Genomic DNA, 132,816 nt, shown 5'->3' on the forward strand with positions numbered 1-132,816 from the left:
TCTTACGGTATACTTTAGAATTAAAAACAAGGGTAGAGTTTGTGTGTGTGGTACTTCCAGCTTTGATAATAAGGAATCACGGTTTAAAACTTAAGTTACTATTGATTTCGTCGAAGTTTTGAAGTGCTTACACTAAGAGGAGGTTTAATTCGAAGGAAACTTGCTCGATGCATTCACTCGAATAATTAGCATTACAAACTAAGTAGGGGATTGTTGGAAGTCTCCTTCCTTTAATAGTTTGTAATGTTGACAGGGGTTTTGTCCCACATTGTTCGTGTAGAGTTTTTTGGATAGCTTTATAAGCATTCATATCCTGCACATGTTAAAGTAACTTTTTGGTGGGAAGTTGTGGAGGAAAAGCCAATATCATATTATCAAAGATTGGCACTTGGACACGTGGCACGTGCACGTGTAAAATAAAATTCATATTGGCAGTTTTTATTTGTTTTGCACAAAATAACTGCACTAGCAGTTATGTTTTGAACAGGCACTAGCACTTGGACACGTGGCACGTGCACGTGTAAAATAAAATTCATATTGGCAGTTTTTATTTGTTTTGCACAAAATAACTGCACTAGCAGTTATGTTTTGAACAGGCACTATTCCAAAGGTTATGTTGGTTCATAGTTTAATTCAGGGTTATAAATTGCCAATATCCTTCACAGATTAATACAACTTCTTCTAAAAAAATATTTCATTTCGTTGTTCTGGGGAATCCTAGTTTTGCTGGCTAGGATTCTATTTTGATTTTGTTGTATCCTGGAGCGAATTTGCTGGATCACCAACAGCAATATAGTGGGGCAAAATTCGCTTAAGGACAGAGTTAATTCACGCTTCAAGACCGATTTCAAATACTAGAGTTCCTCCTACTTCAATATGAAGTACTAAAGCAAGGAAACATCGAGTTGTGAGATTATTTGTTTCATTTTCAGTTATTTGGGTGTAGTGGCTATTTTATATGCAAACGACGATTACAATTATGAAAACTGATGGTGTGTCATATGACCATGTTTAGTTCTCCTTCTCATCATTTTTATTGTCAAATTATTATCCTTGAAATTTTACAATATGGAAAATCATATGTGACATTATCTCACAGTTTTTGGGTAAATATTGTTATGACATTGTTTTGGAGAATTTGTTTGGTGAGATTTCTATGGAAATATTAGGGTTTCTATGCAGTTTTTTCATGATTTCGCTTCATTCATATGGAATTTATAGTATTCAAATCAAGAAAAACATTATAGCCAAACTTTTTTTATGGTTTCATCTTTAATGGTTTATTTTCTAAGTCTCTAGTGTGTTACAAACAGAGTCAGAAAATGTTAAATATTTGATGGTTCCATCATACAGGATTATTTTTTTTAATTCACTATCAAATTGCAGAAAATTAGAATTATGGTTTGAAAGAAAATACAGCATTTTTGTTACTTTACCAACCATCAAAAGAAGCAAATACTATGAGAACACTAATCAGTAAGATCGATAAAGTCGCAATTAATGCAAAAACTTCTAGAAGCTGGTTAGCAACCTCTCATTTTGTTCTAGGATTCTTCCCATTTGTGGGGCATTTGTGGTATGTGGGATGGGTCCATGCAGTTGTTCCAGATTTTGAAAAAATAATTAATCATGATTTGAAACTTGTTCTTTCCATGACCCCTCCTAGTTGAGATTTTCTTATTTATATCTATTCTATTGTTTTTTTTCTATTTTGGCTTGACTATCTCAGCCAAGCCATCATCTTTTATGAAATAAAAGGGGTCAAGCCCAAGAAATAAAAAAACAAATTTATTCAACAAACAAAAGAAGAGAGTGGCTCATAAAATTGGTCATGCCTAACAAATAAAGAAACAAATTTATTCAACAAACAAAAAGAATAAGGTCAAGTTTTTGGTGGTTGGGTTGCAATAAGGTCAAGTTCCTGTTGCCTTTCATGATGGTGGTAATATTGAGGATCACGATTAGGGTTTTATGGATTATCTCATTCTCATGATTTTATCATCTTTATTTTTTTTGGTCAATTTTTTTTATGCTGTCTCTATTGATAATTGTATATTTGAGAACAAGAAAAGAGTTACAACCAAACTTTATTATGTTTTTTTATTACCAAAACAAATTATTATGATATCAACAATTGAAGGTTTACTGCATAAAAGTTATCATCAAAAGCCGATTTGTTTTCTTCAATCTAATAAAGGTTATGGAAGATAAGGTGTATTGGTTTCGGGTTGATTCGGGTCGGTTCGGGTTTAGACTAGACTTCCTATTATTCATCGGATTCGGGATTTAAAGGGCATCATATCCATATCCATTAACCCGGAAGCCGACCCAGACGCGCGTACCTTTGCGTAAGTTTCTTCCCTCATCCCAGAACGATCAAAGCTTCGAGTCGAAGACCTAAACGCTAGCCCCTAGAGTCCGGGCGGCGGTCGTCGATCGAAGGGGAATCCGCGCTCGCAGTGGGCTGTCGCCGATCAGCGATCGCCGGTCGACGGTATCCACTCGTCAAGATGAGGTGAGTTCTTTTTCCTCCTCCTCTTCTCTTCTCTTCTAGACATTTTTTATATGTAATAAGTAATCTTGGGGAGGAGGGCGGCTTTCGGCCTGGCATTTCGTGGCTGCCGCCGACAGCTGCGGTGGTTCGTGTGGCTACAGATGAATATCTCTTTCACTGTCACTGGCGAAAGTCAGCGTCAGAGTTGGTTACTGGTTTCGTTTGAGAGTTATACCTAATTTTTGAACCCTAATGCATTAAAACTCATACTTTTAAATCTTGGACATAATTGCACCAGTAGCGTCCGCCAGGAGCCAGATTCACCTATATTTCTACGACATCCGCTGTCCACTATGATCATACCCGGATCATGTCATGCATGAACAGGCTCTGTAAGATCCCGTAGAATAGAGTAAGTGACGTGGCATGATCCAATGTTCTATCTATTCCACTTACTTCATTTTATTTTTAGCATAGAAATGCATTCATTTCCTCTGTATCGATCCCAATCTATGATGCTATCCGAGTGAAATAACGGATCTAAGGAAGAAGAGTGGCTGAGCTATTCCTGTAATAGGATCGCCTTTGGTAGAGTTATTTTGTGGAAGTGCTTGTGTGGGCCAATCCACTTTGACTCGTTTTTATAGTTTACACACTTTTGTATTGCCTCTTCTTACTGCCGTATTTATGTTACTGCGCTTTTCAATGATACATAAGCAAGGTATTTCGGGTCCTTTATAGAGAAGACAGATCATGGATATTTGTAATTGATCATATATCATACAATATGACTAGTTAAAAGGTGACATGAAACCGTAACACATGGCACGTGACTTTAAAGATTGAATGATGACTTTAACAAGTGGGTTATTGCTTATTCTAGAAAATGACCCTATATGAATCTGCGCATAGCAGGAACCGGAAAATTTTTATATTGCCTGGCTATTCGTGGATTTTTCATAGAGCGTCTTCTTTGTACATAGACCTGTCTAGTGTTTTAAAGGAAAGGGCATTGTATCCTATTCTTACAACTTTTCTTTCCTTCTATGTAGCCTCTCTTTTCTCTCTCTCTTCTTTTTTCTTTTTTGAGTGCGCATGTGTTCAGGGCGGGGTGGGGGGTTCAGATTTCTCTGTCATTTCATTGTTCTAGGTCTGAGATGCTTGACAATCAAGTTCTTCTAGAACCAATAAGGGAAGCTAGAATACCTTAGGCAATGCTCAAGGTTAGGCGAACTTGGGAAGTCTATAAAATAACTTTGGGCTTTGGTGCTTTAGAGGTAAGAAGATGTCATCGTGCTTGGATCCCCCCTCTCTCTCTCATGTGCACAGACATAAACAAAGATCAGTTACTATAATCTTGGAATCATTCCTGGTCTTGGAGCAATCCATGGACTCGTGCCTCTGCTCATGTTTTTGTTCCATGAGACACTTGGAGTGGCGAACATCATAATTTGTCGGTCTTTAATACTCATTTGTTTCTGCTCCATCTTCTGCTTCTATTTTTGCTCATGGCTTTTAAGCTATCTATGCAAATCTTACTTTTCTGTGCTCCTTGTGACACATCTTTTACATCTATTTTTGCTCTTCTACTTTTCTCTCTCCTATTTCTTCATCTTTCTCTCATATTATCTTCTATATGTTTCCTTTTATCTAAATTAAAGATCTTTCCTCCCGAACATCATCCATAAACTTCTAAATTTTGTACAAACCCTCACCAGATTTTTATGTATTCTGACATCAATATAGTTACAATGTTACAACTTGTTTATAAAATTATAACATGGTCAACCTAAGGTCAATATAATTAGATATTCTATATAGGAAAGTTTTGTTATATGTAACGCCATATCAAATTTCTGCACAGGGTTGGTTAATGATGAGTCTCTCGTTTGCCCGATGTTTTTTCTTACAAAACAAATTTTTTGATTTCCAGTGTCCATTTTGATAAAATGTTCTAAGTAAACAATCTTCTATAAGAACTAATTAGTTATATTTCTATTATTAGATTGGTTTAAAATCATGTTTCAGTAAATTCCAGTAAGAAAGAATAAATGTCAGCTTGAAATCATGACTCATTTCGCTCAAAGTCTCTTCTTCAGGCTCAATTTTTTCTTTTGATGGAGAAATCTAGTTTTCCAGCACAAAAAGGGAAATAAGTACCTTCTTGCTGCCATTATTGTGAATACCTGTACCGAATGCACTCTATTTCTGAATGAAAGAGCTGCATACAGACATTTGATTAAGTGTTCATTTTTTGTGACTTCATTTCCCTACTATGAGGACCAACTTGAGTAGGGTTGGAAGTGGGTCAGGTCGGGCTATACCCTATTCGAACCTAGCCTGATTTTTTTTGGGGCTTCGCGCCAAGCTTAGGCCTAAAATTTTTTGGATAATCCCAGCCTAAACCCAGCCCAAATCCGATTGGGATGGCCCAAATTATCCGTTTGGACCAAAAATAGGTCCGGCTCGAAAACGATTGAAGTTTAATATTTGATAATATTGCTTCATAAGTAAATGAACTAGTTAAAAATTAGGCTCTCTCCTATAATACAAGTAAATGATACATGATATATTATTCTTAGCTAAATCCATTTTAATTTATCCTTTACTTCCTTATTATTCTCTCTAAATAACAGCATATAAAAACAAATTGATTAGGGCTTGAATTCAGGCTATGTTTCAGGCCTTGTTCGGGCTCGGGCTTGAGCCGGGCCGATAACATACCTGAGCCGGACCCAAAAAATAAATGGGCTTTACATTTAAGCCCAAATCCGATTTAAACTCTTTCGTGCCTAGCCTGAAGCCCGGCCCAACCCAATGGGCCTTGGGCCCCGCCGAGCCCATTTTCAACTCTAAACTTGAGCCTATCCATTGTAACTTGCCTTTGGATTTCATGAAAGACTTAATTACAAGCCTTGTATCTGGAACTTTTTTGAATGAATTGGATGGATCTCATACAAGAGAACCTGTTAAATTTGCCAGATGACATTAAATTTCATAAATTAAAAAAAAGGATGAATGTAGAATCAGATAAAGTATACAAAACATCTCATTACATGAAAGAACTCAGGAAAGTTGTGGAGTAGATGGTCAAATTTTGCAAATAACCATGAATGTTGGAAAATGTTAGGTTGCAATAAAAGTGTGTTTATATATTGTGTTGGTAGTAACTCAAAAGCCATATTTGGTGAAAAGTACCAAAACTTATCAGAGAAATTCAGAATAGGTTGGTAAATTGTCTCGTTAGACATGCTTTTTACTAGGGAGTTAGGTGCATGGATTGGTTAACTGATATGGGTAACTAGAACCTTAAAAAGTTTCGCTTAACACTTGCAGATTGATTGGTGCAAAAATCCTATAGGAGATGCATTTATAGGGAGTTTCCCACCTGTTGCCATGTTTTTTTTATTCAAACTAAAATGTCATTGCACCACATGAGACCAGTTTATTGCTGCCTAAGAAAAGTGGAATTCAGGTGAATGGTTGTAATTGCGTACATATAGGGGTGGCAGTTATTGACTCACAAGCCTGACAAAAACTGGCATGAAGTTAGCAGGTGTGGGTTTGGCATGATTGGGTTCACATCATAAACCAGTTAACATGACTAACCTGTTTATTGGATAGGTTGGCTTCGGGTTTTATCGATTTGGCACACTTGACCTGGATTCAGTTGACACAATTACAATCTCAACCTGAAACAGGTTCATTATAAACCTATGTAACTCTGTATGGGTATAATTATTTGTTAGAATTATGTTTTAAACAATTGTATAAAGCTTTTAATTGGATGTGAAGTTATTAGCTTAGCATTGGTTAATAGATTGACCAAGTAATTATTGGGCTAATTGTGTCAGTATGGGTTTAAGCATGTCAAAAGTAATAGGCCAACCATGTCATCTCCGGCCTGACCTGTTTATTAAACAGTTACACAGGTCAGGTTGGAACTATTGGCCTGTTTAACTGTATTGAGTTTGGATTGATAGTTTCCTTAGATTACCTATGTCTTGACCGACCCAACTCAATCAATTGCACTCTATGAAAAATATATTAGACTCAATAAACAGAGCATTTTGTTTCCATCTTTTTGTCTTTGTGTGAAAAGTTGTACACTCCTTTTTCCTTAGTCGTCATCCTGAAGTGAAGTGGGCACAAAGGGTCGACAAGGTTTACATCACTATACAGTTGCCTGATGCAAAAGATGCGAAGGTTAATCTGGAACCTGACGGCATTTTCACTTTTTCTGCAACTGCTGGAGCTGAAAAAAACTTGTATGAGTTGAAAATGGACCTTTATGATAAAGTAAATGTAGAGGTAAGTTTTGTTCTTAAGCATTGTGGAGCAAAAACATCTTGTTTGAATGTTTGGAACTTATCCTCCATCATTCCTTTTTTTTTTTCCTTACACCTATATTGTTAATTATCAGGGAAGCAAAATTAACACAGGTGTGCGTTCTATCTTCTGCGTGGTAGAAAAAGTGGAGAAAGGATGGTGGAAGAAGCTATTACGTGGTGATGAGAAAACTCCTCACTATGTGAAAGTAGATTGGGATAAGTGGGTGGATGAAGATGATGATGGTATGTGTGCTTCTCCTTTATGTTTCAACTTATTAAAATTCTAGTTAAATATATGATGCTCAAGAAACAGCAGTCAGATGAGGAATACCAACAGGTATGTTAAAGTGTAGTAATGGCACTTTAACAAATCAAAGGAAGATAATTTGATGTGGATATCTACTAAATCTTTTTTTTGGTGAATTATATCCCAAGCATATTTAGAAGCAGCTTCAGCCAAATCTGAATTATTAACTTTTGGCTGAAAAGGTTAATATTAACCAGTAATAAACTTTTGGCTGAAAAGAAAAACAATCATGTATTATATCTATTGTTTAAACAGGCTTATACAAGACTGTCTCATGTGACACCTCAAGTACAAGGTCTCTGGATGTCTTAGAGTGTCATTTCTGAGGCTATACTAGATGCATATGCATCAAATGAGAGATATGTGAGGCACACTGCCTCATGATATTCCTGATGTGGGATACCATTAGGGTATTGATCATTTTCAACTGAAAGTAGAAGAGAAGGATGGCTGCCATAGCTTATATATTTTTTGAAGTGTGCAAATTCAAGTGCCAAGTTATGATTTGTAGAAAATAATCCCTGCAGTTTTGACTTTACATAAATTTAATTATGGTATTGTATTGAAGTAAGCCATATTTTGCTGTTTTGTTCAAAACTTGTGTATATTTGGAGTATACAGTCTTTACCAATTTTAAGTTAGGTAACTAATGCCAAGTGCAACCGTTATATCCTTTGTTATTTCGCATCTATTTTTCACTCCAAATAATTATCTTGCATAATGGAAACATATGGAGCATATGCTGTATATACTGAGGCTAACAAGTCGCCTTACTAAGACTCTAAAGTTCTAAACACCTCACATTTCACCCCTTTTTATCACTGTTTATGTTTAGAAGATTCTAAGCGCCTTTCTAATTTTCCATATTAAGATAAGGTTGTATGCAAATTTGTAAAATAGAAATCAATAACTGTGCTATATTAATCTCACTGTAACTCGTGTAAATGCAACTGAAAATTTTTAATGATTAAAATAAGTGGATCATTTTGATGTCAAATACATATATTTACACATAGAGAGTGTAGCCATTATGGCTCAATCCCCATAAAATGTGATCTTATGATTATGGAATTCCTGGTTACAAACTTTTACTTCTTTTTTAGGTCCTGGTGAATTGGACCTGGGAGGGATGGATTTCTCGGTAATGAATATTTTGAAATAAAATTCCATCGTTTATTGGCATATAGGCATAAATTTCTTATCTTGCATATATATCTCTCTTGCACAGAATTTTGGTGGTATGGGGGGTGATGGTATGGATGATGACCTTGATGACAGCGATGATGAAGGTAAGAACCTTGAAATTTCACCTGTTTTTTTTAATATTATACTTCAATATGTATTTACATTGAATTGCAAATTAAATCATTTGCATATATATGAAGTTTGTTTTTTATTGAAAGAAACAAGGGAAATAAAACTGAAAACAAATGAAGAAGAGAATGGCTGTTATTAGGTGGGTGGGCCTTCCAAGTTTGATTTTCTTATCTTAACTGTTCTCATAAAGGAGTACATATTTCACATAATTGATTTCTTAACATCCAAGCCTGCATTGTTTATTATTTTACCTTGATGTTTTGATCTCCATCCTACTAAATATTTAACTTCCTAAGCCAGATGGTGATCCAATGTCATAATGAACTAGATATGATTTTATATCATATTTTTTGTAGTAAGAGAAGGGAATGAGGAGGGCTAAAGGGAAGATAGAGGCAGACTCAGAGTAAAAGGAAATTGATCAAAATATGAGAGTTTGTTAATTTTGAATTCAGTTTCACCACACTCAATCTTGCACATGGCTTCTCCCCTACATGTATGGCCCAGATTACTTGATTCATGGAAATCTGAAGCAAACCTAGAGTAGATTGATTTAAAATATTCCTAGGTTTTCTTGCCAAATACATTTCGAACTTTCTTAATCTTTACCTAACAAAATCTTGTTTCTAGTCTTTGAGCAAATATTCAGCAGCAGCAACAACTTGGGAAAATTCATAAACAAAAATGTCCAAGGCTTGAAGCTAGATTTCCAAATTGTGGTTTCAGACTCAACTTAATTTTGATAAGTATAGCTTAATTTATGGCTCTAGAAGCAGCATAGTTAGGACACCCCAAGGTTGCATAAAAGTAATCAAAACAAACGATGAAACTGGAAATAAACCCTTAGAATTGTTAGCAACCAGATCCTAATCCACATTTAAACACTGAATTCCTAGTTCCCAGTCTATCTAATCTCTCCAACCTAATATAATTAATTGCTAGCTGCCTAATATCATTAATTGCAAGCTGCCTTGTTGACAGGATATTTGCGACAAAGAAATAAATAAAGATATTTAAGATAAGTCCAATACCATACTATAATGGGAACCTACAAGTAGATCTCTAAGGAAGTTTATCACAACAAAATGGAACCTTCCGTCGCAAGAGAGTTTGTGTGCTAAGGTTTACAACTTACAATATGAGCCTGATTAGTTTGTGGGCTCATGGTAAAGTTCAAGCGATGAAACTGGAAATAAACCCTTAGAATTGCTAGCAACCAGATCCTAATTCACATTTAAACACTGAATTCTTATTTCCCAGTCTATTTAATCTCTCCAACCTAATATAATTAATTGCTAGCTGCCTTGTTGACAGGATATTTGCGACAAAGAAATAAATAAAGATATTTAAGATAAGTCCAATACCGTACTATAATGGGAACCTACAAGTAGATCTCTAAGGAAGTTTATCACAACAAAATGGAACCTTCTGTCGCAAGAGAGTTTGTGTGCTAAGGTTTACAACTTACAATATGAGCCTGATTATTTTGTGGGCTCATGGTAAAGTTCAAGCTATGCTCAAACTACTTTGACTTTTGTAAGTTGGATATAATTTATATATATTTAAAGTTGGCTGCTTTAGTTTGTGTATCCGTTGTCCATCAAGAAAAAACAATGGTTTATTCAATGATCATCTGGGGTCAATACATTCATCATGGTTTTGTCAATGTCTCAAAGTTATTTAATGGAACATTGTTTTCCTTCATTAGAGTGAGATAATTTTATTATTTGTCAGGTCATAGATTTCCATTTCTAGCAGTCTATATCATCCCACAACCAAAGGATTAGTTATTTTTTCAAGAATGTTGGCTAGCAAAACTATATACCTTAGGATCTTTGCCTTGTAACTCAAGGCTCTTATCATTCTATTTGATTTTTCCAATCAAAAGAAAGAAATTTTTCTTTGGTTTTAGCCTTGTCTCAGCTAACAATTTATGTAATCAGAAATTGATAGAAAGCCATGGATTCGGGCACCACCATGCTGGTTCGTGCTGGCCAGCACCAACCTTGTTGAGCCATTACCAGCACACGGTCTGGGTTGTTGGCATGACATATATATATGCGTGTGTGTGTGTGTGTGTGTGTGTGTGTGTGTAACTGAAAAATGGTTTTTAAGGTTTTCCCCTTTCAACACATCTTAGAATGGCACGGGTACAGACACTAATACCTGAATCCTTGTGTGAAGCAGAGACTTTGTGACCTTTTGTATCCATGAAGTATAATGGTATGTTGCAATCTAATTGAGTAACGTTTGAGGTTCCATGTGTAGTTAACCAAACTAGAGCATGAGGAAAAGATTTTCTTCTAGAGCTCTCTAGGAGTTTGTACTGGAACTGCTTCACAGCATATTTTCTAAAGGCGATGGTGCCATCATCACTTCTTAGCTCGAAATAGAGTAGTGTCATCAAAAGAAAAGCTAGACTTCTTTCCAAGTGTTCTGAATCCCTCGAGCGAGCCTCTTAAATTTGCAGCCATGAAATATGAAGCTTTGAGAAGAAACATTACTTCTCTTTGGTTCAGCCTAAATTCTTGGATGGAATGCTCCATGATCAACCACCATTCTTCATATATTTCCAGCCACCCAAGTATTAGGATAGGATATAACTGACATAAATGATTTTAGAAGGAAACTGAATCAAGAGAGAAGTACGGAGTCAACTGGGATCCATTAAGAGATGTGCAAGTGTACTGGCTGTCTTTCAAAGCAAATGAAAGAAGAGAATTAAGAGAAATCAATCAAAACCCTTTGTCATTGTGATATTCACTCCCATTCCTAAGCCCTAAGCTAAAGAACAGGCAAAGAAAGAGAGAGTAATCCCTTCATATCGGCTGTGCACCTCAAATCTTCAGCCATATATGGAAAAGTCCGATTCCTTAGGACTTGGTGGATCATATCAAATCTAGATCTGAAACCCATGGACTCTTTTCACTTGTAAATAAGAGAGGAAGCTAGCCTTTAATTGAGTTCAGACACTACTATGATACTGCTATGCCATCTTTGACCTTGACCATGAGATGTCAAGACCTTGACACTTGCCAACCACAAGGACATGCTCCGTCATTGTACAGATGATACATGACTTAGTTGCTGATATTGTTCCAAGGCCTACATGAAGGAAGGACCCATCATTGTAGGCCCTCTCTTGGGTGATATCTTGGCAGCAAATAGAAGCAAGGAGCATCTCTTGCTGGTCCCAGAGGAAGAGGGTGGTGATGGGTGAGTACTTTCATCCTCTCTCTTTTTTTTCCAATCTATACTCTCTCATTATTGACACCATCCACTATCTCATTCTCCTTGAATACTATTAAATTTACAGTATTATATTATGAAGAAGAGTGTGGAGAAGGTTCCATGGTATCTCTTTCTCTTTTTCCCTTGCTATCCTGTAAAAAAGTTTATAATAGAAAAATGGAAGAAGAGGAAACACTGACATTAATTTAAAGACCCATTCACGCTGATACGGTCCATGCTGCTGCACCACTTGATAGCCTCTAGTATTTTTAGGATTTCTTATTCTTTGTGATTTATGCAGCAACAGTGTCTGATCTCTCAAGGCCATCATTAACAATGTTTTATCACCTTAGTATTCAGGATTATAGCAACTGGCTGTTATAATCTCCAAACAAACTTTAATTATTCGGATCTTTGCAATAGCAGCCAGCCAATCATTACCATCTTTACAATGATTTGATTCATGATCATAGTGCATGCTCAAATGAACATCCTAACTCATGTTAGCATAGCAATCTCAATATCCAAGGCAATTTTTCAATGACAGCACAAGGTGCCTCAATTTTTTTTGCATCTTCAATTTTTGTGCTGATCATCTATGTCCAGCATCAAGCATGCTGATCAACACCTCAATCATCATGATTGTACAAAACACTATGTTGTTCAAAGCTCGTGTTCTCTGAAATCTCCATGCATGGAGATTTGAGTACTTGGGCCTTTTTCTCCATCTTTACTCCAAACTTGATTATTGAGCAGTTTCCTTCAGGCCCACATCTCTATTCCAAGCTTAGTGTACTAGGTACATGCAAGACTCTCCCACCTCATCTTTATACTTATATCTGGCATTTGCCTATGGATCTGCTCTTATCGCACAGTCACCTATGGGTATGCCTGTCTTTATTTCATGGAGGGTGGGATACTCTTCTGAGATTTAACCATGTCACTCAAGTATTATACACAGTTCAAAGACACCTTCAATTCTGTAAGGTGGTTCAGAGGTAACTTAAAAGGTCTACATATCACAGCTTGGAGACATCTCAAGCTCTCATAAGATTGTTCAGAGACACCTCATAGTTCTCCTCAAATCTTTGTTATACAGTTCGGAGATACCTGAAGTCTTCATCTGACAGTCTGAAGGACATGGGGATCCAGCAATCCGGATATGGAATCAGTTTGAAGTATCAGCCCTACAAGTACCTTTATTTTATTAAGGGGAAGGGACTTGGCATATTTTATCTCTTCTGCTTCATGTACAGGGTTTGTAAAACACATTTCATAGTGCATATAGTTTTGCATTTCATTGCTCAACTTACACATGCATGCACATTTCACAAGTAATTTAGTTTATCAAGGTGGATTAGAGGACACTTAACAACTTAGAAGTATTCCTCATTAGAGGATGCAATCAACTGTTGTTTCATCGAGACTGCATGAAATGGATTGCCTGCATCTTAGGGGGAAAAGAACCTATTGAGGATTCAAAATTTTTATCCACACATCTTGTCCTTCTACATTTGACACGATTCTATGTTTATCTGCATAATGCTTGTTTGCTGATCTTTCCTTTCTATTATGTAGATTATTCTGCATGCTTTTTTCATTGATTAAGCTATTACCTTTTTGCACAGAATAATATGCTTCAAGTGGAAATACAAATTACGCTTGCATTATACAAAGCTGATATATATCATTCCTAGTGAGAAATTGGAACCGGGGAGCTGATTGCAGATAGTGATTTCTTTATCTTTGATTTAAAAAAGGAAAAGTTTTTTGTTCACAGATCTAAGACATTTACGCTAGAAACGTACCTTATTGTCTCATGGTTACCCATGATTAATATTAATTTAAATTATCAATTTAGGCAACTCTAATGTTTGTTAAGAAACTCTGATGGTCAGCCTGCAGATAACTAACAAAACAAGCTTTTGCTGTTGTAAAGACAATTTATTTTTTAAGCATAAGCTCCTGTGCTCCAGTAGTGGGGGTGATGATCCCCAGTGCAATTGTTGCAGTGCAGTTATACATTTTCAGTATTTTGTGAACTCTAACCTCATATTAAATTAATTACCCATCTTTTTCCAGAAGAGGAAGCAGAAAAGACTGATAATGCCAAAAAGGTTAGAGATGTGCAGCAGACTGAAGAAGCCTCTTCAGAGGCCAAAATGGAAGCAGCTCCAAGCACATGAAAGAGTCCTTCAGCCAAAAAATCACTTCCATGGTTCTAATGTGTTGCTGAACGAGGCTAGCTGATCATGGTTTGTGTTCATTACTGTATTGATTGCTTGCTTGTATCTGCTGATATTGAACTGTAGTTCGTGTGGAGTTTATCATCTATATTTATAGGCAGTGGAACCAGTTTCATTCGGCTGGCAGAATGTGTTTGAGATCAAGGTTCCATGGATGGTCTTAAAGCATACATTAGAATGTCAGTAATTATTAAACTACAGTTGGATTTTGGGTTTCTTCTTTTTGCACCTGCTGTGACACTTTTAAGTTCTTGCCATTTTCTTTTTGTCTTCTACTATTAAGAGGTTGGTATTATGGTGAAATTTATCTTTAAAGTGCAAAGCAGGATATGTTAGTGCACGTTTTTCAGGTGATATTAGAGAGAAAAGATTATTGCAGAATCCTTGTTGCTTGATGGTTTTAATGAATCCGCCAAAACACCGTTGTCACTGTGCCCTATTTGAAATCATTGTTGGTGGTAGAGCTTTTGTTGGTAGAGTTTTTTGAAAATTTAGCTTTTCATAGCAGATATATTTATTGTTTTGTAATTATGTAAAACTTTAACATCCGTTTGGGAACCAAATTAAAAAAATGCTTTCAATATTAAAAAATGACAGAAAAAAATATTTTCTAGTGCTTTCAAACTCTTTATACTAGAATTGTTGTTATAAAATATTCTTATTCTACAGATTTTTTATTTTTAATAATATAATATTGTAATGCTATAATAATATATAATATTATAATGATATAATGTTTTGTTTTTTATTATAATAATAGTAATAGTGGTAATGTATCTATTATTAGCTAATAATTATAATGTGATATTTTAATATAAAGTATTACAACTATTATTATTATATGTTAATATTTCATAGTATAATATTATTATAGTATATGAGCATCGTATTATTATTTTAAGATAATATTATAATAGTATTATATTATAATATTATTTGTATATTAATATAATATAAAGTTAAAGAGGTATTTTAGTCATACAAATAGTTTTTTGACGAATTTTAGAAAACATTTTTGGGAAGATATTCTAAATTAGAGTTTTTGCTAAATTGAGATTTTCAGCTTTTAAGATCTGTTTTAAATTTTTTACCCAATATCCATATATTATTTTGAAGAATTTTATGAGCTTCAGAAATTAACCTCTCCAAAAACAACCCCATATAGGGTCTTAATCCTATACGTTCAGGTAGAGCATATAAAAGCCAGAAAGCAAGGGTTATTTGTCTTACATTTTACAGAGCTCCTAGTTGAAAGAACCTGACCTTTCTGTATAACATTAATCTGGCTTGTTTGTTGCAATTGTGATATCTGTTGGCATTAGTGGAATACGCTTGAATTTGCTAAACTCTTACCATTCATGTCTCCTTTTTCTTTTCATTTCCTGATCCCCGAGTTCTTCGAAAGCTAGCCTGGACATCATATTTCCTAGCGGTAATAAGAAGCCTATGGTTTGAAAGACAGCTTTACTCTTCCACTTAAATCCGCTAATAACCTGTTTTTTAAATCATATAATTTCACATCAAATATATAAAACAATAGATAACCTGTAACAAAATGTCTTTATATTCCGTTCAAAGTTATTTTAAGCGGAATTGCCAGCTCACGGTAAACCGAGCAGGTGGAGAACCGGCACTCAAAGCACTTTTGAAGCAACTGATGCAGAAAGCAACCCAAGACGAGCATCACTGTGACAGGGCATCGAACAGGCCTGTTATCCCAAGTTTGTTAGCTAGAGGATTGAAGAATCTATCAATGGGTTTTAATTTATCAAGAGGAAACCCGATTTTTCTTATAGATAATGGCCTCCGTTTGCCCGACCACAGAAGGATGCAGATAAGACAAATGGCCCTATTGGAAAGATGCTGACGCCAGATTCCATGCCACCTATATTTGCGCAGAGGCATACAGTCAAGCACGAAAGCCATCAGTAACGAACACATTAATCATAGTGATTGATCAGCTAATAATACACATTTCAACAATACCATATCATTAATCATTCCATGTCGTTTGTTGATGTATCTGGTTAAGAAGCACCCTCACTTCATTTGCCATTGGATTGTCATTTCTGAAAGCGAATATTACGCACAAACAACTCCTCCTGCCACATAACCAAAAGGAAAGGGGCATGGCAGATTTGATTGCATGAGAAGGTACAAAGAGGAGCCATCAAACTACATCCATCGAACGGACCACTCTCACTTAAAAAGAAACTCCTGAAGGAATTCATAGTTTCTACAGTCGCACGAAAAACCCTTAACGACAGTTCTGACCAAACATGAAGAGAGGGTCATTTTCGGAACCACCCAGAAGCTTTGCTCTCCGCATAAATTTGAACCCAAATAAAATCACTTATTTCATGTCCCAGCCATTGGACTGGGCATCTCCCATTTCATTGAACATGTCCGAAGAAGAGCCTTGGCTTCCCGACATTCCGAAAGCATTGCACTAAAAATAACAAATTTACAATTTGTAGCATATATACTTTCAACCCATTTCTTGGTTGAGAAACATGCAACACAAATGGAACAAAAGAACCAACCACCATGAGGATATCATCCAATCCATCATGAGAACACTGTACAGTTGCTGCTTACCCAATATTAGAGTACTACAGCGTTTTTTTTTTTTTTTTGATCTGACCCCACCTGCAAATAGAACGATTTCTCTATGCAATTGAACACAGGACATGAAAGGCCCATCTCTTGTTCACCAAATTAAGAAATCCAAGTACCTGCAGTGTGGATCCCAGGGCCATAGAGATATTCTAGTGTAGCAGAAGAATAAACTCCCCATCCTGCCTAAAGGAACAAAATTGACACACTGTGGTGGTAGGATATTCCTAAGCCATATAAATATGCAGCCATCAAATGCACAGCTTGTTATGTCCAATGTGGCAGGAGATCATCTCTAGCACCCAACAGCAGCATCACACAGTAAGAAGGTAACCTCTTAAACCTGTAACCCCTTTATTTAGGGTGGTATTTGCATTTTTGAGTCAGAAGTACGGACCCGCTACAAGCACTATTCTCAGGCCTATTGGCGCACGCCAAATATATATATATATATACACACACACACACACACAAAAATACAAAAAATAGTAAAAACAAAACACAGGCGGGTTATGAAACATGAAGCAAGGGTTCTGCAACTCATGATTGGAATTATGTACTGGCATATCTCTATACACCATTAGAGAACTGTAAAAAGGCTCCAGGCAGAGTTGTAGAAAATTGGAAAATCAAATGAAAATCAGGAACTTGAATATCATTAGTAATAGCAGTTTCGACAAAATGATGCTTTCTTCTGTACATTATATTGAATGGACATATTCTTAGATAGGATTTAAAATTCATTAACTATAAAAACTAATCTTAAAGAAATTGATGTTCAACAAGAAAAGTTCTTGCCATCTATATACTAGTATGTCCTTCCATCTATATGCACTATATTATGGAAACAAGCACAGGTTCCAGATATGACACAACTCGGTGTATACAAGTGCAGGATACAGATATGACAGCATGGGATACACCGATATGACAAATCTTGAAAAATATGATATGCTACAATCAAGGTCGGTGGAACCATCCCGAACCAGACAGTTCTGCCCCTTTTGAGCCGTACCGATGGCTCACCCGTAGGGCTGTCAACGGGCCGAGCTGCTCGGGCTCGGCTCGGGCCCGGCTCGAGCTCGGCTCGTTAGTCAAACGAGCCTGAGCCCAAAATGAGGCCCGTTTAAATCTGAGCCCGAGCCCGAGCTCAAGCCCAAGCAGCTCGTGAGCCCAAACGAGCCCAAAAGAGGGCTCAGTCCAATTAACAATTTAATTGGGTCCCAATTAAATTTGGACTCAACCCAATTAAATTTTATTTGGTTTAATCAATTTAAATCCCAATCTGATTGAACCCAGTTGGATTTAAATCAGACCCAACCCGAGCTAACCCAAATCCATTTAATTTCTATAAATCGAATTGGATTGGTTCGGGTTCGGACTTAGCCCGTTAACCCAAACCCAATCCGTTAATCCTTCCCTCCCACCTCTTCTTTCTTTTTTTTCTTCCTTCTCCTTTCTTCTGGGTTTCTCCAGAAGCTTCCGGGTGTCCCTCCCCTCCCCTCTTCCGGGTGTCCCTCCCCTCCCTTCTTCCGGGTGTCCCCTCCCCTCTCGCCTTCCTCCTCCGCCGCCGATGCCTCGCTGCCTCCTTCCGCTGCCAGTGAAGGAGGTTTCGATCGGAGACTGGATAGGGTTGTCCCTCCTCTTTCCTCTCCGTTTCTCCCTCTCTTTTCCCCTCTTTGCCGACTCCTCCACCGGCGACGGCGGCGAGACTGCGACAGAGGAGGGGAGTCCCTCGCACGGGAGGGTCGAGCCACGGCCGGCAACGCCCGCGGCCGAGCCCGCGACGTCCTCGGCCGTACCTGCGGCCGACGCCTGTGCAGGCGGTGCTCGCGGCCACCGTACGCGACGAGGTGAGTCCATTCTTCTCTCTTTTTTTTATTTCTTTGTATCCTTCTTTCTTCTCTTCTTCTTTTCTTTCTTTCCTTCATTCTTCTCCGACGACGAACCGCCGGAACTGAGCTCGGCTGGCGGCTGCTCGTTCTTCTCTCCGACGGAGACAGGTACGGAGATGGGGATGGGGCGGGCTCGGGCGAGCCCGAGCCGGGGAATTGGTGAAACGAGCCGAGCCGAGCCTGCGAAGGCTCGGGCTCGGGTCGGCTCGTTAACAGCCCTACTCACCCGTACGGTTCCAGCTATAAAAACAAGACGCTTGCCGGAGCCAGAAAAAGGAAAGCGAGCGATTTTTTAAGTGAAGCCGGCGTCCGCCACCCTCCTTCGGCCCTCCCTCCCCCGCTCGCTCTCTCTTTTCCTCTCTCCCAAGGTGTCATACCCTCTCTCGGCACAGCCCATACTGAGTCGTCCTGCCGGAGAACCAGTACGATGCCCAGTACCAGTTCCTCTGACCTTGGGTACAATACATCAATATGGTATGTATGAATGGACATATATGTATAGATATATACATCAACATGTATAGATATATACATCAATATGTATGAATATATGTTAAAAAAAAGCATTTATCATTTTAAAAGCATATCAGGTTATCAAAATAATGTAGTCTGCACTTTAAAACGATATCATTAAAACCAACTTTTACAAACTCATTATTTGATCTCAATCCATACTCAATTTTAATATTAATGACATTAATATTATAGGCTACAAAATTGATCATTCATCATTAGAGATTATCAATAAATAAAAAAAAACGCAACCCTCGTACTAGGAGGAGGTTATCAGGGAAGTATCTCGAGTATATTCGGGAAGGATCTGCAATGAATAAAAAGATATTTTCCATTAGATCACCTTTTTTTGTTGCTGTTTTTCCTAGGGCTTTTGCACACATCTCTGTGTGTATGCTTCTTTTGGTGTGTTTTTTTTTTTTTTTTGGGAGGAGGGGGGGGGGGGAGGTTGTCTTGTAGAAGATGTATTCCTATTATAAATTTAAGCTCAATGGAAACAGAAAGCATCAGAGGCAAAGGGGGGGGGGGGGGGGGGGGGGGGGGGGGGGGGAAAGAAACATTGAGTAACAACTCATACACTCATTAGGCAACCATAAATAAAATTAAAAAAATCATAAACTTAAAAGGCATTTGCAAGATTCAAATAACTAAGAAGGCATTAGAAAATAATTATGATTGAACAAAACTATTGCTCTTCAGTCACATAGCAAGATTATTGTACTTTAGAATTTAATCAGGATGATGAAATGAAGTACTCCCATGGTATGAACCTTGTTAGATTTTCCTTTTTAGGGTAAATATATAAAATTTCTTTTCAAAAAATGCACTAAGTATGCTAGATCATAGTAGTTTCAAGTAATTAAAGGATCGCATTAAACATCTAGTTTTGGCTTCTGCCTATGTACCTCTAAATACATGACTGAGAGAACTGGTTTGAGGACTCATCACAGGTACTTTCTTTCATGGCCATTACAGTTTCACATAAAGAATCAAACAATTAGCAAAATTAGAATCATTTATCAACATAAGCAATTTCAACATCAGTGGGAACAAAATAAAGAGAGAGATTTGCAGAAAGCATGAATGGAACCCGGATAAAATGTTGAATTCCATGTTAAGGTCATTATGAACTGATCATAGGACCACCTTTTACAAAAACAACGTTGCAGTCAGCTTAAAACCATAGAACACTAGATTCATTTGATTTCTAGCATGTTTATATAAAAGTGTCAGAAGTTCGGGATGGAAAAGAGTTTAGAGGAGCAAAATAGCAATTCAAAAGCAGAAAATTAAATATCTATCCTGATGTCCATCATATTCTGCAAGTACTCAATATTATGAATGATCAATTCATGAAAAACAATCACTAATATACTAATTAAATTTCAATCTATTCTTGATTTTCTCAACCTATAACTAATTCTTACAAATTATAGATCAATCAAGACAATATTATTAATGAAAAATGTCAACAAAAAATACCTATTTCTAAGCAAATCATCTTACACTGAGTTGAAGTAGGAGTGCAAATGGCTGGATTAAGTGTCAACGCAAAACTGAACCAATCCTAACCAGTTGTCAACTTTTGAACACAAATAAAATAATTGATGCTGGAACCAGACAGGAAGCCAATCAAGATTGGGTTGATTCAAATCAGTTCTTGGATTACCTAGAAATTAATATTTTTTATAACAGAAGTAAAAGGTTCTGTTGTTTCTGTTCAAACTTAAGTACCAGAGACAACAATAAATTAACAAATAATCTATGCAGGAAAATCAGACAATAAGAGAACCCAAAAGAATAAACTATAAATCTTGAACAAAGCATGTCTAATCAACAATACAAAAATAGATGTGAACCATTAATACATAAAATAATAAATACTATGCAGATATATATCATATTATATACTTTACATATATGATACTACATAATATACATGCATATGGATCTGACACCTTGACCTGGAACAAGAATCAACCAAATCAGGTTTTTAAAAATGAAAACAGGGAATGAACCAATATATGCTTAAATTTGAACCAAATCAAGCCCAAAGGGCAGTTCAGTTCAAGTTTCAGGTTCCTGAAAAATGTGCGACTCTAGTTGCGAGTCTTGAGTATGATGACTCTAGTTAGGAATGTAGGAGCACAGAACTAAAAGAAAAATCGGTAATTATGTCAGTTCACATTTGTATAACATCGGAACCCTCTTAAAGGTAGCTGATATTTCATGTACTATGAGCACACACCAAAGAGACGCACGTAAGGCTTCTCCGGGCTAGCAAAGTCACATGTTTGGGGTCCAAAGTTTAGACTATCCTATGACCAAGTTAGCTGGGAAGATTTCTTAGAAGTGAATATGGACCATTGAGCGGAATTCTTGCCAGCCTTCTAAGTAAAAACCCAAAGTTCCCAGAACCTGCAAAACTGATATCATTTGCATTTTTCAATTCTATTCCGCACTGAAACCTTATGAAGCATTAGAAAAGGACAAAGCAAACTTACCAATCTCACATGTCAGTAAATCCAGTAAAATGACATAGCTCACAAACCAGCTTCAAGCAATGGTTTCCCCATGAATTAAGCTCATTCGAATCGCCTACCTTCGATACAGTTGTTTAGCATGGACTAATGGCATAAATGCTTCTCCACTGCAAAGCCTTCAAAACAACATGAACACACACAAAATAAGCTAACACACTTACTTCACTGATTTGCTGCACTAAAATTCTAAAGTGCTAATCAGTGAGGTCCAGCCATTGTTAATAAAAGGAAATTTCAGAAGCCACGACTGCTTTCCGGAGCAGAAACAATTTCCCAGGTGTACAGAAGATGCTACTAATTCTGATCATGTGCTTGCATATATGCATGCATACAGACCATTCATCCAAGAATAACGAACAAGATCAAAGATAAACTTGTAAGGTTCAAACAAAATAAGGAGAGAATTCTGGCTGGATAATATGAAGAAAAAAAAACTTGCAATGTAACAACCCAGAAGCATGGTGTGGAATTGTATCATAATACCAGCAATCCAATAAAAATTTCAAACTGAAAGTCTTTAGCACAAGGGTGGCTAACTTCCCCTAAAGTTTTGAGGATGAGTTCCACTTCTAAATAGGGCAAACCACTAAGTATTACCACTCAAGAAGAAAGAGCCGAGGTTTAAAGTACATTCAGTCTTAGAATTTTAAAAATAATACAATTGCTTCCAAACATAAGGTTGGGCATGAAACATGTTCCCGTGGCAGCGCTGATATAAGCTGGTGTAATGCTAAAGGCATGGGCATGAGAAACGGAAAGTATTATCACTTGTTAATCCTCCTAAATATAGCTTCCAAGGTGGGAGATTAGTATCTCAGAAACTGTTCATCTGGTCTTCTGGTTTAGGCTTGAGGCTTCATATAGGCTGGCTCCAGGCTTCATAGACCTCAGCTGTTTTAAATTGGAGGCCAAGGCAACAAAGGTTAAGAAAAAAGGTGCATTAGAAATCTAATATAGGTAGGCTGGTTGGGTAAAAGACAGCAAATTGGTCGGAAAAGAATAAGTGACTTACAAGCATATCTAAAGTTATTCCATGTATTTTCATTGAAAGATAAAGAAGGTAAAGGGAGTAGTCTACCTGATAGGCTAATCACAGGGAACACTAATAACCATGATGTTTCCCATGGGAAACAGGGTTTGGACCAGATAACCTGGTAAAAGAAGCTATTGATTAGGATCATCATAATAGGAAATTTTTTTATTAAAGAAAAAATGAAAAAAAATGATTGACTACTCAAAAACAGTAAATAATATTCATCAAAATTTTATGTAGAAATTGTAATAGCCAAATGGACAAGATAGATGAAACCATATTAGTTTAGAGATAAAAGGCAGTAGTTCTCTCAACCATTGATTTTCCTTGGAACTAGAGGCTAGAGACAAATTCCAAAAGTGAAAAAACTTAGAAAGTCTAAACATCAATTGGTCCAATGCTGAATACTCCTTAAGTATTCATTACCACCTTTTCCCATTTGTTTCAAGGTACATGCCCACATATCAGCAGCTTATGATCATTAATGAAAGGGTTGATATGAACATTGGCAAACAAAACTAGTGTACATAAGTGTCTCCCGATTTTTCTTTCACACCTATGTAAACAAAGATACTTGACAGGCAACATGCCAAATGCCGTCAGCAAGATAAAATAGCCTTACCCAGTGCTTCCAGAACGAGCAGAGTACCCACCATATGCGCTGTAACTGCTACCACCACCCTAAAGAGTGCACCAAAAAAATTTGTGAAATTAAACTGCAACTGGTCAATAACCAGACCATGAGAGAGGGGGAGAGAGCAGTAAAAAAGTTAAATTATTGTTTTAGAAATTAATGCAAAGAAAGTACCTGGGAACCACCATAACCTCCATAGTTGTCAGAGGGCATCAAATCACCTGAAGCACCATATCCACCAGAGTATGAATATCCACGGCCATACGCCTTGCTATCCTTGCTCCCATATTTTGACCCATCAGAAGCATCACCTGGCAAGGGATGGTAGGGAACAGAGGATGGAAATGCAGACAGCGCACTCTCCCTTTCAAAGAAATTGGCCTTCAGCCGTGTTGTTACTTGTACAAGAGCATTTCTGGCAACATCAAGGTCGCCACTTATCTGGTAATTATATTTATAATAAAAAAAGATGTTGTGGTTAGACAAACTCCATGCAACATATCAGCATATTTCACCTTGCATTCAGATGATATGTATGTAGTTCACTGAATTGACTTACTATTACCTGAACCATCTCATCATCTTCAGCAGCAACTTTGGGAAGGTTTTCCTTTGAAAGTATGCGTATATTTGCCCTGGTGTTTCTCCTCATTTCAGATATGATGGTCCCACCTTTACCAATTAGGCAACCAATGCGTGATGTCGATACAAGTAAGCGGGTAGTGTATGAAGGTTCACCAGTTTCTCTCTCAGTTTTCTCACTGCATCTAGGCTGTAAGCGTACTGCAGCATCTATGGTGGGAGAAATTGGGTCTTCAAAGAACTGAAAGAATGAAAAGGTAAACCCAATGTAGCTTCCAAAAACATTTTTTTAAAAAAAAATCACATGAATATCACCTCTTTTGCTGAAATAGATATTATGCAGTCATCTTCCGCAGAGGAACTATCTACTTTGATATATGCTCCAGATTCCTGCCTGATCTGTTTAATAATGGCCCCACCCTTTCCAATCACACCTCCTATGTTGACAGAAGGACACAATAGACGTAAGCTAAACTCCTTTGCAGAACTTTCATCCCTTGGAGGCGGGTAGAAAGATGGCCAATCTCCTGCAGCATCACCCTTGTAACCTCCATAAGGACCCACTAGTGGACCCATACCCATAACTGGAGCACTGGCACTTGGAACCCCAAACTGACCACCTAGTGGGTACATCTGGGACATGCTGGAAGCAAGCAGGTGTTGCGAACGAGATGGATTATCATGGAGGCGGGATGAAACTTGAAGAAGAGCTTTTTTAACAACTACAACTTCCCCAGTAATCTGATACCAAAAAAAATATCTCTGATCAGAGAGACATAGTTAACAAAAATTCTGTCTGATCAGAGACATAGTTACCAATAAACATAAGGGAACAGAAGTAGACTTGCAAGCATAATCTATACCAATGCAACAGAGAGAAGATTTTTTTTTTTGGAGAGAGGGGGGGGGGGGGGGTGGGGCGCGCTAATGATGTGAAGGCAATGCCTGAGTTACCATCAGTTGCTTATGCTATTTACAATATTAAATATACTATATCCTCTATTGGTTTCCAAAAAGAGCTTCCCCAGTAATCTGATACCAAAAAAAAAAAATCTCTGATCAGAGAGATATAGTTAACAAAGATTCTGTCTGATTAGAGACATAGTTAACAATAAACATAAGGGAACAGAAGAAAATAAAACAGAAGTAGACTTGCACATATAATCTATACCAATGCACAGAGAGAAGCTTCTTTTTTTTTTTTGGACGAGGAGGAGGGGGGGCAGGGGGGATAATGATGTGAAGGGACAATGCCAGAGTTATCATCAGTTGCTTATGCTAGTTACAATATTAAATATACTATATTCTCTATTGGTTTCCAAAAAGCAAGCACACAATTAAGCATTACTTTATCATCTATTGGTTTCCAAAAGGAAAGCACACAATTAAGCATTACTTTGATCTTCAAATGATACACAATAGGAAAAGGGCAGAAAGAAAACATCAGAAGTAGAATCTTTTGTTTAGTAAGGGTAAATCCAGTAACCATTAACAGATCTGACAAGTCAAGAGTCTCTCGCTTAGGACAAATAAGCTCTCACCGAAACTGATGCACGCTCCATGCTATGACAGCAAGTGGAGCAAAGTTGTTAATTATAAGGAATGCATGATCAACATATGAGTGAAGCTGAAAGCATATATACAGTAATGCACCAAAACATCACCCCTCTGATGATGCAAATGCAAGATACATAATGTGAACTGCTAGCATGTGGTGCAAGCCTCACATGTAAACAGGGGGTATGCATTAGGCATACATCACAACTAAAATTTCTTTACTAATATGCAAGTGAACCATCATACCTGCAGAAGCTCATCACTACTGATGGCACAAGCAGGAAGATGTTCATTTTTCAAAATGCGAATTTGAGCACCAGTGTCACTACGTATGCCCTGTATAATTTGTCCCCCTTTCCCAATAATACAGCCAATCTGGTCAGATGGCACAAGCAGACGGACAGTAACTTGAGGGGCACCTGCATCTGCATCTTCATCACCAGGTGCCTCATCTGTGACGAGCCTCTCGTTCACTCTAAAGAGGGCATCTTGCGCAGGGCAAACATTATCCCCAGTATCTTCAAAGGAATTCGTTTCTCTGCTTGTGCTAAATATGGTTATAACTCGCTCATCACATCCAGGTACAGTCTCACCAATCCTGATCTTAGCTTGTGTATCAGACCTCAGTTGCTTCACAATCTCACCACCCCTCCCGATGATGCTTCCGATTTTTCTTCCAGGACACAAGTAACGATAAACAGTATCTTCTGGCCCAGGAACATAGGGATCTCTTTCTTCACCAGGATTTCTTCTCTTGCTTGCTCCATTTGCTCCATTGTCAGCATAGTCTGACTGAGAGTGGGATCGTTTACCATAGTTGTTTCTCTGTCCAGCCATTAAGGAACTTGATTTTTTTTCACTTCTGCAACAAATATTCATCATGTTAGATCAAATATATTTACCTTCTACTTCCCCATTAAAAGAATAAGCTCATTTAACATCACTCCAGGCAGCCAAAGTGGAGGAACAATGCAAAATAGTTGAAGTAATGTAACGTTTCTAAACAGGCTATGATCCATTAGCTGATCATGTAAGATTTTGGTGCAACCCTGGAGGTTATCCCCTACAACCAAGCCCCCCAAATATACACATGCACGCACGCTCAAAACAAACACATACATAGGGAGAGAGTATCTAATTAAATAATAAAGGGAAAAACTTGTAAAAGTTCAGAAATGATGAAAGTTGGCTGGAAAAGAAAACATTACAATCTTGACAACAAGCAGAAAATCTGCAAAATCAAGAACTTAAAGAGCTCAAAAAGAAAGCAGATATGACAACCAAGAAGAATATAGAGAAGTTGACTGCATAAATAAACTCATGTATTAATTTTAAAGATGCTAATATGTAAAAATAAAATTTCCTGATTTATCAAAATAATGATATATTTATACAGTAACTTCATAATGAAAATTATATGAATAAATGAAACATCTAAATAGTTTGTGACAGCCACCAATTGAGAAAACTTGCCATTATATTCAGGGGTTTGCCTTCCAACACATGTCAGCACCAGAATGACACATAGCATGACTGCAGTGCAATCATCCTTGCAAGCAGAGGGAAAGTCGGGAACCAATAGTGGCCATGCATGCTAGTTCATGCCAGAACTGAAAAAGAGTTGGCATATCATGCTAGTGCAAGGCTGCGAAATCACTGGCATGCAGCACTGACAATCTTGAGTATGTTTATGTCCAAGATCCTTCATGATTTTACTTCAAATTAGCTATTTAACGAGAAGAGCCAACTGTCAACTAGGCAATTGAAACCAACAGAACAACCAAGACGAACAGAAAATACAACATCAGGATACAGATGTATCTAAAAGAAGATAATAAATCTTTATTCACTTAGAAGAACCGACACCCCCCCACCCCCCCCGCGTTGGGTTTTCATCACTGCACCTAGTGAACCACCAATAACCCTGTCTAAAGCTCCTGATCGAAACTCAAGAACGACGAGATCTTTTGTTTCCATTATTCACCAATCAAAACCCTTGAAGATGAAATCTTTCACCCACCAAACCACCTAATTCTCGGTTCTATAAGTGAAAATTAAGTTTTACCGCATATAAACCTTAGATCTAAAACAATCTTTCGCATTCCAAACCACCTATTCTCGGTTCTATAGCACACTGCTATGAAAAATAGGTTTTACCGCACATAAACCCTAGAATCTAAAACAAATCATCCAAAGGCAGCAAAGAAACGGCCACAGTCTCAGAATCGTCTATAACCATAAGATAGAGCAGAAGAGAACCAGAGAAATTGAAGAACGAGAATATCTTCTCAAACAACCGGCTAAGAACCAAAAACCTAACGAAATCATGGGAAACGCGCATCGTTTCGAAGAACGGAAAGCAGCGATTTCGTGAGGAGAGGGAATTTCGCACCTCGAGATCTTGCTTCTTTGTCCGGCTCGTCTCCCCTGATTTCTTCCGCGAACCCTAGAAAGGAGTTGGAGTCGGAAAGGAATCAAAGGACCCGCTTTTATTAAGTCGGGAGCTAACCCAGATACGGACTCTAGGGTTACTTTTGTGCTGGGGAAAAGAAAAAAATAAAAAAAAAAATACAAGGCCCAACCAAAAGTACCCAAAGAGATTCCTGTAGCACGAGGGCTTGGACGCGTTATGTGACCCGGTCACCGTTAGCGCAACCCATTGGGCCGGCAACAAAATAATAAATAAATTAAGTTGTTAATAGGATTGATTAAAATGGAAAATAAGTAACTGATAATTGAAAATTGAACTCTCTCCTATAACGCAAGTAAATGATTTAACTAAACCTATTTTATTTTATTCTTTATTTCCTCATTATTCTCTTTAGATAATAATACACAAAATTAAATTGATTCAAGCCTAAATTTGGGCTCCATTTTAGAAATTATTTGGGCTCGAGCCGAACTAATGACATATTCCGAGCTTGACACAACAAACAAATAAGCTCTATATTTAAGCCTAAATCTGGTCTAAATTTTTTCAAGCCTAGCCCAAATTCCGGCCCAGAGTTGGCTTGAGTCCGTATCTAGCAAATATTAATAGTTGAGTTGCTAAAAAGGCAGCGGGGAGTTGGATGAATGGATATTTTTTAGTCACATTGATTTTTTTCAGAAAACATGAAATTGAAACGGCTAAAAACAAAGCAGGATGCCAGGATCAAAAACCTAAGAATCTACAACAGATCTTCAAGTCCACCAACACATGGTCTTTATTTTAAAAAATAATAAATTAAAACTAATTATTATGTGAAGGTCTATAATATTGAGGAGCGACAAAGGCTGATCATGCACCATAGAGGTGATGATAATGCTAATGATATCCTATCCTTCATAAAAAGAGATTAGAATGCACCAACCTTGCACCACTAAAGAGTGCATACAAAAGCTTCTTTTACTCTCAAGGATTGGACTACTATCCTTGGTGGCTAACCGATTAATGATCGGTTGGATTCTCTGGATAGCTAACACCTAAGTATTAAGCTGTCGTGCCTCCTCTCATCTAGGCCTAGGTTGTGCTAGGACTTTTGAATGAAGGTCTTAGTCAATTATAGAATGTCTCTATCTTCAAGAGAGTACAGACAAAAACCATATTGTAAAAAGATCATGCCACCCTTGACCCTTACACCATTGCATCCTCGAGCTAATCCAGGTTCTATAAGGTTGCCTCGAGTCCTCACCGTCGTATGCGTAATTTGGATGGTGTTTAGACTTTTCATTCTACAGCTGGATATGAAAATGAAGGATGGAAAGAGAGGTAGCACATCCGGCTTCCCTTTCTCCTTTTCACTCCTCTCTCAAGGAGGGGATTGAAACCCCAAATATTCTATTTTTGGAGCTCAATCTTGGAAATAAAGTCTTTTGAGAATCTTTATTGGCTAAACAATTAGCAAATCAGTTACCATGTCTAGAAATATAGCTTTCTTTAAAACCAAATGCTATGTAATAGGGTATCAGCCAATATTCTCTGCATCTTTTTTGGGAAACCTTTACTGGCTAACCAATCAGCAAATTGAATACCTTCTTTAAAATATGAGTTGCTTTAAATGCCAGAGGAGTCCGCCGGGTATCATTGAGAGTGCCCTTTGATCCAATTTTGAGTAACCTGGTACATAATTAGGCCTGCTAAAAAACCAGGCGGGCTGCTCGGCCTGTTCAAGCCTGGCATAGTTTTGACGTACCTGGACCTCATTTTTCATCCTGGCAGACTGGATCGGGCCAGAAATTTGAGCCTATACTTTGATTGGGCCAGAATCAGATTTGCACTGACCCGAACCAAGCCTGTTATTTAAATTAATAAATATTATATATATATGATATTTTTTAAAAAAATTTATAGCTTTACAAATTTACATCTTAACCTAACTCTTAAATGCTTAATCTCGTCGCACCTCGCCTCTATCACATCATCCACTCCTCCTCTCGCCGCCGTCACATTGTTCTCTCTCCCTCTCGCTGCGGCCGCATCATCCGCTCCCCCTCACTATGGCCGCAACGTCCGCTCCACCTCTCGCCGCAGCTACATCGTATTCTTTCTTGCTCGCCACCATTGTGTCGTTGCTCTCTTCAATACCTTGTGCTATGTTACTCTTTTCAGTGAACAATATGGTAATCATAAATAATAACATGCTAAGATTTAGACTCACAATAATATCGTATTCAAGTTTGAAAGATATACTTGCGAAAGACATATTGAATACGTTCTTCAATCACCTAGAATAATAGTGGCTGGATCCTTCTTTCCTTACTCCTTACAAAAGATAGTTGGCAATCGGACAAGTTATCAACCATATGGAGAGGAGAGGGGACCTACACATTATATAGAAAATATAAGGGAGCCTTCCCATTAAAGGTTCCAAATCCTAATTGGGTTTTTTAGCCTACATACCAAAATTATCATAATAAATAGGACTCAATCCTATACATACAAGGTGCATCAAAGCCCATAAAACAAAATGATCACGCATCATATTGGGCTTAACCATAGTACCACTATCAGCCATAAGTCTAACCCATTTTATAAAATAAAAATATGCAATTAGTGGAAGCCCATATTTTGAAAATATTCTAATATTCTTCCACTTGGGCGAACACGGATTGTCATATTAATTTAAAAAACTTTATTTTGAAAACGACTCTCGGGTTAGACTACATAAATGGCCATGTATATAGCTCAAATGATAATCACCTTGGATACATGATTCGGTCCAACAAGAACATCAACATCGAACATGGAAGTTGTTACACCATTTAATTGATGTAAGACCACTCCACAGCTATAAATACTAACATCCTTATCGACATGGATCCTCATCCTCTAACTAATGTAGTAGTATGTAGTATGAACTTAGCACCAAAATGTGACTAAAATGTGTGCTAATTCACATCGGTCCACATAAATGCTTCAAAAAGAAGCCACATGTCTCAAAAGAGATTTACATTATGTCTTTATGCATTATATCTCGAGATCAAAATGATATCACAACAAAAGACATATATGAAATGCATGCTCAAATATAATTATAATTCATGTGCACAAAATATAGAATTATAAATGAAAAGATAAATGCTATTATTATTGGAAAAGGATGTACCCGAAGCATATGGGTTGCCTACGTACCCCATAAAAAAGGGATCAAGCCAAAACGTAGTTCTTTTACATAAATAACTCCCACTAACCAAAAACATCAAAGGTTTTCACAATGCCCATATTAGCAATATGTGTCTTAAAGACTTTCAGTGCGAGTCCCTTAGTCAATGGGTCTGCAATCATTGTCTCTGTATTTATATGCCCTATTTTTTTCTCTGTCCTTCTTTTACTTTATCTCTAACCACTAAGTACTTGATGTCTATATACTTAGAGCCACCAGAACTCTTGTTATTCTTCGAAAAGAACACCGATGCACTATTGTCAGCGTAGATAGTAATTGGTCTCGAGATGGAATCAATAACTTTCAGTCCCAAAATAAAATTTCTCAACCAAATGGCTTGAATCGTAGCTCCATAACATGCCACAAATTCAGCCTGCATAGTAGAAGAAGCTACTAGAGTTTGCTTGATGCTTTTTCCAAGAAATAGCTCCACCAGCCATCATAAAAACATAACCTGAAGTTGACTTCAGATAATCTTGACATCCTGCAAAATTAGAATCCGAGCAGCCTACCACCTCAAGATGATTTGTATGCTGAAAAGTAAGCACATAACCTTTAGTCTTCTTTAAATATCTCATAACTTTCTTAGTTGCTTTTCAATGCTCGTCTTGGATTCGACTGAAATATATTAAAGACATTGATTGCATAGGCTATGTCTGGTCTAGTGGAAACTTGAACTAAATGCATTGATCTACTGTATTTTCAACAAAACCAAGAGAAGTCACAATTTCATCAAATTTCAAATATCATAGTCGGGATGCTTGCTTGAGCCCATATATAGATTTATTCAACTTATACACCAAATTTTTTTTTCTCTACAATAAAATCTTCGGATTGTCTCATGTAAACTGTTTCACAGAGAACTCTATTTAAAAATGCTATCTTAACATTTATTTAATAAAGCTCCAAATCATAGTGTGCTACAAGTGTTATAATAATTCTAAAAGAATCCTTGGATAAAACCAGTGAAAAAGTCACATTATAGTCGATGCCCTCTAAAACTTTTAGCAACTAGCCTTGCCTTTTGTCGTTCAACGTCCCCTTTCGAGTCTAATTTAGATTTGTAAACCCATTTGCAATCTATCGCCTTAACATGTGGTGGAAGCTCAACAAGTTTCCAAACTCTATTTTTCTTTATAGAAAGCATTTCATCTTCCATGACATTTAGCCATTTATCTAAGTTAGGTCTTGTTAATGCTTCTTTAAAGGAGATGGGATCAATATTATGCCCAATATTAAAATCACTCTCCAATAAATAAACAATATAGTCATTAGACAAGGCAAATCTTCTTTTCCTTTATATTCTCCTAACCTGTGGTTCAAAAACTGACTTAACTGCTGTTGGAGGAGGAACGTGAGGCTCTTCTTGGTGCCCAAGTTCTTAATTAACTGTTGCAATCGGCTGAGAAATAACTCTTTTTTGTATAACGAAAATTGGAACCACAACTTGATTTGGTTCAGCAAAAGTTTCTTTAACACAGAACTCCTACTATTACCAACATTATTCTCCAGAAACTTCGCCATAATAGACTCAATAATTCTGGTGCCACGATTAGGACAATAGAACTTATAGCCCTTTAATCTATCTGGATACCCAATGAAAAAATCAAATGTAGATTTGGGGTCTAATTTCTTTTTAGAAGGATTATAAATCCTAACCTCAGCTGGGTGGCCCCAAACTCTAAAATGGGCTAAACTATGTTTACGTCCTATTCACAATTCAAAAGAAGTTTTCTCAATAGCTTTACTATGAACCCTGTTCAGAATGTACATGGCAGATTTCAATGCTTCACCCCACAAGAATTCTAGCAAATTTGTTCTACTCATCATACTCCTAACCATATCCTTCAGAGTCCGATTATGCCTTTCAGAAACACCATTTTGCTCAAGTGCTCCTGGCATTATGTATTGAGGAACTATCCCACATTCTTGTAAGAATCTTGAATTTCTCAAGAGCGAGGGATTTATCATTAATCAAGTAAACATAACTATAACGCGAGAAATCATCAATGAACATTATGAAATATTTGTTCCCACATATAGTAGAAGGTAATAGTTCATTAATATTGGTGTAAATTAGATCCAAAAGACCATTGCTTCTAATGGATCCCTTTCTTATAGTTTTAGTCAGCTTTCCCGTTATGCAATAATAACATTATTAAGAATGGGCCAATGGGCTTCGACAGAAGGTGCAGTGGGACTTTTTTTTTTTGCAATTGAGCTTATTCAATGGAGGTCTTCGTTCTATCTATTTCTTTGCTGGCTTATAAGCCGAGATATTGGGCTAGTGACAAAGGAGATTGGATGATCTTTTCATTCGCAAATCCTTCTAGCTTCTCCTTTTTATTTTTCCTCCATAATTATATTGTTTCATTTAGACAATCATATTGCATGCAAATCTAAAATAAAATCAAATCAGATATTTGATTGTCAATGGTGTATGAAGATTTATGGAGAAGATCCATTCACCATATATCACCAATGTATAAAACCAATCCGTAAATCCAGTGTATGAAGGATTCTAATCCTATGCAGAAGATCCATTCACCATATATCACCAATGCATAAAACCAATCTGTAAATCCAGATAAAATAATAATTGTGCATGAAGGATTCTAATCCTAGCATGAAGGCTCTGATACCAATTATTAATCATAAATAATAACATGCTAAGATTTAGAATCATAATAGCACCGTATTCAAGTTTGAGAGATATATATGCGAAAGACGTATTGAATTCGTTCTTCAATCACCTAGAATAATAGCGGCTGAATCTTTTCTTCCTTGCTCCTCACAAAAGATAGCCGTCAATGGGGCAAGCTATCAACCATATGGAGAGGAGAGGAAAACCCAGCCTTTATATAGGAAACATAAGGGAGCCTTCCCATTAAAGGCTCCAAACTCTAATTAAGTTTTCTGGCCTACATACCAAAATTACCACAATAAATAAGACTCAATCTTATACATCCAAGGTGCACCAAAGCCCATAAAACAAAATGATTACACATCATATTGGGATTAACCATAGTACCATTATGAGCCATACATCTAACCCGTTTTATAAAATCAAAATACGCAATTAGTGGAAGCCCATATTTTGAAAATATTCTAACACAACAATCAAAAAGAGGACTCCAAACTTAAGTTATGCCTTTTGGTGCCCAATGGGGGAGCTTAAAAACCATCGGAGGTTCATGTGATTTTTGAACATGTCGAGGAGGCACTGAAAAATGAGTTTTTATGTTTATAGTAAGATTAAGATTCTGGTGCCTTTGGGCTATTAAGAAACAAGTTTAGTTGAGAGATTATGAGGATTAGCCTTGTTCGCTAGAAAACAATGGTGTATATAACTCAATTTTTATCACATGCATTTATATTATGGCAAAATTGGATTTCAAAAAGCATTGGAACCACTACCAAAATAAACATAAGAGAATAAGAATACTTATTTTATTTTTTAGAAAAATATCTTGTACATCCAATTCTTCATATTGGTTTTGTTAATGAATAGTGAATTTTAAATTATGAATATGATGCTATGAGTTAGTAACTCCACAATCCTTGTGCTATATATTTAACACGTCCCTTGGAACCGAAATCTTATTGTTTTCTCTTCTTTTTTTTTTGCATGAATATCCTTCTAAATATTGAATTTTGCATGAATATTTTTCCACAATTGATATTTGCATGTATATCCTCGTAAAATACCTATTATGCTATTCTACCTTTTTTTTATCTTTATTTTTTACATATGCACTCAAGCCATTTAATGCCGTTAAAAAATTAACGATTTTAAATTAAAATGACTAAAATATCTTTAATGGATAAATGTGTAAAAGAAACATTTATAAGGCGATCGCGATAGAGAACAAAAAAATAATTTCAAAATTTTATTTTTTTAATTAAAATAAATATAGTTTTTATTAATGGTGTTAGAAGAATCCAGGCATTTGTTAAAAAATAGTATTTTATGATGGTATAGAAATAAATATAAATTTTAAGAGGGTATTTAAGCAAATTTAAATTTTTAAAAGAAAAGGAAATAGTTTGAAGGAAAATAAAATGGCCAAACAAGCTTCATTTTAGGGGCCAGTTTGAAATGGAGTCCCACATACACCATTGCGTGTACCGAAAATACAAATAGATTGAAGCAATATGATTTATTCCTCAGCCATTAGATCTTAATCCAGTGGCTGAAATATACACTCCGAGACTTGAAACCGGTAGGGGACTCGGGAGTTGCGACGAGGTCCGCCGGCCCTAACCCATTCACGAGTCTCACCCGATCGATCCCTCCCATCTCTCATCTATTTCCCCTCTTCGTCCTCTCCCAATCCATCCCTCGCGTCCGGTCTACACCTTTTTCCGGCTCTCTACCACTTCGACGGCAACAAGGTCTCACCTTTTCCCGGCGAGCTTGAGCTCGGCCTGGCCATCTCGTGCCGAGCTCGAGGGCGGAGTTGCTTCCCATGGATGCGGATACGGCCATGGATATGGAAATAGGGGATGGCTCTTCGTCCTACTCCTCCTCCAAGCGTCTGGGCATCAAGAACACCATCCAAACCAATTTCGGCGACGATTACGTCTTCCAAATTGCTTCCAGGTATCTTTACCCGTCACCGCCTTCGATGGAATCAGCTGGAATATTGGAAGATGTCTCTTGGACTCAATCTGTTCTTCTTGTATTTCCGTTCGTTCTTTTTAAAGATTTGTTCGTTAATGTCAATCATATGAATTGGTAACTTGCTCAATAAGTTGCTTGCTTGTGCCATGCAGCCTTACTATTTTTTAATAATCGAGTCGAAAAGTGATCAATAAAAATACTCGTTTAGCCATATCCTTCTTCATGATGATTTATTTTATTTTTTAGACCTTTTGATAAGTGGGCGACCACTGGGCTAGGAAGGAGGAGCTCCGATGAGAATCGGCGAGTTGCGGTCTTGCGGCGCGCAACGTCGTCCGAGAGATCTGCAAGAAGCCGGTGGTCGGGGTTTCCGGCGCCGGCCCTCTGATGCTTAAGTTAGAGGGGGCAAGTGTATAAACGGGAGGAGTTGTGAATATTCAGAGTTTCAATCTTCCAGTCCCCTTTTAAAATGGAGAAGTTCCCCTTTTATGGAGGGAAGTTGGGTTACTTGTGATGTGACGGGGCAAACGGTCTGTCGTACGATTGGGCATGCAGTAGAAATTAATGCTCGATCGTGTGAATCAATGCTGTTACTGTAGGAGATCAGGCCGAAGCTTACAAATCATCGTGGAGTCATGCCATCATTTGTAGCCGAGCAGATTTACCGTAAGGGGCTTGATGTCCGTAGACAGCAGAAGCTATACGCTTTAATTATTGAGTAAGCTGAGTATCTGTAGGGGCTATACGCTTTGATTGTTGAGTAAACTGAATGCCTGTAGGAGTCATACGTATTGATTGTTGAAGAAGGCAAGGCATAGTTTTTCGGTCGCGCTGCGGGGGGATGTGACCACAGCGCGCGAGTCGGAAGGCTTTGGGTCGGTAGGGCTGCTCGGACGCTTCCAGGTCGGAGAGGTCACTCGGGCGCCTCCGGATTTCCTGGTCGAAGGATCTGCTCGGTCGCCTCCAGGTCGGAGGGTCCGCTCGGACGCCTCCAAGTCGGAGGGTCTGGTCGGACGTTCATGCAAGCGTGACGATTTATATTTTTTCCCCCCAACACTATCCCCCGACTTCCGAGCTCGAGCTGCTCGCAGGCTCGAGCGCGGGAAGTAGCTTCGGTCGTGTTAATGTGGATTAGGAGAATTTTGAATTATTGCGCGCTTCAAGGTGCTTTTAATGGGCGGCGTCTCCTTTTTTCCGAAACGTTTCATTAGGGGGGTGCCTTTTTATTTTTCGAAGCGTCCTCGCGTCGTGGCCTCATGATGGGGCCACACGATCCAACGAGGCGCTTCCATATTCGAAGCGTCAGCTCGAATTGAATGCAGCGCTTTAATTTTCGGGGTCGACACGTGTTGTGATCTGGACGGGAAGCAGTGCTCCGCCTCGCAGATCTGGGTCGTCAGAGGGATTTATATAAATTCCTACTTGGCCGTCTCTGACTTCTTTCCCATAGCCTCTCCATCTTCTTCCCAGTCCGAAGCGGCCAATCCTCCATTACCTCCGACGAACTCCCAAAGGTGTCCTCTTCGTCTATTCGGAACCCTCTCTTCCTCCCCTCTCCTTCTCTTTCTTCTTTCTTTCTTTTTTTTCCTAATGGGTCTTGGTCCGGATGAAATTGGGTCCACAATGAGTGAGGAGGAGGTTGAAATGGCCGAGGAGTGGTTTTTTCCTCGGCAAGGGTTCCGTGGAACCCGCTGGGTTGGGCGATCGGGTAACGAACCCCCTACAGGTCGGATCAGAGTGTATATGGAGGCACTCTGGGCCGGCCTGCGATTTTCCTTCCATAGGTTCGTGAATGAGTTGCTTGGGGAGTACCAACTCGTCCCAGCGCAACTTGCTCCGAATGCATGGAGGACGATTATCGAGTTTTTGTCCTTGTGCGTAGCACACGGGATCCCGTCTTCTGTGAATGTCTTCCGGCGGCTTTTCATGTTGAAGTCCAACCCGGGAGACTGAGAGTGGCTCTATATCGCCCTTCGGGGGGGGGGGGGGCGGCCACTCTTCCGGGGCGCTACGACGTCCATTCATGAATGGAAGAAAATTTTTTTCTTTTTGGCTTCCGAGCGGTCATGGGGGTTCGACCCTAGGTGGAGGCAGAGCCGGCTCAAGACCGCCAACAAACTCCCTAGGCTTTCCACGCGCGAGCAGGGGATCCTTGACGCCGTTCGCGGCCTCGGGGATGTTATTCTTCTGAGCGACCTCGTGAGCGAGGATGCTCTAATCAATGTCGGTCTGAGCTCGGCGCGCCCTCAGGGTAAGGATAGTAACTTAAAAAATTATCTCTCTTCTTTTTCCCCTCACAATATTTTACAAACTTCTTTTGCTCGTCCTTGCAGACATTGCGAAAATGGTGACCAACAGCGGAGCTCTGTACGCTCGGTTCCGAAAGAGGGCGGCCAAGACTAGAGGAGTCTTGCCCGAGCCGAAGAAGAAGGCCAAGATCTCGGCTGGTGGGGCCGCTGAGGAGAACGCTCCCCAAGCTGGGCCCTCCGAAGCTGCTCGGAGGGGGGGCTCGAGCTCCGAGCCTAGGAGCTTGAGCTCAGCAGGAGCTACTATGGTGCTCGCATGCCCGGCGCTAATCTTGCAGATCCCTAGTCGGCCGCCCGTCTAACCCGAGCGCTCGGCGTCCGAGCCGGGCAGCAGCCGAGGGGCCGCGAGGCCGCTTTCGCCGAAGGCGACAAGGCCCAGCCTCCCTGGTCCACCGGAGGACGAGGGCCAACAAGAGAGGCGGCCCTATATTCCAAAATGGGTGGTGTTCGAGGGCGACTCAACTCTCGAGAATGTCGAGACGACGCGACAGATCTTTTTCGTCGCACTTCTCCCAGCTGACAAGGCGAAAATTCAGGCCATGAGCGTGAACAATTTCTTGGACTCAACTCGCCTCTCTGCTGTTCGAGTAAGTCTATTCATTATTTACTATTATTTATTTTTTGCGCTTTTAGCTTTCATGCCCTAATTTTATCCTCGGCCTAATTTCTCTTTGCCTTGCTTACAGCACCTCCACGAGATCGATACACTGATCTCGATCGGTGCGGACTACAAGGAACGAGCTTGTAGGTGTTTACGGGCACAAGAAGAGGCCGAGAAAAAGTTGACGGAGGCCGAGCTCCAACAGAAGGAGCTTTTGCTTAGAGTGGGGGCCAGCGAGGATGTGGTCCAAATTCTGACCGCGGAGCTCGAGGAAGAAAGGGCCGCTCACGCTCTGACTAGATCAGAGGTGCGGGCCGCCGAGGCTCGCTTGGCCGAGGCGCAGTCCCTGCTCGTCGTCCGCGAGCAGGAAATAAAGAATATGGAGCTGAAGGCCGAGCAACTCGAAGCTCGGGAAAAGGAGGCCCGGGAGCAGGCCCAGAGCGCCGTCAACTCTTTCGTGAATCAGAAGAGTTCCGCGACCTGCTCGAAGAGGAAGCCGTGAACGGGCTCATCCAGGGCTTCAACGATTTCCGCAATCAACTGAGGCGGCTCTGCCCCGATTTCGACCTCAATCTGCTTCAACCGGGAGCGGGAGTCGAGGAGTCCGAGGCAGATGACTCGGTCGAGGCAGGGGCTCGGGCGGTTGAGGAAGCCGCTCAAGAGGCCGCTGCCGAGGAAGGCCCGGCGGGAGCATCCGAGGCTGCTCCTGAGGTTGCTGAGGACGGCCGGGCCGAGACCTTCGCCACGGAGGAATCGGCCGCTGCCGAGGGCTTGGCGGGAGTTCCTGAAGCTGCCCCCGAAGCTACCGAGGACAGTCGGGCAGAAGGGATCCCGGCTGCTGGTGCCGCGCTCGTCCCCTAGGGTTTTCTTTTTCTTTTGTTATTTTTGTAAAGGAGGATGGCCTTTATGTCTGTTATACGGCCGAGCCTCAATTTTGTACTCAGCCTTCGGGCTTTTCTTCTAAATGAACTTTCTTTTCTAAATTTGTGTAATTGATTTAAGTCTCGCTTCTCAGTAGATCTAAGGTTCTTCGGGTTCACTCAAGTTCATGGACTTAGGCTCTGCGGTTTCAACCACGTTCGTTACGTAGTCAGACTTAGGTTTGGCATACTTGCCAAGTCCCTGGATTCGGGTCCTAAGTCCCCGCTGCTCGGACCCTCGACCAGCGATATTGCTGTATTTAGGTCCGGGAGATACTCGCTTATCCTCGGGCTCGTCAAGCCTTCGAGCTCGAAACCGAATCCTGCTGAGCCCTAGAACCTGAGGTCGCTAGCCTCAGGCTCTGTAGATTAGCAGAGCTCGGAACTGAATCCTGCCGAGCCCTAGAACCTGAGGTCGCTAACCGGACTCAAATTTCATCGACTCCGTGAGCTCGGACCTTTAGTTGCCGAAGCGGATTGTTGGACCCCGCCGACTTAAACACGTCTAGGTACAGGCCCGATATAAGTCTCCAAGCTCGGGATCAAATTTCGCTGAGCTGCCGGTATAAATCGAACTAGGGTTCACTGACGAGTAGTGCACGCGGGGTCAATGAGGTCAGCCCGTGATTGACCCGGCAAAGCACCCCGACGCTGGTCAAGACTTTATTTAAGCATTCAATCGGTGCAGGAACGAATGAAACAATGTAACTACTGATTAAAATATACCTTTTGTACTGTCGGAGTCGAGCGTCTCACGCCGAGGTCGGCAGCTTTGCTCCTCGGCTAACTTTTGAGGACGCTCTTTTGCTCGGGGTCTGCTTTCTGGGGACGCCGGCACATTAGGAGAAATAGTTGCCATTGGAGATATGTGTGGGCGTTGCTTTGTTGTCATCCATGATCATTTTAGGGGCGCTTTGTTGTCAATCACGAACGTTTCGAGGGGCCGCGAAGGTGCTACCCCGTTATCCCGAGGTCGAGGGAGCTCGGGCTCACTGTCGACTCGTCGGAGCATCTCGACCTTAGTCGAGGAGGCGCTATGGGGGGCCGCGAAGGTACTACCCCGTTGTTGGTGTTGAGCGCCACGGAGGGCCGCGAAGGTATTACCCCGTCTTTCCGAAGTGTCGAGGGGTCTGGGTACGCACTGTCGACACTCGGGGCATCCCGAGGTCGAGGGGTCTGGGCACGCACTATGGACCTGTGACGCTTTCCAAGGCCGAGGGGTCTGGGCACGCACTGTCGGCACTCGAGGCATTCCAACCTTAGCCGAGGTATCGTACGTGAGGTCGAGAGGTTTGGGCACGCACTATCGACCTGCGACGCTTTCCGAGGTCGAGGGGTCTGGGAACGCACTGTCGACCTCGGGGCATTCCGACCTTTGTCGAGGTATTTGAGGGAGATCGAGACCGAGCTCGACATTGGCACTTCGGACTTCTGGCTAAGGCGCCCGGTGTTGCCCGGTGTTAATTATAGTATCCGAGCGAGGTCGTATATACGAGCTAGGCCGGGTCGTCTGAGAATCACGAAACATTTAGACATTAGGAGAAACGCAGCACGATTAAACGATTGCAGATAAATTATTGTAAAAAGGTGAGACTCATGCTCCGATCAGAGAGAACCCCTTGGGGTCCTACTGGTAATACATCCGGAGATTTTCAGAACTCCAGCTTCGTGGAATAGGGGTCCCCTCGAGAGACTCCAGCTTGTACGCCCCGGGTCGTTGGACGCGCGTGATCCGGTAAGGTCCTTCCCAATTCGGAGCCAACTTTCCTTGCTCGGTCGGCTGAGAGACTTCAGCTCTTCTGAGGACGAGGTCCCCCACTTTGAGGATTTGGCTTTGACTCTGGCGTTGTAGTATTGTGCCGTCTTTTGTTGGTACCTCGCCATGCGGACTCGGGCGGCTTTCCTTGTCTCCTCGATTAGGTCCAGGTTGTTTCTGAGCTGCAAAGAGCTGGAGTTGGCGTCATAATGCTCTACCCTCGGGGAAGGGAGCTCGATCTCCAATGGGATGACGGCTTCCATTCCATACGTCAAATTGAAGGGAGTTTCGCCGGTGGGTACACGGAATGTGGTCCGATAAGCCCACAGGACGCTGTATAGGTTTTCGACCCACTGTCCTTTGGACTGGCCGAGCCTGGCTTTGAGTCCCTGCAAAATAGTACGATTCGTTACCTCGGTTTCTCCATTCGTCTGAGGATGCGCGACCGAGGTGAAGCGGTGGTCGATGCCAAGATCGGAACAGAACTCTCTCAAGCGAGCGTTGTCAAACTGGCGGCCGTTGTCTGATATGAGGATGCGGGAAAGTCCGAATATGCAGATTATTGACCTCCAAACGAAATCCCGCATCTTCTGCTCGGTGATCCGGGCCACTGGCTCGGCCTCAACCCATTTAGTAAAATAGTCAATAGAGACGACCAAAAATTTTCTTTGTCTGGTTGCCAGGGGGAATGGTCCCAGGATATCAATTCCCCATTGGGCGAATGGCCAGGGGGAATTGATCGAGGTCAACGGGGCCGAGGGTCGGCATTGAATATTGGCGTTCCTCTGGCATCGGTCGCATCTCCGGACGAAATCTAGCGTATCCTTCTGGAGTGTCGGCCAGTAATATCCCTAGCATAGAATCTTATGCGCCAGTGCTCAGCCTCCCAAATGATTTCCGCAAATTCCTTCATGGACTTCACGCATTGCATAATCCGCCTCTGTCGGGCAGAGGCATCTAAGGAGGGGAGAGGTAAAAAATCTTCGGTAAAGCTTGCCTTCATGCAATATGTACCGAGCGGCTAGACGCTTGACTCGGCGAGCCTCGCGCTCATCACTGGGGAGGATTTCATCCTGCAGGTAGCTGATGAGCTCGTCCATCCAGCTCGGCTCAACCTCGATGCAAAGGGCCGGCTCGGGTTTCTCCGTGCTGGGCATTTGGAGATACTCCATCGCTGCTGCTTTGGGGAGCTCACTCATACGGGAGGACGCTAACTTCGACAATTGATCTGCTCTGAGATTCTCCGACCTGGCAATGTGTTGGATGTGGAAAGAGCTCAGAGTCGAGATGAGGTATCGCACTTTCTGGAGATATTTCTGCATTGATGGTTTTCTGGCTTCGAAGTCTTCCAAAATTTGGCTTACAACCAGTTGGGAATCACTGAAAACCTTTAGGTTCTCAACCTTCAGCTCCTTAGCCAGCTTGAGTCCGGCAATAAGTGCCTCGTAATCCGCCGCATTGTTCGAGGCGGGGAATTCGAAGCGCAGAGCTTGTTCCGCAACCACCCCATCCGGGCTGGTGAGGATGAGGCCTGCTCCGCTACCCCCCGAGGTCGAGGAGCCGTCCACATGCAAGGTCCACGGCTGTTTCGAGGGCTCCTCCGCTGTAGGTATGGGCTCGGGCTCGTCGGGCACAGTACACTCCACGATAAAATCGGCGAGCGCCTGAGCTTTAATTGCTGGCCTCGGACGATATTCAAGATCAAACTCCCCGAGCTCGACTGCCCACTTTGTAATTCGACCAGCACGATCTGATCATTGCAGGATTTGCTTCATCGGCTGGTCGGTCAACACGGCCACCGTGTGAGCTTGAAAATAGGGCCGGAGTCTCCGAGCTGAGACGACCAGGGCAAAGATGGTCTTTTTCAGTTTGGAGTATCGGGTCTCAGCATCCCTCAAGACCCGGCTAGTGTAGTATACCGGTCTCTGAAGCTTGTTCTTCTCTCAGACCAGGAACGAGCTCACTGCAACTGGGGAAACAGCCAAGTACAGATAAAGGAGCTCACCCTGCTGAGGCTTCGTGAGCAAAGGAGGAGAAGCGAGAAGACGCTTAAGCTCTTCAAAGGCTTGCTGGCATTCTGCCGACCACAAGAAGTTCTTCGGCCGCTTGAGAGCCGCGAAGAACGGGAGACAGCGCTCGGCCGACCGGGAAACAAATCTTTCGAGAGCTGCAACCCGTCCCGTGAACTGCTGTACCTCTTTAACTGTCCTCGGGGGCACCATCTCTTGGAGCGCTCGGATCTTCTCGGGATTGGATTCAATTCCCCGTTGGATAATCACGAAGCCAAGGAACTTGCCCGAGGTGACTCCGAATGCACATTTTGCAGGATTGAGCTTCATCCGGTACCTTTGAAGCGTGGAGAATGCTTCGTCGAGGTCAGCCACATGATCCTTCGCCATTCGGCTCTTCACCAACATGCCATCGACATTGACCTCCATGTTTCGGCCTGTTTGGTCTTTAAAGATTTGGCTGACCAGCCTTTGATAAGTTGCTCCAGCATTTTTTAAGCCGAAAGGCATCACTTTGTAGCAATAGGTGCCCCCATAAGTAATGAAGGGCGTCTTTTCTTCATCCTCCGGCGCCATCCGGATCTGGTTGCACCCTGAGAATGCGTCCATGAATGTCAGCAACTCATGTCCCGAGGTGGAGTCCACGAGCTGGTCGATGCTAGGGAGTGGGAAGCTGTCCTTCGGGCAGGCCTTGTTCAGGTCGGTGTAGTCCACGCACATGCGCCATTTTTCACTAGCTTTTCTGACAAGGACCACATTGGCGAGCCACTCCGGATAGGATATCTCCCGGATGAAGCTGGCCTTGAGGAGTTTGTTGACTTCCTCGGCCGCCGCTCGTCGTCGTTCCGGGGCGGCACTTCGCTTCTTTTGCCGCACGACCTCCGGATCTATCCCCGGTATATCAGCGGGCGACCAGGCGAAAATGTCCATGTTGGCCCGCAGGAAGCTGACAAGGCGACCTCTCTTGCGGGCATCAAGGCCGGAGCCGACCTGCACGGTTAGCTCGGGATAATTTTCTCGTAAGGGAATTCGGGTGAGTAGCTCACCATGCTCCACCCGCTTCTTCTGAGGCCCGACCCGTGTCTCTAAAGTTTCAGCTGAGAGCTTGTCATCTGGTGTCGAAGTTGACACCTTGGCCGGTTGCTTCGCCTCGTGGGTCGCCATGTAGCATCGCCTTGCTACCGCCTGGTCCCCACGGACTTCGCCGACTCCTTGGCTGGTGGGAAACCGCATAAGTAGGTGGCAGGTTGAGACCACGGCTCGAAGAGCGTTGAGCCCTGGTCGTCCAAGGATGGCGTTAAAGGCCGAGGGCAAGCGCACCACGAGGAAATCCATCCTCACGGTATTCTCTCGGGGGGCGAGCCCGACTGTAACCAGGAGATCGACCTCGCCCTCCACTGGAACCGAGTCTCCAGTAAATCCGACCAGTGGGGCGTTCATCCTCCGTAACTGTTTTTCTGCCATCCCCATTATAGAATAGGCATCAAAGTACAAAACATTCACCGAACTTCCATTATCCACTAGGATGCGTTTTACATCAAATTTGTTTACGACCATAGAAATGACCACAGCATCATCGTGGGGAGTTTCAACTCCCTCCAGGTCCTCATTCGAGAAAGAGATGACTTCAGAGGTGCGGGGGCGCTTTGGAAGAAGCCTTTCCCCAGCTGGTTCTCCGGCTAGGCCCCCCTATCTATGGTGTTGATAGTGCCAGCGATGGGTTTGTTAGCATTCGGCTCTCCATGCTGCACGACGTCCTCCACTGGCCTTTTCTCTTCACGCCGGTTCCGCACGAACCGGTTGAGCACTCCTCGGCGGATGAGTGCCTCGATTTCGTCCCGGAGCTGGAAGCAGTCCTTCGTATCATGGCCGTGGTCCCGGTGGAAGCGGCAGTACTTCTTGGGATTGTGCCAGGCCCCGGGGTCCCGCATCGGGGGTGGAGGCAGAAAATACCCTCGATCTTCATGAGGATCTCAGTCCGAGGAGCGTTAAGGGGAGTATAATTTTCGTACCTCCCGCTGGGTATGCGGGGCCGCGGTGGAGATCTCGAACGAGGCGGGGACCTTGGTTGGAGCGGTCCCCGCAGTCAGGGACCTTGGTTGGAGCGGTTCCCGCAGCCGGGGTGGACTCTTCAGACGAGGCGGGTTCTTAGCTCGGCGTGGAGACGGGCTCTTAGCTCGGCGTGGAGACGGGCTTCTGGGACGGCCGCGCTCCTCACAACGCCTCTTTTGCTTTTTGGAGTCTACTCGGCCCCACCCCGTCTAGAAGCAACGGCTTCCTCGGCTTTTGTGTACTTCCGTGCCCGAACTAGCATCTCGGTGAAGTTAGCTGGAAAATTCTTCTCGATGGAGAAGAGAAACCTATAAGACCGAGCTCCAGTCTTGAGTGCCGACATGGCTATTGATTGGTCAAACTCGCGGACCTCTCAAGTTGCGGCAGTGAAATGGTCCAGATATTCCCTGAGCGACTCTCCCTTCCTTTGCTTTATGTCAAGGAGGGAGTCTGAAGTCCGCCGCTGGGGTCGGCTGGCAGCAAAGTTGGTGGCGAACTGCCTGCCGAGCTGCTCGAAAGAGAAGACTGTGCTGGGTTTCAGCCCGGTGAACCAAAACCGAGTTGCTCCTCGAAGTGTCGCTGGGAAGACCTTGCAGAGCATGGCCTCCGAGGATCCTTGCAGTGCCATCAAGGCCCGGTAACTCTCCAGGTGATCGAGGGGGTCGGTCATGCCATTGTAGGGCTTCACCTGAGGCATCTTGAACCTCGGCGGGACCGGCTCATCCTCGATTTGTTGGGAGAAAGGGGACTTCGTGGTAAACTTGAAGTCGCCCTCTTGCCGTGGAGCGCCTCGATTTGGCGCTCCAGCTTCTCGACTTTCTTGTCGAGTTCGTCGCTCTGGGGGATCACCACGGTGGTCTGCTCGGGCGCAGGTTGCCCTGGGACTGACTCGACCTCTGACGGTTGCGGCCAGTCGTCTGGACCCCTCACTAGGGGTTCTCTCTAGGAGGATGCTCGGGCTGAACCCTGGCAGCGGCACCGCTCCTCACCATTGGCCTTTGAAGAGGCGTGGAGATCTCGGCCTTGGGGTGCCGGTCCACTTGAAGGGGGCACCGGTTGGACCGGGGCCTGAGGAAACGGTGCTGTCGGGACGCCCTTAGGTTGCAGGCTTTGGACAGCAGCTGCCAAGGCCTGAACCTGCTGCACCAGGGTATCAAACTGTTCCGGCCGAACTTGAGGAGTAGAATCGGCCGGAGGTGGTAAGTTCTGGACAGAGTGTCCAGGGCTAGGTGGAAGACGTCGGGAGGCATTAGAAGCTCCCTTACTTCTCAGCTTCATGGCCGCGACTCGGGCCCTTCCTCTAGCGCCAACTGTTGCTGGAATTTGGACCCGGGGGCGACCACTGGGCTAGGAAGGAGGAGCTCCGGTGAGAATCGACGAGCTGCGGTCTGGCGGCGCGCAACGTCCTCCGGGAGACCTGCAAGAAGCCGGTGGCCGGGGTTTCCGGCGCTGGCCCTCCGATGCTTAAGTCAGAGGGGGCAAGTGTATGAACGGGAGGAGTAGTGAATATTCAGAGTTTCAATCTCCCAGTCCCCTTTTAAAATGGAGAAGTTCTCCTTTTATAGAGGGGAGCTGGGTTACCTGTGATGTGACGGGGCAAACGGTCTGTCGTACGATTGGGCATGCAGTAGAAATTAATGCTCGATCGTGTGAATCAATGCTGTTACTGTAGGAGATCAGGCCGAAGCTTACAAATCATCGTGGAGTCATGCCATCATTCGTAGCCAAGCAGGTTTGCCGTAAGGGGCTTGATGTCCGTAGACAGTAGAAGCCATACGCTTTAATTGTTGAGTAAGCTGAGTGCCTGTAGGGGCCATACGCTTTGATTGTTGAGTAAACTGAATGCCTGTAGGAGTCATACGTATTGATTGTTGACGAAGACAAGGTGTAGTTTTTCGGTCGCGCTGCGGGGGGATGTGACCACAGCACGCGAGTCGGGCGTCTTTGGGTCGGTAGGGCTGCTCAGACGCTTCCAAGTCGAAGAGGCCACTCGGGCGCCTCCGGGTCGGAGAGGCCACTCGGGTGCCTCCGGGTTTCCAGGTCGAAGGATCCGCTCGGTCGCCTCCAGGTCGGAGGGTCCGCTCGGACGCCTCCAGGTCGGAGGGTCCGGTCGGACGTTCATGCAAGCGTGACGATTTATATTTTTCCCCCCAACAAGTCGTGTTTGTGTCTTTAATTAATCTGTAGATACTTTTTCTCTTTTAAACTTTTGTTTACATTATCTCAATCTAAACTCTTTTTCAAGCTTTCCTTCAACATTAGATAGTTCGTCGAAGTGATGCCTTCTTGTAGGACAAAGCCATCACCTTTACATGTCGCATCAAGTTCCCTGTGTTATTCTCTACCATTACAGGGGTGGGGCGGGGGCGGGGGCGGGGGCGGGGGCGGGGGCGGGCGGGCGTTAACTTTGCTCTTTGATGGAGTTCATAGTTTTGTTATTGCATTTTCACTTGATATAGTTTTGCATGTTATATACCACTGTTGCAACTTGTAGTTTTTGTTTCTTGATGTTTATTTCGATTTGTTGCAAGCCATCTTCTGTTTTTTTAAAATTGATAGAACTTATAGTAAATAATAGAACTTATATTAAATAACATTTTTGATGCAATATTCTATTTCTAAGTCAGGAGATTTCAACATTGGCAGTGTCCCTATCAACAAACACAATCAAATTATACTCTCCAGCAACCGGACAATATTTTGGGGAGTGTAAGGGACACAGTGGAACCATCCATGAGATTTCCTTTTCAATTCCATCCTCTGCACATGTTATATGTTCGTGTTCGTCCGATGGCACTGTTAGAGCATGGGATACAAGGACCTTCAAGCAGGTTTAAAAACTGTTTTTTTTTTCCAGCAAGTGTTTTAAGTGCTCGCATGCTTTCTTGTTAATGAAAATGTTCAAAGTTTGTTGGTTAACTTTGGTTTGTACTGGTTTTTGCTTATACTCCAACCATGAATTTTGTCAGCGACATATTTTATTTTTTTTGTTTTTAAATGGCTGTATCATTTTTCTACATTTCTTAAGCTTCTCTCGTCTATCAAACTCCACTGCCTGTTCAAATCCTTAGGAAGAATAAATGAAGATAAATAGCCTGGAGGCCAGTTGAGTGAGTGGAATGGATGGCTAGAAGGGATGTCAGCTCCTTTTTTTCACTCTCATCCTTTTCCATCTTCTCTTCTTCCTCTGTATTTCTTATGTTTTCTCCTCCCTCTCCTTCCCCCACTTTTTTTTGTTCTCCTATTCTTTCCGTACTTTCTGCTCCTACTCTTTGTATTTTCTATCCTGGAAAGCTTTCTTCTGCACCTTATTCAACACAGGTGAAGGAAGGAAGCTAGGTACCTCTTTCTTCATACTCATGGACTTCATGATTCCAACAGGTCTCTCAAAGCTGGCCAAAATTAATTAAGTAACAAAGTGAGAAAAAAAAAGAAATGGAAACAACTATGGTGGAGTATGTTCAGATCAAATCTCAGCCATTGGACCAAAACAACTTGCAAAACAATCCCCTAAAACATAAAAGTAAAATCCCCAAGACTCAAATTTGCTTTATTAGGCTCACAAGACTCCAACTAGGACTGAGTTTGGGCTCATTGCATACCCTTATCACCCCAAGTGCATGATCTTTAACCTGGACTGTTTCGTTGTGCAAGCTGAAAACTGTTATTTAACAGAGTACGAAATCCAGGTCTTTCTGCATCACTATATTCTAAAAAATATAAATTATTTCAGCACAGTCAGTATCTCAGTGATAAATGCCAATTATCACAAAAGGGTATTCTTTGCTCTCTTACTTTTATAATTTCACCGATGTTTTTACTACTTATTATCCCATTTAGCATATTATTCATTTCCCTTTTAATAGTGTTGTGCACCACTGAGAATAGTCAACAAATCCTTAGTTTCCTCAAACATGAGCAACCCAGAAACCACGCTTTGACCTCTATAGCTGTGCTTTTCCCATGACTTCATGCTGTATGCATACTGTAGTTCAAATCCTTTGGTTTCTATGTAATGAATATATCTTCTTCGGTTTCTTAAGAAAAAATCTCTTTTCTCTTTGATCAGCTATTTCTTTAGTTCAAAATTTATGGTCTAGGCCTCTTTAATTGGCTACTATATTTGATGATGATATATATCTTGGGTGATGAATATATATCTTGGCCGATGCAACTCAAGTTGTTTTGGTTGAGAAAGTATCGTTTCTTCACTTGTGTATTTCTGTAATTGAGTATTTATGACCTAGGTTTCTACATTAAGGGCTGGTTCCTCCCAAGAAGTATTTAGCTTTTCTTTCGGTGGATCAAGTGGTAATCTACTTGCTGGTGGATGCAATGCTCAGGTAAGTCTTACGGTTTATTATTCTTTTTATTAGAAATCTAATGCATTATTTTTAAGGATAATGCTGCTATCTGTTAAGCCATATATTTCGATTTCTCATATCTGCATATAGCATCATATGCTTGAGCTTCTTAAGTCATTATATAAAAATTTCTACACTTCATACACTTGATGCAATTGCTTTACAGATATTTTCTTTGATATTTAATGATTAGGACTAAGGTTATAAATACTATGCACCATGATAAGATTGTTGTGATTGGCACTGGTCTCAACTATATTCGACTGCGTGCATGAAGATACTTTAGCAATGAAAAGAAAATTCAATAATTTTGATGCATGTTGCATTGAACTTATAGTACCAAGAATCAGTAGTAATCATCAATTCTGAAAATTTTTATCTGTCTTAGGAATCTGATGGGTTATTAATGGACATGGGCATAAAGTTTTCTAATCTCTCCTCTGAAATTGATTTTATTTTTCAAATATGTGACTCAGACCTAAACATTCTGAAAAACTTAAATATTTTGATATGTTGATTTGATGAAAATACATTATATAAATAATTTATCTCACTAATGAAGTCAATGTACACTTAAGTCTTTCAAACAAAAAAAAAATACTTTAAAGTGATTTATTAGTTGTTGATTGAAGGTACTGCATAATTGTCCTTTAGTTTGCTACATATTAATTTATTTAATTTTGTTAAATCTGAGCAAATTTTTATCTGATGCTGCATATATCTATGCAATGGAAGAATTTCTTTGAATACAAATTGATTGATATGCCTACTTGCTGTACTATGAAGGTTGACATGCCAGAACAAATAAAAATGCTGAATGATATGTGGATAATACATGACTTGTTAGTAAAACGCCAGCTGTGGAAACTGTAGGATCTGCACTGTGCAGCCCATGCTAGCATGTTCAAAAAAGCATACAGCGATTGAGCCCAAACTCCTCCTGAGTAGTGTTGGTGAGGTTCCGTGGTTGCTTCATTCACCACAGCAATTTATAATTACTTAAAATTTAAACAAAATATCCTTTTAGTCTGCCTTGAGAGGAGAGAAACAAGAGTAGAGCAACTCTCTAAATTAGGAGAGCATTTATCAAATTACAAATTGGATATTGCAGCCCTTAATACTACTCTCATGTGCATCACTTGCACCGGTATTTTGTTTTTTTGAACCATGATTGTTGCATTGCTGTTACAAAGGGCTGGCCTTGGAACAACAGTATGGTTGCTCTATTCTGACTTGGGTATCATGGATTTGAAACATGGAAATTGCCCCTCCTTACACGAGCTCAAGATTGCGTCCATCTAACCCTCCCCTGACCTTGCAGTTGGCGGGAGCCTTGTGCATTGAAATGCCCTTTTATTATTACATTGTTGTTATACATTGTTTTATAATGGTTGGTTATTAAGTCCTTCATAATGTAATAATACGTGTTCTTTCTCATACCCCTAGGAAACTTATTACCATAGAATGCATTGTGTGGTATTAATTTTGTGACATCATTATGACATGGGAGAATGATTTCTTGCTTTTAGAGAACATGGATCACAACTTGAGTTTAGATGGGAGGATAAATACAACATGACAAATAATTTTAGGAAAGCATCATCCTCATTTAAAAAACTTATGCATATTAACTGTTGTGAGATACATTTAAGATGCCTCAGGGAGTTACATTTCAACAGTAATTGTTTGCCAAAGCTTGATATTTACCTTTCTGTGGCATCATTTTGTTGCTCTCTTTAAATGAACTATTGTTGTAAATTGCATATTTCATATTTGTAGTAGAGGCTTTTATTAGTACCACAAAAAAGCTTTTTGACTTAAAATTCTTACGCATTTGTCATTCAGAATGGAATTGAATCATGATTACTATGTAAAGTTCCCGATTTTTTTTTTAGTCAAAGAGACCAGTACATATTCTTTTGAGGAGATGTGGGAGTGTGCCTTTTGAAAGTTTATTGTAACAAAGTTAAAGTGTGAAGAAAATATAGGGGCCATGTTTTATATTGGAACCCCAGTGAGGACTTCTTTCTCTATAAAGAAGAGAAATAAAGTTGGATGGTCAGATCTGGAACAAATAATTCCTGATGAAGGGTAAGGATCTCGTTAATCTAGTGGAAGGTTTTGACGAAGAATTTCATCAACCTTCTACAGGCAAATGCTACTGCACTTGATAGGAGACAATGGACAAGTAGGATTTGTAAACTCAGAGAAGATAAAAGTGCTTGACAAGGACAATTGGCAATGCTTATGGTGCTTTATTTTATTTGACAAAACTAATGGTTGCGGTAGAATTAATTGATTTTAACTCTGATATTACTTGTTTGACTTTCTAACATTTTGCAAACAATCTGCCTTTCTTATTATCATGCTAGTTGGATAGGGTGTAAGCTATATATGAGCATAGACATATTATGTCATCTATAAAGTTCTTCAAACTTGTTATGATGGCTTCTTGTGATCTTGGTGTATATGCCAATTTTAAATGCTTTAATTTCTTGCAGATATTATTTTGGGATTGGAGAAATGGAAAGCAAGTGGCTTGCTTGGAAGAATCTCACATGGATGATGTGACACAAGTATGTTTGGTTGAAACTTATAAAGAGTGAATCGTTTTTTTTGCAGGCTTGCAGCAATTGTTTTTGCTTAGAATGAAAGCAAAAATGTGTTTCTTGATAATTGGTTCACCATGGAAAAAAATTCAAAGCTTTTAAAAAAATGCCATCTTTTGAAAAAATATAGAAGTAAGTTTTCCTTATGCTTTGATCACTAAAGAGTATATTTTGTAGTAGAGTGAAGGCATGGGAACCAATTGTTATCGACTTTTTTAATTTAATTTTATTTTCAAACAAGTCTCACATTTTTCCCTGAAGTAATTGGTTTGAGGAAAAAAAAATGAAGCTGCATGACAACGGAGCCTTAAATCTGTTGCTTATCTGAGATTCTCTTGTAAGGGTTTTTATGCAAGTCCTGAAGTTTTTCGATGATGGTTTGAATGATAATACTATGTGGGATTAGGAATGCATCATAGCAGAATTTCTGCTTCAATGGTGCAGGGGATCTCATTTATATAATAATTTGAAGATATCATACCTGTAAGACATAAAAATAGATTAGACATAATAAAAATAAGGGATTATTGAAGACAATTAGAGGCATCCAACTCAATCCTTGAATAAGAATGAGATGTATGAGTTATTGGATTGACGTGCTACAATCAAAGTTCCAACATCTTCATCTGTTGTTCAAAAGATCTTATCTCAAGCCCAACTTGTAAAACACAAGGAGGGTGACACATCAGCAAGAGGTATGGCTATACCACTTTCCTAAATTGATAAAAGAAGAGATCAGTATGCCTTATCAGAAAAGCTAGGAGCAATCAGCCTTCTCTCAAGGTGAATGCCTCTTTGCAAAATAATAGAATGGATGAGAAGAATTACTTATAAGAAAGATCAAAGATGCTGAAATGACAAGGACAATAATGATGCATATTGGAAGTGCATAGATGTCTTCAGAATGATGACCGGTTGTGGTAAAAAGCAGATAAGCTAATCTTTGGTGGGGGAATTATAAATTTTGTCCAAGCAAAAGCAGTGAAAAAGATAAATCTGAAGGTGGAAGAAAGAACGCTTCCTATGGGTTTAAATCCAAGTACTGGGGCCTGTCCTAGTTTGGGCAGTATCAGGATGGACCTGAATAACCGTTAAAGACAAGAACCAAGAGAAATTATGGTGCAACTATTCTGGAGCCATCCCAGTCAGGAAGAGTATGACTGTACGATTGGAGCGCGGAGGATGACACTGGAGACCACTTGCACCATCTGATATCAGTGCATAAGGTACAAGTTTATGCTGAACAAGCAGGATGATTACAATTATGGACTTAAAACTTCTTGGTTGGACTCAATATCTGATGTGCATCCCATCTCCAGCTAAGGAACAATCCTATTCTACATGGTTAGAGGAAAAGCATGCAAAAGTAATAAACTTGTGGACTAATTTTCTGGAAAAAGGGGCAACTAAGGTGATTGTGTTTTTGAAGTATTTCCACATTTTTTTTAAATTTTTAGTTTTTCTGGTTCAAGTTCAAATTAGTCTTCTGTTTTTTGTTTTAGAGGTTTACTTGATTACTGATTAGATTAGAACATATAATATTTGGAGGGTTTAAATTAGAGTGTGATGTGGCAACTTAGTAAGTAGTGGAGACCTTGCTAAAGTATTGGCCAATAAGCAGGGATAGATGATCCCACTTGTCCTCCTTTGTCTTTAAACCCTAGGAGTGTGTGGTGACTCCTCCATTGTTTGGGAAATTTCCTATTCAACCAAACAAGAGAAAATTTTTAATTTTTCTTTTCTTTTCTCCTATTAGTTTATTTTTTTTTCTTTCACTTTCTTGCGAACCAAAGATGGCCAACATATCTAAATATCAGAATCTCGATAGTGTAGATGCAATGACTTTTAGGTTTTTTCAGGTATTGTAGGTTGTTTACATTTTCAAGATATGTAAAAGTATAACCTTTAAGATCCTTAGTTATTTTTCATGGAGACTTCAAATTGCCTTGCAATCTTTTGTCAATACATTTAAGGATGTCCATGGGTATTCACATGTCCATAGGAATAATATATGTTTTTGAGGTTTCTCCTAAAGTTTGGATTCAAAATTAAAAAATAGATATATCTTTTGTGAGAATATGCAATCCAAGGTAACCAACCTTTAAAATTGAAACCTATTGAGGATTTGTATTGGGAATTTACCATACGAAACATTTTTGGCTTCATTTTCTTAATGCAATCTTAAACCCTTTTTTGTCATTTCTTGTTATTCATGAGATATAGATTTTTTTTAAAAAAAATAGAATTGGCTTGACCCTCGTACACTGTGTAGACTCAACTTGCTGCAGTTTGAGACGGAAAAAGAAAATTAGTGCTAGGAGGCGATTGAGACGAAAAAATAGTTTGTACATCAACTCACCTACTCTATCCATTTGGCCTATTATTAATTGATGCATCAACTCTCCTACTCTATTTGCAACGACACAAGACCTCATCCAAAAAAAGCTAGTAGGAAGGTATTATTTGAATTTCTTGATCCTATATAAGCACTGATGTGGTGTGCTGATCTTATATAACTCAAGATCTATTCAGCAAATAGCCGATGTGGGACTAAACACATCCCTGTATGGGTCCTCAAATCTCCTGTTTAAGCCCTGATGTCCTCATCAAGCTAAGAGTTCAAATCCATTCAAATCTAACTATAAGCACTATGATCGGCCCGTGGTTAGCCTTAATGGATTAATGCTGTAGTTTTTCTAGTCCATATAGGTTATAGACTGGGTGTGCTCTGATACTATTTGTAACAACTTAGGGCCTTACTCAAAAAGACTAGCCGGAAGGCATTATTTGAGTTTCTTCAACCTGCATAAGTACCTAAGATCTATCCAACGAATAACCAATTGGGACTAACACTATCAATCACCTATTTGTTATAGATTCATCAACTTCTACGAATCACACCAATCTCTATCTAACTTGAGGCATTGTATCAAATATCAATGGTGTAAACATAGTTAACAATATATCAACTCTGAAAAAAATGCATAACCAAGTAGATAAGATGGTGGCTCTCGACAGTGTCTTAGGAAAAAGCTATATTTGGCTACACTTCGAATGTTGTGCATTGCCGACCGGAGAATTAGCTCATATCTTCATTTTGATCCCCATTTAGAAGTTCGGGCTGTGCAAGCACAAGAATAAATCTACCTGGGAGCCTAAATTTTGGCTTAGATAAGACACGTTGGGGTTAAGAATGGGTGGTGCTCGGCCTCCCGAGTCTAAAAATAAAAAATTTAAAAGGAACTATTATGGAGCTGGATAGTTGCATGGGTGAATATGCGGAAATATAATGGAATATTTTAGAGGTAAAAAAAAAAGAAGAGCGTCACGGGGTGGAGTCAGACTTTGCGAGTACTTGCATGGCAGATGTAGAGAAAATTTTCCTATTCAACCAAACAAGAGAAAATTTTTAATTTTTCTTTTCTTTTCTCCTATTAGTTTACTTTTGTTTTCTTTCATTTCTTGCGAACCAAACATGGCCAACATATCTAAATGTCAAAAGCTCAATAGTGTAGACGCAATGACTTTTAGGTTTTTTCAGGGATTGTGGGTTGTTTACATTTTTAAGATATGTGAAAGTATAACCTTTAAGATCCTTAGTTATTTTTCATGGAGACTTCAAATTGCCTTGCAATCTCTTGTCAATACATTTAAGGATGTCCATGGGTAGTCACATGTCCATAGGAATAATATTTGTTTTTGAGGTTTCTCCTAAAGTTTGGATTCAAAATTAAAAAATAGATATTTTTTTTGTGACATTATGCAATCCAAGGTAACCAACATTTAAAATTGAAACCCGTTGAGGATTGTATTGGGAATTTACCATACGAAACATTTTTGACTTCATTTTCTTAATGCAATCTTAAACCCTTTTTTTTGACATTTCCTGTTATACGGTGCCTAAATAATATTTGTATTGTTTTTTAGATGTAGTTGTATATTTAATTTTTCTTGCTACAAGAAGTAGATAATGCTGTATTGCTCCAAATCCTCGGATATTATTTAAAGGTTTCTTCAGTTCTATGATTGTGTGAACATGAGACACTTTAATCTGTATTAGTATACCATGTAGCATTAACTGTGGAATGGCGTTTTTCTGTGTTCCATTCAGATGTTACGACATAGCTTCAAGAACTGTACAGTTACTCATATCTTTATTCAGTAGGTTTATGCAGCAAAGTTGGCATCTCCATATTATCTTCTAAATTATCCCTGTGAACTCTGATGTCTGCTAGGTACGATTCATTCCAGAGAAGCAAAATAAGCTCATTTCTTCTTCTGTTGACGGATTGTTATGCCTTTTTGATACCGATGGACAAATTGATGATGATAACCATTTGGAATCAGTAAGTAATTAGTGTTGATTTTATTTCGTTCTTATAGTTTAATGCGATACTGCAACAGCTACGGTTACTCAAGCTGGCACATGTTCTAAGGTGCAAGTAAAATTCTTTATTTATGAGCAGCAGGAATTTAGTTAATTTGAGCTATTTAAGATGACATCTGCTAGACCTACCTGCAAATGTATGCTAGTGCCACCTGCACGCAGCATAACTTTGAAAATGGCCCTTAGCAATATGAAACTTGCGTCTAATAGACATGGGGTCTATGATTTAAGGGGGCAGGGTACGGTTCGTGTTAACGTAGTTTTAGTTTTTTTGTGTATGATATATTTGTTTTCTGTATATTTTAACAACAAGGGACCTATTAAACTATAAAGCAATAGAGACTTTGACATTGAAACTTTAAAGAAGCCATCTGATTCTTATTATGCATATTCCCAGATATAATGAAGTAAATTATGATTCTAGTTATGCACAACCTTTTTACTTCATATGTGCATTTTTCAATCTTTTTGGTCATGTTCTAGACTGTAAACATATTGTTTCTCGATAACAGTGGCTTCTTGTTCATTTTCAATTTTTTAATTTTTGAATTTTAGAGGTCACAAGTATTCCACAATTCCTGAATATTTAAGCATTGAAGGACAGAAGCATCTAATTTTACTGCATAGAAAACATATGCAATATGAAGGATTTATATCCGAATGTAACACATGCCAATCCTTATTAATGGACAGGTGATGAATGTTGAGACATCTATTGCGAAAGTAGGATTTTTTGGGCAGATGAATCAAAAGCTTTGGTGTTTGACGCATATTGAAACATTAAGGTAGCACTAGATCCTTTGTTGGATTAAAGACACCATTACTTCAAAAAATATCATAATGGAGCTCTTGCATTTTTAATTTTCCAATTTTCTTTTCTTTCTGTCCTTCTTTTGATCTAGAGAGGATAGAACCTCAGGGTTGCAATATACTTACTTTGTACGGTGAGTTTTGACAAATTATTACTGACTGAAGGATAATTCCACTATATGCTCCTTTGACAGACCAGAGATGTGCAGAGAATTTAAATTTGGGGAGCGACCTGGTATATTGATTGGACATATAGATCTTGGTGTAAACTAAGGGGACATTTTCTTTCGGATCTTGAGGCTTTTCCATGAGGCAGATTTCCAAATTCACATGTTGATCAATATCTGAATCATTTGTTTCAAGTGATGGTGTCACCATGCTGCACCGAAACAAGCATTCCTATGCTGCTTGCTTTTGTTTCTACAAAGTGAACCCTTCGTACGAGCATATATACATTGCAATTAGTAAATAACAGGAAGATTGCCTGTATTCATTTGTCCGGGTCTATTTCTATTGTATCATGATAACTTCATTGAAGCATTTTGATGGAGGGCTCAGGGTTGTTGCTGAATTTCTGCAAGGTGATTTCATGCAGTCTGAATGTAGGTAGACTTGATCTTTATGATCAGTAAAGCATGTTTAAACAGAATAGCCGTACCATTAAAACTTGTCAGTGAACTAAACTGTGGGGCTAAAACCATTAACCATATAGGGTACTATGCCCCAAATAAATGTTTAAAATGACTTTTCTTTTATGTTCTGTTTCGGTGGAAGGAAAGTAAAGGGTGATGAATATTCAAATTTTGGGGAATCTTGTCATAATATACATGTTTAAGTCATGGAATGGGAAGCCTATATTTGTAATTTCAGTTCATTTCCTTCAACTTTCCAGTATCCAAGCAGAGTGTGCATGTTTTTATAAACAATGATATTTGAACAATTATATTTATTTAAACAATTATATTTATTTAAAGAATAAGACTTTAAGCATGGATGGCAAGGACAACACAAAAATGGAGATAATTTCCACTTCCAGAGGTGTACCTTCTGATATTCTTTTTAATACTGTTCTCTAGGCTATTTTTAGCTGAGACATTGAAAATTTTTTGTTCTTCCAGTGTCTTCTCTTCTCCACTCAATGAGCTTTGCTAGTGAATGAAGCATTTGAAGGCTTTACAGATCTCTATGTAATCATCTTTTCTGTTCTTTACAGTATATGGGACTGGGAAGAGGGAAAAAGAGAAGTCAATTTCGAAGAAGCTCGTTCATCAGCTTCTGACAGATGGAATCTAGACCATGTATGGTTGTCTGCTCTTATAATTGGATTCTTATGATCCATTTCAGTTCATAGTTACAAAAACCAATTCACTATACAGTATTATATTATTGCTGATTCTTTAGCTTGGTTGCTTAGTTATTTCTTATCTTTCTAGGTTTTCTCTTATGGCCTTATAATTATTATTTCGAAAATTATTTAGTGATGATCTTTAAGCTCCCTTAGTGAATCTGTTTACCTGTTTCATTTTTTTTGCTAATTTTTGTTTCTAACCTTGATAAGTTAATTGCATGTGGCATTTGCTACATGATAGCTAAAGGCTTTGAAATGATCTAATTGCCGAAATTGAAATTTTACTTGGGGGACTGGACTGAAACCGAGTTTTAGTAATTAGCTGCTGTGAATTGATATTTAACAGTGATGATATAATAGTTTGTTGATCAGAAGTGACAAGGAGTGTCATAAGGTGTGTCCAGGTGTCTGGATGTTTGGACAAGTCAAAAAACTGAAATTTTGAAGTGTCTCGGAAACACTGCACCCAAAACTGGTTATTTGAGCTGGGCTTCAGAAACTCCTGAAAACACTAACTTGGAAATTTGGTTTCCTGTTTGAAATAAAGTATTCAAATGAGAATAAACCTAGCTATTAGAGCCCAATAAATGCAATAAGCCTGCATCGCTGGCCTTTTCTCTGACCAGCTATGGCTGTCCACAAGGCCCTGTTCGGGTTGTTCTATGCTGTCCTTTGCCGTACCAAGTTCTCTAGACCACTTTTGGTTATACACCTATTCGCGCATATATGCTATCTTGTTTTTTTTTTTTTTTTTTTTAATAATCATCTGCAATTGTACATATTTAGTGCTGGAGTTGATTGAAACTCCTTTGGTGTTGCATCATGATTTGCTTTCATGCTTCCATTTTGTGCCCAAGAACCATATAACTCATGAATTTTGTTTTGCGAAGCATACACCACAATATAATTTAGCTCTTTGGCATATGTAATCCATCTTAAAGGTGATCAGAGCTCCATATCAAACACTGTCACTCTCCTTTAATTAGACTTTCTGTAAGTCCAGGGATTCCAGAGGATTCACTAGATTTTGATCATACAGCTAACAGCATTCTCTTCCTTCTCATTTCATCTAGGGAAATGGGAAAGTTTCCCCAGCTTGTACTGCTACAAGGCTTTACTTACAATTTTGTCTAATGACATGAAGCCTACTGCCCCACATGATCTTTTTCATTTTAACTCCGCTTCTCTGGGCTCCTACCCTCTTGCCTCTCTATAGGTGGATTAAATAATTTCTTTTGCTTCATTAGCATTTTTTTCCCAATGTAACTTGACAGAACAATGTGATGTTAGATTTCTAGTTATCAGGCTCAAGCTTCATACCTCACGTTGCAGTTTTCCTACCTGCAAAGAATATGATTTCCTTTGTCATTTAATATCCTGCATAATAGATTATTGAGAGTAGTTGAGTAAAGTGGCATACCAAGGTAAATATCCTGACCAAATTTGCTTCCTTTCGCTTTGTTCTTCTGTTTTGTTGTTTGGCAGGTTGACTATTTTGTTGATTGCCACTACTCCAAAGTTGATGACCGCTTATGGGTGATTGGTGGTACGGGCTCGGGGACACTTGGTTACTTTCCCATTAGTCATGAACCACTTGGAGTGATTGGGTCCCCGGAAGCTATTCTTGAAGGTGGCCATGCAGGGGTAGTAAGAACTGTATTACCAGCTTCAAGCAGTCATGGTGGCCTTGCATCAGCCAAAGGTGTTTTTGGATGGACTGGGGGTGAAGATGGTCGCTTATGTTGCTGGTTGTCAGATGACTCAATAGGAGCAGACCGGTCATGGATCTCAAGTGCCCTAATTATGAAATCGCAGAAGGCACGTAGCAGAACCCGGCACCATCCATATTGAAGGAGATCCCTGGGACATGACTTCCCGGTTTAAAATCTGCTGTAAAACAAGGTTTTCCATTTGTTGAGAGGACAAAAAAAATCGAACTCCCTTGGTTTGAATGTGATAAAGTGATAGCAAGCCAGAGCATTGCATTGAGGCGGATGTGTGTTATTGGGATGGCTGTTGATGTATTGGTTCTGTACTTCTGTGGCATTACGAAGTTGTTTTATTTTTATGGGCATCCGTCCATTAGGCTCGGTGCATCTGATTTCTTTTTGCAACCTAAATCAGATTTTTGTAGCTGTTGGAATTTTGATTTTTTGATAATTAAACCTAGGAATTTTTGAATTCAATGTTCTTGCAGCTAATGGAATTTGAAAATATTTTAGAAATTGAAATCCAGGGCTTTTTGACTCACAGGATTAGCATCCTTGATCGTGTAGTGTGGTCCGACGAGGGCTGCTACTTAAAACCTCGAAAAAGTCATTAAATCCCTTTCATAGGTTTTATCGGACAGGCAGGACTCATCATGTATGTTTTCCTGCTCTGTGCTTCAGGTCTCAAACTCAGCATGAAAGAGTCGAAGGATTGCAATCGGGTGGGTTGAATCTGGTCGACTCAAGTTTCATTGGGTCTAAGATTTGGTTTTGACCTGTATTTTTACTGGGTTTGGGTTAGGGTGAGTCTCTTTTGAATTTGGTGTCGGTTAGGTCTAAACTTTGATGTCTCGACCTGGATTTTTAACTAATTTTTGGGTCCTGGTCCATTTCTAACTTCAAACTTCCTCCCTTCCTTCCTTTAGGGTTTTAATTTTAGCTCTGAGGCAGATTTTGCCCACCCACCTGCACTCACTCCTATTTGAGGCTTAACTGATGCGATATATTTTTGATCATATAAAAGAAAGCCTTAACTCGAAGATTAGACGCTACTAGAGTGAATAAAATGGCTAAAGATTACCGTTGATATGTGTTCTCAAAAGAGAACAAGCAGATTCGGCGAAAAAGTGAGAGTCCAGAAAAAAAGACCAAACACTGATAGCTGCTTGTAGACGAGGTTGAATGATCTAGGTTCCATTCATGAAGAAACGAAATTTACAAACTCACTCCCTGCTCACAATTCCATCTTATAAACCATGACAGAATTCTGTATGAAATGAAAATATGCGAGTAAAGCTGTCACGACCCGCCTTCTTAACAGTCGTCTAATGACATTTCCTTTTGATTTTTTTTAGTAGTAAATAAACAGGAGTGTACTATTTCTCGATATTAATTTCCTTTTCAAGAAAATGTTTAAACAGCCTATTAACTTTATCTACACCTTTTTCTTTCTTATATAATTTAATCATTTGATCCATCGATAATTGCATGCGCAGGAGGCGCGCATAAACTCGTGGAAATTAACTAACCTGATCGATGGACAACTTATGAACTTTTTCTTTTCAAAGAGAAATATCACATATTATGTTATACAATATGAAAAAAATATTTATTTGCCACATCTGACAAACCCTTGCATAAACTTCGCCAACTCGGCAGTTGACACCCTCAAACGCTTGCTCACTAGAACAGCAGAGAAGCAACACCTAGCAAATAATACCAAAGCATTGGACGTACTGAGCTGATGATAAAAGAGTTGAAGTCACAAGCAGAAGAGACAGCACTCTCCCTCCTCTCCTCATACATCGGACGCCATGCATACAAAACTTTCTCACTCGCACCAAGGAGTTCAAGGAGAAAGCAAAAGCAAAAGTGAATACCTGCTGCAACCCTTACCTTAAAAATTACAGTCTCCATTAATATGCGAAGGATTGCACCCTCTTTCCCCTATTTAACCATAAGACTATATAATTAATTAGATATGCTCAAATCTTCAAGGAGAAAGAGGATACTCTTAGTACACTAACAATTGGGCATCGGCACGCCGCACGCGCTGGCCACCCTCTTACTGTTCTTGGAGTTGACATAGTTCTGCAGCTTGGGGTTCTTCTTGTACTGGCAGAAGCAAGGCGTTTGTTCCTTCAGCTTGGCGCAGCAGGCGGCGGTGGGCGGAGCCGACGACAGGATGGCCCCCGCGCACGGGCTCAGCTCCATGGGGTCGCATGTCACCGACAGCGTAGTCGGAGCTCGGCGTAGGAGAAGAGCTGTGATAAAGAAGAAGAAGATGAGTGCTGACTTCATGTCAAACACTAGACCAAAGAAGTAGAAGAAGATGATGGCGCCAAAGGGGAGAAGAAGGTAAATGGAGGATGGGGGAGAGAGAGTAAGGGAGGAGGGTCCTATATAAAGACCATGGTGGCTCGTGAGAAGGAAAGAACGAAGATGGCAGCACTTTGAGATTCCAACCCACTTTTGAAGTTTTTTAGATAATGGCGGGGACCTTTCACGTGAGTTCTTGCACTGTTCTTCTGAGTTCGAATTTGAAGTTTTGAACCATAGATAGTGCTTTGAAGTTTGGTCCAATGGATTATATCTTTTGGTAGATGAAAAGTTCCACCACGTATCATAATCACATCCAATTGCTATCTAATTTGTCAGTGGGGTTGGAGCGTCCTAATGATGTGGTTGGGGGTGGGAGCTTGGTGTACCTCATCATGAACTTCTGTTTAGATCTCAGCACACCTTAGAAAATATCCGAACTTTGATGGTTCCCTTGATGGTCTTTTGGCTGCACTGTATTGACCCACCTCCACGACGACGTGAGAAATTTAAAATATATTATGTGACGTAATACGCAATCTATGACCAGTAACCGTAGGTCTTCGTTGGATATGTAGAACGTTTTCCTTTTGAGTAATGGAGGAGGAAATAAGCAACTTCCCCACTTTATTAATTCATCAAGGTAGATGCATAGATCGAAATTTCGAGAAGGTTTGAAGAATTTACAGAGCTGAAAAGATTGGCGACCTTATGATATTGTAATCTTAGCATCCACTTGCCAACCTTATTTTTATTTAGATGAAGTAGTAGAAATGTGAACCCTGTAGAGTCAAAAAATCGGCGCCCTTCAGATGAGGACCGCTCTCATTCCTCTTTCGATCTTAGCTTAGGTTGAGATAACATGTGACTGACGTGGTTGAATCATGTTTAAATGCTGACACGTCCCCTAAAATTTAGGCCGATAGCTACAAGTTTATCTCTCTAAATTCACCAGATATAGATTTTTTTTATAAAAAAAAGTCTTTTTACTAAACTTGTTATCGACGTAATAGGATTTGCTTGACCCTCATACACTGTGTAGACTCAACTTGCTGTAGTTTGAGACCGAAAAAAAAAATAGTGCTGGAGGCCATTGAGATGAAAAAACAGTTTGATACATCAATTCGCCCACTCTATCTATTTGGCCTATTATTAATTGATGCATCAACTCTCCTACTCTATCCATAACAACACAAAACCTTATCCAAAAAAAGTTAGTAGAAAGATAATATTTAGATTTCTTGATCTTATATAAGTACTCAAGATCTATCCAGCAAATAACTGATATGAGACTAAACACACGCCCGCACGGGTCCTCACATCTCCTGTTTAAGCTCTGACGTCCTCATCAAGCTAAAACTTCAAATCCATTCAAAGCTAATCATAAACACCATGATCAGTTCATGATTAGTCTCAATGGATTTATATTGTAGTTTAACCTAGTCCATATAGGTTATAGGCTGTGTTTAGTCTGATACGATTTGTAACAATCTAGGACCTCATCCAAAAAGACTAGTCGGAAAGTATTAGTTGAGTTTCTTAATCCTGTATAAGTATTTAAGATCTATCTAGCGAATAACCAATTGGGACTAATACTACCAATCACCTATTTCTTATAGATTCATTAACTTGAATCACACCAATCTCTATCTAACTTGAGGTGCTGTATCAAATATCAATGGTGTAAACATAGTTAACAATATATCAACTCTGGGGAAATGGATAAGATGGTGACTCCCAATAATGTCACGGGAAAAAGCTATATTTGGCCACACTTCGAATGCTGTGCGCTGACGACCGGAGAATTAGCTCAAATCTTCATTTTGATCCCCATTTAAAAGCTCGGGCTGTGCCAGCACTAGAATAAATCTCTCTAGGAGCCTAAATTTTGGCTTAGATAAGACCCATTTGGGATAAGAATGGGTGGTGGTCGGCCTCCCCGGTGTAAAAATAAAAAATTTAAAAAGAACCGTTATGGAGCTGGATGGTTGCATGGGTGAATTTGCGAAAATATAATGGAATATTTTAGGGGTAGTAAAAAAAAAAAAAAAGAGCGTCACGGGTTGGAGTCGGACTTTGCGAGTACTTGAATGGCAGATGCAGAGATAGCACGAGATCACTGTAGTTGTTTTGCTAGGTTCGAGGTGTCCGCTCTGTTCGGTCCGTGTGAATGGGCACTGAGGACTGCACAGCGAGAGAGAGAGAGAGATGGAGTTAGGGCGATCAACACCTCTAAGGAGTAAGCCCCTCAAAGGGAAACTAGCCTATTTCTCTGAATAAACTTGATTAACTTTGCCTACGTTATGTTTGTCTTGGGCTCACTATTGCTACGATTGGAGAACAAAGATTAACCGATCCGTTCTCATTAGCTAGATCTTGTCTAAATAATTAGAGGTTAAATTCCAAAACTTTATTCATGACCACTTTATGAGTCGCAAGTGATCTGCAAGTCTCAGAAGGAAGAAGATGAAGAGAGAGAAATAAACAAGGGGGAAGAATGAAAGATATTAACATCACCCTGATGATTATATCTGGAGAGCGAGTCAGTTTATTATCTCAAAACAAAGTGAGCCTGGGTTTCCTTTCAACAATGATCTTTTTTGTACGCCATCAAGTAAATAAAAGCATGTTACGATCCCTCTATCAGACAACATCAGGGTTAAGCTTCAGCACCTGACATGCACGTGAAAATGTGAGGCAGGAAGAGAAAAATAAAGTGAAGATGTCGAATGGATGACCTGCTTCCTCGCAAATGATGATGCTCAAGAGCCAGAGTTTAATAGTGGAAGAAGACCAGGTCTGGTGACGAACGGAAGCAGGCTTCAGGCCAAGAAAACATCATTAAGAGGACCACAACTTTTTATGCTGCATCAACTGTTAACTAATATCGTAATGAACCAAGAATACAAATATTAATGTTTCACCTAGATTAAATTATTGCATCTTATATGGACAGAAAATGAGTCCACAATATATCACATGCCCCTACTTTTTCTTATCTCAGTGGATGATAAATCAACACGGAAACTCTCTGCTGGTATGGAGATAAACATGTCCTTCAATTCTTCAGGAATATCAAAATCTTCAAGAACCTACAAAATGGCAACAGTCATGGTTAACTTTCCTAGAAATACTGTAAAAAAACACATCTAGTTCTCTCTCTCTCTCTCTCTCTCTCTCTCTCTCTCTCTCTCTCTCTATATATATATATATATATATATATATATATAACCAATACCTTGAAAACTCCATCGACCTTTCGACCACCCACAAGAAATTGGCAGCCTGTTCTTTTGCACTCAAGAAGTGTTTCCAGCATTTTACCATAATCGCCACCATAGTATTTCGGCTAAACAAAGAATAACAGAATCTTATTTAGTATGTATTATACGAATCGGTCATGTTCCATCCATGCTCTCCAGGTTACAAGGAAAAGCAAGTTTATTGCTAAGATTATAAAGACTTGACTAACAGAAACCACTTTCCAGTAAGAAAATCTATATCTTGTAAGAAGAATACATTTACAGGTCTAGTAGTTCAAAAAATTCCTCGAAGTAATAGAAATTTAAAAATTGATGCATCTTTTCTGCACCTACCTTCTTTCATTGCCGAAATGAAAGTGATTAGGCTTTCCTAATCTTTCCCTCCCAAAAAAAAGAAAAGAACTGATGCAACATATTAAGTATTCAAAGGATGAAGAATTAAATGGGTTCAAGATGTAAAATATGGAGATAATTCCTGATTCAAGTATGACATACGAGCACACAAATTTCTCCAAATTAATATTTTCATCAAATGACTATTATTATGTTCACAAAACATGAGCTTTCCTTCTGCTGATTTTATTTTACATCACAAAAATGAATACTAGTGTTGGAAAGAAGAATGACATCCATCATGATGCTAAATATCTTACAATATGTACATTCTAAAATTTGGTCTGTAGGATTTTAGGCACTGTAGATCAATTTCAACCATGTGGAACTTCATTAAAGATTCTCCTTTGTTAAATTTGAACTGGATTTGCTTCAAACCCACCTGAATGGAACTACTAGACATACTTGCATTTACATGCAAATGCACACGATATTTTGATTGGATTTCAGGATTAGACACAGTTCTGCGACTTCCCTTTCTGAACTCCTTTTCTATTAAAAATGAAAAGAAAACATCCATTGAGACTCTCCATCCACAATTCATGAGAGAAGCAACAAAAGTTACAACATAGTGCAATCTAAAAATGGGTGTATTACTTATCAATTTCCACTATCACAGAAATTGAGGAAAATACTGGAAAATGGAGCAAGTTCATAACTAACTGACAATTGGGGGTTAGAGTTCTATTGCTGGATCTTAATGTATGGAGCATTATAGATCACTAAAATGTCACTTTGCATAGATTCAAGAAATTTTGGTGAGTTCATCAGGGGCACCATACTAAACAGAATATCTTTAAAAAAAGAAAATATATAGAAATGAAAATAGGAACTACAGAAAAAACAAGTTGAAGTATATTTATGCAACATAAGAAAGAAGGTAGCAGGAATAATCAGCTCTTTGTTCTAACAAATTGGCTTCAACAAGGGTATAAGCCCTCTCTTTTTGGTAAAAAAGGAAAATTCTTTTTTAAGCTAGTGACCTCTTACATCAATAAGCCTTGCAGCAGTGTCCACGCCGATCACAAAGGCACTTCCAGGAAAAAGTTCTGCTTTTTTATAAAAATAGGGCTGATTTGAAATAATAACAGTCTTCCCTGCATTAAAGAATAATAAGAATTTAAATACTGAAATTACCAATAAGATGAGACATCCCTCAATATATTAGTTGATCATAATATAATAAGTCAAGAATGAAGTAGGATAAATGGAGAAAGATTTGGTTTTCTATAAAATATGTTAATCAGCTATTGCAATGTCCATAATGCAAAGAATTTCGCAAGAATCACAACCATCCACATCAAGACATGAGAGACTTTCATATGCTTATGCGCAGATGCAATCGTAAGGGCACATAAACATGTCCAGAGCAGATGCTGTAAGATCTTATAGGCCTGCCATAGGCCATAGCCATCCTTGAAAATCTATGGTATATTAAAGAAATTTCAACATCCAGAACACTTTTTTCTATGAAACTTGTATGCTCTTCAGCCTAGTCAAAATAAAATTTAAACTTATTTTATGGTACAGCCCCCTTTTTCAATGATTGGCCAGCTCCAAACCATCAATTCTGCACATCCTTTATCTTAGCTAGGTACTTGTATATTTTCCTGATGGGACATTTGACCTGGCATTTTGCTAACCATCCTAAAGTTGTGCCTAGACATATGATAAAGCATCTTCCACAAATTTGGCAAGCATCCATATAATTCTTGGTACAAAACTCCAAAACCTACAGACATCTATTTACCAACAAACCCAATTTATGTGTTTCAATCATTGTTACCAACAAATAAAACTTGTTTTTAAATGCAATAATTCTCAACAGTGCTCTTTCCATGTTGAAATATAATAAAACCTCAAAGCAATAGTAATAAATCTGTGCAAAAGAAATGTTCTTGATGATTGCTTCTACTTCTCCCTTGCGTCCAGAGATCCATTATTTATATGCCATCAAAATAATGACAGGTAGCACTATATTTCTGTCCCATTATTTTCATCGATGTATTAAACTTTATGCCTGTTGGTAAGTTGATGGTAACAAAAGAAGTTTCCCGATCTTAACACAATTTGATGACTAAGATTGAGTAAGAAGCATAACTAGTTTGTTGAATTTTAAAATCTAAGCTACTATATAGAATGGAACTGGGGTTTGCACAAATGAATCGAACAAATAGCACATGAACTTGAAGTACTTGGTATGAAACATAAACATCCAAAAGAATTTGAATAACTTCTACACGATGAGCATGGCAAGAAAAATTTAAGCCATTAAAATCATTCATTTCCAAAACAACACAGACCTGCCTTCTTAAATTGTTGAACTCGAGTTTTAATTTCAGCTACTGACAGTGAGGGTTTGTCTGCATTGACTGCTGCTATCTCAAAACACGGAAGCCCATCACCACAAATACTGCAAGGAAAAAAGCAGATATATAATTAAAATAATGTTTAGTAGTTATGCTTAGACAAACGAGGATACAAGTATACTTAACATACTTAACATGATGAAAACAAAGGGCATGAAGGTCATGGGGCCAGAAGGGCCAAGATTTAAATTTTTGTACATAATTCACAATGAGGTGGTAAAAAGATTCAAATTATTAGTCAAAGCCTCCCCGCCCGCACCCCCCCCACACCCCCCCCCCCCCCCCCCCCCCCCCCCAAAACCACCACACACACATTTTTTTTAACAATACATAAATCATTATGGCTAGTTCAACTTCTGAAAGAATCTTTAAGTTTTATCAAGGCATATAAAATTACGAAAGAAGTTAGGCCATGAATATTGCAGTAAAAAGCTTTCAGTCGAGGTGCATACCTTGATGCAATTTCCAAAAGTCTGAGATGCCCATCATGCAAAGGATTAAATGAACCAGATAATATTATCTTCCTTTCTGAATTAGATGTTTGTGTATCTACAAGCTCAGATGAACCATAAGCTTATAAAACAGTATTAACCAATTTAAATATGATTATAAGCAGTCCAATCAATAATAAACAGGTGATGCCACAATACCACAAGAAAAATGATAAATTTTCATGCATAATTTCCCATCAATAATTTGTTGTAACTCCTGGTCCTCATCGAATTGTTTTTCACATTCATTGGGCATCTCAGACTCATGTAACTCCGACTTAAAGGTAGCAGAAACTTTGCAGGCATCTGCAATTGCCTTGGAATAAGTAGATAACCGTTATTCAGGATAGTTCCAAATACCATAATCAACAATAACAAAATACAAATATGGCACATTCAATAGTTATACTTCTTTTAGATCATAGGAAGATGACAACAGTTCATGCTTCTTTTTGATCTTAGGAAGAATTAGAGCATTTTTTTTTTTTTGTTTTGAAGATTCATCTCAAAAGATTCAACTAACATTTACAGGGACAAAGTGTTAATGATTAACAGTTCATTAAAGGATGACTGAAAATAACAACATTGTATGTCTAATGCCATTTACAGTAGATACCAAAAAGTAAGCAGCTATAATGTACTTTTCCTCTCATAGACCTTGGGGGGTAACCTCTATTGCATTGTGTCACAACATTTTGGTTGAGATTAAAGATGTTATAACAGAATCATGCAATGGCATACTTAACAGGATATAAATTTATTTTTAATATTGAACGATTCCACCCCTGAAAGTATTAATTTGCCTGATTCTAATATCTTCAACCATAGTTATCAAAATGCAGCTTAAATGGCCATATGTTACCTACTTTTTAAGAACTAACCAACCAAACATTTCTTAATTATTACACAAAAGCACGATTGTAATCTAGAAGGAACATAGATATCATGACAGAATTTGAAAAAAAAAAACTAGTGGCGGATAATATAATAAAAGTTTGAACTTGACCATTACATCTTACCTTAAGTAAGAAATGGCTAGAGACCTTGTCTTCTTCTTCTCGAGTCCGCAAACCCTAACCAAAATACAAAATGTTTAATTAATCTAGTAGAATCCATTGGAGAGAGAAAACAGGAACTGGATACCTTCAATAAAGTAACATCTGAGGACCACAGGCGATCACAAGTTCGTGTTGACAAGTAAAATCTGCATGGTTGTAACAAAAAGGTTAGTGGGAGAATGGAGGAAAGAGCCAAGGCACTGTAAAATGTTTATCAAATATGCACTACATAAATAAGTATAACACACGGAAAAGCAAAGAAAATTAATTGATGATATATATTACAAAAACCATAGTTATAGGCATCTTGGCCCGACAAGTTGGGTCAGCTTTACGTGTCCTTATTTTCTGGTCATTTGTTATGAAAGGCAACCTGAAATTGTACTGCAAGCTATTATAAATCCTTTCTCAAAACCTTAGCTTAGATCTCCCGCTCCTTTTTTGAGGTTAGTTTGCCACATATGTTTAGACCACCTCAATTAGTTATCAACATATAATTCTGAAATGGTTCTAGTTCTACACCTCCTTTAGTATTAATTCCTTATCCCATCCTTCAACCCAATTTGGATAGATACGATACCTGTACAAATGAACATATATGGGCAAGGAATCTCTATTATTGAATTCCACCACATTTCCATCCCAATGTTCTCGTTTCTACCATGCAATATTGCAGACACATTTGAAACACTCTGTAAGTCTGAATCACACAGTGTTGTTAGTTTATTGCCTTTTGTATCACAAGGCACATGTTGGTCACTTTAACCTCCAATTGCACCTACCAATTTAACCACCCAATAAAAATTCTTGGGTGTCTTCATATTTCTCTCAAATCTTGTATGATAGATCTGACATGTTTAAGCCAATTAATTCTGACTGCAGCTAAAGAAAAGATACAAAAACCACATTATAGACATGCAAAAGATCTGAAATACCATAGTACAAGGGCATACTGGCCATGTGGTGGTGTTGTACATACTGCCGTATACCCCTATATTTAGTCATGGGTTAGCCAACATACACAATACCAATGGTATACTGGCATGGTCAGTATTTGAATCCTTGCATATAAATAATTTTATTGTATAAATGGTCAAAAAATAATCCTTTTCAATATTTAACAACAAAATTTACTCATTCATCATACTGTCCTACCAGCTATTCATGTTGTTTCTGGTAAGTATCACCAACCATATCCTCCCTGGGTTGCCAGACTGACAAAGATATAGGATTAGCGATATCTACATAAAAACAGATATACATACATAAAAACACCTATTGCAAGTTCAAGAAACACTTTCATTTCTGTAAGCAACTCAATCCAATCTGATGATGATAGAATTTCATGTCCTAGGGGGATGGGGAAAAAAAGAGAGAATACAAAAAATACCTATGATCCCCATGTTTTGGATGTATGGTGGCCAAAGACCCAGTAAATCCAACACCTAATACTGGTAAACCTATTCATAAAAATCTCAAATTAGTTGTATCACAAATATATCATGTTGAAGCATCAATAAGCATGCAAAAATAAACCATGCATTTTATAATAGGACTTTCAAGTTCAAGAATCTACCATAGAAATGGTCTCTCTCTTAGAATCTTATGATTTCAATAATTGACTATTAAATATTTCTTTCAAGGATTACTACCATGGATATAGACCTGCATTAAGGCTTTTTTTTTTTTTTTGAAAAAACAAACCTCAACTTTGACTTGCACAGATCAAATGCAGTATTTGTAGTTACTTCCAAGTTCAGGTAAGGCATTATTGCATGTTGTATTGCAATCCCATCAGAAATGAATAAAACATTGCAAAATATAAAGGCCATTTGATAACCATACAATAGAAGTAAGCTAAATGTTGCAGGTAATAAATACTAATTATGCTTTCCACATCCAACAATTCATACAATAAAACTAGAAAGCAAATGCAACAGAACTGAGCTTCATCTCATAACTCATAGATGAAGTCAACTATTGTCTGAAAAACATAGTATACGATCTTTAGAAACTCAAGTGATGGTTGTAGAACCTGGTCTAGAAAGCTTCAATGCACGATTGTATGCAAATAATGCCATTTCCTCAGCAGTTTGTTGGCTGGCGAATTGTGCAGGAATCTGAATAATGGACATGCACAAAATGAACTCAAACAAATAAATGCTTGACATCTCATACTTGAAACGAAAATTTTATCATGTGAGGAGCATATAAAAGTAAACCATTACGTGTTAATTTGACCAAAAAAAAATTATAAATAATGATGCTCGGAAGGAACACGTTAGCAGAAAAGGAGAGTGGAAGGGGAGCACCAGGCTCAAAAAATTAGAACAGACAGTCATATATTTCGTTAACATTTCCTTTCTATCAAGAAGCATCACAAGAAAGCAAGGGTGTTATATACCACAGCATGCAAAACAAGCTATGTAAGTTGATCAGACCTTTCTAGGATACTATTTTGTTGGTTGCTATATTTTTCTGCAAGTTTAGTTCATATAAGACAACAGAATAGATTTTCAGGAGGCATCTCCAGGAAATACACAAGGTGAAGTACTGCATTTCAATGGAAATGGTATGTTCTACAATGAGTCAAGCAAATCTCCCTATCTTTTGTTGGGGTTTTGCACTTTAGAGTGCAATGTAGATCTTACATGATGTTTTATGTCAGCAAATTGGCTCCTTATCACACACGGATGGGGCAAAAACCTAGTTTGCAGTGCATAAGGATCTACGGATCCCTGCATGCATGGAAAAATGAATCAAGAATTAGTTAGAGCATGAATTAGAATTTTGTATTTTGTGAATCATAGATCTTAAATAATGTTTTAGGTCAGCAAATTAGCTCCTTATCACACATGGATGGGGCAAAAACCTAGTTTGCAGTTCATAAGGATCTACGAATTCCCTACATGGATGGATAAGTCAATTGAGTATTAGCTAGAGGCATGAATTAGAATTAGTATTTTGTGAATCACATTAACAAGGCAAAAGAATACAACAATACCAGCATGCCTTTCACAGTCAAAACAAACTTTGTTTGAAAAGCTGATGCGCTCTCTTTTTTTTGTTTGCGTGTGTGTTGAGGGGGGCGAGACTTTCAAGTATTGAATTGATGGAAACATCATAGACCACTTAAGCATCAAAGATTTGGAGTAGATTGGTACTTCGTCGAAGTCAAAGGGAACATAAAAATCTTAATTATAGATGCCAAAGCGGACCATCATTCCTAGATTAAGAGATGGATTTTGCGCTTATCAAGAGTTTCCAGATGATAAATATGCAAAAGTAGATTGAAGAAATGGACTTAAAAGTTGACTTCATGCATGTCAATGCATCTCAATTTATGAGCAGATGAAAAGCATGGATGAGAAGATAGGGTATTGATCATGGGGAAACCTTCTTGCCAGCAGCCATGGTGAACTAGTAGTATTCTCTTAACCATTGCTATACACTATGATTGCAAACACTATCACATATATCTAAAGATAAAATCCTTCTTGATATAGGATTTTAAATAACACCATACACAGAAGAAATTCAAAGCAGTTTTTCTGATAGGGGTTGTAAGCATGAAGGACACAAACTTGCCAAATCGATAAGGCGCCAAACTAGCTCCTAACCTATTGAGAATTTTGGTTTTGTTCACAACCCTGAGGAACCTTGTGCGGAAAAAGGCAATGGTCATGCTATTTTATTTATTTTACTGATATACGGAAGTCATTACGTCTATTAAAAATAATAGAGGTTTTCAGCCCATGAAGAAGTCAGGTTTGACCCATTAGTTTCTCATGAGGGATTACACAAGCATCCTATGTCCCAATTATCAGGTATGCAAAGATAGTCCAAAGAGAAATATCAGCTTCAGTTAATATTTTAAAAGCAAGATTTTATCTATTTTTGCAATGGATCGATGTGAATGGGCATAGTTTACTTCTTTATGATTCAATTAGCCCCAAATTGTAGAGGAGATCAATGTCATGGATGTTGTCCCAATGCCTTCATTGCAGAAAGCTTGACGCATTCTAACTTATACATGCAGCAAGACATCTAACATGCCATCAGTCAATGTAACAATTCGTTAGAGAGCTTTGGCTGTTTGGCACGTCATCACTGTTCAGGCCTTAAAACTCTATTCCAATTTTACAACTGCATTCTGATATCGGACTGGAAAAGTTTGCGCATTAAATTGTTCTCTAGAAAGACTTTTAGACAAGGTATGATGATGTTTCCTTGTAATTTGATGCTTCAAGTGCTAGTTTTAATTGTGTTTGCCCTTGGCTTTCCCAGTCATGCAGACCTAGCACATTATGGATTTGTGTTCATGGAAAGATTCCTATCCAGGATCAGTTGTTTATAAGAACATGTAGATTATAAATCTCGAGGCTTCTTGAATGAACATGTAGGTAATATGTGAAAGAACGGATGCAATTCAATTCGTTGTGGCTCAGCCATACCAGATGACTCCGTTTAGATCCCAACTAAAAATTCGTCCATTAAATTTGCACTCTATATATGTAATCAGCCTTTCGAAATATAAGTGAAGTTTTTAAAAAAATAAAGTAAAGGAAGAATTTATCAATGATGGAAACAGCATGATCTAAAAGAAGGATTCACCTCCGTTGTAATATGAGACTCTAATTAGCCATCAATCACTCCAGCATATCAGTTTCCAAACAAATTCCCATGGAATAGAGGAGAAGGGAAAAGATCGAAAACCTTGCCGAGCAATTGAGCCGTGGAGGTTCTGGAGTAGGGAACGAGGACTTCGAGAATGGTGTTAGAAGCTCCGGGAACAGACATCAGCCATCCAAGCGCCTGTTACCCATCATCCTTATGATCCGTAAACCGATAAATATGAGGGCGAAAAATAACAAGGAAACGCGAGAGCAAGCGAGAGGAAGAAGGGAGAGAGCGTGGAGACTTGGGGACCTGAGAAGCTCCGCCAGAGAGGTAGATAACGGCCTGCGTGGGGCTGGAATGGATGGCTTCGACGAAGGAGCGAATCCACCCATCCATCATCTGACTGCCCTTTGGGCTCTTTGGCTTCTCCTTCCCTCGAAGACCGATCAGACGATAGTTCTCTGTGCGCTGTATTTCTCGTTCGGCAGAACTTCCTCTGTTTAGGTTAACAGTAGAAGTCGAGTTTGAAAAAGCCCGCTGTTGATTGGATTCTTTTTAATTTTATTTTAGGGCAAATATTTAAGGCCTCGCTGGGGCGGCAGGGTTTGTGGACGCACCTTAAACCCTCATGGAATCACTTTAGAAACGGGGTAAGCGGTGGGACAAGGTACTTACCTGCTTTATTCCGGACATAAATGTCAAACAAGTCTCAAAAATATGGTCTGGATTTGCGACTCCTAACAGTTAAATCAAACTCCCAGCATAATTAAATATCAATAATACTTCAAATATATGTTTGTTAGCTTGAAAATTTATTTTTGGTCGTATAAACTCTAATTTTGTGTTTCGTTATTTTATTAGAAAACTAACAATTTTTTTTTAAAAAAAATACAACTAGTTTTCTAGAATTTTTCCATGTAACAGTCTTTTCCTGTGGAAAAATCCTATTATTCCATTACCATGGATTTGTTACAAATAGTCATCCTCCTTATTTGATTAATTGAACAATTAACTAGAAGTCACCCATATTTATCATCCATTTTTCTCACCCGGAAGAAAACAAGAATGCATAGCCAGTGAGATGTCATTCACAGCGGTCTTGAGATTCATGCGAGACGGATGATGCAAGACTATTGAAGACCCACTAAAGCATAATACCTAAAACATAGAACCACTCCAAATGCATAACCAAGGCCAAAAAAAACAAGAGCATAAGATTTTTCTTGCACAGCAGCAGGCCACCTCTCCTTGAGCTGCCACACCGAGTCTAATGTAACATTCGACTTCATACACATTTCGTTAAACTCCCTCCAGCATAGCATTCATTCCTTTTCTTCCTGTGTCCCCTGTACAGCCATCAGTGCATCCCCAGCCCATACGATGGTCAAAAGCAACCATTTCGGCCCCCTATTCTGGTAAAAGTTCCAACCACACCTGCAGAGCTATCACATCTCAATTTTATCTGTGAACACACTAAAATTCCACGACTAAACTACCTCTTTAACAAATATCTGTTCCACTAATTTAAAGAATAGAATACCGCTTCTGATTTGGACCGAATAACCAGATAGAGATCTCTAAATCTCTGAAGATGTGCAAATAAACAATTGTAATTGCAAGAGTAGCAAGTCCAAAGAATGCTGGATTAATATCAAGCACTATGGGAAGAATGACAAACATTCTGTGATTACAGAGATCTTTCGTCTCCCTAGTATTCTAAAGAACATCAGCTTATGCACAGCCATACTGCCCTGTTTACCAACTCCCAGTAACCTCTGATGAAAAAAAGATGTTCCCCCCTAAAGAAAATTGGCAAAAACCATCTGGCGGTATAACCATAGCCACAAGGGAGGCTTTTCAATAGCAGAAAAACACCCGACTTTTTCACCTTCAGCCCAATTGTTTCGGAGAATCATCATAGCCTTTCCCTTTTCCCCTTAACATGTCCCCAAAGCTACCCCTCATGATTCGCTGGAACCGTGTGTCATCTTGTTGGGTCGATGGGCTGGGCTGCTGAGAGGCCACAAGCTCTGGTCCTCCACCCTCTTTCTTTCCACGAAGGCTACCCTCGCCAAAGAAGCTACTCACAGAGGATGCAATGCCAAGATGAGCTCCCATCACCTTGCTGATGCTTTCAAATGTTCCTCCTGACCTCTCCTTCATTATAATCTCCAACGCTTCCTTGTGTGCAGGATCGAGAGAATCTGGGTCTTTTAGCAGGTTTTGTATGGCAGGTAAGAGGAAATCTCGGATGCTGGTTGCAGGAAGATCTGTGGTAAGAAAGAAAAATAATCACATTGTAGAAAATATAGTGCATCAAGTAGCCTTGACAATAACAAAATGGTCCGATTGCTTATTACAACTACCTAGTCTCACATCATTGATTAAAACTTACATATCACAAGTTGTAAAATTGTATTGTTCAGTCAAAACCACAATTTCATTGGATTTCATTTCCCATAACAAGGATGTAAAAATAAATAAACGTAGAACAGCAAGAGAAGTGCATTATCAGAAAAAAGCTGCCAGCATTCTCCATCTAACTCCAACTAGCAAGACACCTCTGTTTCCCCAAGCATGCAAGTGGTCAGTTCTGGGTCAATGCAATGAGAATTAAGAGTGCATGTAGATCACTGACTGGTGTGTTTTGGCCTAGCGGCAAGATATGATGGCACATCTACATGCCCAAGGCATCTTCCAGTAAGCAACCAAAAAGACCATTTGGAATCAAAGCAAACTGACATTATTCAATAGGCTAACATCTGAAAGGGGATTAGTCCATCCAACTGGAGCATTGCAGCAGGATTATGTATCTTACAGGTCAGGAAAGTGGGGCATAAAGATTTTTTATTTTCCATAAGCAAACGAAGAAATTAAAAACCATGAACAATGTATAAGTGGAACACCAAAGCAAAATCTTCAAGCAATGTTACAGGTAATGTTAACTTAATCAAGAAAATGAGACAATGTCATTTAGTCCAGTGAAAATAATTAAAAAAGACATAGAAACAAAGTGATGTAATTATGGATCTCAGATCACATTAATAGGCAACCAAGTATAGATTCAATCTATGAATACAACAAATGAACGTGAAAGGCAATATCATTGGAGGAATCAACCTTAGCCAGATACAAAACTAAGAAAAAAATAATAATGGGATTGCATATTATGGATGATTCAAAAACGAGCCTTGCTAGGTGCTGCAGACACAAAGTTGTTAAGAAAAAGAAGAAAAGAAAGAAAAAGGCATGGTTTTGAAATCAAGGATTCAAGTATTGGTATGTTTCCCTGTTGTATCGAACCAGATTGGTGAAGGACTAGCACTTGGAAAGACACACCTAGGTACCTGTTTCTTGGCAAACTGGGCTAAACCGAGGGATGCTACTTGATACTGACTGAAACTGAGCAGTACTGAGAGGCACCTGCTGATAAGGTACTGGCACAGACTGATACCAAGTCAAACAGGGTGAAAGACTTATCTTTTTTCCTTCTGGTACTGATTCATACCAGTCTGCACTGGTATCACATGACTTTAACCTGATCCATACAGTTCCCCATGCCAAGATTTTGCTTGAGACATTTTATTTCAAATATTTTTGTTAAAATCAATCCCATTAATATATTAAAGAGAATATTGAGCAAGTACCAAATACTTTTGCTATGCTCAGCATCTCTTAATAGTCCGTTGAATTCAGTCAAAAAGTATTTGCATCAGGTAGAAAAATATGAAAAGAAAACATCATCAAATCAAAATATAATAGTTAATCATATTTGGAGGCATAATTAAGTATACAACCATTCCAGTCAAGGTATGGTCAATAAACAATAAACCTTAAATGACACAAAACAGACATCATCCTTCTTTTCTAGAGAAGAAAAAAAAAAGAAATCCACAAAGGAAATTACACCAAAGGAAGGAAATTTAATGGATCCACATATCTCGTCTGTCTGAAGTTCAAGTTTATTAATCCTTGGCCACAGGCCACCAATCTCCATTAGTGGCTAAATTATCAAATGATGTTAGATCTTTTTCCCCTTGCAACTTCCATCCAATTGCAAGTGCTCCATTTAACAAGTCCTTATCCGACATACCACTATTGACCTCTGGTCTCATGACAAGAACATGATTTACAGTTCTTTGTTATAACAATATAATATCAATGCAAAACTAGTCCCTTCACAACATTCAATGTAGTAACTCTCAATGTTAACCTTTATATTCTTGTCTCTTACAGGATTCATATTCACAAAGCACTATTGGCCACTACAGTTGACTTGTCATATAGTCCTGGTAAGAATAATAACATTACCATAAATCTCCATGCAAGTACATGTTTACTTATTCTATATCCATTTGCCTTATCAATAGATTATTGATAACAAAAACATATCTGACATTTATAATACACATTCACATTAAATTTGCATTCTTACTTGAGGGCGAGTCAATGCACAATGGGAGAGGCTTGGCCTGGCCACAACAATCCAGGGACCTGGCCCTTACACATGAAGAAGTCCAACCAACAAGGATTATTTTAAATTTGAATACATTTGGTTTGAGGTGTCTCTGGTCAATATTCAGCAGGATACTATCCTATTTTGTGTCCCAGCATCTTCAGGAACCACAAGAAAGGTGTAATTGCTTGACTAGCAGCTAACCAACCGCTAGAAAACTCCTCATTTTGAAAGAAATGGCCAGCCATGATTGTCATAAAAGAGGGCAGAACTGGTTTAAGAAGGTGACCCGGTTAAAAGTTTCAATTAGAGTTATGGATTCTGAAAGTATCAAATCCCCTATGCTCCTCCCTCAATTTCTTCTCTCCTTCTTCAAGCTTCCTGCTATCTCTATTATTAAACAGCAAAAACAGAATCCAGACAAGAGATACTTTACTTTTATATTGCAAAATCTTCATTTAAAGATTCCTTTTCCTCTTGAAGATGCATTGCAAATATATCATGGATGCATTGCCTATCTGATATCTAGGCTAGGCTAAAGCAATTTGTTGGTCATAAGCTCTTGATCCAAGATGGGAAAGGAGAAGAAGAAGAAGATGAAGAAGCAGCAGCAGAACAAGAAAGAAACCCTTAAGTCAGGCCAATTTTTTCAAGCCCAAACTGTGCCAACCAAATGGTTATTTGGCATTGTACAGAAAAGAGGCTAGGTTGAGCAGGGTGTGCGCTAGCTCAACACAATCTGCATTCCTGGGTACAATTGGAATCTTAATCCTACCAACAGGAGATAAATGGTCAGTCTTTAAATTTGAGGACAGATACTGCTTATCATGATATTGTAAAACAAAAGATCATGTATTTTCAAGGTCTCTTACTTATGCATCAATTGGACAAAAAATGGGCAGTGAAAATAAAAGCTAGTCTGCTAATGTATATTGTAGGCCACCAAAATTGAGAAGCCAAATCATTGACAATGATCTAGGCATCTTAACCCATGTAGAAACTAAAATCCTACAGATTTTGGAATCATTCATTATTTAGACTACATGTCAAATTAAAAAAATTGCAATTGTGCTTGTAAAATTGTCTATCATCAGCTTACTTGATGCATAAAAATTTTCCAAAACATTCTGGTATGCAGTTCTAAGATTTTATATGCTGTAGCCCAAAAAGTTTAGCTCAGCTGGAGGTCCTGGATATGAACGTGGGTGGTGGCATCCTCTCCATATATCTCAAAAAATGTCAGTCATGTTTAAAGTGTGACATTTCAATATAAATGTTTGACATTGATTTTATACTGACAATATAAAGCATCGATTCTACAAGAAAGATACTAGCACGACAGTGAATGGTAACTAGAGATAAACATGAGAGTGTCATATCAGTAATACTACTGTACAGACAAAAGAAATGAAAGAAAAGTATTAATCTGCCAGGCAAACCTGTAGCATCCAAAGCACGGATTGCTTCACAAAATGCATTTGTTCTCTCACGGCGGCGCATAACATCATTTCCAGGAGATGGCATGCCTGTAAGCTGAAAAATCTTTGACAAAAGATGTATAAAATGTCAAAGAAACAAAAGATAAGAATATTTGAACATACAAAAACATATTTGATTTTTTTTCGAGTATCAAGGATATATTCTTGTAGCCTATCAGTTGTATGCGGTACTGCCACCACTAATGCACGAATAACAGAAATAGCAGCTTCATGTGATCCATCTTCAAGAAAAGCATCCATTTGTATGCGTATCTTGTCAACAATCTAACAAATAAGAAGTTTAGTTAGCACATATTAGGACATATTTAAATATTAAGGTAGTATTTCAAAGCAACTTGCTTAGTACCATGTCATTTTTGAAATGCTGGGCAACAGCTCCAAATGCATCAATACTCGCATATTTTACATTTAAATTTTGATCAGAACCGAGAGTGACAAGCGCAGGCAATACATGAGTTGAAGCAACTTTAATATCAATGTAAGGTACCTATTGATGGAATAACATAGTTGTGAGAACATAAGATAATTCATATAGAACAAACAGTTTGGTTTGATTGGTGTGACAGCAAACATACAAGGACTTTCAACAGAGCTGCAGCATTGGTCTTCATGTTCACATTGGAGCTCACGACCATTTCCCATAAAATATTAAAAATAATTCCATGATGCTCCTCAAATGTACTGCATTAAAATCATTGTCAGTTTGATCCAACAATAATATTGATCACTTAAGAGAATGGCAACAATCTTCTATAATGCTGGGTATTTCAAAAGATACCAACCAAAGGAAGCGAACTGCATCAATGAGCTCACTAGTGCGATACATAGACCAAGAACCTTCACTCATTGTGTTATGCACTAGCAGTTTTCGCAAGTATTCTGATAGTTGTTCATGACTGGCAGGAGCACCCAAAATACCTGACAGTAACAGTGGAAGTACACACATGATAGCAAGTCTCTCTGCCGCGGCAGTTTTAGGTCGTAAGCCTGTGATCAAGCAAGATGAGTGAATTTTTTGATAATGAAATGATGATAAGATCTCTAAGAGATTGTTCCTGATACCTTTTATTCTAGATTGGATGGCAGAAGGGAAAAATGTCAAGTCAGCACTATCACTGTCCCCAACAGCTACCAAGAAAACTGGCAACATTATGTGCACAAGATAATGTTCCCCAAACCGTTCAGAAACATCCAAAAGGTACTGCACATATCATACCAAAATAAGAAATGGACCATGATAAGTGAATTCATTCATAGGCAGACTTGGATGAATATTGAGTGCACTAGTGTGAATGAGCATTTAATATACACATTTACCTTTGTGATTCGAGTTCTTAGATTGTCTTCCTTACTGGGTAAGAGGCAAGCAAGTTGAATCAAATCAGGAAGACATTCGATGTGCATCCAATCAAATGCAGGCCAGTCTACATGACCCCTACCCAAGCAAAGTTAAAACTTATGTTTGTTAAGAGTTCAGAAATCAGAGAAACCTGAAAGAAAGGGCTACACTATACTATTCAATAACGATATGTTCCAAAACTTGGAACAAGCTAAGACACCTCAGGTGATGAAAAGAACTCACCCTGCATATAAGTGAAGCAAGGAAGCAGAGAAAAAGGATTTTCCATTCTCTGAACTTGTAAGAGACTCAATTGCAGAAGTAAAAGGACAAGTTGCAATAGATTTCTCATGAACAAATGGAAGCAATTCCATCAACATCCGCAGCAGCACATCAATATTCCAGCGCTCTCGTTCTCCCAGAACACGAAGATAAGAATCTACAGAACCTTCAACCCCCGAAAGAGGTGGACAACGCTGAAATTATTCAAAGACATATCAGCAAGCAATTCAGAAACAAGCCAGTGTTAAAGGGCGGGAAAATGCTACATAAACAGCACATGTACCTGAGCAGAACCTAAGATGTGGGAGAGAAGGACTCGTAGGATATGGTCCAATTTACCTCCCCATTTTATTACTGCAGGAACAAGTTCTTTAAGTGTAGTATCAACGACCACTCCTGAAGGATCGCAGACCAACTGGAACATCAGCTCCTCAACCTATTAAACAAACAGATCCATTTCAGATTGACCTTTCAAATGGAATTGTTATATTTTTCAACAGGAAGTAAGCCTCCACGCCATCATGAAGCCATGTGTTCCAGCCTGTTATATAGCTTACATTTCAGCCAAATCTGTGAAGTCAATTTTCTGCTCCATGATTGCCTCTGAGCATTAGTGAGGCTGACCTTAAAATATTTGTCAATGTTTGGGAAGAGTGGGAGCAGCAATGCCAGGTTACGAGCCGCAGCCTCTCGCACAACTGTGGCAGAATCTTCAATTAGTTGTTGCACAATGGATAGAATGAGAGAATCCCGAATCTCAGGCCGAACGAATTCTGCCAGCTCCCCACATGACTGGGCGACTAGTAGCCGTCGCTCTTCATATGTATGATTTATCTGCAGATATACTCATATTACGTAATGGTGCTTCAACGATAATATATTAGGTAAATAGACTAAACAGTTTAAACAAACAATATGAGCACCTGTTCCCAGCACTGGGGAAGAAGCTCTGTTTCAGTTCTCATCTCTCCGACATTCTTAGCTAGGCTTACACAGGCCTGGAAAAAAGAAGGAAAAAAATTAAGTGAGCAATAATGAGCTACTCCACTACTTCTGATACATGGCCCGGCAATATATAATGCAAAAGGCATTACGGCCTGCCCATAATTCTGACAGCTTTATAAGGAACTTACATCCATTATAATTCGTCTCTGCTGTTCATCTGGTCGTTTAATTAGATTAAACAATGTGTGAGTTAGAGAATCTCTCACACTGCTATCTGGATGACGTTCAATTGCACACATGATCAGTGGAAGAAGCTCCTGTAGGCATATGACATTTGTTAATAGAAAATTAATGCATTACAAGAAGAACAGAGACGAGAGAAGGGAAATCCAATAAAACCTCACGGTGGTTGATCAGAACATAAGGTACAATCTTCGGCAAAGCATCTGAAAGTATCTGGATGGTCTCCAAAGCCTGTCTCAAGTAATCACATTTTTATTTAAATTGATCCCATATATGTATATGTGGAAAAAGAAGACCCTGAAGAAGAAAACTACATGCTTCCAGGCTCTTACCATCTTATCAGAAGTTCTTTCCCTCTTAGGACTCTCTGTCTTTTGAACAAACCCTCTATCTTCAGCTGGTGAATCGGAAATGTGATTGTGGAGATTCTGTCGATTTTCAGTAAGTAAATTACCATTACAAGAAATTGTCAAGGAATCAGAAATTGCATCATTGGGCTTAATTCTGTCTTCAGGAGTACTTCTGTCTTCTTCAGAAGTACATTCAGCATTCTTGACATATGATCCAAATACCGACTCAATGGGATTAGACGATAAGGCTACTTCATTAGCCCCAACAACTTTTTCTTCTGGCTGTGTATCCTCGCTCTCTGAATTTCCTGTGGATGTCTTTAAGTTTTCTATTTCACTATGCGAGGATTTCATTTCTTCCTTAGATTTATCAATTGAAAGAGATTGTCTCCTTTCACTTTCTCCAGTCCACCCTCTACTAGCTCGGGCCCCTTCTATGTGCATCTTTAGTGCAGTGATCTCAGCTCTGCAGTCATTGAGTTCCTTTCTCTGAAGATCCAAAGACTGCTTCAGACCTTGAACCTTCAAAGTAAGTTAATGTATAAATTTTTCATGTATTCATGTAATTAGTTTGACAGATAAGAATATAACAACTAATTAGTGAGAAATACCAGAGTTTCTCTGTCCTTTAAATCCTTTTGGGCAGCTTCCAAGGACTTTGTTAGAACTACAATCTGGCCATCAGTGAATTCCTTGTTTCTAAGCAAGGAGGTTTTTTCATTATTAAGCCTCTCATTTTCTTTCAATAGTGATTCATTTTCTTGGAGAATGGACATCTTCTCCTGCAGAAAACAGCCATTTGCAAAAAATACAGATAAATTATGGCATTTCTTCATTTGTGCATCTCATCCATGTATGCAATAAAGTTTATACATAGTTACTCGAAACAAACGATAACAATCTTGCAACGGTTAAGAATTTTTGCCCTCAACCAATAGTAGATAGATAAGGATCAACAAAATTGACTCTAAGAGACACATGATAAATTCTTGTAAATTGCATTAAAATAATGACCTTATATAGACTGCCTCAAGGTTTTCAGCACCACCCATACCAATTCCTAACTAGTTCAGTGTCGGTATGGTCAAGTTCTTGGTACCGATACTCAATACAAATGGGCATACTGAGTATCAAATCTCTACTAGTATCAATTCTCTACCAGTATAAGTCAATATGCCTGGTACAGACCAGTACAGTCTGCTACTAAAAGCCATGGATTGCCTAAAAATTTGTTGTGTATCAGAAATGAGAGATTAATTAAATATGTGAAACTATGAGAGACTTCAAGTAGAACTTTGTTCACTAATTCATGCTTAAAATCGAAAAGATATCCATCATTTGAACATAAAAGCCATACTGAGCAGACTGTTATTAAAGATCCTGGTAAGTTACCTAAATTGGAAGCATCAATGGAAGTGGATTTGGACCATGGTATGCTGAGCTGGCCCATACCGGCCGGTTCAACACGTACCATACCAGTCCAGGCTCTGACCGGTACGGTTCGGCCGTGGAAAACGGTACACAGCCCATACCAACAGAAACCAGCCGGAGCTGGAGAAGAAGAAGAGAAGGAGAGAGCAAGCGGGGGAAGGAGGGAGAAGGAGAAGCCTCCGCCACTAGTAGAGGGCCTCAAGGGGCCGGCGAAGGCTGCGAGGGCGCGGCCAAACAAGGATGCGGCCGCGGCAAAAAATTTGAGATTTTTTAAGTGAAGTCGACAACTCGTTTGCCGACTTCACTTAAAAATCTCCAAATTAAAACTGTTTCGAAAGAAATAGGAGACTCGGCCGCGGCCTTGGCCTCCGCCGTGCCCCCGTGGCCTCTGCCGGCCCTCCATTGGCGGCGAAGGCCTCTCCTTCTCCCTCCCCCGTTCGCTCTCTCTTTCACCTCGTCTTCTCCGGCTCCGGCTCTCGGTACGGGCCCAGTACCGAAACGGTACCAAGAATCCACAGAATTTGATCTAGATCCATTCCATCTCAATATTGGGCCTTACTTTTATTCAAAACCTAAAGAGAGGTAGAGGCTTTTTAGTTTCTTAGGTTTTAGGAAAGTATAATTTACAAAAAGGGAATTTCGTAGTTTTCTGTTAACATGTTTAGTAAGATGCCAATCAGGATTTAGGTAAAACAAGAATCTCACAAAACTTAAAAATAGGACTTTATAAAATATCTGGGACCTGTGTCTTCCTTATGATCTTGAACCCCATCTTAGAAACCAAATATTTATCATCCAATCACATCATCCCATCATCTTCTTGTACCCTCTTCCTCCCCTCCTTAAAGCATCCTTTTTTCCTCCTCTTCTCTTCTCTCTCCATCCAACCCCTCCTCTCTCACCTCTCCTCTGCCCTTCTTCCCATCCACCTGGCAACCCTTACTCTTCTGCCCTTCATCCCTCTCACATTTTCTTCTATCTTCTCTTCAAGCCACCTTTGTCTCCTCCAATTTCTCAACATCCTCAAATACCTCACATCTTGTACCTCTCCTATGAAATTCAGATTTAGAACTGAAATCTGAAATCTAATATATAAAAAGAGCTAATAACAACCTTCTTGTTTAGATTAAAAAAGGCCAGAACCAGATCTAAAGCACATTCATATTGTGTAGTCCTAACTTTGAAATGTAGATATGATGTGACTAGAACTGCATTGAGATTAGGAATTCAATTAGCATAGCTGGCATACTGAGAAGGATTCTCCTTCTTGTATAAAGAATAGTACAATATTTTTTAGTTGGGCTGTGGGGCTAATTTAGTCTAGTGGTGAAGCTAATAGTAAGTCACTGAAGATTCTCAGATTTCTGCCCTAATAGTAAGTCACTGAAGCAAGGATTCTCAGGTTTCTGGCATGAGGTATGCAGAATCTAATGATGATGTTTTCCATCAAATATTTGTTGCAATATTACTAAATTTGTTCAGCATGTTAGTTGGATTTAAAATAAAGTCAGAAACCTCTTAATTGATGTTATATTTTATGAAGTTGATCCTCCACGAGGTTACGTGGAAATCCATGACATGTAAAAGTTGAATTACTTACAGGATAGGTTTAGCGATGTTGGGCTTTATTATTTTGATGTATCGATGCTAAATATATACTTGATTTATATAATATTGTTTTTATTAAATTTCAAAGAAAAAAATTTCCTTTTTATTATCGTTATGAGCTATGACATCATGTATCAATGTTTTGACTACTGGTTGAAGAGTGGACCAATGACCCAGCCACTGAAACAGGTGATCAGGGACAAGTTTCAGAACATCTTTGTATGCTCTACAAATAAGAGATCATAAGTAATGGTAGGCCCTCACGCATGACAACACAACAATTGGATATAATAAAAAGAATGCCAGCAATTTTCAGAAAATATAAATCACTCAAAGAAAATTTCAACTTGCAAGGCTCAGAATATTCTCAAGGCGTACCTCAGCAGCCTCTGAGGTAGAAGAAAGGTACTGATAATAGTAACGGCGCAAAGCATCAGATACACAAGCTGAACTGTTTGTCCAGACATCAAGGTTTTGATCCGTAACCTGCAGTATAACATGATCAGATGAATGCTGCATCAGGATTTTGTGCAATCAAAGAAAGAAAGAGAAGAATAAATAGATCCAAGTGAAATTCCTTGCTACAAACTTAAAAATCTTGGTCAAACACAAAAAAAAAAACTATAAACTTGATTGCCTCTGTACTTTCATGAACAATTACTGCAGTAACTTTGTACAAATTTATCAAAATTGATGACAAACTACCAGTTTTGTGATAAATATCCAAACTTTCGGTGAACCATATTGTCAAATTAACTTGAGGAACAAGTGTCATAGTGTCACTATAATGCACTGAATCAAGATTCGTTGTCTTGGTACCAGATCTTGTACTGATACCATTCTATTATTATATCGTATGCCTGGTATAGGGGCAATTCGGCATACTGACACTCAGTACACCCCCCCCCCCCCTCCTACCATATTGGTTTAGTACCGGTAGGGCATGAATGGTATGCACCAGTACGACAAACTATGCACTAAATCCTATATACATAACTATTGCTTTACAAAACCTACCCAACATAACCACATAACAGGGAATAAAGCATGCATCCCTGATGCCTCCAAAACATTCATGGTGGATCAAAGGCCAAGAGTTCACCTAGTTAAGCTGAAAGCATGTATCATACATGTTCATGAAAAATTGTTCAATGGCATAATAGAAAACAAATAGGTGGCTGCAAATCAACATATGCTTTTCTCTGTTGATGAAAAGATGAGCAATTCTGCCTATATAGCAGTATTCCATTTATAATGGAGAAGGACAGGAATCATAGAAATGACGCTCAAATTAGATAAATAGCACCAAATGCAAACTCCATTGTTGTATGACTATCACACAAATACTTGGCTTTGGTGTTGATGTAGAAGACAAAATAGTGCTTCTTGCTCAAATGAGTTAAAGGACAAGAAATTGGCACAAGTTATATACAAAATGTCAAACCTAGGAATTGTTAGGCTGCTGACCAGCTGATGATATTGAATACGTTCTTGCACAGCTTTGCGGTTATTAGGATAAAGCTTAAGATGAAGCTCCATCAATACATCATCAGTGTTCCTATGAAAATGACACACAAGACAGATCATGTTGAAGTGTATTGCATCAACAAGATGTGACTTAGGGAAAGGAGAAAACCTTGAGTCCCATAGTCAGTGAAACCAGTCATGAAAATATTACCAAACCCTACTTTCTGTACAAAGAAGAAAGAGTTCTTACTGCCAAACATTAATAACAAAAAAAAAAAATAACAATGACCACCTTCGAGGTGATTGATTCTACTCTCACTCGTAACGTGTGAGCATGAAGTTGTCAATTCTTTTTGCATCACAATAATCATCCACCTCATCCATGTAAGCTCTTTCTATCTCTAAAGAGGGATTAAAGCCATCCACCCATTCCCTAGCTTTCCATGCCAATCAAAGTCATCAATTAAGTTTTATCTCTTTTAGAATTATAGCTGTCAAATTGAACCCTCTAGTCTGCTTAATGTGAGTCAAACTCATTAACCCTGATATCCTTCCTTTTATATGGGATGACAAATATTCATTGATTCCCCATTATTATCAAGCAAGAATGGCGGAAAACATGACAATCTATCACTTAATTTTTGAGAGGTATATGCCCTGCCTAATTTTCAATAAAAATAGATACCTATGTTTTAGATGGATCAATAAAAGATCAGTTTGCCATCCAATGATAGGACACAAAATGAAACTACCATCTGAAATGAAGAGACACGCCTATGTTTGCTGCAAAACTGCAAGCCCATGCAAAGATCCAGTATAATCAGTCCTGCCTGGCACTTGTGTTTATTAATCTAGAGAAAAGATTGTAATAGATCAGTAGTGGTAGCGGTGGTAGAATAGATAGAGCGTAGTAACACACTCAGAGAAGCTAATTTTTCCACAAAATCTTGGATCAATCAATGAAGGGTAATTTTGTACTTGACTTACTCGACATTGTATTGCCTATTGAAAATTATATGGTTGAATCAGCAAATATTATCTCTACATTTTTTTTAGGGATTGGAGTAGTGAATTGGATGCATCGTTGTGAGGGAAACTCGTGTTCACATGTGCACTTGTAGGTTGATACTCAGATCAATACTTGATCGAAGATGCAGATGACATTATTCAAAAGAATCTTCTAGGCAAAACATCAGTATAAAGGGTATGAGGAATCCTACAATGACAAAAAAACAAAGGAATGAGAATTATTGAAAATGAATCTATGAAAAGGAAATGCTATGAGGATATCTGGGTTCACAAGTAGACCTACAAATTAATTTTGTCTTGCATGGTATGTCATCTGCTATGGTGTATTTCACTTTCTTCTTTTTTTTTGACGGTTGGTTTATTTCATACTCCTGCTTGTGGATCGAGCATTTTGATGCTATGCGGTAAATATTTTCTACTTTTTTCTGAATGTAAGCCCTCATAGCTTTGGCTGCAAAACTCTCATGCGTGCATTACATATATTCAGTAACATATTTGTTCATGCACTTATATGAAGATATGAAGTTAAAAAGACAACTAAAATGTACCTTGTATCGACTATTACTTCTCAATCCATTATTAAAAGTTTCAGTTAGTTGATATATCTACGTGTACATAGAGAGAGTGTAACAGAAATTGTATGAGATTAATTACCACATAAGAAGTTAAATCCTTTGTGATGTAGCATGTGAAACAGGATATTTAATATATTCCTTATTTGCTCAGTGCAACAATTTTTCCATAAAACTGAGTCATGATAGAACTCACCATAGCATGTGTTTTTAGTTGAGCTTATCTTATACATAAATGTCTAACAATAGTTAAAAAATCATGCATAAATACTACCAACCTCCTCAATAAACGTCATGGCAGTAAGACGGTACCCAGCAAAAAGCAGGTACTCCTTCACAGCACAATTTAGGTCTCTACGTTCAGTGTCTTTTAGTGGGCCTAAAGAAGAAAAAGTGATCTCTCTCTTATCCTGTTGGTTTTTAGGACCATCAGCTACAGAGACATCCGAATGTAGTTCTGCAACCAAAAAAGAAGTTTGGCATCAATCTAATATTGCAAAGGAAATAAATTTGTCCAAGTAAAAATCACAGGAATGCCTCAGAACGTAATTGATTGCTGATAATAGATCTTGACCATACATAACACTAAGTTAGGACACATTTTCCTCGCCACCACAATTTTATGCACTTCCGGCACCTCATCAACTAAAATTGGCCAAAACCAATCTATATTGTGAAAGCATAAGTGATACAACCACGCAAGCAAATGCTATGTTTTGAGAGAGAAAGTAAACTTCTCACTTTAAAGGCGCGCCATTTAAAGGTATAGTTTTTTCTTTTTTTTTCAATTGGAGTCAAATATATAAGAATGTCTGCCACATATAAATTTATGTGAGAGAGACATAACATTAGCATGAGAGGTGTCTTCTCTCATCCCACCATCTCCTTCATGATAACATCTCACAATCATAGTTTACTTGATTTTTGATAGTTTGCATGAAATAGTGATGTACCATTGCTTTCATCAGGATGGAACTCCCTCTGTTTTTGCAACTCTGCCTTCAGTCTTGACAAATCTTCTTGGGCTAAACGAAGCTCATATTCACTGATCGCCAATTTTTCTTCTACAGCTACTTTCTCTTCTAGCAAACTTTGTGGATCTGCAACTGGAACAGGATAGACAAAAATCAATGATCAAAGTTCTTTACATCTGTCACGAACCCATAATTGTTCATAAAACAACTTTGACTACAAACAATTGAAGAAACATGTAACTTATATTTAAAAAATGATGAAAAGAAAAATATTGATGTGGCAATGTGGTTCTTCTAGGTTTATAAAATTGTAATTTAACCATACCATATCAAAAAGAACATTGTAACACAATTTATCAAATAGCCAATGCGGCCCTCAGCTGTGGACTTAGCCTCTCAACCAAGTGGTTGCCTAGGTGTCAAGGTACTTGCCTTGGCAATGGACTTGGTACACTGTTGATCCTGATTCAACTTTGTACTGTTTGATAAATTAACATTCCAGTATGCCATAAGATTTACATAGTGAGTGCTTCTAAAATCTATAAAAAAGTTTCGCATAGATCTTTAAGCTTTGTCCCTCTTCTTCTTGAGCATTTTTCCTCGCATATGCACTCTTTCCCTTGTGCATGTAGTTTAGGGTCCCATGAATCTTTATGTTGAGTACTAACTAACTTTTAATAATTTTTTCATATATTTGTAGCTAGCACTTTAGGGGGGCATAATTTTAACTCTAGGAGTCTGTTTGAGACAAAACTTTTTGAAATATGTAGGAGAACATCCCCAAGATATTGGAGATGAACTAATGAAATTCTCTCATTCTTTTCTCCCTATTTTATTTCTTGCTAATGAAACCCGTGCTTAAGATCTACCCTATCCAGGTTTGAGGACTGCTTCTATGATTATGGAGTCAGTCAGGTATTGAGGTCTATCTTATTCTCTTGTTTCCTAAGATAAATGTAAATTGGATCAACATTCTTGTGTAGTTTCCAGTATCAAGGTTCAATCTACATTAATCATAATAAAATCATATGATGTCTATCAACAAGAGCATCAAATATATATCATCTTCAACAAGTTCTTGGAAATAGTCTAAGACGAGAAGCTCCAAAAGCACCCCCAAAAAAAAAACAAATAAAGACAGCGAGTCATGGAGCAAGATGCCGGCAACTTAATGTGAGATTTCTAGCCTAGAGAGTCAGGTGAAAGATCTCGATGCATTTTTAAGCAGTGTTTGATTTAGGCTATATGGTCGGACAATATGAAACTGATGGCTGATGGAACGTGCAACAAAACTACAAAGGTCTCAAGCCTCTTGATAAGATTATCCAGAGAAGCCTAGACTTTTTCAAGAAAAGAAAATATAATGAAGACAAGCAGATTAGAACAAATACCCACATAAGACAAAAGCAAGAGAAAATTGTGACAGGAAAGACCTCAAGATCTACCTTGAATGATATGAAAATAGATTTAGAGATCCAATGTGTAGAGAATTGTGCGATTTCTTTGTATAAAAAGCACAGATAAACATCGGGGAAAAAGTCTATCAGTAATGTCCAGTGCTCATGTTCATTTCCTCTAAATTGGCGATCCAATGTCGACTAGCTCAATCTTCAGGTATAAAAAAAAAATAAAGAAAAGAAAAGTGATTCGCGCCGCAAATCATAACAAGAAATTGCTGAAACAGATCAAGATCCAGAAATTGTATCAAGAAGCGGACAAGTAACTGACTCGATACAGCGACAAGAAAAGCGAACCAAGATTCAACCCTGGATACATCGACAAGAAAAGAGACAAGAGGAGCGATAGGCAAACGGGGAAGAGACGAAGAGAAGAGATCTAGGAGGAGGAAGAAGGAGAGGAGGGTAATGATACCTCGGAGGGCGTTGAAGCGGGCGATCTGGTCGGGGGGGAAGTGGGCGGGATCAGAGAAGAACTCCCGGAGGCGGATGGCCTGGTCCTGGCGACCGTCCTCGAGGAGCTCGTGGAGGAGCTCGAACGCGGTGAGCAAATACTTCTCCTGCAGCAGGAAATTCACCACGCAGTTGCACAGCGACGACCGTTCCACGTCCATCGCCCGCGACGACGGATCCATCATCGCAACAACCGATGACGACGCCCTTCTTCCTCCTCCTCCTTCTCCCCTCCTCTCTCCGCGGCGTGGCTGGTTGATGATTTGATCTTTCCAAGCTAATTAAGAGGCGAGGCCGCTGTTCTTGGTCCGATCCCCAGCATCTGGAAGTCGTTCTTGCCCCTGTTTCCTTCCTCCCACCCAAGTTAGATCTGATCTGGTTGGACGAGAGATTAGAGGGGTTTAGTCTACGTCACACGGAGGACGTTTCTTGTGGAGGGGTCGGTGCCTGGGTAAACGTGGAACAACCGTGATATATTTCGTGGCATTTCCAGTTCTGCCAGCTCGGATTTTTTTTTTTTACCACTACTCACCTACCCACTTGCACGTGAGAAGGAAAAGGAAAACCTGGTGAAACCAGGATCATGGGTTGCACCTTCCGCTTAAATTCTGAGCGAATAAAACACGGAGATCCTCCAGGCTCCAGGTAACTTCTAGGGACCGTAAAATCTGACCCTCCGTCTTCCCAAGAAATAAATGTGTAGGTTCACGTTTAGCTCCATGGACTCGAGGGATCACCATTTGTCATCCAGTTGGAACCAGCCGGCTCTTGATAGTCCTTTTAATTGTTTTTTTTTTCTGATGTATTAGGTCCGGTAATTAGAGAGAGAGAGAGAATGGTGTGATGGAAGCAATACTTGACACTCCAACCACTGCGTTCTCATACGTAAACCGAGGCAGTCGGCTTCGATTTTGACCAAAGGGTGGCCAGCCATGGAGAACAACCGCACGCATCGACAAAAACTGATAGCTCCAGCAATCGATAGCTCTTACCGTCCGCAGTCACGATATCATCATATCCTGCATCTCATTAGTACACTCTGTCACCACATGGATAGGCACCCACACCACGGTTGTACCACTGGCCATCATTGCATGCTATGCCAGTACACGTAACGATAAATTGGCTACGCTATTTTTCTCATGGAATCCACACTCTTCTAAAATCTTTTCCTTTCATAATGTTCTTTCGTTGTGCTGACTTAGGCATTAGAGGGTCTCCGCCGAAAATCCTCTAGCAAGTGGGCTTTTTGTAGACCACCCAGCAAAGGAGTCCACCGTTCAATGCCTCAACCATTTTGCTCGGCCGTCTACCACCAACTTTAGAGTCGTTCGAACTGTGCTCCTATCTCAGTTTGAATACGGCGGCAGCATGGATATGGTTATATTTTACCTAGTTTTACCTTTAAAGTTAATGGTTGTTATATAATATAAATTTATTATGATAATATCTTTAAAGTTCTCATCACAAAGTAAATTTTGATTTAGCTATTTGCAATCTTAACATACAATGTTTCTTTTGATTTTTAGTTTTATGTACGATTAATGAGCCATAGCTTAATTGGATTGGTGCAAGGGCATGGCTTTAAAAATAAAATAAATAGATAGAATATAAATTTTTATTTTCAAACCTGGTTTGATAGGATTTTCTCTCTTTACATGAACCCCCCAAAAAAATTCAATATGGATGCTCTCTCTCTCTCTCTCTCTCTCTCTCTCTCTCTCTCTCTCTCTCTCTATATATATATATATATATATATATATATAACAAACCCTAATAAGAGAATTTAATATTATGATTTTTTTTGGTTCGGATTGCAAGAGAAAATAACAAATCATCTTACTTAAAGCAACAATGCAATCATCTCGCATCTTTGATCCTGTAGTGAAAAAATCAAAAACGGACTTGAAATCTACACAGTTCCCCAAAATTGAAATCAAAATTGATCAATTTTTGAAATAAAAAAATATAAAATTATAATCAAAACCAAAAAATTGAAAACTATTTAACTCAGTTAATAAAATAATTTGGATATATAGATAACCAAATTAAACACATCATGCACAATTTTTATAATATAATTCATACCATCTCAATTAATAAATGTGTCCAAAAATAATAACACCACTATCAAACAAACTCAATAATTCAAAAATATTAATATGACAATCAAACAAACACAATAATTCAAATTAAAAATAAGTCCAACTATATAAAAAAAATATAATGATAAATTTTTGAATAAAAAAAATTGGTGAGCAATCTAATTCTCCATTTTGTCTTCACCAATCCACAAACATATTATGCTTAAGAGGAAAAAAAATATAATAAAACAAGCTCAGTTAATAATATAATTTATAATGTAATTTACAACTATTTATTCAAAGCTTGCAATTTTATTAATACCAAGAAATGTTCTACAGATTACTTCATCAAAGTAAGAGTCATCTTCGCTACCATCTCATAGAATTCATAATTTGGATTTATACTAAATATAAAAGGTATTAAGAGTATTAATTATTGGGTATGTTCTAGCGCTGAGTTCGGTTCCGAATCGGGTTTAGGTCGGAAAATACATCAAATATTTTTTGATTTTTAAAACTACCACCGAAATCATCTTTATTTAATTTTTCAATTAAAACTACTCGGTTTGGTTTGAGAACAGATAAAATATTTTAGTGCTGGTCATTGGCAGCTTAGCATGGTATTAAAGATATGAAAACTATGGACTTTGCAAGACGAGTTATTGCAAAGATATCTGAGTTTATCTAATTTCTATTGAACGGATACGTAATTGGAGTTTTGTGAAATGATTTCTAAGTTCGCGAGAACAAAAGGAGGGTGCGATCATGACAGAAGGATTCGTCTAGCCCGTGCTTTTAGTATATATTGGGTTACGGGTTAACAAATAAATGGGCATATACGAAATGAAATTGTCTATAAGGTGCTTCTGAAGCTATCTAATTGTGATATTTTTAGATATCACTGCATGAATTATAGATCATATTCTATTGTGTTTTTTCCACACAGGGTTTTATGGCTTTTCAGGATTTCTTATGGTAATGGAGATCAGGAGCTAGAGTTACTCGGCGTAGGCCATCAAGAAGTAGATCGACATGCGAGACCGCAAGTTTCTGCGCGCCTTTGACATGTGCATCAAGACCGGCGACCTTGCCCATCACGAGTTGGCCGCCAATGAGAACCCCCACTTCTCTACCTACCGTTTCAACTTCCTCCTCCATATCATCTCCACTTCTCGAAACCCTCAACAAGCCCTCCAAGAAATTTGCCATCAACACCAACTTCACCGTATTCAATCAAATGGCCGCCATACCGCCTCAATTAAGGCCATCGTCACCTCCAAGGCATGGATCGCCGCCCAGCAGCCCGATGTTGGTGCCTACCTCACCTTTGATCTAGTCAAAACCATGGGGAGCAATAGGCCTCTCGTAAAATAGGATCTATGGTCCGACACTCAGGGCCGGCTCAACTCTTAAGCGACTGAGGCGGTCGTCTAAGGCTTCCGCCCAAAGAAGGCCCACCACAGAAAAGACCTCAAAGAAAATGAAAAGAAAAAAGGTCCTCCTATGAGTTTATCTTAGGCCGGTCCACTGTAGGGAAGGCCTCATAGACAAAATGGCCTTAGGCCCCAAATATATTGGGCCGCTCTTGTGGCCCTGCCGACACTTCGCTTTTTACCGGAGATTGGAAGCCGATAAGGCTTACACTATGGAGGATCACACGGACTCAATAGGTGTAGTCGGAGGAATTGGAGATTATGGCTCTATTGGAAGTGGGTGGGTTGAGAGAAGAAGTTTATCGTGTCAAACTACCCACGTCAGCTTCCCGTATATTTTAAAAACAAAAAAAATTACTATGTTAGATTAATACCTCTCTTAACTTGTCATGTAGGGCACCGATGGTGAGCTCTAGCTTAAAAATTGGGAGGTCGGTAGGGGATATTGCAGCAAATTGAAAAATGTAGGATTGACATTATAGCAATTGAAGATGCAAGAGATATTTGCAAGTCGAGATAAAATGCAGAATGTTATTTAACCAAATATATCCTCGATATCGGAAAGGACAGCTATTCCTAATTTCCCTACTTTGATGGTATGATCTCCATAATATATCCCAGTCAAAGTAATCTGATCCAACCCAACCTGAAGATTGAAATGGATTGGGTTAGTCTGGGTTGGACGCACAATGGTCTAATTGAAGTAGCATGCAAGGCTTGCAACCCCAGATCTTTTAGGCCCTATTTGGGAGAGCTTCTGGAGGGCCAGAAAGCACTTTCTGGCCCTCCAAAAGTACTTTTAGATAAAAAACTGTGTTTGGTAAATTTTTTAAAAAGCTGTTTCAGCTTTTGCGGAAAGCTGAAAACAGCTTTTGGGAGGAAGCTCCAATTTGGAGCTTTTGGAAGGAAGCTGTTTCAGCTTTTCCGGAAAGCTATATTTTTGACCAAAATACCCCCATTTAAAAAAAAAAAATTCCTCCCCCAAAACCGTCTCACCGCCTGTTCCTCTCCCCTCCTGTTCCTCTCCCAACCCACCTCCCAACCCACCCGCACCCCCCCCTCACCGCCCGCCTGTTCCTCTCCCAACCCACCTCCCAACCCACCCGCACCCCCTCCCCCCCGCACTGCCGCCGCCGCCGTGCCTCCCTTTCCCCCGCCGCCGCACCCCCTCCCTCTCCCACGCCGCCGCATCCCCTCCCTCTCCCCCGCCGCTGCAGTGCCGCACCCCCTCCCTCTCCCCCGCCACCGCACCCCCTCCCTCTCCCCCGCCGCCGTAGTGCCGCACCCCCTCCGGCGCCGTCGGCCACCGAGACTGCCGCCGGCCACGGCCCGGCCTCCTCCCACGGCCGCTGCGGCCTGGCCCCCTTCTGGTGCTGCCGGCCGCGCGGGAGGAGAAGAACGGAGAAGGGGCAGAGGAAGGAAGGAGAAGAAGAGAAGAAAAAAAGAAAAAGGAAAAAAAAAGAAGAAAAGAAAATAAAATAAAAGAAAAGAAAAGAAAAGAAAAGAATAAATAAATAAAATAAATAAATATTTATATAAATGAATGAATGAATGAATAAATAAATAAGATAATAAATAAATACATTTCAATGGATAAAATAATAAATAAATAAATAAATGCATAAATAAAAATATATATACGAATGAACGTATAAATAAATAAATAAAAAGAAAAATAATGAGTGAGTGGCAAATAATCTGATCCTTATGATATTGATAAGTATAGTGAATTTGTCGCCATTGCAAATAGTTAAATAAAGAGATAATCTATTAAACAGATAAATGGTTATTTATTGTTGTATTATACTATATATATTATTATATTACATTATATCATAATACATTAATATGTAATGTTAAATAATTTAATATTATGTTATATTATGAGAAATTAATTTATACTAATAATATATTATTTTATATCTTTATTATTGTATTATACTATACATATTATATTATATTACCTTATATCATAATACATTAATATGTTATTTTAAATAATTTAATATTATGTTATATTATGAGAAATTAATTAATACTAATAATTATAATATTTTATATCTTTATTATTGTATTATACTATAAATATAATATATATTACATTATATCATAATACATTAATATGTTATGTTAAATAATTTAATATTATGTTATATAATAGAAAATTAACTTACTCTAATAATTATATTACCATTATGCTATGCTATGCAATATCATATTACTATATTATAATAATAATATTTTATATTACAGTAATATTATACTATATCGTATATTATGTATTAATATATGTTATGTTTTATCATGCTCTATTGTATAATACTATGCAATGTCCTTTATGATAATTTTATCATATAAAAGTATTTTCTCAATTTGTTTACTAAACATATGTTAAAGTGCTACAGCACTTTAAAAATATAGTTACCAAACAACAAACAGCTTTTTATAGTAGCTCTATTTCCAACAGCTCTACTTCCAATAGCTTTACTGCCAACAGCTCCCCAAACAGGCCGCCTAAAAGTCTAAAACCCACCACATTACAAGAGGGAACCCTGAAAACACGCAGAACTCGACCGGGAGGGTAGACAGAGGAGAGGAGGGGCGGGATATTCTTTTGTTTTCTATTTACATAGGAAGAAAAAAAAATCTCGTAACCTGTACAGAAAAGAAAACAAGGGAAAAATCTCGTACTCCCCCTCTTCTCTCTTCCCCGAAGCCCGTCTTCTTCGTTGCCGATATATAAATACAAACAAATAGACAGATCTCGCCCTTTCCTGGGCTTTTTTTATTTTTTTTGAAGTTCAGATCTCTCTCCGCCTCGAAATCAACGTCGCCATGGACTTGGATCTGTGGATCTCCAAGGTCAAGGAAGGCCAGCATCTCATGGAAAACGAGCTCCAGCTTCTCTGTGAATACGTACGTTCCCTTTCTTTCTCTCTCCAGGGCATTCCTCTTTGAGTTTGGGCGTCTCGTTTCTCTTCGAGCTTAGGGTTTGATGCGTAGTTACGGCGTCGTTCGCCTCCATGTTGTTTATTTGTGCTCTGTTCTTGAATCTGGAAGCCTATCTGGTGGAAATTTAGAAAAATGAATTCCCTTTGAGAATCCTAGATTACAAAAAGAAAAACGTTCCATGTGATTTTGTTGCAGCTTATATTATTTTTCTGCAGTTTAAATGAAACTTATCACTTAACAGATAGACACTTCAAGCACCGAAAACTCAATGATTTTCGAGCCCTTCGCGTCCTTAACACGCCATTCTTCTAGCAGTAGACTATGATTACTTTAATTAAAAGATTTCATAAGCTAATAGGTATGCACCATGCAGTACGCCGTCAGTTCTTGTGCGGGTCTAGAGAAGTGGTTGTGTGATTGTATGTGTGACCCTTTTTTCTGTAAAATATAATCTATGGTGTGGGAGGTGTCATCTATTGAAGCATAATTCGAGAAATGGCACCTGAACAGTTAACAATCCATGGGTACCTGCTAACTTGTGTAGAAAACGACAATATTATAATAAATGGAGCATGGTGTGCCTGCATATGTGTGTCTAGGAGAGAGGCTGCATAAATCACAAACTTCCTCTTCTTGATATAATGCTCGCATTGGAGACGTCTGGGGCCCATCTGTTATGAGGGGAATGGTGGGTTGATACAGTGTTTAGGCCTCTTTTCCATGCACATGCACGTAGTTTTAGTCTCCTTCTGAATTGAGAACAAATGTTATCACCCTCCTTGCGAGAAGCAAACCTGGACATGTATACATACATGCACAAGTACACTACTTGGATATGTACAAGATTCTAGAATTCCTTTATCCCCCCAGAAAAAGAAGAGGGATTAAATTGAAGAAAGATCACATTCAGTACATGTTTTTTATGTATGGGATATGTTTCAGAACGCATGGGAGCCTTCAGTATAAAATACAACGAACATATTCTTTTTTTTTTTAATCGCTATTCATGCCATGTGTTTGTTCGAATACTATTCTTTTTTTTTTATCAGTCATTTTGATATCTTTCTAGAGGGTCTAATGTGCTTTGGCTTCTAAATCTTTTATTCTCACCATGCTAGTTGACCTTTATCTTTGATCTTCAAAACAGAATATGCCATACATTATTCAAAATTGTGGATTTGGTTTTGCCTTTTGGGTAAGGTTTTCATCTCAGCCGAGATATTGGTCTGTATCGATAGCGGCCACTTCCTGGTACAATATATATAAAAATACCAGGCATATTACCTCTTCCAATATGAACAAATAAAATACGAGACATCAGCTGATACAATAATGCAATCATTCCTTAAATAATTTTTAACTAATAAATCATGAAATTAATGCTTAAGTATAGAATCACAGATTTGTCATCTCAGCTGAAATTTCAATACCTTGGTCCAAAAATATCAGCCGAGATCTCAGAAAATCTTGGTTCTCTCCAAATTTCCCCACTTCCCATGTTGTCCGAGATCTTGGTTATTCTTGGTCTTGGACACCCACTGAGATAACTGATAAATTGAGAATTAAAAACCTTGCTTTTAGGTGGATGAATCTTATAACATTGTGTAGGAATATGAAATGAGATCCATCCACGAATGTTATGAGATATTGCAATTTCATCTGATAAGTAGGTTGTTGTCATTCTAGTCTAGTCCTGGTGAAAATTGAACAAGGTTGATGTTAGTGGTTAGGAAATAATATTAAAATGCCAGATTAAGAAGTGTTTATGTCAATAAAAAAATTATGGCTTCGTAGGTCATATTTCAGAAAGCAAATTTTCTTGATTACGAAGCTTTGTGAATATAGTTGATAATGCTTATTGCAATCAGTTAACTAAAACAATTTCTTGATTCTGGTTTTCTCTGTCATTTCTTAAGGAGGCACCTCAATAGCTAATCCATTAATATGTGGCCTTTTAATTTACTTATTTTAGCTTGGTTTGATTCCTTGATGTTCGAAAGAAGATATATGTAGTGTTCATATTAGTTAATTGTTCCTGTATTTTTTTATTATTATAAATTGAGAAATTCTTATTTGGATATTGTATTATTGAACAAGATATTATCTTTAAGTGTTACTGGAATATAGCGATTTTTGCATGCTAAGTAACTTCCATCCAACTTTGGTTCCATTCCTGTTGAAGGAAGTGGAAATCCATACTATGAAATGTGCTCTAGTCATCACCTTTGTCAAGGTCTAAAAATGCTAATATCTGCATGGTATCATTTTTTCCTTTTAAAATCTGACACTTAAACTGCATATCAACTCTATCATCAGTTTTAAAACCTTTGATACCAACATATTTTTCTGAAGAAAGACCAATATTGTCTATTCATCCCTGACCTGTCTTTTTCCCAATTTGGCTTTTTTAGAGGTTTCATCATGCATAGAACTGGAACTACTATTTTTCTGTTAGACTCTTATAGAGTTATATCTTTAACCTTTCCAGGTGAAAGAGATTCTTATCGAGGAATCAAATGTGCAGCCTGTTAATAGCCCTGTTACTGTTTGTGGTGACATCCATGGACAGTTTCATGATCTAATGAAACTCTTCCAGACTGGAGGTCACGTTCCCGAGACAAATTACATTTTCATGGTAAACTTCTCATGCTCTTCAAACAATCGTAGCATTGATGATAAAATGTTCTCTGTATGAAGAAGCCGTCTGGTGATTCAGATTCTACCTATGTTACTGCCAGGGTGATTTTGTCGATCGTGGATATAACAGTTTGGAAGTTTTCACAATTCTTTTGCTTCTCAAAGCCAGGTATTCCCTTGCACAAGAGCAATGCTTGTCGGTGCTCTCTTCTTTGTCTATCTGCTTTTTTTTTTTTTGTCAAGTACTACTGTGCATTTGCTTGCATGGGTGTGAGAAAGAGGATATCAAAATGTGAAATAGGAATTCCCCCCCCCCCCCCCCCCCCTTTTATTTTATTATTTTAAAGTCAGTTTGTTCTTCTTCTTTTTTTTCCTTTCCTTTTCTTTTCTTGAAATATGCCTTCTGGTGAACCTTTCCTTCCCTCCTTTGCAACTAGAGGAGTCTTCCAAGTACAGGACCATCTAGTTATTGGTGAGTTTCTGATATCTCTTGGCTTACATCGTCTGCCAAATATTTTTAAGACTTCTATCTTATATCTTTGCATCTTGTGGATAAGTATGTGGCAGTGTTATCTCGACCTTAGATTCTACTCTCAGAGTTCACTCTTTCTCCTCTCTTCTTCCTATTCTTTCTGCTATTTTAAGTAAGGAACAACCTAAACTTTCAGTTGACGCTTTTGGGCACTTGGGACTTTCAGTCACTTCATTCACACTTGTCATCAAAACAAGAAGATATCAGTCTATTAGCAATTGGCATTTCTGGCAAAGAGTTGTGTGATCTGACAATACATCAAACTTGCTCTTTTTAAGCCATTGAGATGAGGGGCAGCTATTCTAGTTTTTTGCAGAATTCTATTCTTGACATGCGTATTTGAACTTGATATGCATGGACTTGTCGCCTTTTTCCAGTAATGTTGATTTGTCAGATTTTATGAGATTCTTTGATGTTTGACATTCCTATCACATGTTCAGATTTCTTTATGTAAAATGACAATTGCAATTTAACCTCAGATTGCTGTTGTTTTTTAGCTGATGATGTATGAAATTGGTGCTTCTTGTCTTCATAGTACTGCTTCTGTGAGTTGACACTATCACATGATTGTCTATTTTTATATGCTCTATTATAGTACAGTTGTTGGAAGAATTGTTCTCCAGCTTGTTCTAATAATAGCTTGTGGCTTATGCTAGATTCTAGATTCTTGTAAATTTTGTTGCCTTATACTACTCTTTTTTCTTTTGAAGAAAAATGCATAGTTCCATACTAACACAATTTCTGTACTGTTATCTTTTGTTTGCCGCTTTATTCTTGAATTTTATATCTTTTGGTTTATCTTTATTACATCTATTTGCAATGGCCTTTATGATTTGATATTTTTGCTTGGTGGGCCGTTTTTAATTTGTAAAATTTGTCTGCCTCCTATTTTCATGTTTTGGGACTACTTTCAGCCATTTTCCTTAGCACGTGAAGTCATTTTCTAATGTTTCTTTGGTTTTCGTGTGTATTAGATACCCTGCAAATATTACACTTTTGCGTGGGAATCATGAAAGCAGGCAGTTAACACAGGTATGCTGTTAATTTAAGTAATACTGGATGATGATTGTGAGGTTTGAGTCCATGACATAATTAGCATCCTTGTCCAAATTGTTATATGGAGCATTTACACCTTCTGTCAAATTTAATATATCCATTACTTTAATATCTTAAACATCTGGTGGGCTATTTATTTTGTCACATTGCAGTGGTATGCATCTTCAATACATTAGGTTTGTGTATGAGGCTTTCTACTTTTGTAATCAATTAAAAACCAACCTACCTAAGAGTTTGTACGGTTTTGTTTAAATTTATATGTGCTTTTTTCTTGAGAAAAAAATGCTACATTTAGTTTTTTAAAAGTTCATTTTGGCACTAGAGTTCTCAAACAATTTATGGGGAAGTATATCCATAAATCTTACGCTCTTCTGCCTTCAAAGGTTTTAGCATTTGATCTATGGTCATGTAATACTATGGTGGTATTCTTTATAATTTTACTTCTTGGAGATTTTGCCTCGTATTTATTGTGTCACCTTTATACTCAAAAAGGATGTTTCTTTGGAGGTTAGACAGGTCACTTGCTGCCTTTCCCAATTTGGTTTTTCCTTTATGTAAATTCTATGTTTGGATAATTACCTTATCCTCTTATAAGAATAACAAAAGAGCTCCTCAACATGACTTGACAATTGGCTGAATGGTGTCAAATTCAAATGTCTGGACCCCAGGTTGAATCATCAACCTAATCAGGACCCTTTCATATGGTTATGCTGCACGTAGTCCTCAAGCATTAATTCATATTCTGCTTTAATTTGGACCAGACCTTTTGAAATTTGCTGCTCTCTTTGTTAGAATTCCTTTTAGTTTTTCAAGTAGGGTCTGTTTGCTTGTTTGGAAATCTTTGGAAAAGGAAAACAAAATGAAAAGTTCAATTTTCTGCTTGCTTTGTTTATCCAGGCCAAAGTTGGAAATTACATTTCTATATTAATTTAGTTTTCCTACCATCAAAACAGCTGGGAAATTCAATTTCCCAACAACTTAAATTTTCTAGAACCTTTTCCTTGCAACCTAACAGACACTCACAAAGGTGGAATTCACTGAAGTTTCCCAATTCTCTGAAGAGAAATCTTCAGAGGGAACAAACTGATAATTTCAATTATTAGGTTTGCAAAAGCCTAAAATGGAAGCAAATCAATTTTAAAGCGGAGTTGAACAAGTCAGAATTTTTGCCGTGGTTTCTTCCTGTTTTAATATTTTCTTTATTTCTTTCTTGGTTTCTTATGATCTTATCCAATTTTTCTGTTTCTTCCTTGTGTAAGTTAGGTACATGACACTATCCCCATCAACCCCACTGTTTGTTTCTGTTTATCATATTGTTCATTTGTCATCAAGAATTTGAGGCTCATTAAGGCTGATTAAAGTAAGAAGATGTTTGTTTATTTGTACATGACAGCTGATCTTTTCAAGGTGATTGCATGGTGCGGAGGTATGGTGTGTGAGAACCAGTTTTTCTCCTCATCTTCTGCTTTGTGTTTTACACATGATTACAGTAATCAATCTAGGTGTTTATATTAATGGTTGATTTCAAATTCTCGTACTGATGTTATGACATTTTCTCCTTTCTGTGTTTCCATTTCAGAAATAAATATAATGAATTCGTTTGTTTTTTTGGCAGTCATAATTGTTAATGCGAAATTATGCAATGCAAGCTTGTTTCTATATGATATATGCTAATGAAAAATGTTGTTTCTCTTAGGTCTACGGTTTTTATGATGAATGCCAGCGGAAATATGGGAATGCCAATGCATGGCGGTATTGCACTGATGTTTTTGACTACCTTACCCTGTCAGCAATTATAGATGGAACTGTAAGCCACTTTCTCACACACAGAATCAGATGCACATGTCCGCATGCATTTTTTCTACTTATTCTAATGCTAGTTACCCCAAATACACTACTGTTGTAGGTGCTCTGTGTCCATGGTGGTCTTTCGCCTGATATACGAACAATTGATCAGGTTTTGGTCTCTTATCTTTTTAGTCGAAATTTTATCTTTGGCATTGACATTTTCTAAATCCTTTAGTTGGGGACATAGTGATTTTGCATCATTCGGCACAATCTACACTTTGAAGATAAGAGAATCTTCTGTTATTTTCAAAACTTGTATATCTATCTATGGTGGGAAGACACAAGCATATGCAGACAACAGCATGCAGTGACTTAGACCATAAGCTGTATTTTTTTATGTGATCAGAATTTTGAATATTTGATTGTAAATTTATTTTTTATTTTCAGTTTTAGGAATTTTATTTTCTGTTTTCAGAGTCAGCGATGGTTTTGTAGCTAGCGGAGAAAATCATTGAGGGGTTGTGAATTGCATGTGATGAGGTGAAGTATTGACAAATATGTGCATAGGGAGGGGACTCAATGGGCACTAAGGGGCAGACAAGAGTTAATGGGGCTGTCGGCCAGCTCATGGCATTTAGAGAACTCAAGTGTGGGTTCTTGGTGGGTGGGAAGACGCGAACAAATGGTCGTGATTGGACTTTGGAGGGGTCTTTATGATAGGGATGGTTGGTTGGATTGTTGGGGTGAGTTAACTTGCACACATGCATGCATGTATACAGATACTTTTAATCTATTTATGTATCTACTAGAGTCACATGCATTCCATGTGCATCGGCTGTTTTTCTTTTTCTTCTTCTTAATTTTTTTATGGGTTAGGGTTTGCATGCTATACACAGACATACACTTATATAGAATGAGCTATTGTGATTGTGTGGGCGCCCACATAATAGGACCTGCAAGTTCGGTCCTCATTGGATGACGGAGAGCCCAACACCGATGATTCAAGCCATTGGATGTGATCTACTACTTCTAAACTTCTTACTATAAAAAAAGATCGTGCGACTTGAAGACCCTAGCCTATGCATCTATTGGTCAAAATATATGCATTTGTTCCATATTATTTAAATTGTCCATTTTTGATTGGCCGACGCATAGGCTAAGATCTCCAAATCACATGATTTTTTTACAGTAAGCAATTTAGAGATAGTGTATCAGATCTAATGGCTTGGATCATCGATTTCGGACCCATGTCGTCCAGTTAGCACTGAACATAGGCGCTTTTGACGATTCAATACATAGCCTAGGATCTCTAAATTATATGATTATTTGAATATTTGATAGTAAACAGCTTAGATATAGTATATCACATTCAATAGCTCAAATCATCGGCGTTGGGCCCTCATTATCCCGTCAAGACCGAATTCAAAATAGAGGGGAAATGGAGAGAGAAGAGATTATGAGTTTATTTAGTTATTTATTTTGTGAACTCTGAAACCTTGAGGCAGACCATGTGAAACCGGCCACAAGGCTTTCCCGCTATATATTACTAGATAGCAATGTTGCATGGACATGACCACAGACACAAGAATTGGATTAGGACACATGACTAAATCGGATTAGGATATGTGTCTGTGTTTGACTCGGCAAGAGGAGAAAAAAGAGATACGAGGCGAGGATACATAGAAAAAAAAATAATGTTAACTAAAAATATATGTTAAGTCTTGTATAAAGGAAAATGTTAAAAGATATTATTTGTTATGGTCTTTTATAATGTATGTTTCTCATCAAACTTTCCAGTTAGTTTAAGGATTTTAGAAATTGACAATTTGCAAAATCATTTTTTAAATATTTACATTCTCAACCGATCTCTTATAAGATCAAAACCTCATTTTAAAAATTATTATGATGGGTTGAACTCATTGTTTAGTTAACTCTCTACCAATTTCTAAAAACTGCAATGAATAAGTTTTCATAATTATTCATGTATCTGGTTTGTATTTGACTTGGATAAGTATTAGACATGGATTCTAGGAGCTGGGTGCGAGTGTCCTGAGGTAGAGAGCATACGCATGTCAACATGGTAATCAATCCATAATTTGAACTTCTTACAGCTGTTTATTTTATGTCAATAAGAACTTTCGGCAGCTCATAAAGTTAATGTAAAACAGTTGGGACAAGACTTGATGCTTATGTTTACATGTTTACATGTCTACATGTGCACAAAAAATAATTATATTAAATAAGAAATTTAATTCTATTATCAAGTGGGATCATTTTGTATGCACTAAACGTTTTCTATTAGTTTTCTTTCTGGGTTCATTTTCTTATCATTTATTTTTCTGCTTTCTTGTTTGATACTTAGATCAGAGTTATTGACCGCAATTGTGAAATTCCTCATGAGGGCCCCTTTTGTGATCTCATGTGGAGTGACCCAGAGGAGATCGATACTTGGGCTGTCAGTCCCCGTGGCGCAGGTTGGCTCTTTGGATCCAGGGTGACTGCAGAGGTATAAATAAAAATGTTCATTAGTTTCATAATCTGGATTTCATCTTGAATTGACCGGTCCTCGTCAAAAGTCACCCATGCTTCTTGCAGTTCAATCACATAAACAATCTGGATCTTGTTTGTCGGGCACATCAGCTTGTCCAGGAAGGTCTCAAGTACATGTTTCAAGACAAAGGCCTTGTGACTGTGAGTTAATCATGATAGTCTAATGTGCCACTCCACTTTGAATGTAGTTATAGTTATTAGCTTTCATTCTCTGAGATATTCAATCTAATTTTATCGAATCACCCAGCCTAGGGAAATTTTTTTTAGTTCTAAATTTGTCCGTTCAGCTCAGGTTTCCTGAATCCTAATCTCTGAAATGTAACTGCTGAATCTTCTGGTTTGTCCAGGTCTGGTCTGCACCTAATTATTGTTACAGGTGTGGAAATGTTGCTTCGATATTGAGCTTCAATGAGAATATGGTATGATAGTACAACTCTGGCAGTTGTTCCTCATGGTTATCATCTTTTTTTGCCTGTCACTGAATGGTTCTGAATTTTTTGCATTTAGTTTCAATATGAGAAATTAAGAGTATGAAAATTATAGAGCAACATCTTAGTTGTGCACTCAAACTGATCGGGATTGGAACTGAATCAGACTCATGGGTTGTGGAGGCCATTTCAAATGATGTTTGGTGTTTCATTAATTATACTTGTGAACGGAATCGTCTTTAGCAGTTGACTGTTTCTTCTCGATGTCAGGAAAGAGAGGTGAAGTTCTTCACAGAAACAGAGGAAAATAATCAAATGAGGGGGCCGAGGACAGGGGTCCCATACTTCCTATGATGGTGGTCACTGATTCTTTGTTCTTTCATCTGCATCAGTGCTCTACTGCCTGCCTTGTAAATTCTGGTGGAAACATTAGCAGTTGGTCTCCTTGCGACAAAAGGAAATTCTGACCATAAAGGTGATCAAATATGTTGATTACTGCTGTAATATGTTCGGCTGATTAATAGTTTTGGTGCAGTGTTTTGAAGTCTGTTGTATATTATGATTCTTGGGACTTATGTTGCTATCTTACTTTTATTTTATCAAATAAGCCTTGACATTGGAATTAACAGCTCTCTGGCATTGGAAGATTGAAGGATCAACTCATACGGCTTATAATGAAATCAAGCAGCCGTGGTGAAAGATTTGCTTGGGTCTCATTCCAGGCCTCATGTCATGTGGATTAGCAGTGTCTAATCTGTAAATCTGTATTATGTTGTATAGTAAATCATTATCCTTTACATGTACTATTAGACAAATCTACTAGCTGCTGGTAACCCAATTATTTGTGTATAGGTCAGTTTGAAAGGAGCACAAATTGCCGAGTCTTAAGTATAATTTCATTCCTGATCTTGTAACCATTTAATAGGCTGCTGTATGTCCTAGCTTGGTGTTTGTGCTGCTATATGCAAATAAAAAGTGCCAATTTTTCTGATTTGTGCCTTTCTAACCTGTTTTGAGACTGCTGAGAGTCATGAAGAATGTTGAATGGCCGGTGGCATCTCAGACGACTGGAACTCATGAAGTATCCTGGTTTATGAGAAAATTTGGTACCCTTCAAATTTTGTGAACATGAAATTGGAAATAGTCATTTTAGTGAAGGAAGTGAAACAGTGAATTTAACTACCCAGGAATTACGATTTTAATATTTGTATGCAATGTTTGAAATCTTATTATGATGCAGATTATGCCAATTGCTTAGAGATCAGTAATTACATTTGATTATTGTGTTTTGTTCATCCAGATTTAGCATCATGGAACTTGAAAAAGTAGATCACAACAAACATATTCTAGCAACGAGGATTAGGAAGCACTAAGCTGCAGTACCAAGTATAAACATTTCCTATGTGACTTTAGACAAACATATAAAGCGAGCTGGCCGCTTAACACACCACAATCTTATATTACAAGCAACGTCAGGAGTTATATTTTGTTGCAGAAAAAGGATGCGTGCATTTCTCGTAGCTGATCTTATGGTTGATGTCATGACTGTTCAAATGCTTCAGTTTATTCATACTAATATATTACCTGACCGGTAGGTATATGTCAAATTCAGTCAGGTTAAGGTGCAGATCGAGCAAGCCTTTAGGTTTTACCTGAATCTTCGTAACACAAAATCCTCGCAACTCAAAAAATTTTAAATGATCATCACCGGGAAGATTGCCTTTGAATTCCTTTTCAAACTCTTTTGGACTGGTAAGAGCCTAATGGTCACACGGATCTCATTGAAGGCTTTTATTCAGCTCTTGGAATGTACTATTTGTTATGATATTTAAGACTCCCGTGAGACTTCACTAGGTGGATCTTTCCTTCCTTTCTCTTTAACGAGGAAGCAAGAAAGAAGGGAAAAAATAAGACTTAATCAATAGTTCCTAGAATTATCAAGAGCACCTAAACAGATCGATATTCTGAATGATAACCATTTTTTTTTCATTTTCTAGAAAACTTTCTTTTATAAAACGATCTGCAAACAAGTAAAAATTAGGCCTTACATTGCTCTGACTTGGTTTATTGAATAAGAGAGGTATTCAATCCCAATTGGAGCTTGATTCAAGCTTGACACCAAGTATTTGAGGTTGATTCATTTGTAAAGCGAATGACCAAATCATGAGCAAGCCTATTTATCGTGTTTTAGTTAATTTTTTTAGAAATCTAAATTATCAAGAGTTGACTCGTTTATGAATTGAACTTCATGTGAAATTTGATGTTAGTTTCTAATTGAACAAAGAAGCTTAACCAAGCCCATCATTTTTTTTTTGCTACATCCGATGACTCATACTAGTCTGGTGTGGATATATCTAAAAAAATCAAAATATAACAAGTTACGAAGCGCCCGGGCACCACTTCTTTGCCTGTCCAAAGAACTCCTTCAGAGTGATTTGCAATAAAGGAGGCTATTTAATACGCAGCTCCATTGACCTCCCTAAAGACATGCTTCACCCTGAAGACAATGTCACCACTAGCCATGCCTCAGATATCCCAAAGTAGGGGGTGGTGACCCTAGGCAATTGACAAGACTTTGGGGTTTGGTTTCCTATGGTACCTAGAATTCCACTATCCTCATTTTTTATCCCACTTGATTAGTAAAAACATCAACAAAAAAAATAACAAAATTAACCAAAAAGTAAGGTATATTTATTTTTTTATACCCAAATAATACTAGGTAAATGTTAGCTGCAGTAGGATACTAAGATAATGATCGAGTGAAGATAAAAATACTAAATATGCAAGTTATTCTCAATTATTTATCTTGCTTTCCAGTTAAACCATAGTCATAATAAACTAAGCTTAATCAAGACTAGAACCAATCAAGCTTAGGTTGAAATCACTTTTGAGCTGGAATGTTGAGAGTAAGCTCAATTTGTTTATCCCTATTTCAAGCTCGCTTCAAGTTTAATTTTGAATCGAGTTGGACACGGGTATAATTTATCAGCTTGAAAGTCTTAAATTGAACTAGAAATTAATTCAAGCTTGAAATAAGCTCAGTTCAAGCAGCAATTAATGCTCAATCCCAACTTCTTATTGAACTTGGTTCAGATCTAAATTAACATTTAATAAATTCAAAATTTAAATAATTAATGTATGCTTGAGATTAATCTAACCGAGCTCGATCGAGCTAGATCTATTTTTGGCGTAGGTTAAAATTAATTTCAAGCCTATATTTCTACTTCAAGAATGGTTGGTCTAACTACAAATTGAGCTTGAGCCAAGCTTCACGCTAGTCAAGATTGAGCCGAGATGGTGCTCCTTAGATCATGTTCCGCTCTAAAGCAGCCCCTAAGTCGCCTTTCCCTGGTCTTGCCCGTTACGTCAATGCACTGACGTATGGATTGGCTTGAAAACAATTAACTAAATTCTATTCTTTGACAGCCATTATTTCTGAAAGAATGCTCTTTCACAACTATTATGGATTGGTGCAATTTGCGCCATTCATGAATGGATCAGTCTTCTACGCCCTAATCTCATGAAATGCAGATGCCAAGATGCTTTACGTGCATGTTCTTTTTATGGGAGAAAAATAGCTTATATATGTAATTCTAATTGAGCCTCTTGTTCCGTTGCACAGCTTCAGCATTCACTGTCCATCCAGAGCAACCCTTTCCAAGTCCATATATGTAACTCCAATATCTCTTTATATTGGATGAGATGAAAGGGAGCTGAGAGGGAATACTTACAGTTTCTGCCATTTCTGAGGTTGTTTCTGAAGTCATTTTTCCATTTAGTCCAACTCTTTAATTTAAATCTGTAGAAAAGTTTGGCAAATTTAATACAGTTAATCCACTTGTGTAACTTTTGTTGGATTTTGACCCACATGACTAAACGTGGGTGATCACTAGTTGGTTATAGTAACTACTTATGGAGAAGTTTACGCTGCGTTATCCTTGATGGAAGGATAATTTCATGGGTCTCACCCTCTGCCTATAACGATAACACAAAATCGGTCTCCATCACCGTATGTTTTAACAGAGGTCAAGAGGGAGAAAAGAAGCTTTAATCATTCAGAAAATCCATGGATCCAGGTACGCTACCCTTTCATGATCTATTTATGATCTTATTTATAGATTTTTACATGTGGTATCAGAGCTTGGTTCATTCTAGAACTAGATCACAGTAAAAGGGTAGAACTAGATCACGGTAAAAGGCCTATTATTTGACAGTCCATCAAGCCATGGATAGTCCACCACGGCCGCAGGGACATGACAATGGTTGCTTGGCCGGCCGTCACAGGGTCGGACCATCCCAATGCCGGATCTGGCCGGCATATGGCATCGAGAGCCAACAAAGGATCCGGCATAGCTGCTGTCCATGGCCTCACTCCCACCCGATTAAAAAAAAATAAAAAAAGGAAGAAAAACTTACCGGATGATCGCCGTCGGGTGGCAGATTCTTGCGGGTGGCGCGATCGCCCGGTTAGTCACCGTCGGGCGGCGTTGCATCCGGCGGCAGACGGCATAAATGCTGATCGCCACTCCTCGCCGTTCCTAAGGGCCGACGGGTTGGGCCACTGGTGTTGCCTCTGGCAGCGTGCGACCGCCGGCGTTGCCCCTAGCGGCGTGCGACTGCCGGTGGGCTCGCCATCGGGCGGCGAGTTCATCGGAGGCAGGCGGCGCGCTCGTCGCCGGCGATTAAGGGGCAGGCGGGCTGGGTTTGGCGGAACCCTAGCCCGCCGCTAAAAGAGGAGGAAGACGGGTCGAGCTAACTCGTCTTCAGTTCTTTTAAAAAAAAAATTAATTTATGGCATAACGGGTTTCGGGTTTGGGTTTCAATCTGAACCCGGATTCGATAACCCGTAAGCATTAAAAAAAAGGCATAACAAGCATAACGGGTTCGGGTTTTCGGGTTTCGACTCGAAACCCGAATTCGTTTAGCCAATAAAAGGGAAATTTTTAGTTAAGCCCCTTTGCACATTTTATTTATGCAGACAGTCCTTCCAGGGCTGTTAGAAGAAGGAATTATTTTAATTCAGTCCCTGTTAAATGGTACACTTATGCATGAGTCCTTCCAGGGCTGTTAAAAGAAGAAAATGTTTCTGTTAAGCCACTATGAAATATTTTATTTATGTTGACATCCTTCCATGGCTATAAAAATCAAAATTATTTTGATTTTGTCCCTGTCAACATATTATGTATGCAGAGGTCCTCAAAATATTTTTATTTAGTCCCTGTAAACATATTATTTATGCAGAGGTCCTCAAAATATTTAAAATTAGTCCATGTAGAATATATTATTTATGCAGAGGTCCTTGTAGGATGATGTGATAAAATTTTCTGTCTTTTATTCTACATTTTTGTATACTTGATAGCATGATATGACACATGTACTGGTTGTGTAGATTAGTAAAATATTAAATACAAGTTTTATTTTAATGTCATATTATGAATTGTCAATTATGTGCAATGTCATTATTTCAATTTGATGTCTATATTATGAAATAGTTTGGTGGTTGCCAAAGTAACCCAACTAGAATATTTAATAGACATCAAGTCATCAAATACTCTAATCCCAGGTATTAAAATAGTGACTTTGCAAATTATGACTTACAGTTATTCAAACATGAGATATTATGGATTGGCCCAAAGGTGCACCACTTTCAAATGATTGATTTGCTGAGTTAGGATAATTATTGAGTATCCTTGATTTAATAGGTATTGGATGCTCAAAGGCAACAGACCTAATTGAATTTTTAACCTATATCATTAATTATTCCTAGGTGAATTGAGAATCACCATAATAGTAATTTAGTGTTTCATAATTACTGCCCAAAGGTGTATTATGGAAACACTGTTTATGTTATTCATCATTATTACTAACTCAAAGTATTAATGTTGTAAGCATTTTCTTATTGTCGATTTTTTTTTATTGCAGTATCTATTTCTGTTTCGCTTCATTCGCAAGCTTTATCTGTTACGATCTTTAATGGAACCAATTTCTCAGAGTAGAATGAACAAGTCCAGTTTCACCTAGGTGTTCTGGATCTTGATTTAGCACTCCAATCTGGAAAACCGGCTGACATTACTGATTTGAGCAGCTTGAAAGAAAGGTCTTTTTATAAGATTTGGAAAAGATCGAACAGACTGAGCATTATGTTTATGCGGATGAGTATAGCGAACAATATCAAGTCAACGCTTCCTGAATGTGACAGTGCTCAAGCATATTGAAAACTGTGGAAGAATGTTTCCGATCTGCTGATAAGTCTCTGGCTGGGACATTAATGGCTAAGCTTACCACCATGAAATTTGATGGTCCTCATGGGATGCATGAGCATATCCTTGAAATGACAAATATAGCTGCTAAGCTGAAGGCTCTTGGGATGGATGTGAATGAATCCTTTTTAATTCAATTTATTTTGAACTCCTTGCCTCCTCAATTTGGATCATTTCAAATTCACTATAACACTATTAAGGATAAGTGGAATATGAATGAATTGACTTGTATGCTTGTTCAAGAGGAGACAAGACTTAAGCAATAAGGACATCATTCTGTCAATCTTGTAAGTCATGGAGCCAAGAAGAAATGGAAGAAGCCAAGAAAGGGCATGAAAAGTGGACCATCCAAGGGTAAAGAGCCTCATCATGATACTGAGGTTCATAAGAAGAAACGAAATAAAGATAGATGTCATTTTTGTAAGAAATTGGGACACTATTAGAAGGATTGCCATAAACGCAAGGCATGGTTTGAAAAGAAAGGTGAGCCTTTGGCTTATGTATGTTTTGAATCAAACCTTTCTGAAGTTCCTTCTAATACTTGGTGGTTTGACTCAGGTTCTAATGTTCATGTTTCAAATACGATGCATGGATTCCTTACAACCCAGATGCAAGATCCAAATAAGAGTTTTATCATTTTGGGGAATGGGGTTAGAGTTTCTGTAACAGCTGTTGGAATCTATCGTTTGTTTTCAAACACTGGTTGTCATTTAGATTTGCTTCAGACTCTTTATGTTCCTTCTATTTCTAAAAATTTAATTTCTGTTTCTAAACTTGATTTTGAAGGATATTTCTTTAAAATTAGGAATGGTAGTCTTTTCAAAGACAATGTCTTCCTTGGTTCTAGTATCTTGTGTGATGGCTTATATAAAGTAAATCTTGATAATCATTTTGCTGAAACTTTTATGACCTTGCATCGTAATAGTGGAATTAAACGAAACCTGATAAATGAAAGATCTTCTAATTTGTGGCATAAAAGATTGGGTCATATATCCAAAGAAAGGTTAGAGAGATTAGTGAAGGATGAAATTTTGTCAAACTTAGACTTTACTGATCTCGGTATGTGTGTGGACTGCATTAAGAAAAAGCAAACCAAATACACAAAGAAAGTTGCCACAAGAAGTGAAGAACTTCTTGAAATTATCCATATAGATATTTGTGAGCCTTTTGACTCTCCATCATTTGGTGGATAGAAGTATTTTATCACCTTTATTGATGATTTTTCACGTTATGGTTATGTCTATTTGTTACATGAAAAATCTCAGGCAGTGGATATCCTAGAGGTATACATTACTGAGGCTGAAAGACAATTAGATAGAAAGGTGAAAATTGTCAGGTTTGATAGAGGTGGTGAATATTATGGTAGGTATGATGAAACAGGACAACACCCTGGCCCATTTGCTAAACTCTTAGAAAAGCATGGCATACGTGCTCAATACACTATGCCGGAAACGCCACAGCAGAATGGAATAGCTGAAAGGCGTAATTGTACACTTATGGATATGGCTAGGAGTATGTTGAGTAATTTTTTATTACCCATATCATTGTGGATGGAAGCCTTTAAGATCGCTGTATACATATTAAATCGGGTTCCTAGTAAGGCAGTTTCAAAAACTCCTTTTGAGTTATGGACAGGAAGGAAACCGAGTTTAAGACACCTGCATGTTTGGGCCAGCGGAGGCCAGAATTTATAATCCACATAAAAAGAAATTGAATTTTAGAACGATTAATGGATACTTTATAGGTTATCCTGAAAAATCCAAAGGGTATAGGATTTACTGTCCTAACCATAGTACGAGAATTATAGAGATCGGTAATGTCAAATTTATAGAGAATGGTGAAATCAGTGGGAGTGATAAACCACAAAATGTGGAAATTCAAGAAGTTAGGGTGCAAGTTCCTTTATCCATGACTTCTAAGAAAATTGTTGTTCCTACAGTTGTCACATAGTTTAATAATAATGAACAACAAATTAATGATCAAACACTCCATGATGAAGTTATCACCACTGAACAAGTTGTAGAAAAATCACAAGGGATGACATTAAGGAGATCTCAAAGAGAAAGAAGATCTGCCATTCTAAATAATTATATGGTTTATCTACAAAAATTTGATTTTGATATAGGGACAAGAAAAGATTCAGTTTCTTTTAAACAAGCCATAGAAAGTGTTGATTCTACTAAATGGATTGATGCCATGAAAGATGAGTTGAAATCAATGGATTAGAATGAAGTCTGGAATGTCGTGAAGGTTGTAAGACAGTTGGGTATAAGTGGGTCTTCAAGATCAAGCTCGACTCAAAGGGCAATGTTGAACGACATAAAGCTAGACTAGTGGCCAAAGGTTTCACTCAGAAAGAAGGCATTGATTATAAAGAGACATTTTCTTCTGTATCTAAAAAGGACTCATTTAGAATCATTATGGCTTTGGTTGCACATTATGATTTAGAGTTGCACCAAATGGACGTGAAAACTGCTTTTCTGAATGAGAGTTTAGATGACGAAGTCTATATGGACCAGCCTAAAGGTTTTCCATTAAAGGAAAAAGAACACATGGTTTGCAAATTAAAGAAGTCAATATATGGTCTTAAACAAGCTTTCCGACAATGGTATCGCAAGTTCAATGATATCATCACTTCCTTCGATTTTAAGGAAAACACTGTTGATCGGTGTATATATCTGAAAGTCAGTGGGAGCAAGTTTATCTTTCTGGTCCTATATGTTGATAATATATTGCTTGCCAGTAGTGATCTTGGCTTATTGTATGAAACTAAGGTTTTTCTCTCAAAGAACTTTGAAATGAAAGATATGAATGAGGCAACCTACGTGATAGGCATTGAAATATTTCGTGATTGATCACGTGGATTGTTAGAGTTGTCTCAAAAGGCTATATAGACAGAGTTCTAGAGAGATTTGGTATAGAGAACTGTTTAACCAGTGTTGTTGCAATTTAAAAAGGAGATAAATTTAGTCTCATGCAATGCCCACAGAATGAATTGGAACGTAAACAGATGGAAAATATACATTATGCTTCAGCAGTTGGTAGCTTGATGTATGCTCAAATCTGTACCAGACCAGACATCAGTTTTGCAGTTGGAATGCTAGGTAGATACCAAAGTAATCCAGGGATGGATCACTGAAAAGTTGCAAAAAAGGTGATGAGATACTTGCAAGAAACAAAGAATTAAATGCTTACATGCAGAAAGTTAGATAGCCTTGAGGTGATTGGCTATTCGGATTCGGACTTTGCTGGATGTGTGGATAGTAGAAAGTCAACGTTTGGCTATTTGTTCCTATTAGCTGGAGGAGCAATCTTATGGAAAAGTGCCAAACAGACAAGCACTGCTTCGTCCACCATGAAAGCAGAATTTGGGGCATGCTTTGAGGCCACGATTCATAGTTTGTGGCTGCGTAACTTCATCTCGGGACTTGGGATTGTCGACTCTATTGCTAGGCCGCTGAGAATCTTTTGTGACAATACTGCAGCCGTTCATTTCTCCAGAAACGACAAATATTCTAATGGTGCCAAGCACATTGAGCTTAAATATTTTGTTGTGAAGGAGGAAGTTCAGAAACAATATGTGTCTATAGAAAATATGAGGACAGAGCTCATGATTGCAGATCCATTAACAAAAGGTTTACAATCGAAGACCTTTAAAGAGCATGTTGAAAGAATGGGTCTTTATTGTAACCCATGATGTTAATTGAGGATTGTATTATGTTTATTTCTTTGACACTTAGATATAATTGATTATGTTTCTGATTTTCCTGTTCTTCAAATATATGTACATGTATGAGTTTGAATGTATGATCACAGAAAATGTCTTTGACAAAGACATAATGTTTGACCATTATAGACATTTCTCATTTATGGACTGTGGTTAAATAATTTGCTAGTGTTGTGGTACTTGGAAGGAACTATGTCATTTTGTTGATATGGAACCGCCTTGACTCGCATTAGTAAGTTGTTTAATTATGGTATTATGATGACCCAACTGACTGTGGATTGGAATGATGTATGCCTAATGTTTATATCATTCTAACCAAATTATGGTCATATGGGCCAAGTGGGAGAATGTTGGATTTTGACCCACATGACTAAACGTGGGTGGTCACTAGTTGGTTATAGTAACTACTTACGGAGAAGTTTATGCTGCGTTATCCTTGATGGAAGGATAATTTCACGGGTCTCACCCTCTGCCTATAACGACAACACAAAACCGATCTCTATCACCGTGTGTTTTAACAGGGGCCAAGAGGGAGAAAAGAAGCTTTAATCGTTTGGAAAATCCATGGATTCAGGTACGCTACCCTTTCATGATCTGTTTATGATCCTATTTACAGATTTTTACCACTTTTCCCCTAAAAGAATGTTTTTTCCTCCACTAAATGGAAAGAGACATACCTACCTCAGTTATCTTGCAAAGTTAGACGCTGCATTAGTTTGATAAGCCCACTCTAAAAAAATTAGGTGTAGTAGTTTAATAAAAAAATTTACATAAACTTTTCATATTTCTTGTATTAAAACTCGAACATGAGTTGTAAAACATTTCGACTATCGGATCAAAAACCTTTTTTGACCCCCTTCAAAAAAAGGGGTTGGAGATAGTAAACTGATCTTATTGTGTATCACCATGCTGCATGCATTTGATAGACAATGAAATGTGAGATAGCCTTCCTATTTGTGCGGTGTGTGGTCGAGGTTGTCCTTCCTATGTGCAAAGAAGATAGCCTTGTAGCTTTCGCCAAGGAATATTACCAAACAAAACCTTTATGTTTTTCTAAGAATCTTGCTAACGAACTGGTTTCCGTCCCACTTCTTTTCCAATTCCAATGCGAGCATTGGATGCGAGCAAGGCATGCTAAATTTTCTCTAGACCCAAATCACCCCAAGCTAACAGCACAAGGAGGGCTCAGCCTCAGGTTTGTGCATCTCCACCTCTCCTCTCAGCATCGTTATCTCTTCCTCTCTCTCTCGCTCTCTTAAATTTTTCTCTCTAATTTTTTGCATATATCCAAGGAAAATGGAGCATCTCTTCTACCCGACGTCCTTCGACGATTTTCAAGTCACTTTAATAGGCTCTAATTTCTCTATTTATCTGGATAACGTAGCCTTGAAATCCAATGGATAGAAGAAAGTTTGAGAAGCCAGAAGGAATCCGGCCAGTGAAAGCTGCCATCAGCCTGTACGGGGAAAGGATCCAGGGAAGAAAGCCAGACAAGTACAAGACCACCCAGCTCCCACTCAAAGAGGTATTACTTGTCATATAGCTTTGTGCATGTAGCTTGCTTTGAATTTGTCTCAGCTTCTTTTTGCCATACGTTTCCTGTGGACGTGTACCGTTTCATCGATCCAAATGGCTAAATTGAGCTCAAATACGTATCCTGAAGGATTCGCATTCGATAACCGGAGAGCTCCACCGCGCAAAAATGGATATTGGAAGACTGGATGAGAGCAAGAATTTCGCCGAAAAGGAGAAGGCCCGGGCGGAATCCGAGCTGTATAGGGCGAGGAGCAGAGCTAAAGAGTTGGCTCTCCAAATCGAGGAGTCTGATGCCAGAGCAAGGGCGTGGAAACTAGGGCTTCAGTCGCTGAGGAAGGCGGAGTTTGGTGATGGTCGGTATGCTGAAGTGATGCGGGAGCTGGATGCTGCGAAGAAGGAGCTGAGCAGGCTGAAGCTTGACGTGGCCTCTGCTTTAGAAGCAAAGGCTAAAGCTGAGAAGGAAACTGAAGCCTCTCGTTCCAAAGCTAGCTCTTATTCCCGCTCGGTCGAAGAACTAAGAAGGGAGATACGTGAAGCAAATGAAGAGTATGTTCTGGTGGAGCTTGCCCGGATCGAAGCTGAAAGAGAGTTTCGAGAAATAGAAGCTCGGAGAGTGGCTGAAGCTGCTCGGTTTGCGAAGAAGATGGAAGCCGCTGAGAAGAAAATTAAGGATATCCGCGAGGAGATCGATCATGCTGAGGAGCTCGAAATGAAGCTCGAAATGACAAATTCTGATGTCAATGTCTTGCAGAATGAAATGGAGTTGGTTCGAGCAATGGAGAGGAAGCATCAGAAGAATGATTTGTTCGAAGTCATGGATAAGACAATGGAAGAAGAGCCAGAGAGTCGGTCTTTGCTACGATCAGCTGAGGCTGAATTGGAGGCGGCGAGGAAAGAATTAGCTTCCATTAAGGAGGAGGGATTTCAGCTTATGGCTTCCATGGATCTTGTAAGAGAGGAGATGATGCACACTGCTGAAGAAACCAATAGACTAAAGAAACTAGAAATGAAAGCAGATTCTACTGTTCAGCATCTTAATTCCAAGCTTCTGAAAGCCAAGTCTAAGCTGGAGTCTGCCACACGAGCAGATGAGAGGGCTAGAGCAATAGTTTCCAATCTCTCAGCTGCGCTGCAACAACTGCAAGCAGAGGTAGAGTCGGAGAAGAAAGAAAAGGAACAAGTTAGTGAAGAGACAAAAAGTATCGAAATGGAAATTAAGAAGACAGACTTGGACATTAGCTCAGCAGAGGAAAGATTGCAAGCTGCTGTACAAGAGCTGGAAGCAGCTAAAGCATCAGAAGCTGTCGCACTCAAGAAGTTGAGGAGAGCTACTGAAAGAACCATTAAAGCAAGAGCTTCATCGATCCAACACAGCTCTACTATAACTATATCCAAATGTGAGTATGACTATTTGAATCGGCGTGCAGCAGATGCTCATGTTGTTGCCGACAAGAAGGTGGTGGCAGCTCAGGCATGGATCGAAGCGCTGAAGGTTGGAGAGAAGGAGATACTGATGAAGACCGAGCTTGCTAGGAGGGAGACTGAAGAGCTCAAAGCTCTGGTGGAGAAGTCATTGGTTGCTCAGGAGACTCTGGAAGAAGAACAATATAATTGCAGACAGAAAGAGAACGAGGCAGATATTTCTAACTTGCAGCTTGTGGGAGCAACACCAAGGAAATCCCTCAGAGGGAATGGAATACCAGCAGCATCAAGAAGAGCTAAAGTGAGAAGGCTGTCAGCATCATCTGGAATGCGATATACTCGCTCCCCATCTTTTACTGTTAAGAAGAAGAGGAAGGTAATGCCCAGTTTAGCCAAGTTTCTAAGAGGTCGGAAAACTGGAAAGCAAAAGTGAGCTGCAGACTGCATGGTCTGCATCTTGCTGATACTCCTACGCCTGTTGCTGATTTCTGAAAAAATTTTATGCAGCTACTTCCAATGTTTTGTTTTATCCCCCTCTTTATTTTCCTTCTCATCAGTCAACTTATTTGTTTAATACATGGATGACACATATAACCTATACAAAAAAGGAAAAATAATAATATGCTTCTGTAATCATCTGTAATGCATGCGCATGTATAAGTATTATCTGGGTGAAATCTTTTTCCAAATGATAAGCCAAGAAAGATATAAACTCTATCAGAAATTTTTGGTACTTATGGTTATATCTAGTACTCTCATCGATCTCCAAGTACATAGATCATTAAGACCTGCTACTCTGTTGCCTTCTGCTGCACTCTGCAGGTTCTGCATTTGAGTATTTTCTACCTCCTGTTTAATTATAGAGCACCAACATATGTCAAAGCCCTTTTAACAATCTTGAACATTATTCATATGAAGATGCATTCTCGGTCTTCTTATTTTTCAGTTATAGCTTCCATCCATCACAGGGTTAGTGAAGCCAGCACTGTCCAATCTGTCAACAAAGCTTTACACAGCTCCTCCATGCACTGAAAGCACCAAGATGGCTTTGGTGTTTCTCCATGCCAAACACAAACAAGTTATTCTGGTAGAGATATCTGCAATTGCAACAATAGCAAGCTAAAGCAGGCTTTTTAGTATTCATAATTATTCTTTTTATGTTAAACTGCTAGTACCCCTTTAATAATCAATCTGAGACAATGTGTTATCCTTTGAATTTTATTCTGGTAGAGATGCTTATTTCTCAAAGCATGGTCATAAATAATATTTGAATTTCTGACACATTGACTTTTGAATGATGCCGAAGTTCATATGTGAAACCTAGTTTCTAGATGAACCAAGTCACTCTGGAGTTTATCATAGGAAGGGTATGTCACACATTACCCGTCGACTCTATGTACTCGAAACTTGTTTACAGCTATGAAAGAGGTCAGATATGGAGGGCAAAATTAGAAAGCCAACTTAATAAACCAATATCAGGGAGTGTGATATCTATTTCCAGAGCATGACTCGCAAGTGCTCCATAAATATGAAGGGCATTTTGGTTTCAGTAAATCTGGGAACCAAAATTATGTTCTGTCCATGATACCGTGCTTTTCGTTGATAGAGTGAACTAGTTTTTGCAGATTTAAATAGGAGTATTAGGGATTCAAACACCAGCCCAAATAATAGTTGTTAGTTTCAAACCAGAGGCATGATTAGACATGGATGATGCAGGACAGGCAATCTGTGTGTATAGCATGTTTATTGTGAAATATATGCAAAATTAAAGGTTTTTTTTTTTTTTTTTGTTTTGCATCAGTTGACTGGCCTATGCATAATCCAGTATATATGATGTAAGTGCTTAGAAGGCCAAGATCATTAGGACTACAAGTTTAACAATGCTCATTATTTACCCCGACGAACGTACAAGGACAATGATTGATGGGTTAACTTAAAATGGATGGCGAACTAGATAGCTGCACAAGCATATGAATAGGGGAAACCATCGGTGCTATCCTGACTTAATTGATCTGTAGAGTCATAATCTTGTACTAGACTATATTTGATATAAGAATGAGTTACATTGAACTAATAGGTAGAGCTCATTAGAATGAACAAGACCCAAAGGCAATCTATCCCCTACCTTTCATGGTTAGGATAACTTCCAAGACCAGCAAGGCTCCTCAGAGGACTGGTGCTGTGGATGGCATCCAAGGATCCTAGCTAGCAGAAGTACTAGCAGGACTGCAGGACTGAGAAATGTTGAGGACTAAATATAAAATGGCTGTCGCTCGAAGGACCAGGCATTAAGTTCTCTAATCTTGGGAAAAATACATTTGCCGTCTTACCTTTGGCCATTGTGGCATTGATTATATCTTAAATGGACAGCTAAACCAAGGAACAATTTATAGGCCTCTTTCTAGTTTTGATTTGGCTATCTATGAGTCTATTCTTTTATGAGAGAGATATAAGAGATTGCTCTCTCTCTTCTTTCTTTTCTAAATGGTGCAAGCCTGCGATGATATTTGTATTCAGGCTACCACTTGCTGCAGGCACAGCTTTTGTGAGGATCATTGCTATCTCTGGTTGAAGTCACTGGACAACTCGCACATCTTCGTGGGATGAAAACTTTCTCTACAGATGGGGCACGTATATAGCACAGATATGCATCCACTCATGAACATACGCACGCATGCGGTGCGCATGTGTCAAAACACATGCACACGTTTGTGCGCGTGTGCAAACAAAAACAACACATGCACACACGATGTTGGTATCTTTCATTGGTAGGCAAAGACCTTTGGTTACGAAATGTGCAGCGCATGTTTTTCAATATCTTGAAACCCTTTTAAGTTTAGCGATGGTAGATTCAATTTCATGCCAACCGTTGAGAGATTTTGCTGGTGAGTAAAGGTGGCAACGTATGATCATTTAATCTATTCAATTTGTTTCAACCCGTTTGTAGATGGACACAGGTTGTATCTTCGCATGAAAGAAGAAGTCACTTTCTTTCACACGAATCCACTATTAGATCACGCAATAGTGGCGTCGAGATCTGTGTAAGTTAATGAATGAAAGTTCGGAGTGCTTTGAGAGCTGTGCTGAATAGGATGTGATGATCGACACGGCGATAGAAAATCGATTATTCTTTTGTGTGAAAGATACAACTCAGAGCTATTGTAGATCGGGTTAGGGTACCTATTTAACAAAATCGTTAGTTTCAAGTCTGGATTTTTAACCTGTTAATGTATATGCCAGTTTTGGGTTGATAAATTTTCGTTCTATCCTATATCTGTCCAAATCTGATCCGATCCAACTTGATTGCCATCCCTACATGTAGGCTGGCATAAGAAGTGCATGCTTACCGCATCCTGCGTACTTATGCCTACCGGCTGTGAGAAAAAAAATGGAAAAATCTGTCATTACCATGCAGTCTGCACTGCTAGATGTCAAATATCCTGAAATCCCTGCCAACCCCGAGAAAAGCAGACGCAAGTACGCAACCAAACAAACCTAATTAAATCGAACAAATGGATTATTTCATGGCTTTGTTGACTTCAACCAGGTTATAGAAACTATTTGATCTAACATCGCGGACAGACTTTTATTGGAGAACTATCATCTCAGATAGAACTTTCTTTGGGCATTATCATATATATGTCGCCTTTAAGGGACCCATGAATAAGACTTTGATGGATCAAAGTAGAGAGATAGGGTGTTAAATGGGATAAATGGATGGTGATCAACTCTTACTTCCAAAGGCTCCCCTTTTAGACCATGAGCTTCAAATGAGCCTAAAAAGATAGCATGGAGATCATAGTCCACTCGCTTCGCTCCTAACAACGCCACTGATCGCGCTATCGAGGTCATATCTTCCATGCCTAATTTCAACTCATAATCCTGCATGGAAGGCCACCAACCAGTAATACGTGAGGTTTTTCTAAGATGTTAAACAGATGTCAAACCCACCTATCTATATATCAGCTTAAGTATTGTCCTGTATCATACTTTCAACAAATTTCTCTAATATTCTTACCAAAGATTACAAACATCTCTAATATTGAGGGACCAGAATGTTTTGTATTCTGGTTGTCCTCTTCATCTAGAAGGAGACTAGTTGTCCATATGGGATGCATGCTTAAGTGTGATGGAAAGTCGTGATTCAGAGCAAATATAGATTAGTTCTGCCTAAATGCTGATGTGGGTTTAACTTCTTGTTCTCAGATAGAGGAAAAATAAAACAGATAAGAGATTGTATAAGCATCTCTTAGATTCGATAGAAGTTTAACACATTCAGCTTGTAAATGCAATAGAGGTATATGTTTCTTAGTTTATCATGAAATACATTAACCGAGCTGAAGGCCAGAGGCGCTACGTTTTAATATAACTATGGTCAAATATTCTCAAACCAATTATATGCTTTAACTGTCCTATAAAAAAAAAATAAATTATATGGCTTATTGTATAATCCTTAAGATAATATATGAGTAAGCTTTTGAACGATGCTCAGTCTCTCTTCGAATGGTTTTACTTCTTTTTTTCGAGGTGTGGAACTTCATTAGGTTAATCTGATGGCACAGTTGTTACTCTTATTATATTCTAGTTGAATTTTTTAAGATCACTAAAACTCCTGGAAAGGAAATCCAGTTGGTTAACATCCATTACAAAAATTTGGATCCAAGGTCAAAGCTTTACATGTTCTTAGGAGTGGAATGGGGCGCATAGTGGAGTTTGCAAGATTATAAGAAAAGGCAGAGGTTGCCCTTATCGTATTGTAGTTGAGTTTAGTACGACTAGAAGTCTTTGAAAGGAAATCCAGTTGGTTAACATCCACTACAAAAATATGGATGCATGGTCAAAGATTTACACATCCTTAGGAGTGGAATGTGGCCGAGAGTGGAGTTTGCAAGATTCTAAGAAGACTATTGACAAAGATTTGATACTTTTTTGTTCAAAAATTGGTATGCAAAGAACTAAGTGTGAAATAAATACAAAAACTATTCAATTTCGTAGGGGTGGCAAGAAGATTAAATGATAGGTTAAAAGCAGCCATTCAATGGTAGTTACCCTATCCTTGATTCCATGCCATTCTGCATGCTTTGAAATGAGGGTCAAAAAGAGTGAGGAAGAGTAACAGTAGTTAGCACTTCTTTTTTTTTTTTCCTTCACCAATCGGACTATAACTTTTAACAACCCCCCCAATTTTTAATTTTTTTTAATTCCCCATCCTTAGGGACTTTTTTAGTCCATTATGTACACAAATACAAATAACTGTGCACACATGGATATAAGTGTATATAGGAAAAATATATGCAAAGATTAATAAAACTGTGTGCATTAGCTAGTATAAGTGTGTGCAATATTAACTATAAGCATATGCAAATCCTGTATAAATATGTGCGGGACTAAAAGTCGAATGCTACGATATCTCGGAGCAAAGGGTGGACGCAACCATTACCTCTTGGGCTTCCCTACGATATCTGGACAATGGTGGGAGATGGAGGAGCCTTTCAGACCAAGCATGTATTCCGTTAAGCTAATGACTGCTTATGTAGTCAGTCACTCCGGTAGTACCTTATGGGCTGGCGATGGAGAGTTGCCCCTAGCACTATATGGTATTTTGATTTTATTAGATGTATTCGTACTCACCAGGTATGATCCACTCGCTCTAGCAAAAAAAAAAAAAAAGCCGTATGCTATCAATTAGCCATATGCCAATGGTGGCCAGTCCCATCTTAAGAAGAAAACTAAAATTGAGTGAGACTAGGAAAGGAGATTATGGGTATTAATCAGTTCGGCATACATGAGAAAAGAAAAGAAAGTCGAAACAAAATCTAAAACAGAACAGCTCATGCTTAATTCAAATTATTGTCTGGAGCTCTTCCTTCTTCAAATTGCAAGGCATCTTTGATTGGCTGATTCTATCTTTGTTTGATGTGGTACATATTCTAAAAGGACTTGTTACCTTTATAATAATATTAATTAGTAAAAACTGCACCATGAATAGCAACCCATTTCTAAATGGCGTCCACTCCTGGGTGCAATTAGTTTTGTCCTTAGTTTCTTGACTTCCTCAGCCAAAAGAGAATTCCAACAAGAGGGCACCTTTTTTATTGGTAGACAAGCGGTAGTAGTAGCCTCAAGGGGATCGTGGTCAAGGTGTTTTTGGTTGGAATTCTTTGGAAACTCCGCATCTGGCACGAGGGGATGGGAGGTCTGGGCCAGCCGAAAAGAATGAACCTTTTAAGAATTATTTCCGTGCTGCAGTGGAAGTCATTGGGACTTGGCCAAAGTGGGAGTTCTTGTCACGTGTTCCGTCTTGGGCGTGCTCAAATCCACCACGCTAATCGCTTGGCGGGCACTGCAGGTTGCGCATCCAGTCCGCAGGAGACCGACCGCTGCTTCGGTCTTCGGGGACTGCCATCTCACTCACAAGTCTATTATAATTTTAAGTTTTTTAATATAAATATCTTTCTAAATATTAAATTTTTATATGAATATCTTTTTTAAATTGATATTTACATGTATATTTTTTATTTTGCTAGTCTACCCCTCTTTTTATTCTTATTTTTGCATATGTATCTGCACCATCTAATGCCGGTTTCAAATTACAATGACTAAAATATTCTTAATGGGTAGACGTGTAAAAAAATACATTTATGAGCCAATGACAATGGAAGACAAAAAAATAATTTCAAATTTTATTTTATTTTTTAATTAAAATAAATATGGTTTTTATTAACGGTGTTAGAAAAATCATTATATGAGGATCATTTGTGCAAAAGAGTATTTTATGAGGGTATGGAAATAAATATAAATTTAAAAGGGTATTTACATAAGTTTAAATTTTTAGAGGGTTTTCAGACAAAAAAAATTTATAATTTTTTAACAAAATTCTCCTACCTATATATATATCTAACGGTCGTTTGTAGCACTGAACTGCGTACAACGTGCGTCTCCCCTATGATAACGATATCCGGATTCGGATGCTTAGACTGTGCCTTGATAAATGGACAATTTCGAGGACTACAAATCTCGTGAAAAAAATAAAAAAATTAAAGATAATTGATTTGTTTTAGACAAATCTGTCATAATTGGATTAGGCTTTTTGCTGAGAGGCTCGGAAAATTTACATCTGATCTCGTGAAGCACCACGATCATGGCTCGCCAGAGTATGATAGACTCCTTGGTGTCAAAGTTATCTTATACATCTATCTCGTGCATCGCACCAATTAGCCACGATGGGCTTCTTCTTGGTGTGGAAGTTGTCTTGTAAAATTAAAATAAAATTCCTATAGCATTTTATAGGAAGAAGACTCGTATAGAATTTGTATTAGTTTCAAAACTGTATCATTACCGCCCAAGGATCCATGCGAACATATATTTAATTCTACATCGACTATATATTGGATAGATCTCAGATACTTATACATGATCAAAAAATTTAATATATGAAATATTGTAGCATGAGTCTATTTGAATTGATCACTGGTTGATTATAATATTTGTGCTTATATCATCGGTTATGTTTTAGGTAGATTTTGAATATTTTTACAAAATCTGGTTCCAAGTGGAGAGGGATGTGGGTATAGCTAGGGTAGGGTATGAGGCCCTAGGGCTTGGCAGAGATGGCACTGGAGCTATCATTGATGGCAAGAGCTGGTAGTGGAGCTGCCTAGGGCTTAAGAGGAGGGATGAGGGAGAAAGGATGGGGTATGGGGTGATGATGATGGCAGTTAGGCCAGTAGATGGAGGTGGTGAGGGGTGGCCAATTCTAAGTTAGAGAGATGGAGGTCAGGGTTTGTGGAGGTTGTGGCCGCTCCTTGCTTGAACAATAAAAGAGATGGGTTTCAGGAGCCAAAGGAAGCCTCGACAATTTCAACCTATCACTTCCAAAACGTTCATCAAGATCATCCAATACACTAACATGGCATGTTACTAAGAGCCTTTTATGTGGGTCGGGGTTATATCTTTCACTCAAAAGAAGGATTCACTTTTCTTCACAGTAATCAATCTAAGATTCATCTTCCTTCACACGAATCAACCATTGGATCACCACTGCACAGATCTCAAAGTACTTCGAAGTCTATTATTCCTCCGTCTGCAAAGAACTCAAGGTGATGAGTAGATGATCCAATAGTCGATTCACATGAAGAAAGTTGAATTTTTTTTTAAGTCATATATTGTTCATTACCTATGAAAATTCTTTGAGAGTAAACTAAATTATTATATAAATATAATTATTATAGAATTTATTTTTTTTTTTGTCCTTACAACATTTGTTATTTGTTTAAGTAAATGCACAATGGTGAAAAAAAATTAACATTATTTTCTTAAATCAACATTTGGTGAATAAGAATATTTTACCAACCAATTGTTTTTTCTAGGAAATGTAATATATGAGATGTTATGAGAAGCCTCTTAAAATATAATAACATCTTTTGTAATACTTTAATACTTATTCAAAATTTTGATACGTACCATGTAACAACCTAGGGCCTCATCCAAAATAACTAGTCGGTAGATATTATTTGGGTTTCTTGATCTTGTATAAGTACCCAATATCTACTCAGCAAATAACCGATGGACTAAACATACGCCCGTACGGATCCTCACATACTCTTCTTGTTTAAGCTATAACGTTCTCGTCTGGCTAAGGGTTCAAATCTATTCAAATCGAATCATAAACATTGCGATCGGCCCGTGATCAGTCCTAATGGATCCGTGCTGTAGTATCCCCTAGTCCACATAGGCTATGGGCCAGGTTGGCTCTAATACTATTTGTAATAATTTGTGATTTTACCTATAATTGCTAGCCGAAAGGTATTATTTGAGTTTTTTAATTTTTTATAAATATCTAAGATTTATTCAACAAATAAATGATATGGGACTAAATACATGTGTGGACAGTCCTTGCATACCACTAACTTTGAAGAATGGCCATTTCAAAATGACTACATCTCTCTAAATGGAAGTATATCTCTCTGCTTCCAACACACGTGTTCTTGAGCTGCCACCTGCATCTGTGTGGCTACTTGATTTGCTTTCTTAAAATATCAACAGCCATGATCCATGGCGAATCTTAGTTGGCGAAAGTTGACCCCAGAATGGGAAAATCTCTTCTCGCAGCCAGTACACAGGACAGCTTTTTCAGCGAATAGTTTCGCTGGTTGAGGTAAGTGGCAGCCTTTTGGGTCAGTTTGAGCAAGAAGAGCTGTTCGGTGTTCTGAGTGGAACAGCGACTTTGATGTCTGGATCACTGGCGGCTGATGCCATGGCAGAGAGAACAGTGTCCTCTGGTCCACTGTCAAATTTCATGAGGGAATTGATGCGATAAAGCCGGTTCTTTCGCAAAGCTAAGATGCCAGAGATGGAAGAAAAGCAAGAAAGCCTATGACAGCAGACAGCCTCGCATTCCACGGTGGGCCTCACATGCTAACGGGCAACCCAATCATCTTTCTTGCAGTTGCTTGCGTGTCAGGTGAAGACTTGTAAGATTTGCTGTTATTTGTTTTGGACTTCTGAGCAACTTGTTCAAACCAAGAGAGGAGACTTTGGGGCCCATGCAAAATATGATACGGTTCTTTCGGTTTTCTTTTTTTTCTTTTTTTTTTGATATATTCCTTCAGTTTCTTTAGAAAAACTTTTTTCACCTTTTGTTGCAAAGTAAATCAATGATTGTGCACTTTCTTTCTTTCTTCCTTTAAAATAGATATTTTGACGGAAGAACTCCGTTTTTTAGGTTTCCTCCTACAAGTCTGGCTCTTCTGGTGCAACCAAAGAAATTAAAGACAAGCAATACACGATGAAGACATATACTTAGCTTTATTAGCCATACACTAGATAAATTATAAATATTTATATAAAAATTAAATAATAATTTTTTGGTTTTTTTGGATAAAATTTTAATTTATTATAAATGATATTAGAGTGGATCATATTCAACAATGATTCATTTAAATTGACCATTAGTTGAGTGGCGGCCATGTAATTTAATTTCATATTGACCACACAATAGATAGATTTTAGGTACTTATATAAAATTAAAAAAATTGAGTAGCACTTTTTAACTACCCTAGTGTTTTGGTTTCTTATGCTATGAAGAGGAACAACACTGTGCATGTAAACAAGGATGATATGCAAAACTTGTTGCTTAGAGTCATAAGTACTGCATCCCGTTACTGCCTTTAATTTGGGATAAGAATCATGCTTTTGATACCCTTCTCAAAAGTCTAAGGGCTTGTTTGATTCGCGGGAAGCATTTTTTTCCTAGGAATATAATTCCTGAGAAGAAGGTTTATAGGAAGAGAATGCCTAGGAATGTATTTTTGGCATGTTTGGTTTAACATGAAAAAGTAACAGATTTTTAGAGTGCTTATGTTTGGTTGACCATCCACTTTTCTGGAAAAGTTATGTATAATTTCTATTATACCCTTAATAAAAGTTAAGTTTTTAATGCCTCTTTAATGCTAAAGAGCTTTTTTGGAAAAAAATAAAGATAGAGTAATTTCCGCCTCATAAGAAAGTAATTTTCTCATGTTTCTTATGAGAAAGACTTTTCCATAAAATGTCGAAATCATATTCTCATTGTAATATAACTTTTTCATCTTTTTTCTTTGAAAACTTCAATCAAATAAGAGACATTTTATTACTTTCTGTTGACCATACCTTTTCCATTTTTTCCCTGCGGATCAAACGAGCCCTAATTGCTCGCTTAATTTGACTTGGAAATCTTTTCTCTTTCTTTTCAAAACAGTTTAATTGCCTAGATATATTAAAACTAAAGTAAATTAACAACTTTGTTCATTTATTACAAACAAATTTGTTTTCCAGAACAGTCCCTTCTTTCTAGAGAGATAAAAACAAAAAAAAAAGGAGATTGTAATTATCAATTTCCACGAGTTTTCCACACAGTATGCACCAGCATTCGGAATCCGTTGACTCGGACCGACCGTTGTGGTGGCCGGGTCGCTCGCTCCTGGTTCAATCGCAGGTCACCCAACGATTCGACCCATCCTCCTGGATTTCTCGGTAATTCTGTAACCTCTGAGTCACCAAGAGACTGGAGAAAAAAAAAAAAAAAGCCCGAGGAGGCAGAAGAGTTATCTACTCGTTCTTCTTTTTCTTTTCTTTTTTTTTTTTTTTAAACGACTGTTTATACTACTCTAGTATGAATATAATTATCAGAACCGAGAGAAATAAAATAATGAAGCGGTGGCGTAGCGGCCCCGTGTCTAACAAACTTCTTCAAAATATTGATCGGTAAGGAAGGCAACCTAGGCATGCAACCTGAGCTTCTTTTCTCCCTGGAGTCGCCTCCTTTCTAAGGCCGAGGCATGCAACTTGAGCTTTTTTTTTTTTTTTCTAAACTA

General features: G+C 38.7%; 7 protein-coding genes and 2 long non-coding RNA genes across 29 annotated transcripts; 4 read left to right on the forward strand and 5 right to left on the reverse strand.

The window, feature by feature from the left end:
• Positions 1-2,313: 2,313 nt before the first annotated feature.
• On the forward strand, positions 2,314-14,145 carry LOC103696151 (uncharacterized protein OsI_027940-like). Its single transcript, XM_008777685.4, has 6 exons — positions 2,314-2,515; positions 6,619-6,805; positions 6,918-7,068; positions 8,236-8,273; positions 8,361-8,421; positions 13,763-14,145. Exons 1-6 carry the CDS (start codon positions 2,511-2,513, stop codon positions 13,864-13,866), a joined length of 546 nt encoding a protein of 181 aa, XP_008775907.2. The 5' UTR covers positions 2,314-2,510; the 3' UTR covers positions 13,867-14,145.
• On the reverse strand, positions 8,828-13,756 carry LOC120110547. The gene is made up of 2 exons (XR_005511658.1): positions 9,729-13,756; positions 8,828-9,395 (listed from the first exon to the last, which is right to left on the reverse strand). It is a non-coding gene; the product is annotated as an uncharacterized LOC120110547 (long non-coding RNA).
• A 4,658-nt stretch (positions 14,146-18,803) lies between the features above and the next one.
• On the reverse strand, positions 18,804-27,818 carry LOC103696152 (RNA-binding KH domain-containing protein RCF3-like). 9 transcript variants are annotated; one of them, XR_005511659.1, is made up of 8 exons: positions 27,692-27,818; positions 25,546-26,161; positions 24,058-24,483; positions 23,726-23,983; positions 23,335-23,601; positions 23,149-23,207; positions 21,455-21,609; positions 18,804-19,257 (listed from the first exon to the last, which is right to left on the reverse strand). XR_005511659.1 is itself a non-coding variant. In XM_008777686.4 (7 exons), exons 2-7 carry the CDS (start codon positions 26,134-26,136, stop codon positions 21,549-21,551), a joined length of 1,662 nt encoding a protein of 553 aa, XP_008775908.1. In that variant the 5' UTR covers positions 26,137-26,161; positions 27,692-27,818; the 3' UTR covers positions 20,916-21,548. The 9 variants fall into 9 exon arrangements, 4 of the variants coding, with proteins under 4 accessions (XP_008775908.1, XP_038981738.1, XP_017695870.1 ...); XR_003383266.1 differs by lacking the exon at positions 18,804-19,257 and adding an exon at positions 19,562-21,368; XR_003383265.1 differs by lacking the exon at positions 18,804-19,257 and adding an exon at positions 19,562-21,376.
• Positions 27,819-35,158: 7,340 nt separating this feature from the next.
• LOC103721567 (WD repeat-containing protein GTS1) lies at positions 35,159-60,916 on the forward strand. 3 transcript variants are annotated; one of them, XM_039125812.1, is made up of 8 exons: positions 35,160-35,547; positions 47,836-48,043; positions 49,460-49,555; positions 52,078-52,152; positions 56,421-56,531; positions 57,266-57,357; positions 58,596-58,680; positions 60,216-60,916. In XM_039125812.1, the coding sequence occupies exons 1-8, from the start codon at positions 35,414-35,416 to the stop codon at positions 60,579-60,581; spliced, it is 1,167 nt and encodes a 388-aa protein (XP_038981740.1). In that variant the 5' UTR covers positions 35,160-35,413; the 3' UTR covers positions 60,582-60,916. The 3 variants fall into 3 exon arrangements, with proteins under 3 accessions (XP_038981742.1, XP_038981740.1, XP_038981741.1); XM_039125813.1 differs by having other exon boundaries at positions 35,183-35,547; positions 47,859-48,043; XM_039125814.1 differs by lacking the exons at positions 57,266-57,357; positions 58,596-58,680 and having other exon boundaries at positions 35,159-35,547.
• Positions 60,917-65,566: 4,650 nt separating this feature from the next.
• On the reverse strand, positions 65,567-75,505 carry LOC103721556. Of its 2 annotated transcripts, XM_008811821.3 has the most exons (12): positions 75,262-75,505; positions 75,049-75,147; positions 72,368-72,452; positions 71,723-71,792; positions 70,418-70,478; positions 70,294-70,347; positions 69,434-69,590; positions 69,236-69,332; positions 68,718-68,827; positions 67,405-67,511; positions 65,997-66,107; positions 65,567-65,850 (listed from the first exon to the last, which is right to left on the reverse strand). In XM_008811821.3, the coding sequence occupies exons 1-12, from the start codon at positions 75,349-75,351 to the stop codon at positions 65,734-65,736; spliced, it is 1,158 nt and encodes a 385-aa protein (XP_008810043.1). In that variant the 5' UTR covers positions 75,352-75,505; the 3' UTR covers positions 65,567-65,733. The 2 variants fall into 2 exon arrangements, with proteins under 2 accessions (XP_008810043.1, XP_026666011.2); XM_026810210.2 differs by lacking the exons at positions 75,049-75,147; positions 75,262-75,505 and adding an exon at positions 72,984-73,091.
• Positions 75,506-76,534: 1,029 nt separating this feature from the next.
• LOC103721557 (RAB11-binding protein RELCH homolog) lies at positions 76,535-93,472 on the reverse strand. 3 transcript variants are annotated; one of them, XM_008811824.4, is made up of 20 exons: positions 93,020-93,470; positions 91,127-91,279; positions 90,452-90,630; positions 87,484-87,591; positions 84,678-84,848; positions 84,049-84,588; positions 83,873-83,947; positions 83,662-83,790; positions 83,452-83,526; positions 83,153-83,362; positions 82,812-82,964; positions 82,490-82,722; positions 82,225-82,342; positions 81,970-82,108; positions 81,690-81,894; positions 81,483-81,588; positions 81,254-81,394; positions 81,048-81,171; positions 80,848-80,964; positions 76,535-77,222 (listed from the first exon to the last, which is right to left on the reverse strand). In XM_008811824.4, the coding sequence occupies exons 1-20, from the start codon at positions 93,240-93,242 to the stop codon at positions 76,843-76,845; spliced, it is 3,579 nt and encodes a 1,192-aa protein (XP_008810046.2). In that variant the 5' UTR covers positions 93,243-93,470; the 3' UTR covers positions 76,535-76,842. The 3 variants fall into 3 exon arrangements, with proteins under 3 accessions (XP_008810046.2, XP_008810045.2, XP_038981739.1); XM_008811823.4 differs by having other exon boundaries at positions 81,690-82,108; positions 93,020-93,472; XM_039125811.1 differs by lacking the exons at positions 90,452-90,630; positions 91,127-91,279; positions 93,020-93,470 and adding an exon at positions 88,550-88,638 and having other exon boundaries at positions 81,690-82,108.
• Positions 93,473-99,358: 5,886 nt separating this feature from the next.
• LOC103721558 (phytochrome-associated serine/threonine-protein phosphatase-like) lies at positions 99,359-109,516 on the forward strand. 7 transcript variants are annotated; one of them, XR_005511660.1, is made up of 11 exons: positions 99,359-99,490; positions 102,015-102,161; positions 102,265-102,332; positions 103,670-103,727; positions 105,448-105,558; positions 105,658-105,708; positions 107,902-108,045; positions 108,135-108,230; positions 108,437-108,508; positions 108,788-108,992; positions 109,147-109,516. XR_005511660.1 is itself a non-coding variant. In XM_039125817.1 (10 exons), the coding sequence occupies exons 1-10, from the start codon at positions 99,410-99,412 to the stop codon at positions 108,765-108,767; spliced, it is 912 nt and encodes a 303-aa protein (XP_038981745.1). In that variant the 5' UTR covers positions 99,359-99,409; the 3' UTR covers positions 108,768-109,510. The 7 variants fall into 7 exon arrangements, 3 of the variants coding, with proteins under 3 accessions (XP_038981745.1, XP_038981744.1, XP_026666017.1); XR_005511662.1 differs by having other exon boundaries at positions 108,116-108,230; positions 108,684-109,510; XR_005511661.1 differs by having other exon boundaries at positions 108,116-108,230; positions 108,788-109,510.
• On the reverse strand, positions 99,363-113,244 carry LOC113463697. The gene is made up of 3 exons (XR_005511664.1): positions 112,934-113,244; positions 100,957-101,219; positions 99,363-99,639 (listed from the first exon to the last, which is right to left on the reverse strand). It is a non-coding gene; the product is annotated as an uncharacterized LOC113463697 (long non-coding RNA).
• Positions 113,245-119,527: 6,283 nt separating this feature from the next.
• On the forward strand, positions 119,528-122,105 carry LOC103721568 (protein PLASTID MOVEMENT IMPAIRED 2). Of its 2 annotated transcripts, none has more exons than XM_026810214.2 (3): positions 119,528-119,699; positions 119,797-120,029; positions 120,168-122,105. In XM_026810214.2, exons 2-3 carry the CDS (start codon positions 119,901-119,903, stop codon positions 121,893-121,895), a joined length of 1,857 nt encoding a protein of 618 aa, XP_026666015.2. In that variant the 5' UTR covers positions 119,528-119,699; positions 119,797-119,900; the 3' UTR covers positions 121,896-122,105. The 2 variants fall into 2 exon arrangements, with proteins under 2 accessions (XP_026666015.2, XP_008810056.2); XM_008811834.4 differs by having other exon boundaries at positions 119,889-120,029.
• Positions 122,106-132,816: the final 10,711 nt, after the last annotated feature.

Source organism: Phoenix dactylifera, chromosome 4 (assembly GCF_009389715.1).
Source record: "Phoenix dactylifera cultivar Barhee BC4 chromosome 4, palm_55x_up_171113_PBpolish2nd_filt_p, whole genome shotgun sequence".
NCBI lineage: Eukaryota > Viridiplantae > Streptophyta > Magnoliopsida > Arecales > Arecaceae > Phoenix > Phoenix dactylifera.

Excerpts from the sequence above, each read along its gene's own strand:
- LOC103721567 (XM_039125812.1), top strand. The coding sequence starts at position 35,414 with ATGGATGCGGATACGGCCATGGATATGGAAATAGGGGATGGCTCTTCG. Across the intron at positions 49,556-52,077 it reads CTGGTGGATGCAATGCTCAG|ATATTATTTTGGGATTGGAG; the intron begins GTAAGTCTTACG and ends AATTTCTTGCAG. Across the intron at positions 52,153-56,420 it reads ACATGGATGATGTGACACAA|GTACGATTCATTCCAGAGAA; the intron begins GTATGTTTGGTT and ends GATGTCTGCTAG.
- LOC103721557 (XM_008811823.4), bottom strand. The coding sequence starts at position 93,242 with ATGATGGATCCGTCGTCGCGGGCGATGGACGTGGAACGGTCGTCGCTG. Across the intron at positions 84,589-84,677 it reads TAAAGGACAGAGAAACTCTG|GTTCAAGGTCTGAAGCAGTC; the intron begins GTATTTCTCACT and ends CTTACTTTGAAG. Across the intron at positions 82,343-82,489 it reads TTGCTTCACTTATATGCAGG|GGGTCATGTAGACTGGCCTG; the intron begins GTGAGTTCTTTT and ends TTGCTTGGGTAG.
- LOC103721568 (XM_026810214.2), top strand. The coding sequence starts at position 119,901 with ATGGATAGAAGAAAGTTTGAGAAGCCAGAAGGAATCCGGCCAGTGAAA. Across the intron at positions 120,030-120,167 it reads CCCAGCTCCCACTCAAAGAG|GATTCGCATTCGATAACCGG; the intron begins GTATTACTTGTC and ends CGTATCCTGAAG.
- LOC103696152 (XM_008777686.4), bottom strand. The coding sequence starts at position 26,136 with ATGGCTGGACAGAGAAACAACTATGGTAAACGATCCCACTCTCAGTCA. Across the intron at positions 23,602-23,725 it reads AAGATGATGAGATGGTTCAG|ATAAGTGGCGACCTTGATGT; the intron begins GTAATAGTAAGT and ends TATAATTACCAG. Across the intron at positions 21,610-23,148 it reads GCTCGTTCTGGAAGCACTGG|GCTTTGCAGTGGAGAAGCAT; the intron begins GTAAGGCTATTT and ends GTTGTTTTGAAG.
- LOC103696151 (XM_008777685.4), top strand. Across the intron at positions 6,806-6,917 it reads ATGATAAAGTAAATGTAGAG|GGAAGCAAAATTAACACAGG; the intron begins GTAAGTTTTGTT and ends GTTAATTATCAG. Across the intron at positions 8,422-13,762 it reads TGATGACAGCGATGATGAAG|AAGAGGAAGCAGAAAAGACT; the intron begins GTAAGAACCTTG and ends ATCTTTTTCCAG.
- LOC103721556 (XM_008811821.3), bottom strand. The coding sequence starts at position 75,351 with ATGATGGATGGGTGGATTCGCTCCTTCGTCGAAGCCATCCATTCCAGC. Across the intron at positions 71,793-72,367 it reads ATTGAAGCTTTCTAGACCAG|GTTTACCAGTATTAGGTGTT; the intron begins GTTCTACAACCA and ends TTTTATGAATAG. Across the intron at positions 69,333-69,433 it reads AATTTATCATTTTTCTTGTG|ATACACAAACATCTAATTCA; the intron begins GTATTGTGGCAT and ends CTGAGCTTGTAG.
- LOC103721558 (XM_039125817.1), top strand. The coding sequence starts at position 99,410 with ATGGACTTGGATCTGTGGATCTCCAAGGTCAAGGAAGGCCAGCATCTC. Across the intron at positions 99,491-102,014 it reads TCCAGCTTCTCTGTGAATAC|GTGAAAGAGATTCTTATCGA; the intron begins GTACGTTCCCTT and ends TAACCTTTCCAG. Across the intron at positions 105,709-107,901 it reads ATATACGAACAATTGATCAG|ATCAGAGTTATTGACCGCAA; the intron begins GTTTTGGTCTCT and ends TTTGATACTTAG.